This window comes from Aythya fuligula, chromosome 10 (genome assembly GCF_009819795.1).
Source record: "Aythya fuligula isolate bAytFul2 chromosome 10, bAytFul2.pri, whole genome shotgun sequence".
NCBI lineage: Eukaryota > Metazoa > Chordata > Aves > Anseriformes > Anatidae > Aythya > Aythya fuligula.
This window is the reverse complement of record NC_045568.1, coordinates 17,051,838-17,173,221: the sequence shown is the minus strand read 5'-3', so window position 1 is coordinate 17,173,221 and position 121,384 is coordinate 17,051,838. Positions and strand designations below refer to the sequence as shown.

Genomic DNA, 121,384 nt, shown 5'->3' with positions numbered 1-121,384 from the left:
TGCTTTTATGCCTGTCGCGTTAAGGGGTGTAGCTGATTAACCGTTACGGGCCCAGTCAGATTCAGGTTACTGAACCAGTCGGACATTCACCAAAAACACATTAACCGCCTGGGGGTCCAGTCAGACATTCACCAAAAACGCATTAACGGCCTGGGGGTCCGTTCAGACATTCACCAAAAACGCATTAACCATCTGGGGGTCCGCTCGGACATTCACCAAAAATGCATTAACCGCCTGGGGGTCTGGTTAGATTCAGAACACTGAACTATCACGGATAACCACCCTCACCCTCGTTGCACTCAATGAGAGTTATCACAATGCAATCAAGTATGGTTTATTACAGCAACAGATAATCAGGTTCTTTTGGATTGCCGGCGATAGTGACTGTCTGCAAAAGCAAGCTAGTATGCATAAAATACACAGGTGTTATAGGTGTTATAGATGTTATAGATGTTACAGGTGTTTATAGGTGTTACAGATGTTACAGGTGTTACAGATGTTATAGATGTTACAGGTGTTAGATGTTACAGGTGTTATAGATGTTACAGGTGCGCAGCCTAGAAATAAACGCGTTAAAAGGATCAAAGACTCTATAGAGATTTATAAGCAAGTATTTAGATCTCACCCAAAGGCGTCCCAATGGGGGGGGAAGAGCGGCTCAGCCCGTCGACTGATCCCAAGAGTCAGGAGGTCCTAAGGATGTTGTCCTCGGGATGGTATCTCCCCTGACGGTGGTATCTTCCCTAACATCCCCTTTCTCTTGGGCCAATTTATATTATTTTCTATCTTTTAGGTGGAGCTTGAGTGGCTCTAGTCAAGCATATCTTAGTTATGATTGGTGTAAAGTTTTCCCGTCTCCGTTTAAAGTAATAGGCTCCGAGGAATTCAGAGCGCATGCTCAGTGAGGGGTGGTCGCACCTTGGAGGCGGGTAGCTTTTGGGATGGAGGTGTGTTTTGGTATTATAATGATATTATAATGAGCAAAAAGTACACTAGGGTACAGCATTTGTCAAAACATGACAGGTCTTTGGCTTAGGGTGGCAAAAAGTGCAGCTGTGTGCACAAGAACAATCGAGGCCCCATCTGATTACAGAGCCTAGCCGTGGTGTCTCCACTCCACTCTACGCTCCGTGCTGTTCCTTAGAGCTAGCACACCAAGTTTCCCCAGCGCGATAGCATCAAAGGTTGGGAGCCTAGGGAACGCTCAGATAATGCAGTTATGCCCTACCCTGAAAGCCTCTTCAATGCTGTACCTTTTCCTAAAAATGTGAATGTTAGTTTTATTTTCCTAGTTACTTCAGGCATTTACACCACATAATCCACCCCGTGACTATAGTCACTCAAGCTTCACAACAGTTGGAATATGTCGGGGATATCACATACATTCTCGGATTGAGGTTTATCGAGTGTATGTACATTGTGTAGAGATGCTAAGTGTTTCATCATAAACCAGAGTTTAACATACAAACTAATTGTCAGTATAAAACATAATACAGTGAGTATTAGCAGAACAATAACAGGGTGAAGCATCTTGTTGAAGATTCCCTTGGCAGCTGGCGACCATCCAAACAAAGTGTCCCACCAACGGTGTCTCTCATCTCTCTGCACTCTTTCCATCACTCGATGTATTTCTTGTGCATCATGATGGACAGTAATCAGAGTCTTTCGTCCATTTTCTCGGACCTGTGTCATCAGCTGCTTCAGGTCCTCATGTACCAGCAATTTCTTCACCAAGGTAAGGTTCATTCCAATAGGAGTAGGCAGCAGTTCATGAAGCAGAATATAATTAGATGCAATAAGTTGATAAGAAGTGACAGGAGCTGAGTATTTAAAATCACATCCTAGAATTTTGGTAAAATTGCAAACACAAACATTAGAGTGATTATTGATATCTACCACTGCATTATCTACGACTATAGAATCACAATGAGTTCTCATGCAAACACAACCTTTCCCAATATATACAAGTACAGTTTCAAGGGTTTCATTAGGATGTATCTCAAAGTGGCAAATATTTTGCTCAATGTCAAGACAAATGTCTTGGGATTCCAGCGTGTTACTTTCACAGATGAAACCTTTTTGTTCACGCACAATGCATGCTTTTACATCAATTGTTTGCCACTTTCCTCCCTTTTGATGGGCCCATACTTTATGCTCTTTAGGATAAAGTATAGTTCCATTATGATTGAGTCCTAATGCAATGATTGGCTATACATTGTATACAGTGGCATTACTTATAGTAAGTATAAAGGCAACAATTTTATCATTTTCTGCATAATGGGTAAAGTTGACTAATTGCCATCATGCTTGAAATTCTTTTTCAAATTCTGAAGCATTATCCCAAATCAATTTTCGAATTTCAGTGGGCAAAGTTACTCCTTCTCCCTCTCCAATAATAGCTGCTGCTACAGATTGTATCCATAACTGTGCTTGGATACAGCTCAAGGCAAGGGAGGTATTGCCTTGGGCTTTTCCAAGGGCATTTACAATTAATTGATGATCATTTTCCTCAATTTGTTCCCAATGGGGTAAAATATCTGATAGAAGCCATTGATTTGCTCCTAAAGCCAATAAAGTTGATTTTATTGGTTGTTCCAGTTTCCTTAGGTCATCTGTAGTAGCAGTTATTCTACTTATTAAAACCTCAGCATCAATGCTATTTAATATACCTAATCCTGTCCCTAATAACCCAGTTGCATCCCGTGGCCCTCTTTTAGGGACCAACTAGGGTCAAAGAGAATTTGTTGTTGAATTATGTAAGGGCCTGTATTGAAGATGGAAGGAGTTAGACCAATGGGAGGATGAGTCGGTTCGTTTTCAAATATCTGCGGAGGCAGAGGCTTCTTATTCTGTGCCTCTGTAACCCCAAAGACAGTACACAATTATAGGTTTGGTGAATCAATGTATACTGTCTTAATTTCAGTCAGCCGATTATAAGTGGATCGGTTAGTTATTCGGCAACCAATTTGTATTGTCTGTCCAGACATAGCTTGAAGTTCAGCCATTCTTAGAGAATCATTCCAACTCCATTCATCTTTTGAAAATATTTTGTTTCCATGTAAAACTAAAGTAGAGAGATTTAGGTCCTTTCTGTTTTGAGATGTTCCAGTGACTGTGCTATACTGTGACAATACATGGTTAGATGCCATGGTGAAACACCTCAGCTCCATGCACAGACACAGTAGTTAAGTTTCCTTTAAGGTCTGTAATTGCATCAAGGTCAGGGTAAAGCATGGCATTATTAATCCAAACTGTTCATTCGTCATCTTCCAGCTGTCCATATACAGTTTGCTCAGGGTTCCTGTGAACACAAAAGAAAATAAAATATGCTCGGTTGTATTCAACCGGCAGGGTTAGAAAGAGGGTGAAATAGCAATCTTTGATTTCCCATGCATAGAAATATTTGGGAGTAGTTAGCACTATTACTACTGTTAGATACACAGAGGGCTTTCACTATCTCTGCCATGTTTGGAACTGCGGCAGTCAAAGGTATAGTGTTAGCATTCAACTGTCTGTAATCCATTGTAAAATGCCATTGCCTGGTTGGTTCCTTTACTGGCCACACTGGTGAATTATAAGGTGAATGGGTCCTTTTAATAATGCCTCTTTTTTCCAATTCTGTTACCACCCCGTCAATCCCCGTAAATACTGCTGCTGACAACAGATATTGCCGATCATTAATGATTTTAGCAGGGGATAAGGGTATGGATGTTTGTAACAGGCTCAGTCTCATGGTGCCTGAATCCCTCTGATGTGTCGCGAAACTCCACACAGTTCCATCAGGGAGTTTCCACATGCGACCATGCAGTATGTCAAATCCTAAAATATTAGTATATGCAGCACCAACTAATACTTCTATTCTGGTTAATTTTTGTTCCTCTGGCAACCAGAGTGAAATTTTTGCAGTGGGGCATTGTTTTTCCACACCATTGATTCCCGTGAATTTAACCCTGCGTTGACCAGGTGTTATGCTCAGGGTTTGTGCTGTAATTACTGACATTTGGGTCCTGGTATCAATAAGAAAATTTACCAATATTTTTGGGGGTTCAACAGGAATGGCAATTATAGGGTCAGAGTGTTCATTAGAGAGCCATTGAATTGCTAATACCCGCTGAGCAGGGTGGCTCACTGCCCTCCCCGGGGACAAGAGTTTTTTTTTTGCCGACACCACAACTCACTCTGTTCCCTATTAGGTTTGAACCTCTCTTTGAATTTGGGGTATCTGGGATTTTTAGTGTGGATTTGGCAGACTCGCCGAGAGTGGTATTGGGATTTAATGCTGGATGAATTAATCCAGCCTATTTGGCATCCGTATTTATCTATGTCTTGTACCAATTCACTCCAGGTGGGAATAGGGGAGTTAGGATTTCGCCTACAACCACTATCATCATCCCTACAAGCAGCTAGTATGTGATCTTGGGTGTTTTCTACAAATATCTTAAGACAATCAGGGAGTCCACGGATGAGAGGGGTTAATTGAACCGGGTCAATAGGAGCTAACATTGGGGAATTCCTTAATTTATCTCTTTCATATATTGCCTGAATGCAGGCTGCTTTCTGTACTGCTACAGCCAAGTCAGCTCCTGGTGTGGTGGTTAAAAATACTCCAGGTCTCCAAAAGCCTCCTACTTCTTCCTTACACAACATCATTCGATCTCCTCCTTTAAGAGAAACTTGACACACATACTCAACTTCTGATTCCCCTGACCGCCTTGAGAACTTCTCCTGTATTTTAACCAACTCTGCTGGTGACAACGGAATCGTTTGCACAGTAGTACGGATTTCATCATTATCATCAACAGTAGTCTCAGTCTTAACCAAAGGTCTCAAGGAAATCGATTGAGGTTCAGAATCAGAAATCTCTTCAACACCATCATCACTGTCAGACCAGAAATCACTGTCCCAGCTTTCAGGTTCTGCACTATGCAGCACTCCACGAATCTGCTTGACCGGAGCGCAAGGCTGTACTTTATTTAACAGATGACTAACCCTCTCCAGCAATTGTTTAAGATGATTATTTTCACTCACAAGTTTATCATTTTCAGTCACAAGTTTGTCATTCTCAATGGAAAGTTTATTATTTTCATCCAAAAGTTTATCCACTCTGATTCCTAATGTTTTTCCCGTCTCCCTTTCAAAGGCCAATGATGACTTCAACACCTCATTCCCTGATTTCAAAGCTGTATGTTCCGCATCAGAGATCAGTTTGGGAGCAGGAGTTTCCTTAGCTTTTTGCCGAGCACAAGACAAACAGGCTCCTAACACAGCACAAATTGCACCTTTACCCTTTCTTTGACCAATCTTTCGTGAAGCCTGACAATGCTCAATGCACTCTACCACTTTCTCCTCATCTTTCCAAAACTTTTGGGAAAACTCCTTCCCTGCCTGGGAAGGGGCACATTTGTATTTTTGCAGACGTTTATCCATAGCAATCCTGCCGACTACGCCAATTTTACTGTCGCGTTAAGGGGTGTAGCTGATTAACCGTTACGGGCCCAGTCAGATTCAGGTTACTGAACCAGTCGGACATTCACCAAAAACACATTAACCGCCTGGGGGTCCAGTCAGACATTCACCAAAAACGCATTAACGGCCTGGGGGTCCGTTCAGACATTCACCAAAAACGCATTAACCATCTGGGGGTCCGCTCGGACATTCACCAAAAATGCATTAACCGCCTGGGGGTCTGGTTAGATTCAGAACACTGAACTATCACGGATAACCACCCTCACCCTCGTTGCACTCAATGAGAGTTATCACAATGCAATCAAGTATGGTTTATTACAGCAACAGATAATCAGGTTCTTTTGGATTGCCGGCGATAGTGACTGTCTGCAAAAGCAAGCTAGTATGCATAAAATACACAGGTGTTATAGGTGTTATAGATGTTATAGATGTTACAGGTGTTTATAGGTGTTACAGATGTTACAGGTGTTACAGATGTTATAGATGTTACAGGTGTTAGATGTTACAGGTGTTATAGATGTTACAGGTGCGCAGCCTAGAAATAAACGCGTTAAAAGGATCAAAGACTCTATAGAGATTTATAAGCAAGTATTTAGATCTCACCCAAAGGCGTCCCAATGGGGGGGGAAGAGCGGCTCAGCCCGTCGACTGATCCCAAGAGTCAGGAGGTCCTAAGGATGTTGTCCTCGGGATGGTATCTCCCCTGACGGTGGTATCTTCCCTAACATCCCCTTTCTCTTGGGCCAATTTATATTATTTTCTATCTTTTAGGTGGAGCTTGAGTGGCTCTAGTCAAGCATATCTTAGTTATGATTGGTGTAAAGTTTTCCCGTCTCCGTTTAAAGTAATAGGCTCCGAGGAATTCAGAGCGCATGCTCAGTGAGGGGTGGTCGCACCTTGGAGGCGGGTAGCTTTTGGGATGGAGGTGTGTTTTGGTATTATAATGATATTATAATGAGCAAAAAGTACACTAGGGTACAGCATTTGTCAAAACATGACAGGTCTTTGGCTTAGGGTGGCAAAAAGTGCAGCTGTGTGCACAAGAACAATCGAGGCCCCATCTGATTACAGAGCCTAGCCGTGGTGTCTCCACTCCACTCTACGCTCCGTGCTGTTCCTTAGAGCTAGCACACCAAGTTTCCCCAGCGCGATAGCATCAAAGGTTGGGAGCCTAGGGAACGCTCAGATAATGCAGTTATGCCCTACCCTGAAAGCCTCTTCAATGCTGTACCTTTTCCTAAAAATGTGAATGTTAGTTTTATTTTCCTAGTTACTTCAGGCATTTACACCACAATGCCTGTTTTCAGTTATCTTGATCTTTGTTCCTGAACAAGGGCAGCTTTCAGAGAAATGGCAAAGGAGAAGGCAAGGACAGGGTAGTACCTTCAGGCCCTGCTGGCGAAACCAAAGACATTCCCCTGTGCTTGGCGCAGAGAGCTGCGTCAAGGGAGCGTTTGGTGTGGTGGGCTGAGCCCATCTGTGAGATCATAAGGAAGAGAACAGATCCTGGTACCTAGTCCACATTGCTGACTTTCAAATGGCTCCTTTGTAGGGAAACTTTGGCATTTACAGACCCATGGGAAGCTGGGCAAACTAATCAAAACTCATCTCACACCCCAGCCAAACGGCCTTTCAAGGGACAAACTCTCGCTGATTATTTTTTAAGACCTACAATAAAATCTGGAAGCAACAAAAAGAATCATTCCGTCTCTCGATGCAATGCTGGGAATGTGAGCCCAGAGCAGCCAGTGCTGAACATGTCCCCGTACTCCTGCTCCTGTTGCACTGCCATAAAGGCATCTCAGAGCCCCAGCCCAATCTCTGTGCAGCAAAGGAGGTTCCTGAGGAGCACTGAGAATCACAGAAATTGTTTTCATAACATTAAATTTGCTGTAGGGCATCATGTTGGGTGTTAATTCATGCACTCCTATTGTACTTCCTAGGCATTATAAAACTGGCTGATTATACAAGCCCAGCCTGGTGCCCGCACATGTCTCCAAACGCTACTACCACCCCTCGCCCGCGTCCCCATTAGATAACCTCAGTTTTGTAACTGGTCTCCTCGCCACCTCCCCTTCCAACACCTGGTCACCTGGAGACTTTAAAAAGCACCTGAGCGGCAGCCAGCTCCATGAGCTCTCTTCACGAGGAGATTTTCCTTTCTGGAAACATGCCAGTGTCAGAAGAGGGCTTTGCTCCAGTGCCCCCGGCCACTATGCCCGAGGAGCCCCAACACACAGACTTCCAGCTGGTGCGAGTCAAGAGCACGTGGTGCAGGATCAAGAAAGGAGAAGCCCTTTCTGACTGTGAGGACAAGATAACTCTCTCTGAAGCCAAAATGTAAGTATAGGAGCCCCTGTTGCTTGTTTGGTGCCAGCCAAAGAGCGCGGTCACCCTGGTGGGATGTGTTTCAGACAAACCCTCTGTGAGCCACTGCAGCTGAAATCCATCACTAAGCTTACACCAGTATGGAAAGGGCTTCAAAACAAATGCCATTCTTGGCATGAATTGGTTCAGTTACTGAGGCCATTTTATCCGCCGCCGAATTTCTGTAGATGGAAAGGTTCTTTAAAGTACTGAACAACTTACGTGGGTACTCCTGAAGGCTGCAATTGTCTTCCCACTCCAATTTGTACATGAAATCTTTGTGTGCAAAAGCTCATATGGAGGCTTGCGAGAAGGCAGCTGTAGGTAACTGGGATGGGAAAAATAAACACGTCAGTGAAAGTCAGGGACAGGAGCAAAACCAAAATGCATCTCTGAAACTGTAGAAGTCACCTAAGGCTGAGGTCAGAGACTGCTTTTCCCCCAGAAATATATGCAGCTCTTTGCTGGTATTAAATCACTCCAGTCAGCGATCCTTTACTTACAGGAGGCTCCTTTCCTAGAGCATGCAGCCCCATTTGTGTTGCAGGTCTTCCTTAGTATGGCTGTATTTTACAGGTCACAATTTTTCTTGTATTTGCAAAGTTCAGATTTTAATTTCTTCAAGCCTAACCCTTTTCCCAGGCAGGTCAGAGAAGAAGGATGAGCAGCTGTGTGCGAGCATTTACCAGACAGAGCTGCAGGAGGTAGAACAGGGCTTCAGTAGACCCAAGGCAGTCTGCTGCATCTCAGTCTACAGCAGGATGAACGATGGGCCAGAGCACACCCATAAAACTCCCTGACTGAGATATTCTCCAACAAGGGGATGCTCAGCTGCAAATTCTCTGCTGTTTTCATAGAGCAGAGGGGCTGAAACGGGTGCTAGTTTTGCCACTCAAAGCCAATTCCCCCAAGTAATACTCAAAATGGTCCTGTCTCTTAAGGGTCATGTGCTAGAGATGGATGCAAATATTGTGAAGTTACAGCATTGAGGTATATGTGTGCTGCATTAAAATGTACATGATTATGTTTTTAGTAATACTCTATTTTAAAAGTCCAGAAGAAACTTTTTGGAAGGTCTAACTCTATAAATCTTCACTATTTTTCTTCAACACCTAAAGTTAGGACCAGATTTAGAGGCAATTTGGTGTCAAAAAAAGCAGAGACACGCCTATTAGACCTCTAAGGGGAAGGTCAGGCATGTGGAAAGAAATTGGGCATGTAGAGAAACCTGGTTATCCAACGAGCCATCAACTCATTCAAAAAACAAACCAAATATTCACAGAAACTTTTGATTTTTATCCAACTGCAGCTTAAGATGAGGTCTCATAAAATATACTTTGTGGTTTCATTCTTTCCTTTTTTATTCCTCCTTTTCCTTTCTATGTCCATTCCTGATTCACAACAAACTAAAACATTTTTACTTAACTTTTCCCCATGCTCCCTCTTCCCAGCAGCAGAAGTAATATCTAGGTTTCAGGGCGATGTTCTTCACTGTTACCAATAGATACTGCATGTTAATTTCATAGGATTTTTATCCATCCACCCGCTGGTATGGAAATCTTACTCAACTCCCAAGGCCCTTTCTGTCCCTACCTGGGTGTATTTCCTATTCCTATCATATTTATTTTGAGATAAGTTGATCCACTCTTATAGACATACAGGAGATGCTATTTTGTTTGGAGTTCTGCATATATGTGGGGGTGGGGGTAGGTAGACAGGAATAAATCAACTCTTATCACCAAATCTACAAGGGAGAGGATGATTCCTTCACAAACTCTTTGAAAAATTTGAGAATCACCTCCCCACTACCTTCTAGGAAACCAAAATTATTGGTTTGGGGTTTTCTGCTGCTTTGACAAATGGGTAAACTGGAAGGGAAATGATTTATTTCTCCAGCCCTTCTAGTTCTGTATTATCATTGCCATGCAGAAGTTCAGCCTGTTGGCTTTTCACCAAGAAGTTGGCAGCCCTGCACCTTTGCAGCACACAGGCACAGACCCCATACGTTTAAGGAGGTGGCCGGGGGTGGGGAACAAGTCCAGATGTGCAGAGTACAAAAGAGGAGGATAATGATTACAAACCGTGTTTTCTGATCCCTCCCAGAGGTGAATGCGTCTCCAAGAGTGGGATTTCCTGGACAATCGAAGCTCCCATCTATTTTTGCTACAAAGTGGTAGAAACGTTCGATATTCTGGATCCCTCTAACACCACTCTCCTCTGGGGTCACATCACTGACCCCCAGCAGCTCGAGGTAGCCACTGGCAGCAAAAAGAGGCTGAGGCGCTTCATTGTCATAGATGAAGTAGTTGATGAACTTTACGGCTCCAAAGTCAGGCAGTACTTTGAAGAGAATGACGTTCAGCACAAAATCCTCGCCCTGCCAACCACCGAAGAAACGAAATCCATGGACCTGGTCTTGAACATCCTGCAAGAAGTGCAGAACTTCAGCATCGACAGGCGAACGGAGCCCATCATCGCCATCGGAGGTGGCGTCTGCCTGGACATCGTGGGACTGGCTGCGTCCCTCTACAGGAGACGCACGCCTTACATTCGCGTCCCAACCACCCTCCTCTCCTACGTTGATGCCAGCGTGGGAGCAAAGACAGGGGTGAATTTCCTCCAGTGCAAGAACAAGCTTGGGGGCTACACTCCCCCAGTAGCTAGCTTCCTGGACAGGTCCTTCATTCAGAGCATCCCTCGGCGACACATCTCCAACGGCCTCGGCGAAATTTTAAAGGTAGGAGATTTTGCTTCTGCAGTTTTTAAACGTTAAGTATTGGTAAGGTGTCCATCAGCACCCACAGCATTATGGACACGAGGGTGGGTCAGTAAGGCTGCATGAGGACTTTTAACTCTCACTGAGCCTACACATAAGTTTTTACAGCTGCCAAATTTGTCAGAATATCCCTTACACACACAGTGCCTACTGCTGACTCTGCAGAGTAAACACCACAACTCAAGGCCAGACACAGATGCACAACCATGGAAGGAAGAGAAAGATCCATAGCACACTTACATGAGCTGCTGGCAGACAATTCCAGGCTCATTATACTGGGGATTAATAATCTGCAAGATCATTTGCACCTACCTCGGGGGGTATGTCAAGTGTGGTCAATCAATCTCCTGCGAGACAAATTCTACTTCTAAAATTACCTGGGAAGTGCACGGTAAATGGTTCTGTGCTTGAAGAGCTTTTAAAACTTTTGATAAAGTAGATTTCAAGCCATTCAAGTGTATTAAATACAAGTTTATCAGTAGTTTTTTCAGTACTTGCACAGTGGGAAGTCCCCAGGATATCTGAAAGTTTCTGGCAGGCACCGGGAAACCTGCTGGCCACCGCTCCCCACTGCAGGAGGGTCTAATGCCAGAGTCAGGGGGTGAAAGATCACATACTTGTAATCATTAAACCCTTTCTGAACCCCCGTATTCTGTGTATTGCAGAACTTTCACAATTTCTCTTCCCCAAAGAGCAATTGCAAGAATTAGATGAGAGTTGACCTGGAATGGCCTGGAGGTTGTGCAGGAGCAAGGGAACTTGCCCAGCAGTGCTCCCACACAACTCTGACATTTTACCATTTCCACACCCTTTTTGCAAACATCTCCACTTACCATAGCCCAAAACGCACATGACAGCACCGTGACACATTCATAGAGAGCTGCTGAATATTCACCAAACCAGCATATCCTCCCTGTTCCCACAGTCCCGTATGCATGCTGGCAAGAACTGTGGCTACAGAAATACTAGTTCAGGTTGTACAGGTAGAACTTGCCCTTGTACCAAGCATGCAGGTACTCCTGCCAGCACGCAACGCAGCACTATAGTCCACTCTATCAAAACGTTCAATTTTCAGCAGCAAATACAGGAATCACATAGTTATCTTTAATTACCTCTTCTGTTTTTTCATCCTAGATGGCACTCATGAAACACAAAGGCCTCTTTGACCTGCTCAAGAGCCACGGGAAATACCTGCTGGACACCAAGTTCCAGTCTTGCAGTGGCTCTGCTGCCCACGGCGATGCTGCACTGCAGACCACCAGGATTGCCATCGAAACCATGCTGGAAGAGCTGGCTCCCAACCTCTGGGAGGACGACCTGGACAGACTGGTGGATTTTGGTCACCTTATAAGCCCAGAACTAGAAATGGTGAGTGACAGACTTTATACTGCAATACTCTTTTTCAATAAAGAAAGAAAGAAAGAAAGAAAAGAGGTGCTCATATAGCAACAGGATAACTTTGTGCACCCAATGCACCCAATCTGGTCCTGGTGGCTAAGACGCCTTCCCCTGCCCCATTTCCCCCCATCCGTGTTCCCTATTCAGGAAATTGTTGCAGCTTCATGCTAGGCAATTACCAAAGCACAAAGGTGACCAGATTTCAGTGCAGAAAATCACCAGCTGGAAATCACCAGCTCAAACTGTAACAGTGAAAAGGCAAGGAGAGCACAGCCTGTATCACTGGGGGAAAATCGCCGCTGAGGACTGAGGGGGGAGGACCAGATCTTATGCAAAATTCAGAGCTCTCCTCTCCATCCTATTGTGCTCTTCATCAGTGATTTGAAAGGGAGGAGAATTAGATTCTAGATCCCTATGGGAGATTTTGCATGCCATTAATCATTTGTAAAAGAGACCATCCTCTGCCACCCATAAATCACAAAATGCTAAGATATGTGTACTGCTACCACTGAGCTGAATGTTAATTGTCACAAGTACTTCTAGAAAAATAATGACTAGTTTCCTATTTGGCAACCCAAACCTTTTCCCCACCTACCCTTGCTCTGTTTCAGAGGGTTTTGCCGTCGTTGATGCACGGCGAAGCCGTGAACATAGACATGGCCTTCATGACGTACGTGGCCCACGCACGGGGGCTCCTCAGCGCTGGCGAGAAGGAGCAGATCATCCAGTGCATGCGGGGCCTGGAGCTGCCCGTCTGGCACGGCGGCTGCAGCTGGGCCCTCATCAAGACGGCCCTGAGGGAGCGCCTGAAGCACAGCGGGGGGCAGCCCCGCATGCCACTGCCCACCGGCCTCGGCGTGGCAGGTATGGCAGCGAGGAGCACTGGGGACACCCCAGGGTGGGGACACATGGGTCAGCAGGCATTCTGGCACAGTGACATGCTGGAGAGTGTGTCCTGAAGCTCTGGTGCTCATTACATCTCTCTTAATTTCTCAACAAACCTGCAGGGATGCAGCTTGGTTAAGGACCGAGACCCCATGCATTGCGTGACTGCCTGGTGCACATAGCAGATGTGTTCACAAACCAACAGTCTAAATGCAGTGCTGGGGCAGACAAAGCAACAGTAAAAATAAGAAAAAAATAATAATTCATTCGTTATATTTGGGAACAGTTCTTAAATAGTCCTTGGCAAAAGGGATTAGTGTGCCTGGAATGCCTAGAACTGATACTGAAAAACTACATAACTGTCCACTGTCTTGGGTGAAATATTCTTACCTATAAGACAGTAAAAACAACAAAATAATAAAACCACTAAAACAGAAGCAATGCATGGGACCAGGTTGCCCTCTTACATCAGTATCCAGACTGTTTCCATCAAACCTCAGTCTCTACACACTCACAAGAAGTCAGGCTCTTGCAAACTGTTTGTAGGAGCTACTCTCCCCCTAGTGAATCAGCTGTGAAAAGCTTCCCTGGATGCCCAGCTAACTATGGGTCTTATTTTACAGACATTTTCAATGACACCAGCGAGGAGACCCTGGAAAGAGCATACAAGCTGTGGGTCAGGGACTGCAAGACGGCGCTGGAGGAAGGGCCGGCTGCCCTCTGAGAGCCGTGAGACCTGGCCAAGGTCCTGCCCGTGCGTGGAGCTGCTCGACATCCTAAGTGAGCGGGCAGGACTGAATTTAAACAGGATAAACACAGCAGCACCTGCGAACCCATGAAAACTCCAGAGCTGCAGGGAGCAAGCACACTGGTGTCTGATCCGGTTTACCTCTTTTGGTTGCCCTAGCTGGAAGGGAATTTGTTACAGCAGCACTGTGCTCACACAGGGACCACTCTGCAGCGAAACCATCTGCTGTAGGTGTCAGTGAGCTCACATCTCCTTAGGTGGGAGGTGAGCAGTGTTTGTTCACTCACCTGGTCCATCCATCTCCACGGTCCTGCACGGGGTTTTCCCATCGCTGCTTGTTGGACCCCTCAGGTCGACAGGCGTACGGCCGACAGACCCCAGGGAAGAAGCATCTTGGTATCACCTCATAAAATCTCCACGCTATGTAAAATATTTCAGAGGGGTATCTCCCTCGTTGGTTTTGGCATTCTGAGTATTTCTCGTTTCCTCAGTTCGTTCAAATTAGCAAGAAATAGAAACGGCTATCAGCCTTTGCTCTCAGTACTTGGCAGCTGCAGGCCGCCTCAGGCCGCCCCAAGACCAGCAGATGGTCCTGCGGTGACACAGGACAGGCTCTGCCCCTTGGCAGCCCTTACAATCAAATGTGCTGTCAGGCCTCATAGTACCACTGAAATCTGCAGCAGTGGTTTTACTGCACACCCCCTACGAGCTGCTGGTGTGACAAAAACGGTACAATTTGCACCAAGCGTTGCCTATGAACCAGGGTGAGCTTCAGGCTGGAGCAGCAGAAAGCCCCTGGGCTCTTCCTCAGGGTGGGCTTCCAGCAGCATCCCCACCTCAGGGCTTCCAGGTCAGTGAGGCATCACCTCCAGCAGCCTCCGTGACACCTCTCAGGCTCCTGTCAGGCACAGGACAAGTTAGATATCAGGTGGTGACTGAAAAATGTAAAGTCAATGTTGTCCTTCTCCCTGGAGGCTGAATCAAAGGAATCACAGTCAACAAACTGCCTTTGAATTATTTACAGCATTATTTTTTGTTTTGTTGTATCATGCCGGTTGTGCTGACATGCTGGGTTCTGTTTTGCTGAAGTAATAAAAGCTATTAAAACTGGGAAACTTTAATTATTCCATTGCTAACCACAGCACGCGTGTGTGTGTACGTACATGTGCTTGAGACACTGGAGTAAAGAATAGAGACACACGACGAATCTCTTTTCTTCTTGAGCCTGGAGAACATGGGCCTAGCAGTTTGTGGAAGGCCTTCCCACCCTCCCCTAAGGCTCCCAGTGATGTTGTGTCTGTACTGCAGACTGATGGTGCAACAGAAGACAAGCAATTTTAGGAATATGGAATAGCCCCAGGTCTGCAGAGCCTAGGGACAATGCAATGTGACACCCCCGAAGGGAGGCCCCCATACCTAGGCCCCACCTAGTGCCAGTCACCCCTCGGAGCTGACCTGGGACCACAGACCAGTAGCTCTGGTGATCCTCTCCAGGCTTATGGTGACCACCGGAGTACTCTCATGAGTAGCTTTCCCCCTTTTCGGGAGCTGGAAAAGCCACTTCTCACATCAGATAACCCAGAAATGAACATGGGCTGTCCAATGGTGTCCTTCAGTGCAGGAGTCCTACCCCATCCACCTGCCTGGAGGAGGCACAAGACAAACATCTGCTTTAGTTACTTTGAACATTTTGTGAGAGATCCTTAGGGGCCCAAAGGCATTTAGCTCTCCAGTCCCATGGTAAGCCACGAGCTTAGTACAGTTCACCAGAAATGAACCCAGAAGAGTCCCAAAAGCTCACGTACTCAGAAGGAGCCCAACACCCAAGACCCTTTGATACTGGTGACCACAACCTGGCTGGCGGCCCTCTCTCAGCTGTCCCCAAAGGCAGGTCTTGTCTCCATCCTCAGGAGCTGCTGTGTGTAACAACACATCAGAGAAGCCAGAGCACAATTAAGGCTGAAAAGTGAACACATGATTATTGCTTTCTACCCTTCCTTCTGCCGTGGGTGACAGAACACAATCAACCCCTGACATGCTTGGTTGCTTAGTAGCAGCCAGCCACATTTTTAATTACAAACTAAAGTGTGCTAAAGAACATAAAACGGCTGTGTGACTGATACGTGTGTGTGGAGAAGGGCATGTGACAGCAACTAAATTGCTTCAGCGTCTGATAAAGAGAGCCTCTGCCAGGCTTGTCATTGAAACATCGAGGAAAGGAGGTAGGAAGCATTATTAATACAACACTGACTTCAAAATACACCTCATTGTTTGCAGTGCATTTTTTTTTTTTTTTTAAGTGTCTGGAATGGATTTAGTTTTCATTTATCCAGCTTTAATTCCTGCTTTTCAAATGGAACTGTTACCATTAGACCTAACATCTCTGCTTATTTTCCTATTACTTCAATGACACATCACTCCAAAGAAGGAGGCAGAAAGCCGTGTGGGACCCATCTGCATTCTCCGCGATGCAAGATCTTCACGGAGTTGTTTGGACAACATTGCTTGAGCGATGAACGAGCGAGAAATCATTTTGTTATTGGCATGTTCTGAAGCTGCTCCTGTTGAAACCGTCTGCTCTGGAAACCGCTTCTCGGCTGCATCCAGGGCTCTGATATTTCTTAATGGCAGAGTAACCAAGCAGTTATTATTCACATCCAGTCAATAGCAGCGTTCAACGCACCCTGCGCAACATGACAGGGACAGAGGTCGTAAGCAGACGCTGAAAGATCCTGGCTGACTGTATTTAAAGCAGCTCAGCAAACACCACCGAGCCCACCAGCAACTGCCCCATTCTTCCCCTCGCAGGAACCATCACCTCGAGCACTGCCATACAAATTGCACCCTGCATCCCGGCACAGCCACCTGCAGGCCACAGCGTTAGCTCAGACGGGGGTTTGCTGGTGCTGGGGGAGAGCTGCGGGGCTGGCAGTGCAGCACAGCTTGCTGCGGGGACACCGTGGCCCCCTTCAGCTGCCCTAATGGCCTGCATGCTTCCACAGCTGCAGGAAGGCATCCACTGCACGCCCCCATTACACCCCAGCCATGGTGGTTTTTATAAATATATGTAGAGACATCAGTACTTTGATGCTTTGCATGCCGTGATTTGTCCTGCAGACCATAGTAGTCTTCTTGTTGCCTCCCACAATGCTTGGGCAGCATTTAATGCCATGGCCAGTGCTTGGCAGAAGCCTTCCTGCTGCTCTATGACCCGGGTGAGGAGGCTGTAAAAAAAGGTAGATTTCCATTAAAGCTGCACCTTGAGGCCTCAGTGGAGCCATGAGCTTCAATACATGCCTGTTAAGAGTTTCCCTCAAAAAATCACTTAAAAACAGAGCTATTTTAAGTAAGGTTGTGTTTTGGACCAGAGGCAAAGACAGGGCAGTGGTATTGTGCAGCACGCATCTAACCCACAAGCCGGGATCCAGATCTGTGCATTGATTTCAATAAACCAGGGCCATTTTCCAAGCCATTCCCCTGCAATTTTAAGCAAATATATTTCAAAAGAGCTTGAGACACAGTGAGTATAATCAGCTTTCAGTGCTGAGACCACCCCGATTGAACAGCACCAGCAGGGCAGCCCCTGCAGCCACCCAGGCAGCACAGCGAGGCTCTACCCAGCATCGGGAGCACCGAGTGGGAAGCACGATGCAGGGAGGTGGTGGCAGGGACCTGCTGCACCAAAGTACTGCTCAGCCAGCCCTGCAGCACAGCATCCCGCACCCCCACTGTTGGACTTTCCAGCAAACCAGACCCCACACAGCATTGGCAACCCCACCCATTCTTTCTCGTAGCCCACACAGGGTTTTTCAGGCTTGTCCAAAGGAGATAAAAGGCTCCCAACAAGCACCGCCACCACCTCCTTGCTGCCACAGATTGAGCAGCTTCTTACAGCTATGACCCTCTGCCAGGTTTTCTTCTTGCTCCTCTCGAGGTCCTGCAATCCAGCCACAAGGACAACGGCTGCTCCCGCGGACAGCAAGAAACGTGCTCCCAAAACGCAGCAATGAGAGCTGGCCACGGAAAGGAAAGCCAAAATGCACCTGAAAAACTCAACCAGTTCAGAAACAACATCCTGGCTGCTGACAAACAGACTTGCTGCTGCAAACTAAACCATCACATCCTAAAACCGTGCTGAACCGCTGCAGAAATAGCATTACAGTCTGCTGGAAACACTCACAAGCTTTAACTCAAACACCTACAAAGGGGGTGCAGGGCTTTTCTGCTTATCCCTAGCAAAGTCAGGAAGCTGCACCCGGCATTATTTCTTGTGTTGTTTTCCAATTAACATTTTAAATTGAGTTCACTTGAACTAACAAGCACTTTCTATTCCTCAATGGGTAAAAGATTTTCAAAAGAGCCAACTTCAAGACTTGTATAATTATTTTTACAGTTAACGCACTCTGGACTGCAAAGCCATGAGACAACGCACGGTCACCACCACCACCACCGCAGCGATGTTCACAGAGATGGTGAGAACTCCACGCCGGGAGCACAGCTGTCAAAGAACAGGACCCAAATAGATGCAAACAGCAAGACAGGAAAATACTGAGATGGGAAGACAGAACAAACCCCAACACCTCCTCGCCAGCACTGGCACAGCTCCAGGCAAGACCCAGGAGTGGCTGCAGGAACATTTGGCCCACAGAGGCTGTGGGTGACCTGGGGCTGGGCACTGGGCCTGGCTGCAGGAGGCGATGGCAGCAGGGGCAGCTCTGCTTTAGCCCCAAGTGCTGACTGCCACCAGCTCAGGAGCACGGAGACATCCACCGCCAAGCCACAGACAGGGCAGCAGGGCTGGGACTTGGGATGCACACACACAAAAATAAAAACACAGTGACAAGATTCACTTACTTCGACAGAAAACGAGTGGCTGACACAGACGTATGTGAAAAACCAAATGCTTTAATCCATCTATCAAGAACAACAGTTCAAATTATTTCATCGGATACATTAATATTGATCCATAATTTACAGTGCTATGGACCATACACAAATTATTGCTGCAGTCAACAGCAGATGAATATCAACATTACAGTACCAAGCATCATAGCAAGAGGCAGTAATTAATGTCACTTTTTCAAGAAATATAGGTATTTATACTATTATCAACATCAGCTTCCCCCCCAGTGCATTTTATGTCAAACAACATAAACATAAGTGCATTATTTTGTGCTTTGTGCTTTCCTCGCGTACCTTCTTTTTGCTTTTACAGGTTGTAAGAGTTAAATATTGCTTCCTAGGCCAAAAGCAGAAAGGAAGAGCTTCGTGGTACTCTGCACGCCCCTGTCAGATGCACGGCTTTGGCAAAGTGAGAACTGGAAGGTGTCCCATAGCCACCTGGTTGGGAGGCCCCCACCAGCCCAGTGACACTGCCGTCACGGAGACAGACTGGGAAACAACAACTGCCCACCTCTCCCCACCTCATTAACCTGCCTCTAATTGCTGTCTCTGCCCCCTAAGGGATCCCCTGTAAAGCATCACAGCCACATGTTCAGTGATGCACAGAAGGGGGGAGACACCTCCTGGCACCTGAGCGGTTTGTGTCTCGCAGAGGTGCCCCCGCTGCAGCAGGGACGTTTCCACTCCAGGGGTGAGCAAACGGGGGCTGAGCAGCCGTGGCTGAGCTGTACGATCCCCCAGAGCAGCCCCACAGACAGAGAACACACGACCTGGCTGCTGCAGACTTTCATCAAGAAATCCAGCTCTTGATACAACAGATACAGCTCGCTTTGAGTCCCAGCTCGCTTCCCTGCAGCACGGAGCCACAACTCGGAAGTCACGGCTGCCAGCGAGTACCAGTGGTTTCATGCAAGTCTGAAAAATATTGATATAGCACAGTCTAGACTTCGATTTCTGAATGACCAGCATGGGCATCAAACCAAAAGCCTCATTTAATATATTCAGTGGTTTTCAGTTGCTACACTCACGTGTGCACACCCTGATTTTGTTGTACAATGCTCCAGAGCTGCCCCATTTACCAGGAAGGGTAACACACCCCGGCCTTACAGCTACAAGCATTTTACAGCCCTGATTTGCTTTACCTGCCACCACTAACAAACAGCACCAGCAGAAGCCCATACCTGCACGCTCGGCTTGCTCGGCTTGGGGTTCACCACGGCACAGCTGCCCTGCAGAGGACGCAGCATCCCCTTGCCCCGAGCACAGCGCATCCTGCGACGGGCCAGAGCTTCACCTACCCTAGGAAAGACACGTTCCCAAAAGCTGTCCTGGGTGAGGGGGGGGAGGCATCACTATCATCTAACTCCAACTCCTCCTTGCAAAAAAAAAAAATAAAAACAAAAAAAAAGCCACAACCCACCGGTTGCATCTGTGCCAACACAGCTCGCTGCTCAAGCAAAAACGGGGGCAGAGCAACACGCACAGACCCCAAAGGGCCTGCACAGAAAGCACGGCCCCACCAAGCCCCGTGTCTGCCAGCGTCAGGAGGACACTTCAAGGATCCTTTGGTGAGGAAACACCGGTGTGAAAGCTCAGAGTGAGCTGCAGCAAGAGCTGCAGGAACTCCCGGCACCATCCTCGGCTGCCCCATCCCTACCAATTCACATTTAATTCCTGAACACTGTAACCACCGTGGCCTGCCAAACTGGCACTTCAGTCACCGTTTTGTTTGTTGCTTTTTTTTTAAAAAAAAAAAAAAAAAAAAAGTTATTTATTCTACATCATTTCCAGTGTAGCACAAAGGAGAATGGGAAGCTCTTGTTTTCTAGACGTAGGCACCATGCTACACTTAACATCCCGCAGAACATCACCCTGCCGCTCTCCTATGTCACACTTCAGTCAGTGCTAGTCGGGGAAGACTACAGCTAGAGTTTAAGGCACTTCATTCTGAAAGAGATATGCTTGCCTGCCACTTGCAAGTCAATTGTAGGCTGCTACTGAGAAATCCATTCAATCAGTCTAGCTCCTTACACCGTATGTCACCTCCGTAAAACATCTAGGCTTGATATAATACAAGTATAACTACCGTTATTGCATAGGACTACACTTGAGTAGATAATGCACCAAACTACTTTTACAACATTGTTGCGTGTTAAAAATTAATAACATTGTTATCAAGTAACAGTTATTTGCAGATACAGTAATTTACTTTTTTTTTTTTGTTGTTTTTATATCAGCCTCAGTGCTGAAATAAAACACAAATTACTATGACGGGTATATTAACTACATAGTTATGTTTCCAAGCATATTACTACTTCTTTTTTTGTATCACTAAAAATAAATATGTAAGTTCAGTTTTTCTACAAGTTGTTTTATTACCTAATCTACATCTGTACTCTACCTTAAACGTGTTTAAAAACATTTTCAAAGTGAGACTGTAATATACAAAATATTCTCAAAATCTCTCTTAAAACACAGAACCCTGCATAAAAGCTTCCTTTCAAGTGTTTACAAAGAACGCAGAAAACTTCCAATGAGTTTTAAAAATGTCAAAAAAAATGTTGCAATATTAAGAGGCAAAAATCTTACAAATGAAATACAAATATATTTAAAACAAAAAGTTGAGAATAACTAAGGAATCCATGCAAATCAGAATAAACTGTACATTGCAATTTAAAAAAAATAAAGCCAATTAGATATGTACAACACGATGTGCCCAGCTGATAAAACATATCAACTTTTTTTGTCCAAAGAGTGTATACCAACCTATAGTGCTCCTTCTTGGTTTATTGTTGGCGAGCCATCATTGCATGTTACAAAACAAAACTAAAGTCTAAAAGAAAGTTGTACCATGATCAAAAGGAAAACCCAAATCAGCTCAGAGTAAAATTAAAGAGCACTCTGAGAAAGAGACTCACTTCTCCCTGCAATTTCTATTTCATTTTCAGCAACAGCATTTTATACCACAATCAACACAATCAGGATGTCTTAACACTTTTTTTTTTTTTGTATTCTGAATGGAATAGAGTGGCTTGTTGTTTTTTCCCTAAACACTTGTCTATAAAGACTAAAGTTTGATGGACACTGTATCTTTAAGGCAGCACTATTAAATCAATACAATTACAAATTGGACTTGTTTTTTGGTATCTTTACATTCTTTAAATTTACATTTTGTCTCCAAGTGAATAGGTTGCATTTACAGTTCTATGACTCCCACCCCCCAGTAGAAAGACTCTTCATTTGTAATTCTATTGCTTTGAGTAGATTTGACCAGTTCAAAGTTCTTGGCGAATCCAGTTCACAGATACTGTACATATGCTGTACAATATATTTGGAGGCATTGGTAGTTTTAAAATAGAATATACAAGTTTCTTCACAAAAAAATCTAAAAAAAATCCTATATATATAATATATACACACACGCACACACACTGGGCTACTGATGAAGCACAAGAAAAAAAATCAAAAAAAATCTACAAAAGGCAAATTATTTCATCTACTGATCAAGAAACAAAGCAGTTTATGAAAGGTGTGCCAAGTATTTGCTAACAAGCATGGTCGGTGTCCTCCATGCTCACACTGCTCCGCCTGCTACTCGTTTTCGATGCTCCGGGAGACACGGAGGAAAGTAGCGGGTCAGTTACTCCTACGGGAGAGAGGGTATCGTCCATCAAGATATCTTCCAGTTTGGATCCCATTTTTGTAGGAACACTGTAAGTGCCGGTCGGTTCAGTCATGTTTCCGAGGTTGTCACTGAAGGTGATGGTACCGTCAGTGAGATCAAGGGTGGTCGTGCAAGACAGGTCTGTGTGGTGCGGCATGATGTCTTGGTTGCAGTTGTCCAGCGCGGGTTCTTGTTTGATGACCCTGTTGACCATATCAGGGGAGCAAAGGCCGGTGGATGGCACAAGGGACAGTCCATGTGCCCGAGCTTGCATCTCAAGTTCCTGTGAAGGAGGATAAAGGAGAAATTAAAAATAATAAAAAAATGAAAGCAACATTTGTCATCTTACAAGCTTGTGTATTATGACTTATAGTTCTCTTCTGTTAGATATGAAATGTTTCCTCCCTTTCCAATGGTGACAAATGTTTGCACCCTGTACATTTCTGCACTGCAGATTTTCAACCAAATAACATTCTCTTGAAGAGGTGGATGAATGCTACCAAACACAGGTCCTTCACAGTTCTCAGAACCTACCCAGACACGAAACCCAGTGCCCTGCAGAACAGACACGTTGCCCCTCAGACTCCTTTCTCAAACCAGTGCCAGGGTGGGGAAGCTTGGCGTCATGTTGGGGAAGGAAAGCATTTCAAAAATTGAAAAAAGTGAAACAGCAGAAGTGAAGACTTAGTGCTTTTCAGAAGTTATGTATGAAAGCAGAGTGTGTCTATACAAGGTAGCTACTTCTTTCCGAGACACTGCAAGGGACATCGCACACCCTACAGCTCTGGTTAGGAGGAAAGTGAAGATGTCAGCCCAATCTGAGCAACACTACTCCTGCAATAAAAACATACAGGAAGGTCACAGGAAGGCTTTAGACTTCACATGCAACTAGGATTCTTTGAATCTTTAGGAAAGGCTTAAATCCCACCTTCACGTTTAATCGCAGGCACATTTGACTGAAGGAAGATAATACAAGAATGCACTTAAATGTCCTGTTTCAAATACAGCTGCAAGAAAGGTTTTTGGTTCTACTTATGCATTATATTAAGCAATCACAATCACTGTTGTGATTGCACTGTTCCTGGATATTCTTATCACAGAGGTTGATTAACAGCCTCTTCCATTTCCAGGCTAAGACAACAAGCTTGCAGTGGCACACTGCGAAAGCCACAGAGAAGGTGGAAAAGAAGCACTTCCAGCAGCTAATGTGCCAAAATCAGAATACAGAGGAATTCCTTCATCAGAACCAACATAAAAAGGGAAAATATGGAGATCAGGTTATTTACTGGCAGATGTATTACCCATTATTCCAGGGTTGTTTGTTTGTGTTTTTTTCCCTCATTGAAAAGGGAACCAGAGCAGATGGGTAATGCAAAGGAAGATGAAAGATGCTTAAAAAGCAATCTGACTTCACTTTGAAATACCACTGCTTGATGTTGCTCTGCAGAAGCGCCATGCTTCTTTATCTTCTCATTCGAGCAAGCAGATTGCTCAGCGAGGTACAAAAGCTACGCTGAAGCTCATGCCAGCCTGTTCTATTTTAAATCTGTTTGCTGCCAGACTTGACTCTCAGGTATTTCAAGCTTCGTTATCTGCTCTGTGGATTAACTGGTTCAGGGCTCTCCTGTAGCCAGCCCTGCGCACAGCAACCTGCAGAAGGGCTCAGCTGATTGAGCTGCAAGTGAGCACTAACACGAGAGTATCTGTGGCTCACAGTCCAGCAGCATCGCTGTCTTTGTGTTATGTGTTCTTACACCCAGTTCTACACGTTTCTTGAATTAACCTTTTTTGGAGAGGGGTGGATATCCAGCTATCCTGGAAAACAGGGTTGATAACAAAAGCTGTACAGGCTTCTAGGATAAGGTTACCTATCCAGTTTGAGGTGGAGCCAAGGGATTTTATGAGAGAAATGAAGTTCCCACCCCAAAACTGCTGTGTAATACAGCCTATTGGGAATTTGGGTGAAGCTAAGAATGCAACAGCCCATGATGAAGACAGAAGAAGGAGGGGAAGATATATTCATGCCCCCCACTGCTCCCTCCAGTGTTGAGGAGGAAAGCTGTTCTAATCCTACAGTCTTTAAGGAACAGAGAAGAACAAATTACAGCTCCTTGGACAGAAAGCATCAACAACTACAAAAATAGCCCTACATCCATAGCTCCTGGTTGTCCTGCTTCAAAAAACTCTTGGGGCTCTCACATTCAGGCTGCAATTCCTCTCAGACTCAAAGCAGACTCAACTTTTAACACAGCTGCCAGGAACCCAATGCTGCAGTGACAACCATACTTCCCGCTGCCCACTTTGACCTGTGAGCAATGTTTACCCCGCAAACAGAAAGCAGATGACAGACTCCTGCAGAATGACTCCTGCTGTCAGAGGAAGGCTCAGATGTGGAAGACTCCAGACTGCGTTGCCTCTCTGACAGGCAGGGCCTACATTGTCCTGACAGAATTAAGGAAACCCACAAGCAAAACAGATGTTGTTCATTGCTACTTTCAGAAACAGCTTCAGAAGAGGACACACCACTACAGCTCCAAGTCCACAAAACTCCGCAGGCACAACTAAAGCACAACAGACAGCTGAACTGAACTTGATTACTATCAACAAATAGATCATACATGAAGTCCTGGTTCTGGTCTGTCACTCAGAAAAAAAAATATTACCACATAGATCTTTTTTATAGTATGGTTTGCAACTTATGTTAGCTATCCTAGAACACAACCAGACCAGCCACAAGTGCTTTAACCGAATATTGAGGAGTTTAGGGGCCAGGGAGGAGTGGGCAGAGGAGGATTATTTTATCTGGTTATTTTTTGGTGTGATTTTATTTACTTTAACTAATGGATCCTGATAATTCTGGAAAAATTCTGCAGGCATCTCAGTACGGGTCACTATTAATTAAAACAGTGGTTCCACCTAACCCAAATCCTTATAAAGGACCTTCAGTTGCATCTGTTTGCAGCCACACACTACAACATCAAGAGCATTTGCAGGTTAAGTATCCACAAACCTGTATTCTGAGCAGCAGATGCCTGTTGGCATGTTCCAATTTCTTCTGCCTGTTCTCAAGTTCCTTTGTGCGTTGCTGTTCTCTTTGAAGCTTACGAATGTAGTCCACTGATGCTTTCAGAATAGTTCCCTTATTCCAGCGCATATCCCTTCGAAATCAACACAAAAGGAGAGGTTAAGGCTCCCGTGGGGACTTCATGCTGCAGCCAGTACCTTCAGAGCAGCAGCTGTGATTCCACCCCACGTTATCTAACAGCCAGCTAATCCAATATTCCTTCCAAGCTGATGAATGCAGGAGGCTTTTGAAATGCACTAGAGGGGGCCAGAGCACTGCTACTGCAAGGCAGCGAGCACCGTCCCAGCTGAAGGAGAGAGCCCAGGCGCTGCTCAGTAGTGGTTTGGGACTCCCCACAGCCCTTTGGGCCAGAGGGATGAGCCCCAGCCTTCTGCAAGCACTGCAGAGACTGAAGACCAAGGTCTCCTTTCATTGCCTTCTGCGAGGCTGCACAAAAACCCCACAGGACACCACTCAAACCATATTACTTGCTGTCTGGGCGATGCCTGATTTCAGGCAGGTAATTAAAAGACTGCAGGGGAACTCGAATTCATAAAGGACCTTATAGGAATTGGTGTTTCTGTGGGAGGAAGACCCGAGGCCGTGCAGCTCCCAAGCAGCAACAAGCAACAGTCCTCCTGGTGGCACTGTGCCACAGCGGGGTCCCAGCAGGAAGAGCAGAGCCCAGCACAGTGTGTTTGGATGCTTTACGCTTAACTCTTGCTAAAAATATAAATGCTGTGTTGCAACCGAGGTGTGACCTTCAGTGAGGGGGGTACAGGGCTCCCATATTGCCCCTCCCACATTATTCCTACAACGCACAAAAGGGTGCCTGAGTTGTCTTCTCCCCTGTGCTTTTTTTTTTTTTTTTTTTTAATAAGGAGAAAGTTTAGCACAGTGTACAGACCAAAGATCCACCTGTTCCGTCGGTTGAAAATGTGCAACATTACCTTGCCTTAAAGGAAGCTAAAGAGCCTCTCTAAATAGTATGTATTAGTTAAAATAAGAAAAAGTCTGCCCCAAAGCCTCACTGGGCATTGATTCACATTTAAGTGACATTTTCAAGCTCCAGAGCAAGAGAGGGGTTCGTTGCTATTGAAGCAGCATTAGATAAATGCCAAGACAAATCCGTAACACTGAAATTACCTAAAAAGAACTACAACCTGCCTTTCTGGGAAATTACCACAAACACAGCAAATGATCAGTTTAACAGACACAGACCTACAGTCTTTTTTTCTTTCATATCTCTCTTGGAGGGATGGAGAATATGACGGCTTCCCAGAGGAACTGCCCTCCACTTCTACAAAAAGAAGGGTCTGTTCTGTCTTGCCAAGCTATGACATCTAATAAATTCAAAGGATCGCTTAGCAAGACAAGCAGCTATGTAGTCAGCTGAGCAGCTGGACTAGACTATGCGTTCACATCCTGACAGCTCTCTTGCTGGTACGGCGGTCACTCACAGCATCAGCCCCAACGCTGCCAAAGCACAGGGCCCTAACAAGATGCTGAGCTGCTGCCAGGGTTCTGTGACTATTTTGTGACAAAATAACCAAATTAAGAACCTTCAAACACTTCTACTGCCACAGAAAGCCAACATCAAAAGAGAAAACTCAGGATTTTATGATTTTCTCTCCCCTAAGATTTATTTTAAAAACAACAACCACCACCCTCCCTTCCACAGACCCCTGGGCACATCATACTTACGGGTCATTTGACTTGGGTATCAAAGTGCCTAGTTCTTTTATACGATCGTTAATATTAAATCTTCTTCTTCGTTCAACTTTAGGAAAAACAGCACAGATGTTACAAGTCATATCCACTTAATTACAAAGTATAAAGCTTTTAATTAAAGATTTCTTTAAGTGCCTTTGAAATTGTTGCCTGAAGCTTAAAATCTAGTGACAATATAGTAATTTATTTTGCTCTTCTACACATAGAGGCAGAAGTTGTGTCTACGCTTTAAAAATGTGGGACTGTTGAAGTGGCAAGATCTAAAGTGAGACTCTAAAAATATGATGGCTGTGTTAGCACAGGACTCCAATAAAAATAATGAAAAGCGTTTGTCTTCCAAGGGGAAAGTATCACAAAAATTTGGAGACAAAAGTTTATTGCCCAGGAAAATCCCAAAGCAGGAGAAGGGACAAAAAGTATAGGCATGTTTATGTATTCTTTCAGATTCAACACTTAAGAGTACATAAAAATAATCGAACCTAAAGATCAACTTTCTTGCATTAGCTTTTCATGTTATTACAAAAGCTTACTGAAAAGGCTTCTGAATAGCCCAAGGCATAAAAGAGCACCTTTTTTTTCTATTAATACAAAAGACTCTTAAGTTGTCTTTTGATACTTAAGTCATGAGATGCTCGTTGTTTTATTTTCCTTTTCTAAACTCAGAAATGAGTGCTCCCTTCAAACTGGAATTTATAAAATTGTCACAGTGAGGATGTGCACTGGTGTTTAAAGTCATAAGCTAACTGTCTACCTTAAATTGTAGTGCTTTTGTTCTGTTTTTAAAAAGCAAAAAATCACAAGGGGAATTTGTTGAAAGCAATTGGATGAGATGTTCCCAGTAATTTTACTGGTTAACACCACGTCTGAGTGCATACTTCCAAGAAGTCCAGATAAACAGATCATTACTTGGAATTAGACCACCCAGACCATTTCACTTTTTTGGAAAACGGTTTAAAATTGAAGAGTAGATTTAAGTACGCACTTCAGGAGTATCAGGGGCATTTGATCTATGGGCATAACATAATGAACCAGTATTACACAGAGTGGCTTATTCAGATTTAAAATGCTCACATTCCAACACTCAAGAACAACTATGATCATTATTAAAATTGGTGTAAAAAGCAAAGAACCAAACTTACTCAAGTTGTGATTGTCTTTCTTTTGCCTCTCCTTAGCCAATGCTCTTGCTTCTGACTCTGTAGGAAAAATACATGCTGTGCATGTGAATGAGGTAATTAGAATTAAAGTAATTCAAACAACATTTCAGTTTGTGAAACTTTTGTGAAGGAAGCCTGATCAGCAACTGGCAAACAAATCATTACAGCCTTTCCGTAAAGTGAGAAGGGCCTGTCGCATACACTGTGTTTGCTGAAATCCAGAGCTGGTATTCAGCTTTACCCCTGTACCTGCAGAGCTTTTGTTCCCACACTTCCTATGCTGACTTCTGTGATGAGAACGTTTCCCACGGAGGCCCTGATTCAGCAAGGTATTTGAGGACAACAAATTGCTGAAATCCAACATACCTGCTCCTACGTACACATGCAGACAACATGCTTATGTACCACACAGAGGCTGAACCAGAGGAACAACATGCTTACTGCATTGCTACCTGCACAGGATGTGAAGCAGCCAGGAGTCAGCAGCTCCGCTTGCTGGAATTGAGACTATGTCCTTTTGTGGCAACATGTGCACATCACCACGGCACTCAAGGTACGACTTAAGTGACCTACTAAAAATGCTGTGTTTTCCAGCTATATTAATTGTTCCCATTATATCAAAAAAGTTTTAAAAAAATCAACACCTTTATTGGCAAATCTCAGATCACAACTGTTCTTAACTTTGGTCCACACATTTATTACTCAGACTTGAGCGCATAATAGTTCAGGCAAACACATAACTAAGCTTGGGAAGAAAACCCTTCACTCAAACAATTTTATTTTCTGTATTATTTTCTTTTTATGGAATATGGATTATGTCCCATTCAAGCCACAGTAACTGGTGATGAGGGTTTGTTTCCCTTGGAGTACGGGAAGTTACCCCAGCATTACGTGCAGTGTAATAAAGGCATAACCTTCGTAATACTAGGCTCCCAAAGGATCCCTCCCAAAAAAGCTTGAAAGATTATTCCATGTCTTAATAAAATCTGTGCTTAGTCTGACATTGCATTATGAAACAGATATGAGGTTTGTAAGGCCAAAAGTGATTGAAACTGCACTCCCAGCTGAGCAGGATTCCCATTAAATGCTTCAGTAACTACAGCTGACAACTCACAACTACCATCAGCATCAGATGCTAGGAAACAGACTTGATTTTTCTTAGTTCTTTATCATTTCGATATTTATAAAGTAGAAAGCAATATTTAAGTCTAGCATTTGTTAAAAACTAAACTCTCTTCAACCTAGTTCCAACAGAAATATCAAGAAATAGAGAACCAAAAGCTTTTCTACATTTCTACGTTCAGAGATTAAACTCCAGCCTCTAAATAAAACTTCTGTGACAAGAGGAAGCCTTTCCTGGAGTTCTGTCTATGATAACATACCGATATTAAAAGTCACCGTTTGTGATAGTCAAAGGCTTGGCCAGATCAACATCAAGGTGACTGCTGTTAAATTTCAGTTTAATTCCTAAACTTAGGACAAGTTAAATGCAAAACGCTTTTTCTCTTAATCTATGGTAGCAGATAACTAAATTGCTTGTTTATACACGTGAAGGTAGCACATAGATCTCAACTAAGCTAAATGTCTATTTTGACACACTGAGGACTTCTGTAAGACCACTTCATTCACTAATTTCCCCTCTTTCTGCCTTCTTTGCCCAATGTCTTACACAATCACCTAAAGTGAATCCATCAGCCTAGACACATGGCAAGTTGAGTGTTTAGCTTGCAGCCTACAGCCACTTGTAGCTTTCTGTAACTGAGGCAATGAAGCTGTCTGTAATGTAGGACCCTGAGTAGATCTCATCACCTCCCACCCTCCTCTTAACATAGTTCTACATGCTGTTGAAGTTTTTCTTTCTCTAGCAGCCACTAGTCATTTTGCACTTTGTGTATCTTCCTTTGGCGCAGAGCTCAAATTCTGCGCACTCATACAAAATGCAAATATCCACCAGCTCAGAGACGTGGCATTTCCTCCAGAGAAGCTCACTCCTGGGCTATTAAAACTGCTCTACTTAAACTAATTCCTGTCCAGAACCTGCTTTGCCACTGAGTCAGCCTGTGAGTTTTCACAACAGAAAGAAGAGAGACAAGAAATAAACTACACCTCTACCAGGTCAGCACACAGCATGACTCTCAGTTGGGCTTAAGAGCAATAATTTCTGCGTATTAATATGATTTTGTCACTGGTTCTAGAATGGATCTCTATTTGTTCATTTGCAGACACCTTTGCTTTGTGTATGTACCCCACGGACTTTGCCTTAATTTGTCACAGTGAATGGACGCATGCAAATACAGCTGTATTGCCAGCTAATACATATAAATAATAAAAAAGAAAGACTGCAAAAAGTAACAATTCATCATTTTTTTAAAAAGAAATTGTAACAGAAATTATGTCCAGTATCACCTGAATTCAAAGCAATTACACCATAGCTCTGAAGTAGTATTTTAGATGTATTTACCTGTGAGCTCCCTTTTTATATTAGGAAGATTAGCTGGACACGAGTTGCTGATGTTTAGTCCTGGAGGCGGCATGCTTTGGTTGCCATAAAGGTCAATCAAATTCCCAGACACAGGCAACTAGAAAAGACAAGGAAGGAGAAAGATCAGTTGGTTTGCCTTATGAAAAACTTTGTACAGAACAAATGAGTTATCACCTGCTAAGAAGTCTGTGCTCTTTTCCACGTGCAAACAGAGCTTGCAGTAAGGTCAGCAAAAATTATGCATATGCATGGGCATGAGGAATAAACCACCTACACTGGTTAAGTTCCATCCTCTCTTCTCAGGAAGGTGCAGACAATACTTTATTATTATTTTTTTGAAATGCAAGGAAGCACAGCTCCATTTAAGTTGAAAAAAAATGAAGAAAGAAGAGGTAATGCCCACTGACAAGTACTGCTGTATTGTTCCTCACAATTGCTCCGCTGAAAGCTAAGATCTGCACCCTCAGCAATTCCAAGAAAAAAATCTGAAAGCGCCTACAGAAGACTCATGGAGGATGCCCCCATTTTTCCAATAACACATGAGTTAAAGTTCTGAGCAAATCATTACAAGCTTGAAAGAGGACACTGTATTCATCAATCACATTTTTCATGTGATTTGAAGGCTATTTACAGAGAGAACGTTTTCATGAGTTTAACTTGTTTTTCACATTGCGTAACAAAAATATGCACCGGTTGGAGGAAGACTGTTTTGACATACATGTCCTCAATTACTCATTCATTCTGTTATTCTTCTTTAGGTATGTTTAAGCAAAGAGATTCATAAGGAAATAGAGTAGTATTCCAACAAGACTTAGCAAAGCTAGCCCTTAACATCACAACGTAAATTTAAAGAAATTCCCGTGTATCCTGAGTGGATTATTTTACCTGCCTATTCTTTGTTTTCAAACTAGGTTTTGAGAAGACAGGTATAAAGTACTTTGATACCTTATCTGAGTAGCAACATTTCTTATCTTTGCTGCAAAGAAAACCAGTCCCTCCAAGACACTGATCCTGCAGAGATTAGACCATTAACTTCACACCCACGTAAATAACGCTGGGGAATACAATGGCGTGAGTCACAGCACGGGCTATTAAACTCCTACTGACAGTCCTTGCCAGACTGAGACAGGAGAAAATTTCTCTGCTACTTAGAGCTACCATAAGAAACGAAGCTGATAATGCACATCTTGAAGTGCCACCACCTAGACGCCATGCTGAGATTTGACAGGAGACTTCTGAACTGACAGAGGCCAACAAAAAAAGGAGGTCCTCTGACTTGGTCTTCAAGTGACAGAGGAAAAACAACCTCAATTCTCAGCAAATCTAGTCCTACAATTTCCTGCACACCACTTCGCTTCTGAATTTCATATAAAAATATATATTAAAAAAAAAAATAAATGTTTTAGTTCCCAGCTGTCCTCCACAGAGTGTGATCCTAGTTGCAACACACCCACATTAATGTCACTGAGACCATTATCTCACTGCTCTACAAAGCCGACCCTCAGATCTTTTGGCCCCTCGACGCATTCGTGACACAGGAGCAGCAGTGGCGTCACACAACCTTCTGACTTGGACGTGCTCTTTCTATTCATGCTCCCAAGTATGGTGAGAGCACAAAGGACTTGTTTGTAGGCCTGGGACTTGAAGTTCAGAACCAGACATGTGAAATCTAACTAGGAATTTCAGAGGAAAAATAAAAAGATACCAGGAACTGGCATCTCAAATCCTGGGTAAAGCAGCTAGGTTGTAACAAAGCATGGAGAACAGTCGAGGTCACCAAGCTGCTTTAATTATTGCAAGATAAACCCTGCGTGTTACGAAAGGATTGTGGATTGGGATTCCACCTCCCTGTCCACAGATGTCAACATCATGTTGGATTTCCATGTAAGGTTCCGTAAGGAACAGTGCAGCAATCACCACAAAAGGGCAGGGGCTGCTGACTGTGCACACCGAGTCCTGCAGGAATGGCTTGCACCAGAAGAACCCACCTGAGAGCTGGGCAACAAAGCGCAAGCAATGCTGATGCATCACTAACTAAAGAAAGATGAAGGGAGAAATTTGCATATCTGATTATCTTTTTAAAATACAGAAACAAATTTTAATGTTTCCTTAAGGCTGTTCGCCGATTTTAGCTAAGACATTTAATACAGCATCTTTCAGATCATCCCCAAGAAATTAATTCACCTTAACTCTCTCTAAAAGTAAATTAAGAGCGGCTTATGCCAGGCCTGGTTTGTTTCCTTCCTTGAGACAGAAAGGTGTGTTTTTATTCACGAGATTTCCTATCATGGAATATGATGGGCTCTAATAAAATGAGCACTCACATTCAGGCCATTCAGGCTCAGTGTGTATCACCGAGGATTCTGTTCCCCAGAAGGTGCTGTGCTGCTCCCTTTACCTACAAGGGCATGCTCAGGGGCAGTCCCTGCAATAAGACTCTTCTACTGCTGGGGTTCAGCTTCCATTCTGACACCTTCCAGCACAGCAGCAAAGCTGGTTAACTTGTGACCTAGTACCAAAGTTTACAAACATGTCCATAGGCCCTGTATTGCAATGAGCCCTTTTCAATTAGGAGGTACTTAGAAACACCCCTCCGCTTGTTCTACACTCAAATCTCTGATTTTGTTTATCAATTAAGTACTGTTACCAAACGTAACAAACTGGTCCTTTCATTCTTTGTTGGTTACGGAACAATAGCAGCCTTTGTTGTAGCCTCAGCACAGCTATTTATAGGTTGCGTCTCTTTAGAAACCATTTCCTCTCTTTATTTTTTTTTCCCAGCTCTACTTAGCTCAGTCTACAGACATCAATTCCTTATTAGTAAAATACTCTGTGTTTTCAGAGCTAAATCTCATTCCAAATGAAAAGTGTTTGTTATGGCAGGCTCGTTTTTCTCCAAACCAATTGTTGAGGAACGTGTCTTGTTTTCCATCACTTCACGACTGGTACCAGGTTAATTCAGAGGCTGAAACATGCTTCTTGCATCGAGCAGTTTAACAGTATTAGTAGACTGCTCCAAGGGCACTATCTAAGGGGGGAGGTTGGTGGGCTGTTTTCTGCAGCATGCACCGTACCTCCAAGAGGGCTGTGGGAATCTGTGGGAGCCAGACTCGGTTACATGACATCAGACAAGTACTGTCAGCAAATGTAAACCTATGCTACAAAAATCGATGCTAAGTGGTAAGCTGTAAATTTTGGCACTAGATAAAAAAGAACGAGACGCCAGCACTGGCAGACATCTACTCAGCCAGATCTAACAGCACTTAAGCCTAAGGCAAAAAATTCACTAGAGCTACCCTCCACAAAAGATCAAAATAAGATTATGCCAGAAGTACGATTATGTTAATGCTCGCAGCAATGTGAACCAGCAAACAGAAGTGGCAACTTGGAGGTAATGCGTGCCTTCCCTTGCTCACCAACTTTCCCATCTCAGCATTCTTGTCCTTTGTCCCAGACTTCCTGGGCGCCCTTCTCCCCATTCAGTTTTAAGCTTTATTCTTTCACCTCTGGTTTGCTTTGAGGGGTTGCTTTTTTTTCCTTTCTTTTTTTCTAATTTTGTACCATCGTTGTTGTCATCTAACTTGGGACTTATCTCCATTTGCAATCAGACTAAACTAAATATACGATATTAGAGCTTCACAGTTAAATTAGAGCAGCTTTGGGCAGGGATGCTAACACTTAAATGTGGCTTACAGTTTCTTATTTGCAAATAATAAGATGGGAACCTGGGGTGCCAAAGATTCCCTCTAGGTTTCCAAAGCCGAGCTTGATGCCCATTAATATACCCATTAATATCAGTGCGTATAAACTTACTTCTGTTAGTTCAATTCACTCCTCTGCTATAATCTTCCCACTGACTAACCTGAGTTTGAATTAAAAAAAAGCAAAATTGTCCTATGTATTCCCTCAACCTGACTCCAGCTTGCATTTTTGAACTCACATTCTTCACTGCAATTGTATACCTTAAGATCATAGATCTTCAAAGAAAAGCTCATTATTCTCCACAGACAGTGCACTAACTGCTTAACTGCTCAGAGAAAAAAAAAAAGTGACACTCCAGTTGCACATTCACTTGAGGAGCAGTGATAAGGCTTAATGGGGAAAGCAAAAGGAAGGGAGCATTGTACCGTGTTTGCCATCTGCAGGGCCGGGTCCATCAAGCCAAGGATTTCTTCATTGTAGCTTGATTCTAGACTAATTATGTCATCGATCACATCGTCCATCTGCAATAGTAAAGGTGAACAATAAAAAATAGAACAGTTATCAAAACCAAGAAGGAACAAAGGTCTAACAAAGCACTTCAGCAACACACGGGTTCTCTGCAGTACGGGCCAAAGCAGAGGTCTGTGCAATTCTGCCATACTCCAAATCCAATCCCCCTGACATAACTCTCCCTATCCAGCTAGGGCTGTCAGACCACAACAAAGCTTGAGGCTTCATGATCTGTTCCACACCTCCCATCAGCAGTTACCTGCCCACGGACAGCTGTTCCTCCCAGGAACAGCAGAGGATATTGGTGCCTGTACAACACGCCTCACTAAGGATGTGGAACCCTCTCCCTGGTTCTGCACCGGCCCCGCCACCTTCTCATCTCCAAACACAGGGCTCCAGCACTGCCTGCCCACCTTCCACCTCGATCATGCAGGTGTGGGACAAAAAGTGACTTACAGGCTGTAATGCCTGAGCCCTGGCATCTGCAGGGGGGAGGAGAAGACTTGCTGCTGAAAGGCTGCCCTCCCTCAACGGGGGAACCTGGTTTATTTCCTAATATTCCCTCCCAGGAAGCACCACCCAAGAGTAGCTCAGTGATGATTCTAGGTGGTGCAAACAGTTTTTGGGGCTGGGCTGGAGGGTTCCTCCATAAGTTCCTACATGGTCAGGTGGAAGACAGTCCTCCAAAGCACCGCTTAGATGCTCTGAGCTGACCTGCAGCTTGCACCTATTTCTTTTTGGATCACTATAAAAAAATAAGCTTAAGTAACGCTAATTAAAAATAATAATAATTTCAAAAAAAATGTAAAATTGATAGTGCAAAGAGTAGTTTAGGGGATTTTCGTATCAGCGCAATAAAGTATGATCAGAATGAATTACACTGGCTGAAAGTGAGGGCAAGAAAGGAAACAATAGTTACAGCCCATATCTGAAGTCTTGTTACTAAAATAAAATGCAGTCTGATCAAAATAATAATAATAAAAAATACAAATAATTTAAAAAATGACTACTGAGGACAAAATTACCATGGATGGATTAAAGCCTTCTCTCTCTACCTCCCCCTTAAGTGCAGGTGTGATCTGCGTAGAAATGGGCTCTTAGAAACTATCTCAGCAGCAACACATACATGCAGCTTGGGGGAAAAACTGCTTTAAAAACGACTTCCTGAAGTGAGATTCTAAAACACCCTTGATAATGTTCTTCTGCTATAGTGTTAGAGTTCTTGTTACAGTTCTGAAAAGGGTTAACACTTTTCTAGACGTTTTAATGCACTTGATATCAATGGTAATATGCAAGGACATGGCAGATTTGTAATGTAAGTGGGGGTTATGTTGTTTCATTTCTTAAATACATTTTACATTCAACTTGTTAAATACATTACTGGTCAAGTTTACTATTTAGCATAAGTTCAAAGAAACATTCTCATTGGAAAGGTGTTCAGTGCTCCAACTCCTGTGTCATCCAGTACCTGCATGCATGATGCTCGTGAGTGTGTATTCAGAGCCGGGCACTCACTCTCAACCCTGCTTTGCTCTTCAAATTTATAAAATCCCTGCAGAAATAAAAAGGAAAAAAAAAAAAGCAAAGCATGGATCTGAGTTCATGGCACAGTCTCAGTCCCAAAAAGAGCACGATTGAAACAGTGTCATGCACACATGTGCCTGATGACACAGCAAAGTGAAGCTGTAAATAACTTGAGAAAAAAACTGTGGTACAAGTGAGATGATAGGATGGAACTTGGATTTTCACTTAGTTTAAAACTATGGAGCACAAGTAATTCCTCTTGCATGTGTAAAAGCCATTTTTAAATAACTGTTTTTGGAGTTGGATAAATTTTTCCTCACAGAGTGCATCTGTATTAAAATTCTGGCACAAAGGCTCAGAGGAAGGATGAGGAACAAAGGGAGCTCTATAATTCTCTCTCGTTTGCCAAGTCGCTAAAATATTGACATGATTCTTTTACTTGCTAATGTCTTTCAAATAACCTTTATTTTGCACCTCAGCACATACAACAGCCAACGAAGTTTTTGCCAGCAAAGGTTTAAGACAAGATTGTGAACGACTTCTAGGCATAGAAGCCTCAAATCTGCAGCGCAGAAACAGCAAATTGGAAACATTTTAGGATATACTAGCTCAGATAATCTGGTGTTGAAACTAAGCAAGAGACTTGCTCAAATTTTAGTCCAAATATTTCTAAAACCCTAAAATATTTAAAAAAAAAAGTCTGTTGTTTTTCAGTTATTTTTGTTATGCTCTTTGCTCTTTCTACACTGAATGGGCCATAAATAACATTATTCCAGAAAGCTACAGCTAACAAAACTGCTTTGTATTCTCCAAAGGTCAACTATTCACTGCGTGCATCAAGCAAGCAAAAAAAAAAAAAAAATAGAAGTTTTAATAAGCATAAACTAGCTAAAATAGTTCAAAAAAGGAAATTACATGACAGAGGGTTTTTTTTTTGTTTGTTTCTTGCCCTAATGTTTTATACAAATACATATTCATCAGGCAGGCAAAGAAGCATTAATTGCATTTTCTAAGTGAGCAGTTCAGAAAAGAAGATAAACGTAACATCGTAATTAGCAAATATGGTTTGAAACAGAAAGAAAGCAGAATGCAATTCTGTTTCACTGAAGAGTATGCACAACAAGCGTGTATTACCTCTTTTTCACAGTTGGAGTTAAGCGTAAGCATGGCCATCGGGCTGTTGGGCGCGCTGCTTCCAGTTCCAGGCGGCATGACATGATCACCGGGCTGGTTTGGACATGGCAAGCTCAGGGCTTGGTTGGCGTGTTTATTTGCTAGAGTGGTAGAGAGGTACTGCTTTACCTGCTGCCGCTGGGCTTGCTGGATATGGTACTTGGTTGGGTTCTCAAGGTGAGTCTGCACCTGTGTGACAGGAGTTAGGAAAGGGCTTTATTGTTTTACAACGTCATTACATGTGGCATCGATCTGAGCTATATACATTTGTGACACAGACCAGCTAAGCATTTGACTCAAAGTTACAAACCCGTGCGGCTCCAAGGAACTCAACAGGGCTTCACTAATTCACGTTCAGTGGCAAGGAATGAGTTCCTGAGAGAATGTTCCAATAACTGACTTATTAACAGGAAAGCAACGAGTTCCACTTCTCTTCCACATGGTGAGATTTCCCACTTAAAATCAATGCTCCAGTTTTCCAGTTCACACAGACACTCTGCAACAGGTACTTCTCTGTTCAGACCTTCAGCAACACAATGTTTAATTTTCACCAAAATATGGAGAAATAAGTGCCACAGCAGGACTCGTTTTACTTGTCAATAGCTCCTAATAAAAGCTAAATAGTATCAACCGCTATCCTCTATCAGATTTCAAGTAAGGGACAGATTTAATTATTTGTTGTTGGTTTTTCTTTCGCTTTTTAAAATATCAAATACGTTGTTAAAAAAAAAAAGTAATGTGCCATTTTTTGTCTCCAGATGATTTATAACTCAGATATATGGCCTAAGTCACCTACAAGTAAGACAGCATGTTTAAAAAATACGTTACACAAAGAAGATGCAAGAAAAGCAGCGTCTCCGGTCAGATCAATCACTGTCCTCAGCAGCAGCCATTTTTGTATTTAAGATAAACTTTCCAGCACTTAGAAATATTTTCACATATAAAATATGAAAAAAGCATGCCAAGCTATTCTCTTTCACTCTAAATAAGCACGAGAAGAAAAGCCTTTTGTGTTTTTAATGGAAAAAACATCACCATATCTTGGAAACGCCGTCACCTTTCTTTGATCATTAATATCTTGATCAAAAGGTAGAAAACAAACAAGTAAAATAATACTCTGAAAAGTTTGTTAGTTTTGAACAGTTACAGAGTCACAGAATTTTCTAGGTTGGAAGAGACCTCAAGGTCATCGAGTCCAACCTCCAACCTAACGCTAAACTAGCAAAGTGACTTCTATTACCGTTACAACTGACCGTGCACGTTCCCCACTCATTTCTGTGGAAGATATTAAAGCAAACTAGATAAAAGAGGAAAAGGATTTTCTGTCCACTGTAAGCCTTCTTAGCAAGAGCTTTTAAAATAAGTCTGCAAATAACTCACCTGATAATGATTATACTCAAGCATTTCCAGCATAATACTTATAGGTTGTGAGAGAAGTGACTGCAATATCCTTTGCTTTATGCTACTCCAGTCTGAGCGATTCACATATGGAAGCACCATAAACAAGCTGCCCCAAACCAGCAGCAGAAACTGGAACGCCACTGCTCAGACTTATAGTAACCTCCGCTAATTAGCTACGCATGTAGAGAAACAAACAGTTCACACAGGGGCTGTGCAAGTTTAGCCCTAAGTATTGGTATTTTTTCCCTGGCTTTGACGTCATGCTTTTTCATAAACATAAAAGGACCTTTTAAGTGATGGCCTATCAAAGTCAGATTGACAGTTTGCTCAAGGCTAACTCGCTATTCATCTTTCGTTCCAGTCATACTGATAGACAATGGTATTTTTCTTTAGCAGTAAGGTTAAAAGTTTTTAAGTACAGAGGAAGAAATAACTGAACGAATGCCCTACGAGCCCAACGCACATCCACCAGCCGTGGGGCGCTGGATGAGCCCACGGGGCTATGCAGCCCTGGCGCAGCAGGGAGCCACAGCAGCCCATGGCCCTGCCCTCGGCACCCGCTGCTCCGGGCACCAGCTGCACCCAGGACCTGCAGCTCCACAGGGAGGTTTTCGGGATTTCAAGGAGCTGTGCTGCTTCTTCAGCCTCCTTTGTGCCCATTCAGTCTGTCCCAGCTTTCAGCAGCAAGGCTTCCAGTGTAGGAAGGGTTGACAACGGGCTAAAGCACACTGCAAATATACCTCTGTCCACCCAACACCATTACTGCACGCAGTCCCTACACCTCCCAGACCTTTCTTATCCTTGCTACTCAATTGCTTGACGGAAGCGTTGTGCTGAAGCACATGCATCTGATGTTGCTCTACTTGTGCTGTTTTCCAAAGTCTGCTGCACAGAGAAACATACTTCAGATAGGGTGTTAAGAGAGCTTAACCTGATTTGTTGCACCAAGTCCCAACACAGTCCGGCAGCCTGCTACGCTAAGTGCAGTGCTTGCTTTGCGAGTCCCAAGCAGTGTTATCGATTTTCATATCACCGGTGGTAAGAGTTCTGCTACCCAGATAAACCTATTTTTCACTTAAATTTTCATCTTCCAAGTAGATGAAGTTATCATTAAATAAGTTCACTTTTGTAACCCTTATCTTAGAGTACATTATTTTAAAAACAAGCCTTACTCATCTTACAGTATTCGCACAGTCCTTTTCCTTCCCCAGCATCAAAAACCACTTGTGCTCCCTCAGCCAGAACGAGGGACAGAACTAAGCCTCCTCCCTGCATCAACCACAGATCCATGCTCCCAGGAGAGGGACAAGCAAAATTCCAGGATCCACATCTCCACTGGCACAAAACTGCTCCCCAGGCTTGCTGCACAAGTGCTCTGCACTGTGCCTGCGTACAGGTCCCTGCTTCACCCAGCACACACACGCACGCCTTGGCCTCTTCCTTCTCACTGCTAAGGTCAGGCATCAAGACTTCTGTATTAGAAATGGCTAAAGAGTAAATCAGCAGTAACAAAGCTTACAATGAAAGGCAAAGCTGGGATCCTGCACACTGCCTGATGGAACAGATCCGTGCTGATGTATTTGTCTGCCGTTTGCCTGTAAGGACTCCCGGCCCTATTGTCTGAACCTGCAGGCTGATGATACGAGAGCTTGCAAAATGTGCAAGTATCATCACAATTTACAGAGGTACTAATACCCCAAACTGACTCCACGACACAGAAAGTTTTGAAACACATGCTGCTGCCTACATGACATCAGAATCTTGTTGGCTAAACAAACACTAGAAAACAAAACATCCTACTACTATTTTTTTTGTCTTATTTTGCTGCTCCATAATACTTTTTTTTTTTTAATAGGCTGTGCCAGCCTTTGTTGCAGGGAAGGCAAGAAAAAAGATGTGAAATTCAGTTTTAGAAAGAACACAGCTCCTTTTAAATTCCAGCAGACATTAGGGTATCATTTACTAATAGCATGACAAATAAAATCCTGTGTCTAAGTAGACAGAAGAAGAGCAACAAGAGCGTGAAAATGCAGCGTTTTTACTTCAGCTGGAACGTATTTGGCAGGCAACTGGCAATTCTGACAGGACTTTTTGTCAGAAACTAGGAAGTAAGGATGGGCATTTAGCTTCTGTGTTAGGCTTTTACTGCCTAACAGCCCTGCAGAGCCCTCTCAAGAATTGCATCAACCTTTCCTACCTCTGCCTCCGAAGTTATTTCAGTTCTCTTATATCAGATTTCTACCAATTACAGAAGTGTAACTATTCTCTGATCTTTTTAACCTTACTGACAAGCGTGTTCTCTTTGGCACAGGGCAACAGACTTCACCAAGAGTCCAGAGGCTATTTTCTGCTATTTGGGGGTGAAGGGAATTCCTCCTCTTCACAGGGAACATAACTGCTAGACAAACAGCACTGAAGATTTACATGCAGCAGAACTGCAAAGACAAATTGTAACCTAGCTGGTTTAATTCCTAACACACCACACAGTCACCACAGTCACTTTGGTTCAGAAACAAAGACACAGTCTTGTGGAAGTATTTTGAACAAACTTTTTTTTTTTTAATCTTGTTATACACTGGTAACAACTGGCTCTTAGGAAATGCATTTGCTGTCAGGTGTCTGGACTTCAAATTAGCAGCAGAGAAGACTATTGCTTTTACAGAGAAAACTATCAGAAGAACTGTGGTCATTTTCTGCTAGTTGTACGCAGTTCTCCAGGGCCATGTCACCTTCTCACACAAGTCCAGTAGTGAACTGCAGAACATAGAACTGCCTTTTCTGTCATTAAATTGCTCTGAAATGATGCAAAGGGGAGATTTGGTGAGAGAACATTTCCTCTCAGTCTGTAGCTGATCCAACGTACTTCTGTGTTTGACTAAAAGAATTAATGATTAATCTCAGAACGAGGGGGCCTGTAACAGTGGTATTTCAGCTTCTCACAGCAGTGCCACAAAGCCAGCAGATCCCACAGGATGGAAGGCATCTCCACATGGTTCAGGCAGATATCACACCTCCACCACTCCTAGTGGTGGGGCACACACCGAGCTGTGCCTGCACCGAGGCCCAGCAGCACAACGCCCCGTGCTTCCCTCCTAGGCCATGGTCAGGCCTAGTTCTTCAAGCAGGAGCTAGCGTATGGCGAGAGCACAGGCCCTGCTGGTCAGAACAGCTTCCCCTGGTTTCCTCCTCCAATTTGATAGGAATGTATCCTCCAAGAGGATACAGCACCCACTTCTGAGGAAAAAGCGGATTATTAACCCTCCAAACAAGGAGTTGGCCAGCAAAGCTGAAGAGGCCCCAGTCCTCAACTGTGGTGGTACATCTGCAAGAGTCTCCCGATAACCTATCATGATGCCGACAGCTCTGGAACCCCACAGGCAGGGAAGGAGCACATTTGAGTTGCCTGAATCACACAGAAGATTCTTCTCATCAAAAAACACCACTGAACCTTTCTGTGAAAGCACAGCCAAAACACTTAATGCTTCATTTATGCAGAGACAGGCTTGGGCACAGGAACATACCGAAGATTTAGAGAGGACAGCTAACCAAAGTGGGAGGAAGAATTTTTCCCCTCACCCCCACATTTTTTTTTTTTAATTATTTTTTTTTTAATTAAAAAGACCATTTGTTTCAAGTAAACTGCCTTAGGACTTACAGTTTATAATTACAAATAAAATACTTTTCGGTCAGTTTTCTCAGTTCAATAGAACTTTTTGTTGCTTAGACAGCTAAATGTCATGGGATTTTTAAGAAAGGTTAAAATTCTGCGTCGTTTAACAATTAATGGTACCCAATGAAAAATTATATAAAACCACATCCAGTGCCATGTTTTGCAAGAGCTACTTTGCTGGCTTCAGTTAGGTTCCCTGCACCAGAAAGCCAGCTCAGTATGCTAGCCCAGGCATTCACAGCTAGTCTTGTTTTTAAAGCTGCTTCAACCCATCACTTTCAGGGATTAGCAGCAAGTTGTTTTCTAGGTCCTTGAATGAAGTCAAAAACCTGTACAAACAGGTGTTTATCATTTCACATGGAGTAAAGTCTGAGAACAACTAAAAGGAAAGACAATCAATTACTGCCTCTTATACCAAGATGACTGCATTTTACTGTCAAAGCACATATACATTGTTAACTTGATTTTGAGCAGCTGGCAAATTAGTCTTAAACATAAATAACCATTCAAGAGGGATTCTTGTAGTGTGAGTTATCATTATTACCCAGCCTTAAAAGCCTTTATTCTCCCTAGGCTTTCTAATCCAAATTCAATATTCTGCAAACAGTATTCATCACAGACCGACCTATTATGCCTAGAAATCCGAAACACCACATATAATTCCAATAATTCCAATTATTTCATTAAAATATTGATCATGGGTTTCACTGCAATGCCAGGAAGAACCCTCACAGTATCCCAATCAGAGAAATTTAAATATCCAGGAAGACAATGGTTTAACTCATTCTCAAAGACATTTTCCCACATGCAGCATTCAAACGTTAAGCACTGACATCACATTTTTCCCCTTAAGGACATCTGTGGTCTGAAGTAGCTTCACATTATAAGTTCAGTGCTCTTGCTTTCTGAAACCTTTTCAGTCCTCCGGGATGAAACAGTTACCTCACTTGAAATATAATCAAAAAGAAGTTGATTGGGTTGCAGTACGTATCATTCCCAAGGGTAACTGGGAATTCAGAAACAGATATACCTATTTCATAACTTCTCTGGCTGTTGTTCTCCCCTTCTCTCCATCTTTGCTAGAGCATATTTGCTCCCTCTCTTTTAGTCCATAATCCAGGGGCAGTGACTAGAACAACACTGACCAGAAAGCCCAGGAAGAAAGCTGAAAAGTTACTTTTACTGACTGGGGAATGATGTGCAAAGAAGAATTTATTTCAGTATTTTATCTTAGGACATAGACAAAGCAAGGAAATTACATCTGTTAACACTTAATAAAACTCTCTGGTTACTTACTTCATCCAAAACACCCTCTGAACATGAAAATCAAGGCAGGTACAAGAACGCCATTTAAGAGTCAGCAGTATGATTGCAGTCTAAATGGTTCCAACAGTCATCTTCAAACACAGTTATGAAAATGAAAAGGCGCATTGTACAGAAAGAACATCGTTTACACAACTGAGAATTGTTTTGCCCATCACCAAAAACTCCTCTGTGTAACGTGACATTTTCCTTCAAGGGAAAGTCACGGAAGCGGACAAAAAAAAGAACAAAGTTTTTGTGATTGGTATTTAAAAATTGTGCTTTAGCTACAAGAGCACATGATCAGAGTATCTAAAGAAATTAAGGAGAGGTTAACCAATTTGCTTAAGATGACAGGAATTGGTGTAATTTACAGGTTAGTGGCATACTGGCTGCCATTCTGTAAGTGTGGTTTTCAGACAGAATCTCATCCTTTGAACTGCTACGGTTTTCTGTTAGGAAATGAACATTTCAGCTGATTACTTTGACATACATGCCATAATTTCTCGTTTTTTTTTATAGTTACTGGGTAGGTACCAGAAACCTTTTCAACATTTCAGGCCAGACAAGTAATTGACTCCATGAAATGCCAGACACAAATCTTTGCTACGATTTCACCTATACCAGTCATAAATATTTTATGACTGGCAGACAACAGTACTGGCCACAAAACTGCATCTGACCAGCAAGCTTGAATTACTGCCAAGGTAGAAAACTTGATTCAAGCACCTCAAATATACATCCTCCTTTCTCATCTGCACTAGAGGCCTTGAGACTGCTCACATTAGGGCATGACAGAGAAGGCTCTCCCATACAGGAACTGTCAATGACAGACATAAAGCTGCTCCATAAGATCTCTCATAAGACCTGGCAGAGACACGTCAGCTCCAGAGGAAGCAGAATTGCAGGATCAGACATCTCAGTTGCCCCAAGGCCTGTACTGATGGTCTGAAACCACCTCTGTTCCCAGCTTCTCCTTGGAAAGCCTTTCATAGCCAAAGCGCTATCATCCATGCTTCCTATAGCAGCACCAACTTAAGATTTATCCAGACCACTCTAACACACTTCGCTATTGACTTGAAAGAGTCACTTCAGATTGGTAAAAGTATTTGTCCAACCTTATCTTCCTCCCAAGGCTGCCAAGCACGGCATTAGCTAGTGCCAGCTTTGACCTGCAGTCACATATTTAGAGCCTGAGCAAGCCTATCAGTTACATTTCACAGGAGTTACCAATTCCACCACCCTTCCAGCCCTCAGTAACCCCTGCTAGACCTGCACAACAGAAAATTTCCCTTCCAGGTCCCTGGTTCGCTGCACCTCTGCTGTAAAACCTGGTGGCTTCGAACGCCTTCATTCTACAGTATTTCTGATGGCAAGAAAGAAACGCAGAACAGCAACACTCATTCTCAGGAGGGCCTTCACAGGTCAGCTTACGACTTAAAGCACATCAACTTTCACATGTACAAAGGGTTTAGAGATTTGGAATGGCTTTCTAGAGCCCACAGCTGGGAGAGCATGTACTTAGCTGTGCAAAAGGAGGAACGTGTATGTCCTCAAGTCCTGCAGGGCTCTGAGGCAGTTTCCACAGGTGAGGAGAGGCACCGTTCTCCAGGCCCTGGTTTGCTAGGGTCACTCACTGTCAGTCAGTTGCCAAACATGACAGATTTTAATCCAGTAAATCTGCTTTGTCCCTGCATGGGCTTGTCTTCACATGTATCATGCAACACTGACTTTTCACAGGTGGAATTTAAGCTAAAACCGGCCATTTTGCTCAAACCGTAGATGAAAGCAAACAAACCAAACCAAACAAACATTTTCATAATGTTTCAAACTCCCTACCCTCAACACCGGTGTTGTCACTACAAGGTTTGTGAAAGCTTGCTCGATTTTATAGCACATGAGATGAAGTTTGAGCCCAGATAACTGCTGGTGTAGAGGAACACTATCTTCAGCACTTGGGGGCCAAGCAAGGACTAAGGCTGATTTCAGATCTTTCAAATTCTCAGCTCTAGCTTGTAAGAAAGAAGTGGTATTCAGAATAGTGCCCCTGGGCCATCCAAGTATTTACTTACAAAATTTCAACATTCAGCCAAGGAATGCAAGATAGGAAGAGATTTAAAGATGGCACTAGATCAAAATATATTGAACAGCCAAAAGCCACAAACAGAACCATACTTGTGTCCTTCCCTTTTTTGAACATAATTTATTTGTAAGTGCAAATACAACTCCTAGATTATTATATTTAAGAGGAAAAAACCTACTTTGGAGAGGCACACTGCGCACCAACAGGACATCCACACTTGTTGCATACATATTTTAAAAATGATGCAGGTGAAATACTGCTACACTCTTTGTTCACATAATCCATGGGGACTGTGAGACTGGCAGCATGCTCCCTCGGTCCCTGACAAAGCACATACCAAGACATGCCTCTGCTCATAAGTGAAGTCTGAAAAGAGAAAACACGAACGCCAAACCCAACGAACACCACAGTGCATGCTGTGTTTGGCCTGTACCACTAACTGGAAGACCTTTCTACCATAACTTTTAAAGGAATGCCCAAAAATAAAAGTCATAATTTTGAAAGGACCATTTATTTTAATGAGTCACTTAGCACTACACTAGCTACAGCACAAAGGACGCTTGTTTAAGTACGTGCCTGTTTGGAGGCTATCTGCTTTATGACGGACACGTAGCGCCATGAGAAAAAATTAGCAACAGAATGAAGATTTTGTTAATTCAAAACAGTTTTATCCATTAAAATGCCCTGAGCTTCTAAATGTCACAGTTAAAAAAAAAAAAATTAGAGACGCTTTGCTGGGCTCTATAATATTTTGCCTACAGCCCATGGTGTCTCATGTCAGCCCCAATAGGGAAGGTCTGGAGAAGCAGAACAAAGCAGTCCAGATGCACCCGTTTTATCCACACTGCTAATATGATCATTAGAAACAGCCTAAAATAATACTACACTGCTGAGTTCTTTTAAGTGAAGGAAATGCAAGCTGGCTTACCACCGAACTGCTTGATTTTTATCCTTCTGTTCAACGAGCTGTGATGTTATTTATGACTGTATTAAAACCTACTGAGTTGTAGTAAGGCAGTTTCAGTACCTCGCAGTGCTCGATCATCGTGCTCGCTAATGTAAGACAACCCAAGTCACCTTCATGCAAACTCAACCAGCTACGATCTGAAGCATTCTGCTAAATACCAGAATTGGGATTTTGTTTTTGGTACTTTGGCAAGCCACAAAGGTGCATACAGCCCTTACACAGAGGCAAGCCTCTGCCCTGGAGGAGAATTAACCCAGCCAGCCGAATTGATGCCACAGAGCATCAAAACTGAGAACTGTGCTGTCAGCATTACTGCTGACAGGTGATGGTTTTTCCTAGCAAGCAGAGTGCTTATGTCCCTGACACTTCCATTAAGCAACATTACATATTTTATTTCCTGACATCTCACTCACAAAGAAGGTGTTAGAGCAGACATCACAGTAGCCACAAGAGATTAAAGGTAGCAGCAGTAAGAAATTAAGTATGTTTATCGCACTCATCTTAAACCACAAGGAAATTTAGTGTTTTAGTTGTTTCTTGGCTACAGGAATGCTGCCCTAACACTTTTGTAACACCAAGATGTATTTAAGGCAAAGAGCCATAATGTTGTGTGACCTCACCTTTACACCCCATGATCTTATTCCCGTAACAGCCAGATGGTGGCTATCTTCTGGCTCCCAGGAGGAAAAAAAAAAAAAGGCAAAAGCGCACACAAGCTTATCGTAGGCTCATCTGTTAAAGAAGGATGGCAACGTTTCAGCCCTTTAAAGATCTCAAGCCCTACATACACCAAGATACAGCATCACGATCTATTTTATACCGACAAAAACAACATCCAGCCGCTCGGCCAGTGCTGTAACCTTCGGCACACCTGCCCCTCCGTGTCTCACAGAGATGAGCTGTTGAAAACCCTTCTCCTCATGTTATTTCACATATGGCAGGCAAATAATCAGTTACACTGAAACGAGAAGCACCTGTCCACCTAAATGACCCTTGACAGGCCAGAGGATGGAGCATTTGCAGCACCATCACCTGAACTGGGGCAAGCTTTCGACACAAATTCAGTCAGCTGTGGTTGGCTCTGCTCAGCCAGCCGCAACCAAAAAATGCGGTCAGGATCATTACTTCCAACAGATGTTGCACAAGCAATTTTTTTTTTATTTTATTATTTTTTTTTTTAAATCAGGAATACTTAAAAGAGAGGCTGTGAAAAATATGCTATATGAAAAGCTGACCTAATCTTCTCTTTTCCAGCACAAACCCATGCCCTGGTCGCAGCAGCCTTTTCAGCACTGACTCTGTACAAGAGCAAGGGCCTGCGAGCTCTCGATGCTCTGCTGGGTGCAGTCCTACTGACACAGCGGGGTTAGGACTCTCCCGACGGGACCTTGAATCACATTTTGTGGTGTGGCAGCACACTAATTCCACCTTCTGAAACATTTTACAGAAAGCTCTTTTCAAGGGTTTCATCTGAACTTCAAAAAAGCACAAGTCAACAGCTCACCAGGAGAGGCACTTCACGAGACACAAAGCCGGGTGTGTGTTATCATCCCCATTCTCCAAAGGTTAGCTGCAGATCAGTATTGCCAAGGAATTCAGAAGTATTGGTTTTGTCAGAAGATCAAAACGTCTCTTGCGAGAGACATTTAGGGCCTCCAGGCCTGGTCTCAGAAGAATCCTATTTTAAACCACACTGGTGTAACCCTTCAATTGCTGCTACAAGAACAGAACTAGGTTCCCAAGGGGAAACAGGCACAGCACTTTCCAGCACAGCCTTATTTATGGGGAAAATACACACAAAGCCTCTTGCTGCTGGAAAGCAGGCAATGCTGCATGTGTATCACGACATACCTGTCACCACTGATTGATAGCGTACACAAAGTTTCAGCTTCCTAAGAGAGTATGGAAGCATAACCCAGCTCCAGGCAAGCTGAGTCTGGACAATTAGATGGAGGTAGAGATTAGATGTGGAATAACTAGATCCTAACTCAATCTCCCCGCCTTCCTTACCCCTTTTTATACCTCAAGCATAATCCCATTTTAGCAAATCATTATTTTACAGGATGGAATGAACAGCTTGAGATCTTAATGCTTTGAAAATGCATACAGGCACACACTGAACTGCGTTGGATTTTAAAGGAAAGTTTGAATGGAGGAAATAAAGCAAGGGAGCTAGAGGCAGCAGACCTAGTGACAGCCAGCATCGAGGCTCCCTGGCTCGGTGTGTGCCCACCAGCAGTGTGCTGCAGGACACGGGGCGCCACCAGGGACTGGCTGCGGACACCACGTACACTCCAGGCCACCGCTGCCAGCTCCATGGTGGCTGCAGAGCAGCTTCTCGTTTAATTTCCTCTGACACGAATGTAATTAGTACTCATCAACAGCACTCTGCGAAAATAAACTCACTTGTAGTAAGTGGGGACAACGGGGAATTGACTTCCAAAGCACGTTGCTGCTCCACACTGCTGGCCACCAGGGCTGCAAGGAACACTCTCAGCCACCTCTACTGCAAACAGTCCATGTAACACAGAACTGAACCCTCCAAAAACGGGTGTAAATAAGGAATAGGTTGAATAACAGCCTGTTTTGCTTCTGCCTTACCCCATCTGGTGGCCTACTGCTTATGTACAGCTGGAAGCAATAGTTAATTGAGGCGCGTTATCGGGAATTGCAGCACTAGAGAAATAAACGTGGCACTAGATGAGCTGCGGTGCCCTAACAGTTCTCTGCTGCTGTTCCCTGGGTGCCGTGGCAGTCGCACTCCTCACTGCATCCCAGGTAGAGCATCTCGACGCCGTGCACTCACACCACGCGGAGCCACCGGGACCGGCACCATCACCACAGCCCCGCGAGCTGGTCCTGGCGGCCTCAACCGAAGCGGATAAGTGGAATTAATACCAATTCCTGGAGAAGGTGGAAACTCAGAAAGACTTTCTAAGGATAAAGGGAGCAGCCTGACTCAGGGAGAAGCCTTGGCTGGAAGCTGTCCCCTCGTTCCTTACATTAAATGCTGCAGAGTGAGGTGTAAGGCAGCTCTGAGCAGCAATGCACATGGGAAGCATCGCTTCGCACAGAGCACCCACTTAATTTAATAAGAAGCACTCCAGAGCAGAAGGCACCACTTTTCTTCCCTCAAAAAGCCAATATACATTAGAAAAGCATAAATTCTTTTGAAAAGCCACAGTAGCATGATTAAATACTATTTTTCCTTTTACACAACAAACCTTACAGGGCTGCACCCTTAAGGAATATATGAACTTTCATGTGAAAGGAGCCCATTAACTGCTGAACAATGAATGGTGCCTGTGGTCCAAGACTCATTTCCTTTTAGAAAGCAGAACGGACGGAGAGCTTACGACTGCTGCACACAACTGCTGACTCATTCAAGGTCACTTTACTTCTTCCTTGAACAAACTGTTTCTTTGAGACCCAGCCTATCGTGGTATTTAAGACTGTAGTTTCAAGAGGCAGTCAGGGAACACAATTTTGTTAGGCTGTGCCAAATATGCAGGACCCGATATTATTTCAAATTTAAGTCCGATTTTTTTTTTTCTTAAAGTACTATTCAGAAATGAAAATCCATTTTGGCAGGGTGGGGAGAGGGGATTAAGTTTCACAGAGGTCACTTTAAACAAGCCTACAAGTACTTCCAAAGCTCTTAAAAGTAGATTTTATACAGATTTGTGTCATGTCAGCATGGCTATCAAATAGATTTCAAGAGACATAATTTCCATAAAACAGTCAGTAGTACTAGGTTAGTTCTAGAAATAGTACTAGATTATGTAAATAAAGACTTTCAATTATTGAGTTACGCTAGAGATGACTGGCGTGTTTTTTAAACTTAAGTCTCACTTCTAAGAATTTGCTGTTTAACAAGACAAGAACGAACTTCAAAGCCCTTTCTGAAAGGACAGCAGAGCACCACGGCTTCAGCAACACAGCCCCAGATTGCACGGGGCTGCAGCAGCAGTAAGAGAAGCTCTGCCCCACTGGCTTTGAAAAGAGGCTTTCCACTTGCTACCTGCTCATCTCTTCCTCTAAAAATCAGCCGTGAAGTCTGTAAAGTTTTGATGGTTTCAGCTAGGAATTTCCAGGTGACTTTTCGGAAGAAAGCCTGAAACAGAACCTTTGATTTATCCGCTGTGATGCACAAGCTTCCTAACAAATTCCTAGCTCACTTCTGATTCGGAGTCAGAATAATTTCTGCTTTTTCCACCACAAGTGCACTGAGCACAGCAGTCAACTTCAAGGCCTTTAACTAGGAAACAAAAAATGTCAGTGTTCGATAGGGAGGAAAAAAAAACACTCTCAAAATCACGGTGAGGATTTTCTAGAGCTTGCAGCAATGACTCCCAAGTCCTTTAAAGATGCTTGGGTGCCCAGCACCATCTGAGACCCCAAGCCCTCCTAGCAAGGCCACACAGCTCCTTCCCAATAGCCTATGATGCTTTTTGGGGAGCAGATCTGCCTCTCCCCGTGTTCAGAAGGAAGAGAGAGATAGATACGAATACATTGCCCTGGGACAGAAAAAAAATACTCTTTAAAACACGGCTTTTTTGTTTGTGTTTTTTAAACACAAGAAGCATTTCTGCTCGTTTCAGTGTGCTTGTTTTTGGATACATTGCAGATTCCAATTTTGATTTTATTTATTTAAAGCATTCCAGCTGCACTTGCTGAACAAGTTTACTACTTCCACTCGCTGCCAGTAGCAGGTTTACTTTCAAGAGAGAGCCTGCCTTCCACGGACTTTCTAGCAGCAATTTGTTTCCACATGTAGGAACCGTTGTGTAGGGCGCACAACCGGTTAACGGCTTAAAGACACCTCTGGGACATGAGTTGGTGGAAACCAAATACAATATAAACAAGACAATTAGAATCATGTGTGAAAATCAGCTTCTATCACTTGACTGTTAGCCAACGGAGAAGGGAACGGTCTGGAAAGGCAGCTTCAGCAGCAACTGAGAGCTTTCCCAAGAAACAGACACTCTTGGAAACCATAATGCCATCTGCTGAGAGATTATGATAGTGCAATGCAAGGAATGACAGCCCTGAATTAGTTCTCCAGTGCTTACAGTATTTCATCTGCTAGCTTAACTACTGTAATATCATGTTGAAAGGCATGCTGCTTCTGGTCATGTTCAAAAATAAAAAGAAATTGTTTAAATGGGATAAGTTATCCAAGGGTTTTCAAAGAACTACCTGAGACATCACAGCCTACTGATAATCAGCAAGTCAAGGACACTAAATCACAGAGATCCATAACTGAAGTGTTGTTCCAGTATGCTGAAAGGATACGAGCAGGATGTGGGACACACATATTCATTTGGCCGGGACATTCTAACTTTGCAAAAACACTGGGAATTAAATAGCTCTTTTTGATCTATTATGTTTTTAAAGTTTCTCTATTTTGTGCTCCGTATCTTTACAAGCTTGAAAATTTGTACATAATTCTAATTCAACTACAAAAATATATCACCAAGTCTCAGAATTACAAATAGGTTAAGTGTGAAACTGGAATCCAATGGAAGTGCCAGCAACAGCCTGCAGGACCGAGCTGTTACCCCAATATCCCACCAGCACTCTCCATGGAAATGTTTGGAGGCAGCAAGGTATTTTTGTAGTTGGTAGCAGAGTTGCTGTGAATTTAAGATTGGCAGGATAATGATTCCACAAAGACCACCAGATGGATTATTTCATTTCCCGATCTGCCAAGCATCTAAAATCAGGCCCTGTTTTGCTGGGTCACAACAAAACTTAATAGAACATGAGGAACAAGAACCAGCCATTGGGATGCAAAAGGGATGCATGCATGACAAGCCAGGAGGATGTTTTTCCTTATTTGCACTAAACCAAGTCTGCCCCTGAAGGTACTGATGAATTACAAGAAGTTCAGAAAGCCTTCTGAAGGATTCAAGATCAGGCACGCCCCAGATTCAAGATCTAAGCAGAACGCTAGCACAGTCTGCTTTTCCTCTAGCCCACAAGTTTCAGGAGTGTTGCAATCTGAGCCTGTCATTAATTATTAAAGGAAGATTTAGAGAATTAAATTATTATTACTGTAAGTCAGACAGACAGAACTAACCAGATCCACTGGCTAGCAACTGATCGTGTATGAAATCCTAAGTGGATGCTGCCGCGCAGAACTGTTCTTCCAGAGAAGTGCAAAGGCAGCAGCCTGGTGATCCAATTCTAGCCTGACCCTCTCATTTCAGTTCTGAGGAATGCCTCTCCTATGTGTAAAGAAAGGGAAAAATATTTTTGCATAATATTTTACCTGAAGAATGCTGCATGAATGTCTTCCTACGGAAACACAAACCAAATGTGTTCCAGCCTCAGCTCAGGGACAATTTCCACTGCAAGCAGTACAGAGCTGCATTACTAAAATGGATCCTTTTGGTCAAAGAACAAGACATGGGGCTGGCACCTATCTGTGAGGGATAAAGAGTTAAAACAGCTACCACTTCCTCAACCAGCCCACTACTATTGTGAGCGCAGTGTTCAGCTGAATTCCATCAGGCCACGCTGTCTTAACACAACCTGACACGTTCCTCTTCAAGATCTCGGAATTTTTTTCTCCTCTCTGCTTTTCAGCAGCATACACTAGAAAATAAATACACCCCAAAAGCCAAATGGTAATCCAAGCACAAAATAATATTTAATTATATAGTGGGGGGACTGAGTAACTTTTTTTTTTTTTTTTTTTAAAGTAAAAGACTCGCCAGGTCCTTCACAGACAACACAATACTGGTTTTTGTTTCAAGTTCATAACTTGGCTCTTAAAGTAGTTGATAATGAACCAGCAGGCATTATTTTAAATCAACCAGTTTTATTAAATGAGCCAGAAAGGAAAGAGGCAGGGCTAATTACCAGCATTCCTTGATGAATTACCTAGCGGTGTGTGGTAAATCTCTGGGCGTCTTTGTCTTTATCCCCAAATTTATCCCTTACTTATTTCTCAAGAGGTTAAAGGACACGGGGCTAATTAAGGCACCAATCCAATGACAGACAGAATCATTCAAGGTAAGGCTGGTTTTTACTCTTTCAAGCTTTTGCATCTCTGCCTGGTACTTCTTAATCTAATTTCTTTTTTTTTTTTTTTTCCCCCTTAATATAACTGCTGGGGAGGGGGAGGAAAAGCGCTAATCTTGTCACGGTCAGGCAGGTTGAAATTGCCATGCAGTGCTGGGCAAAATGCTGCATATTTGTAATTTAGCCAATAAGAAATTCCTTAAGCCTCTCCTGAATGGCAGGAATGTCTCTAGCTTGTCACTTCGAATTCAGTCACTGCACAGGTTCAGCGTCTCGCAGAATAATGCTGCCAAACTAGCTGAAGAACTGAAATATTTGTGAGTGTACATAATGCCTAAAGATTACTTTAAGCAGATCTGAGTTTTCACATTTCAACATTTAACATCTGTCAAAGCTGTCGACAGAGGCCTCCCCAGACCTCCACATGACTCCCCCCAGCCTTCAGCGCCGTGGGGGGCTCCGGGCCCTGCTGCAGAGGCAACCAGCACAACCCCAGGGACCAGCACTGCCCCTTTCTGTGTTCTTGGCTCAACCAGTGCAGGGTGGTAAGGTGGTTTTATTTTAAGCTGACTTGGGCTGGAACGGGATTTGATACAACCTAGGCAACGCACACACTGACACCCATAGGAAAAGGAGACAGGGGATGAAGGGTGAAAGCAGGCTTTGCACTAGCAGTCAAGCAGTCAGACACTTGTGCACAGAAGTACATTGCCCCCTCGAATTCCACGCATGTTTAACGTCCAATAACCTCTGTGTTGAGCAAGAGTTTACATTTTACCTCTAGCACTCACCACAGACATCAGCACCATTTCTCATTCTGGAGGAGCTTACAACCCACTAAGCAAGCAAAAGAATGAAGGCCCAAGAGATATCTTACTTACGTGAAGGCTTAGGACAGGCTTTAGAGGTTCTGTGGTTAAAAGCAAGTTTCTCCTTTTGAAGAATTTGCTGTGGGCTGAAGTTACACTCACCGACTCTGTGTTGTATCTGCAGTTCAGCAAGACCTGGTCTGGCAAATCACTTCTCCGAGTTACAACTGCAAATACATGCCAGGCTGGCTTAACAGACTGGCACACACCGCTAGCTGCTATTGTCAGGTTCGATTAAATTAACTTTTGATCAGATAAGCATTTCCACAAACACACATTTACTGTAACAGATGCTACCACACGTTTATCTCGACATCCCGTTGTTCCTGTTCTACAGAACTGTAGGACAGATAGATTGATCTCCCATACAATGAAGTCTCGTGGTAATTATTACACCAGGAATACTATTTCTAACTGCACAGCCTTCCCTGGTGAGCAGAAGGACTACATTAACACCACAGGTCACTCTTTGTAACAGAACACACTGGAAAAGGTCTGGGAGGAGGCATTTTTTGATACTTGTCCATAGTCATTAACATCACTCAGAGGCATGCTTGGCATTTCAAAACCGAAGAAATACAGGGTATCTGATGCAAAGAGCTTATCGTGGGGGCACATTTAAAACCTGAATGAACAATGACACGAAGGTTAAAGCAAGAGGCCAGCCGGGCCTCCTGCATTGTCCCAGACAGCTTGGCTGCGCTTCTGTTGACTCAGGAAAAGCTGCTGGAAGGAGAACGATAAGTGTGAGCTACAGCAGTGCCGGGGTGGCAGCAAGATGGGTGAATGGACCCACTCTGGGATCAGTGGCGATCAGCCTGCAACGCTGCCATAGGATGGGCAAGGAAGAATAAAGCACGAATGGAAATGCAGTGAACACTAGTTGGTTCTGGACTTTGAAAAGCAGATATTTTAGCTTGTTCAGGGCCCCAGGCAGAAGAAAACCTGGGATGGATGTCTGCTGCCCACTGGTGTTTTCAATCCTGCCTGTCCTGCTGATGCTTTCAAACGAATTACTCGGCAGTTCTGCAGGCCGAGGATGCTCACAGACATCAGGGTCAGCAGACATAGTAGGACTACAGGTGTAAAAATGATTCTGTGATATCAAGAAGACATTAACAGATGAAGTTTGAAACAGCTGTGGGAAAACTTTTTAACAGACTGGCCTCCCTCCAAACCTAGGGTGGATTCTCTTGATTTCTGATAGCCAAGGATTTCACCACCTGAAACAAACTGAGCTCTGCAAGGATTAACAGCAGCACTGTTCTGCAGATGAATGACCTGGGAGCAGGACTAGCCTCTCATCACTCCTCACAGGTGAGGGGCAGAGGCCTGATGCCCAACCTCCTCCAGCACCAGGCTGACCCCACTTACAGAAATGTGGGGATCTGCTCCCAGAGGCCAGCCCTGCCACAGCCAGCACTGAGAGCTGCAGAGGTGCCTCTGCTCCAGCACGAAAGGAATCCTACCGGACAGGAGGATAAACAACAGCAACAACTTCTTGCTATCAAGGACACAAAATTATCATACACCTGTATGGAAGAAACTATTTTATAAAGAAAACCACTGAAGATATTTTAAGAAGAATTCTTTACAAAAGAAGTTCATTTATTAAATAGAAAGTATGGACTGACTGTGTACATTGGGCTCCTGATCAAACATCAACACATTTTAAAGTTACTTTCTACTATTTCTGAGGCAGAGCAAGAAGTTGAAGCAGAGCAGAAGCAAAGAACCTCCTGTGACACCCCCACGTAACACTAACCCTAACCAGCAGCAGGAGATGGGTGAGAAGATGCTTAAAGACAAACTAGCCCTTATGTCTGCGAAACTAACATCAGGGGAGCAGAATGACAACTGAAACCCCTAATAAACCCTCCTGCTATTAGATGAGGAGAGATACTGCTTGATATGCATCAGCCCCATTCCTAGTCCATCACAAAATTAGGCTTCACTAAGCAACACTACATTTTAATTCCAACAGGTCATTTCCTACCTTGTCAAGCTACATTACTTGCCATAGAAATGATGCAATAAGAAGTCATTACTCAAGAAAATAAAATCCTATTTATTCATATACCCTTGAATGTAATGGCCACGTTATGTAACTTGGAAATTCCTATGCAATGTGACATGGATTAATATGTATTACTCTTTCTGTACTGTTTCTAAATGACATTTTAAACATCTTGAACACAAATACAAAATGCAAACTCATCAACAGTTTCAGCTTCTTTTTAAGCTAGTCATTCCAAACTACTATCCTCAGACACTCCACTACTATTCCCCTAATATCGTGAGATACGGGACACAGCAAGCCACACAGTTAATTACATAATCCAAAGAGTGAACCAAATCAACAGGTTGCTTTTTCTTTCCTCTCTTTTTTTTTTAAATGTGATTTTAAATTCTATAAAAATCATCAAAACTAACAACAAAGCAGCTGCCACTTTTGGTCTTATTTGTGTAGTAACATTCAAAAAGCTTTTTTAAAGAAAATTGCCTTGCAGATTAACATTTCTCGAAGTGTAAAAATCCCCTTTTTGTCCACCTCATTCTTTAAGGTCACTAAATCCAGACCATCTGGGTAATAAAGTTACCACGTGTAGTTCCCTATTCACCTAATTAAAACTTCTGTACATCTCGTATGGATAATTTGTCTATAGCTAAAACCAACTGAAGTGTAAAAAGCAGCTCCGGGGAAATGATGTCACTAGAAGCAGGTTACTGCTGGCAGAGCTGGCTGTCAGCATATCGGCACCAGGAAGATCCCAATTTACTGTTAAACACATCTTTTGAGCCAAGCAACCTGTTTCATAATAATAATAAGCCATATGGACTTTCCAGTAAAATCCTATTCACACTGAAACATCAATAGTAAATATTTTAATGTTAAAAACCCACATAACTTCGAGCCTGGTATTTAGCACTTTTTTTGTACAGAGTTGGTCCAGTCTGGTATCACTATGGATAAAAGCACGAATCTTTAGCTGCTTCCACTAAAAACATAAGCCACAAAAGGGAGCAAACCAGTCTCTCTTCTCTCAAGCCGAGCAAGAGACCAAGAGGACTGGGTTTTGCTAGTTTTGGCTGTTACTTATGTAAAGGCAGATAACGAGGAGTCAGACGCCGTTTTGCGTGTTTCCGCAGCCATTACCTACAACACACGACTCCGTTGCCAAAAAGCCCTTGCTGCCAGCTATTAATTTTCATTTACAAGCCAGGTAAGGATGCACTCACACAGCTTTTCGCTCTGTGGGGTCAAACATGCTGCCGAGGACTGGGGACAGATGCTTCCTCTGTGGTCCCAAAGGACAAAAATTCCCGTTTGAGTCCTTCACGTGAAGTTGCTAGCAATGCTCCCGCAAGTTACGGATCTGCAGGAATTCCTGTGATAAGCCAGTTCCTAGGCACTGCACTTGTAATAACAGAGCATCACCTTTCAACACAGCATCTTCTGTAACCTGTCTCCTAGAAATAAAGGGCTGCTTTCCCTTCTCTCTCACGTATGGAGGTACTTGTAAAAAGGACACTACAGAAAACTGCTAATGCTTCAAGAGATTACACATCCTCCTTGATAGTATGGTATCATCAGAAAATAAAAGCTTTCCTGTAAGTTTACGAACAGATATAAAAAAAAACAACACTACAATTTATGTCAGAAAGTATTAGGATGAAAGGATAGAAAAATCTAACACATGCTTGGTTAACCAAGTGCACTACAAACAGAAAACTACTTTCTGTCTTCTACACATCTGCTAGATCCAAATTGTAACTACAGTGTCATAATTTGGAAATACATCTAACAAATTCAGGATGGACAAGCATTAGGATAAAATTGCTTTTCCCAGTCAATTTCTACTCCTACACTGTAGACCACACTTGAGTATATTCTAGTATCCCCATCGAGTATTAATTTTGGCACTGTTCACACAATACCATAATGCAGGTTCAATAAATAGAAGGACCCTACATTTCCCCCATAAAACAGTCATGCTGAAACTGTCTTGAAATACTGCATCTGCAAGCCTATTTAAAGGCTAAATCTTGGAATACTTCTCATCGATATGGAGCAGTGATGGGCAAAGTACAAGAATGCATTGTAAGCAAGTTCAATTAACTTCTCTGGCAAGAATACACTTACTAACAGAAAGCAATTGCCAAATATCCAACTGCAATAAAAAGATCTAGCACTAATGGAGAGCAAATAAATCACTTCTCAAAACTTACAAAAACTTTACTCTAACGAAATATGTCTATTTTTACATCACTTTTCCCATTATTTTGCTAACACATTTTCACGTTACTTTATGTGGACTTACCCTGTGCATGAAATTCTTTTTTCTTCTAGTTGAAGAAGTTTTTCCCTGAGTAATTAGTAAGCTACATCCCCTTTGACAGAGAGATACTAACAAGTTCCTACAGTTTCCAGTAAGACAAGGAATCCAGAGCTACTAATAGCAAACAAGTCATTTAAGCAAAAAAGGATTACAAAGGCTTGTTGCAAGAGCCTGGAAACTCACCCATATTTCAGATTAAGGCTTTCTGAGGAGCTCTTTTGTAATGAGTTTTGACTCAAATTTTTTATTTCATTTTAAAAAATGCATATTTTATTGATTTAAATATGTATTAATCATTTTTTCTTCGGACAAACTCTAAGTGCCAGAAAGACCGGACAATGATTTCCAATGGGAAAACTAGAGAAATGGTGGTTTTATAACAAAACCTCCCTCGAGATCTCAAAGTATAAAGAAAAAAAAATCACAAACTAAGAAGGATTTCTACTCTCTGGTACAAGGACACCAGAATAAGCTGCGAATCAAGCCACAGCGCAGCTTCTTTGCGAGACTTCATTCCCAAAAGTACCTGTCACCCCATCCCTAGGGCACATGAAGTCTATTTCAATGAGAGCTACGACACGGAGCAGCGGAGCCGCCGACCTACCTTGAGGACCTCCATGGGTACCTGCGTGGCGGGGGGCAGGCTGGCGGGGACGCTGACGTTGATGGCAGGTGTCTGGCTGACGGGAACTCTCTGCTGCATGAACTGGGCTGCTTGCTGCTTCTGCTGCTGCTCCCGACGCTCCTGCTCCTGCATCTGCTCACGCATGAGCTGCTGCCGTAGCAGGATTCGTGAGGTCATGCTGGAGGAGCTTAAGGGAGGCTTGGAAGCGCCAGGATGCTCGGAATTGCTGTGGGAAGAGCAGAGAGAGACAGCTCAGCTTCTACCAGCGCCTTCATCGCTCAGGGTTTGCAGAACGGTTCTGGGGCAGGGAGCAGAATCCGCAGGGCTCCGCGGCACCACACAATGGGGAGCTCGGAGCCGACCCACCGCAGGGACTTAGCAGCGCGTTAGGCTGCCTTAACTTCGTGGGGACTGAACATTTCCAAATGCCGATACCCAGCTGCAAAAAGTGATTTACTACTTAATACAGCCACCATCCACGAGAAAAACAAATGCCTTTACAGGTAGCAGCAGGCACTCATATCCCTTTTTTTTTTTTTTTTTTTTTTTAAATAAGTATGGAAAGGATGAATCATGCCTAATGATAGGTATAGGTAATACGCCAGGTCTAATCACCTACCTCAAAATAAAGAGAGAAAGAAATTCTACCTCTTCCATGAAAGCACAATACAATAAAGTACAGTTATTTCCTGCAAAATACTACCTCGGGGTTGGATTTGCTGATGGTGACATTCTTCATAGCTAGAAACCAGACCCCAAAAGCAGCAGCTCCCACCTGAGGCCTACACCAGCATCTCCTGGGTGGGGCGAGATGGAGGAACAGGCAACACAGTCACCCTTGCCAAAGCCTATTGTGCTGCCCAGGTGAACACACTACGCACCTTCACCTGCTAAGAGCCCTCAACAGACCAAACATCCCAGCAGATAACACAGGACAAACCCAGGAGCGTGCCATAAACCGCAGGGACACCTCCTGACAGACCCCATCATTTTATTCACCCCCAGGAGTAAAACCCCATTTATAAGACATTTGTGTAGCATCCTTAAGATGGAGCAATCCAGGGAGGTAAATACCAAGCTACACAGCCTTTGAGGGAAGGAAGTGAGCAGCAGCTAGGAACCCAGGACTCCGTGCATCCGCATGAGAAGATGCCACAGCGGGTGTAAGTGATGGCACTTGGTTTCTGATCCTAACCAACGACGGACACCCCAGGCAGGGCCATGCAGAAGCAAAGGCCACGCCAGGCTAGAGGAGAACACGGGATGCCTGGGGAAGCCAGCAGCAGCTGTCCCACTCCAGGAGCGAGCTGCCTGTGAGCCCCCTGCCTCTGCTCCCTGCATCTCAGTGCGGTGCTGGGCAGCTCGCGAGCCAGCGCCCCTCCAGCACTAGCCCCTGGAGGCTGCGGGCATTGAAAGCCACATCTCCTGGGCACGCTTGGAAGCCTGTGAGATTTGTTTAGGACCAACGTTGTGTTCATAGGGGAAATGAAAAAGAAGAGCCCACGCTTACTTGCACAAGAGATCAAGAGAGCTCGCCTTCTGGGGGCAGGGAAGGAGCGCTGGGAGGAGACAGCCTTGCTATTTAAGACCTGTCAGGTTGAAACATTCACAGAGACACTGATCCTTTTGATAAAACAAGAGAAAACCTTTGTGGTGAAACTAATGCAGCTGCGGAATAATCGCACTAATTAGCTGCTCAAGACAAGTCATTGACTGTGATACTTGTAAAAACACCACCCTCCCAATTAACGGCAGCAGAGCATTCTCACATCTCAGCCCAGCAGCCCGTTTCCTGGCTGCAGCCACGTTTGAAGGCACAGCTGAACCACTCACAAAGTCGCCCTCCAGTTTGGAAATGTGTATTTGCACGGCTAGGGTAGTTACAGGTCTCCAAAAAGGTCTCCAAACCCTCTTGGTCATGTAGCCCCAACCACTAAAAAAAATACTGAGCATGTACCCCCGATAGAGAGAACAGCACCTCCTGTGCTCCTGCATAGCCAACAGGAAAAAAAATGGAATGAAAAGTAGGAAGGAGCCCTGTAGATTTGTTTTTTTACCCTTTCCTCATCCCAGCTCATGCTGCCCAGAAATGCTAAGAGAGCCAACGTTCCTCCAGCATTGCATTGAATCAAACTCTTCCTGGTCTTCTGGGCTACGCTGACCTTTTAGGATGCTCTCAGCAGTGAAGGCACCCAAGTTCTGAATGAAGGAATCATTGGGAACAACGTGCTGTCAAACTGCAGCTACTGCCAGCAATGTGTTCGAGTTTAAATAATACCTGCATCTGCCAGAAACACAGCCTGGAGGCTGCTACACAGTACCTGCCTGCCAAGAGGCTCATTTCACAAGCACCACGAGTGGAACTGGATGAACAAAACCGCTCCAACTCTCAGCTGTCCCGTGGCCGTCACCTGGGGACCGGGCAGCTCTCACATCAGGGCTGAAGCGGCACTTCTTCCATCCACTGTAACTCACCGAGAGCAGCACAGATGAAAAGTAGAAGCAGAAAACCAGAAAGCTCCCCTTGGTGTTTCATTCTCTAAGGCTGTCCCATGCAACAGCCAGCCTCCGAGCCCTGCTCCAGCCACACACCGCCCTGCGCAACGCCCCGAGACGGAGCAGAGGGTGCTGTGGGCTCCATCACCACGTGCTCTCCCGAAAGCAAATAGAAAAAACTGTTTCAAAAACTCACTTTTACATCAAAAAAATTACAAACTTGTATCAAACGCTTAGTCAATAGTGTACGGCAGAGTTGCACTTTGGAAGCAGCCTGAGCTTTAAGCGTGGTGCAGGTGAGACACCGCAGCGCGGTGCGGAGCCCGGGCACGTGGCCGCTGAGCTCTCCGACGAGGCCTGACTCAGCCGGGCATTGCGCAGGCAGCCCCAGAACCCACACATGCAACTGATACTCGACGCGACTGAGATACTTCCTGCAAACATGGTTATGGATATCAGTTAATTGCAATAAATGAAACCGACTCATCCCCTTAATTGAGGGATGATTAAACCAGTTATCCATTAGCAGTCTAATAAGCACAGTGTAATACAGACTGAGAGTTATTAGCTATGAATGTCATATGCCGATTCAATTAATCATTAAGCGATAGCATTCTATTAAATACATTTAAATTACACATCCTTTGTTCAGATGCCTGGGAAACGTTAGTTACCGTATGCACACACGGTAATGCAGACGGCTGTTGCATAACATAAAGCAACTGGTCGGATTAGAACCAAGTTTTATTTCGTTGCTTTCAACTCAAGCGATTACAGACCCCACACGGTTTGGGATCATCCCGCCTGCCTAGATGGGTACTGAAGGTTTGATTTCCGTCTCCTTGGACAAAAAGCCAAACTAGTCAAAAGTTAAGTCCATTTTGTTTTCAGTTTCTTACAAACTGATTCAACACCTTCTCCGGTATACATGCATGACTTGCCTGGTTTACACACATTTTTCATTACCTACATATTTGTTAAAAACAGTTCCAAATTATTGTTTTTAATTCCAACATAATGTTTTTAGACAAACTACAAGTGAAAAGCACAGACCAACGACTCAAACCCAAAGCTCTTCCAAACACTTCTTCATTGAAAACCACACACAAAACAAACCAACCAACACCTGCTCGCCCATCACTCTTTTGTTCTCTGGCAACAGCCACGGGATACTTGCTTCAGACAGGATCTGACCAATGCCCACCTGAAACGTTTCAGCTAGGCGTGTGCTCAGCTGACCTACGTGTCAGAGGGTGATGCTCAGCAGAAGACACTCTGAAGATGCCATCAAGAAACACGTCCAGGAGAGCTGACATTTTGGTAATGACTTCTCATTTCTGGTTCTGTGAACAGCCCAACAATAGCCTGTGCCCCACATTCGCCTGCTGCACGTGGAAGTTGTAGCTAAAACAATACACATCTTTTCCACGCCCTGTAATCTTCACCCAGCAAAGGTTTTTTTCAGGGCTTTTTCATTTATTTTGGTTTGTCTGAACTAGAATTTGATTGAGTTTAGCATTAAAAAAAGGTTTAGCAAAAGGCTTAGGGGAGGGAGTCCTGTCAGTAAGATATGAAGCCCCTGGTTTTGGTTGAAATGCCCAAAGGCAGAATTCGATAAGACTGTGCCTGATATAAAATAAAAGCAGCCTGCAGAGTTTGACCTGCCTCCGCCCTTCAGACCCCACACAGAGCCCCAGGTTCCTTGGACATGGGTGAACAAGAATCAAGTAAAATACACCAAAAAACGCCTCTCAGTTAGCCATCAGTCCTTTTTACTTACAAGTTCTCCAGCCACTCCACATGTAGTCTTGCCTAGAGGGGAGTGCAGTAGCAGCACAGATTTCACAAGACTGGAAAGTGGAATGAAAAAAAAAAAAAAAAAACAAGCTCTCAAAAAACACTTGCTTTGGCAAGCCCTCCTGCCCTGCTGTATGCAGAGCAATGGCACACAAGAGGGAGGTTATTGTTCGCTGTCCATGCCAACTGTTTAGTAGGGGGTTAGCCTGCAGAGAAATCAGCCAAGAGAAGCAGAAGCTGTAGTGCCTCCAGAAATCCATGGAGCTGCACCAGACCTTGGAGGTCTGAGGTAAGAAATGGGATTTAAATGCTTGTATTTAAGGCCTTACCCTTACTTCATTCATCATCATTTATGGAGATAAGCAAGGCATCCACACTGAAATAGCTGATACTAGCATAAGAACATCACTCCTGATCTTGAAAGCAAGTAGATGAAAGGTTGCAAACAACTCAAACACTCGGCCTGACCTACAGAAGGCAATAGCAAATGAGACACCCGCACAGCTCCCCTGACACTCCTCCTGCTCAATGAGTGCTATCATTTCTCTCAAAACTGAATTTATTTGTAGAGATTCCAGTTGCAGTCTCTCTACCAAGCAGTAAAAACTCCAGACACTTTTTGTTGCCAGCACTATTAGTGTTAGCAGCATCTAAGCTGCCAGTCTGCATTGCTGTTTGCCATAGGGATGAGCAACAGAAAAAGGAAGGATACCAAAAGAGAAGACAAAAGAAAAATTAATATTAGAGGGAGCTGATGACAACAAAAAGAAAAAGGTTTTCTCCCCTATCTCCAGCCATTGAGAGGGATTCTAGGTACATGAAAACTACCCCAGCATTTTCCCAGCAGCACTTTGTACTTCATTCCTAAAATTTAATAATTGATTGTGGGTTACAGCGACACTCCGCTCAGCGAGCCAATTGGCTGGCACTGAACTGGCATATCAATGTTAAAAAAAAAAAAAAAAATTGGCACCCCTTGATGTCCTTTGTTGTCAAGGACAGAGCAGTAAGGCCAGCAATTACATAAATGGTGCAGGACCTTTATCAGCCTCCACAGTAAAGCAAGGACTGTTTCCTCTTCAATAAAGGTTTCCGCATTTGAAAGCTACACATTCAAAGAGACACGCTGCCTGCTGTGGCACCTGCTCCACCATCATCCAGGCAAACATTTTCCTCTCCCTCCAGTGCTTTCTTCCTCCGATGCATGCGGTCAACGATGTCCCCTATCCAGGAGCAAATGGCTGAGCTACAAACAGAATTGAGTTCAGTAGATACACCTTTCTTTAAATAAATAACAACCAGCACTCACAGTGACAGTGTAAACCTCTAAGATTTTTTCTTTTTAAGTAGCTGTACACAATTTAGTAGTTTTCCATTTTTCTTCCCGTCTTTAAAACACACCGCACAAGCTGCTGAACATAATGCTTTTTGAACTTAATGAAAACCTCTCTCATGACCCAGGAGCAGTCAGTAAATAATTATTAAGCTCTGGAGGTGGCTTTTGCATGAGTGTTGACTTAATAAAATGCCATAAGTTGATCTGCTTGAATGCCCGTTTACTTGGGGACACAGCTTTCAGTATAGCTTGGGAAGCTCGGCCACCACCGGACTAAGCAACACGGTGAAACTGAAGAGGTTCAGTATTAAAGCTGCGAAGGTCACATCTTACAATTCTTTACTACCGTTTCTGTTGAAGGGGAGATGAATAGTTACAAACCTACACCACCCTCAAAAGACTTCTATATATACACTATAGCTAAAATAATCACTAAAATGCACCAGATCTGTTTGTGCCTAAGCTGAACCAAGAAATAGCAGGGGAAGGAGAAATCCCTAACGAAGAGGGAGCCACGAGAAGCTCCACAAGAGAAGAGCATCTTCCAGGTGCTCCTGGGGTGTGCACACAGCGACACAGCACACGGCTGCTGTCAGACACGCGAGTTTGGTCTCGTTACCTTTGCCTGCAGAGCTCTTACCCCACTGCAATCCCCCACTAGCTCAAATGTTTGTGCTTGCCGTGAACTTTCAGAAGGCAATACGCATAGATATTATTTAACAACGACACATAAAAACACAGAGGGAGGGCTTGGCGAGCCTTCCCCTCCTGCACGGCAGGGGCAGGCAGCTCCCCAGACCACCGCCTCCATGCTGAGGCGCTCGCTCAAGGCATCACTTACAGGCAGCAGCTGGCCAAGGAGCGTGGCATGGCCCTCTGAACACTAACAGCCTCCATCCTTGCTCCCCCCACACTTTTGTCCGAGGGTTTTTGCAAGGTGCCTGGGTGGAAGCCGGGCCTGGCAGGGCCATGTCTCCAGGGGTGGCCCCGGATAAGGCCCTGGCAACTCCAATCCCCGGGAGCAGCGTGGGCAGCGGTGCCCGGCGCCCGCTGGTGCTGCAGACCTGTGCAATCCAGCACCTACTGCCGAGCAGGGGCTAGGGCCTTGAAGCCTCACGACAACCCTAAAGTACTGATTGAGATTGCCCTGGGACAGGAATGGGTATGACCTGACAAAGCAGCAGAAGGAAGAGCCCAGCTTGTGTTGTCCCTGAAGGGCCTGAGACCCGCTCAGCCCTCTCACGCCCCACCCCACAAGAGGAGATATGCGCCGGTGTTGAAAGCACTCGGCCCATTCTTTAATTAAACGGGGAGTGAGCAGGCCACTAATGCCATCAGAGGGGCGGACGGAGCTGTCTGTAGCAGTACAGCTTTCTCAGGATCTTTATCACCAAGAGGATGAAGGGAACGGATGGGTGCAAGACAACCTGCTTTCTGGGAAGTAGAGAACCCCTGTGCTTTCAAAGTTCCCCTCAGTGAAACTCTGCCAAGGAATCACTGCACACACCTCACAGTACCTGGATGTGTACCTGTGACTGCAGAGGCTGGACACACTCTACCGTGTCCCAGCTCTGCTCAAACAGGGAGAACCCCTGCTCAGCAGAAAGTCAGCAAGCAGGGGAGATACCTGTGCACACAAATACCTCGAGCTTCCAAAAACATTCCCCAAGGGGTTAAAGGAATTTAAAGCTTAGCATTACTAAGCCCTGGTTTCGTGCTCTTCCTCAAACTTACAAAGCCATCACAAACTTAGTGAATATATTACAGGGGAAATAGAAAAAGGAGCATGAGGCAAATATGCCTTTTGCCTGATAGGGTGAATAGTTGCCTTGTTAAGGACTTTTTGAGCCATTTCAGATGCCACTTTCCTGTTATCGGTACTTACCCCTCTAAAGAACTCTGCACACATTTGCAAAACATTCTACAACAGAAAGGCAGATAGCTAGAACAACCAAACGGTGATAAAATAAAAAGCGAGGAGATAACACTCCATTAATAACCTTTGTAGTTCTTGATTTTGTAATACAGAATTCACCTTCTTTTATCTGAGTAAATAGAGAAGATAACGCTGTCGCCAAGAGGGAAGATGAAGTACATCACCATGCTGTTTGACACTTTGTACCTACGTAGTCCCAAAATCTGACTTCACATCCCTTTCTCATTGTATCTTGATTTAGACAGTGACGTATCTATCACACTACGCAGTCAGCTCGCAAGTTTATTCACAAAGGCAGCCAGCCCTGCAGAAAACAAAGCTCAAATGTGTTGTGCTCACAGCTTCTACCCCTCATTCATCTGCTCCAAAACTCGCTGAGCTAAAAAGCCACCACACTTCTAAGGGTTTGCAGGAACCCAGCCATTCCCAATCTGAATCCCTCTGCTCATCCTTGATTTTCTGCTCACTGACTCCGCGTGTCACGACGCTATTTAGTTCTTTCCAAAGAACACAAGGCAGCTCGAAATCTCATCTCACACAGATGACATCCTTGTTCTGGTATGCTCGGCAAACAGGATCTTAAGAAGAAAAAGAGAAAGTGTTTATGAAAGATTTGCTTTAAATGATTAAGAGCCCCAAACAGTCATAATGAAAACCACAAAGTGAACTTCTAGAGCTCAATACGTGAAGCCTCTGTGTTATCAGTGCGTATGACTTGCTCAGTACAGTGAATACGAAATACGAAGGAAAAAAACAGCCCCTAAGATGTTACTGAGAGCTCTAACACTAAAATCATGTTGGACAGGTACTATGCAAACTCTCACTTCTATCTGTAGCCACCGGGCTAGCTGGTCATTACAGGACCTGATCAGGGAGTGTGTTTGGCAACTCTTTCTAACAAAACTCTTGGCTGCATAAACTAATTCCTCAGTTCCACATATTTTAAACAAACTTCAGTTTTAGTCTTCAAGCATTACTTATAGTTCTTCTACATTTTTGGCTGTTTGTAGAAGAATTAGTGGGGCAAAATGATTATGTAACTGTAAAGGCTGAACTACCGAGGGGGAAAAAGCCTTTCATTCAGCAACAGTTGCTTCACTTACCATTTGGGTATTTACACTGCAACTGCAATTTGCAATCGCAGGACAGATGTACCGCTCTTGCTGCGTTGGGTATTCACAGCACAGACAGCAAGGTGGGAAAAGCTCCAGCTGTCCGTGTAAGAAAGCAGCAGTGATGTTTACAAACTTGCTAATTGAGGCCAAGCAAAATGACAGTCATTCGCTGGAAACATTGCCAAACCGCAAACAACTACTGCGGAGATGGCCTTCAACTCCCCTGCTCAGGCCACTGAATACAACCTGCAAAATCCCTGCCTTGGAGTAACCTCAAACAAAGGCTCCTGGAGAAAGCAAATGCCAGCAGTCCATCGGCTAACACTGCAATGCTACCAGGGGACCCAGCAGCATCCCCAGCACAGCCACATCCAGCACATGGTCCCCTGCCCCATGGTGCCTCTCCTCCTGCAACAGACTGGCCCAAAGTCTGCTTGGCAGAGCACCCCTCAGGCAGTGACCAGCAGCAGATGTGCAGGGAGCAGGATGGGAACAAGGCAAGCCTGTCAGGCAGCTTCCCCGAACAAGCTCCCAAACCCCAACTACTCCCAGCTCAGGGATTTCCCAAAATGGGAATGGTTTCTGCGTGCTTACAACCCTCAAGTGTGTGCCGTGGGTCATGTCAGCCTCACCTCCGGTTTTGTTCCGCAGCTGGCACAAGACGTGGAAGTGAGGACTACAGGACCTCTTCATCTGCTAGCTGCTGGAAATGCTATTTTAAGTTCATGCCATCTATATGACCTGCAGCCCTTAAATCAATACCACAGATTTTTGTGAATGGTTGGACTTGGGGGAAATTGGCATCTCCAGGGTCTTCTCTAGCAATTCTGCCATTCTATACTTTAAAAAAAAAAAAAAAAATTACAACTGCACCTCATTTCTAGTCAGAAACTGTTTATGAATTCCAAGGAGAGCAAAAGAGGAAAATAACTACTTGCAGTCAGGTTAAAATGTAAATGAAACAAATACCAAACCAAAAACATGATACAGAATAAACACCCATTCAAAATAAGAACATGCAAGCAACGTTTATACTTCCTGATTTTACAAAGCATCAAGATATATAGAAAAGATACTCCTTGATCTATTCATAACTCCTGAAAACCTCATAAATAGAGGCTGCTGATACACTGCCTTAATTTCATTTGGGATCACCTTTCTGTTACGCATCTGCCTTATGTTGCACCTAAAATGCATCAGAAGGGACACAAGGGCAAATTCTGTGCAAACAAATCCATTCTTGAAAAGCAACCCAGCTGCTGCAGCTCTAGAGAAAGCCTGCATTAACACCACTCCACAGGCATCACGCTCTGCTGTTCCGTGACAACTGAGACGTGCTGTCCACGTAAGCTGCTCAGACAGCCCCGTCCCGTGAATACTACGTCCCACTCTTCAAAATGCATTACAGCTATTGATTGCTTTTTGAAAAAAGCTGCCAAGGCAAAGTTATACACAAGCCTTTTGTTAGATCTTCATCTCTTCTGCACTGCCAGAAGCAGAGCGCTTGAACGGCTCGTTCTATTCACAGCTACAGCAATGTTTGTTGTGCAACTACTGCAAACTCCTGAATCATGTAAACAGGGGCAAGAGCCAGAAAGTGCTTCACTGGACTTAAAAGTTCACATCTGCCTTAGTTACTAGGACAAAAAAAAAAATGAAGGCAAGCACTTCATTTATAAGCAATAAATCATGCAAAGACCACAGTTAATCATGACTTCTTGCAACATGGATTTCTTTCATCTGGTTTACTTAGCACTCATGACCTTGGCAAAGTACCTGTGGAAGCACCCACCGATGCTGGGGAGCAGCAATCCCCACCTTCTGTTATTTCAGGCCACAGCAGACGACAACACAACACTACGTTAGTCAGCCAGGTTTATAAATCTGCAAAGTCACCTGGAAATGCTGCACAGTTCCAGACCTGCTGCAGCCCGGCAGCCGACAGAGCGCTGCTGTCCCTAAAAAGCCTCACGGTGACGGCTCGCAGCCCGGACCTGGTGGCAGCTGCACCGTTTTGCAAAACAAATGCCTGGCAAAGCTGCGGCTGCTGACAGCAAGATGACCCCCTCCGGTTTCTTTAACTTCGTGTTTCAAAAAGTTTGGTACTAGAAACCATCCCCTTACTTCAGCTTTGTGGTTTGGGTGAAAACTTGACCTTCTCTTCACCCACCTGCCTTCTGGTCCTGATCCTTTTCCAGCATTAAGAACCCTTAACGTGCCCAATATGCTAGAACTATGAGAAACAAGGGGAGGGAGGGAATACCCAGGTGCTTGGGATCACAATTTCACAGAAATCTCAAAAAGCCACCACTGCCAGCAATGACAAGTTCTGCAGCTGGTACCAAGAGGTCCTGAGACAGGAGACATTATGTTTGGATAAGGATGGGACACCATAAATTAAAAAATATATATCTATAAGGAAAAAAGTTGTCTTCACTATCTACAGAAGAAAATCTGCATTAGATCATAATAGCCTGTTTTGGCCATACAACCATTTGCTCAGTTTAACTGAAAATTTAGTAGTTGCCCAATGTTGAGCTGCCAATCTGTGCTTAATACATGGGGGATATTTTTCCCATCCTTTAGTGGCTGCTGCAAAGTCACATTCAGGAACTACAATTGGTTTTCCAAGTACTCGGGGAAAAAATATTTATCTATTTTTAGCAACCTCTAGAACAAACAAGATGATTTGTTGTTCTTGTTTTGTCTTTAAAAGCAGACAACAATGCAAGCATGAACGGTCAAAACATTTTATCTACAGCTTACTGCAGTTTAAGATTGCACACATCAGGAAGAGTCAAAAGATATTTAGATTAAAAGCATTACCTTTACATATCGTTATACTTCTATGTCTCTTCTCTTTGTCTTTGCAGAGTTATAACCTGGCTATACAAATCCTAATCTTAATAGAAGTACACATATTTGGTTTTGCCTAGAACTGATTACAGGCTAATTAAAATGTAAGTAAATCTAATATTAGCCTCTACACATGCCAGGGTATATAAACGTGCTCGCAGAAAATGGCTATCAGCTTGCAGAATGCCAAAGGCATTCGATTAACACTCACGCCATTTAAGTGTTCCCAGTGCTATTTGCCATTTAGCAAAAACCCACAGAATCCCTGCCTGGCCTATGGAAAGCCATCTCCTGCAGGGTTTCTTCTTTTCCTCGCTCCCAGCCATCTCACTTCATACACTAGATGGAGCTTCGTCCCCTGCTTCCCCCGGCCTGCTGGCTGATGCTGCGCTCCTCACAGGATGGATAAAGAGGAGTAAAGAGGCAGAGGGTGAAACACCCACCTCACCCCACGTAAACAAAGCGCAGGCAATTGCTTCAGGAACACCGCGATACCAAGGGGGTGTCTGGGCTCTAACAGCACCCTCCCAGGTCCTGCTCTCCCCTCCCCACTTTGGGCACTGATTTGTCATTTTGCAGAGCAACAAGTATTTAGTAACTGCAAACCCCAAACCATGCTGCAGCTCCTACCAGCCTGCACCGTGGCCATGAGGCACTACCTTGAGTTCATGCCAGCACATTAAAATTACCTTGTTTTTCTCCCCTATAAAGAGGCAGCATTAACTCATTACCAGATTACACACCCGAGTTGCTCACTGGCTTTCGTGGATCTCTCTTTCTACTCCCACTTACTTGCTTTCAACGTTAGCTCTTCAATCCAGCAACCTCAATTGTCTGCACCGAATGCCCCTGCTGAGGCTCCGGACCTGGATCCGTTGACACTTCTGGGAAACGTCGCTGATCAAAGTAAAATTCCCCCTGACTTACAACCGATGCATTTGGTCTTTATTGTTTCAGAAAACAGTTCAGGAGACACAGCTCATCCCGTGCAAACCACACTGACATGTTCAAGTAGGAACAACCAGCAGAACAAAGCTAGCCTGACTTCTGGGGAGCTGCCAAGGCTCCATTAGGATTTTTCAAAGCACAACATGTTGTGGTCCATCATTAGGATTTCAGGGAGGAGTTTTTCAACTCACAGAATTGTGGAATAGTTTGGACTGGGAGGGACCTCAAAGCTCACCCATTTCCTCCCCTGCCATGGGCAGGGACACTTCCCACCAGCCCAGGCTGCCCAAAGCCCCATCCAGCCCGGCCTTAGGCACTGCCAGGGATGGGGCAAACACAGCTTCCCTTGGCAACCTGTTCCCGAGCCTCACCACCCTCTGAGTAAAGAATTTCTTCTTAATATCTAATCTAAACCTACCCTCGCTTAGTTTAAAGCCATTCCCCTTGCCCCATCACCACACCCCTGACCAAGAGCCCCTCCCCAGCTGTCCTGTAGCCCCCTTTAGGCACTGGAGGGCCACTATAAGGCCTCCCCAGAGCCTTCTCTTCTCCAGGCTGAAGGACCCCAGCTCCAATCCAGGTGAAAGAACCATTCCTAATGTCCTAAAAGGCCAGTATGGTAACGTTAGGGTAAGCAGCAGCAGCTTCAGGCTGAACCAGACAAGGTCACACCAAAGAGGACAGAGAAACATTGGTGTCAGTGGTACGGGACACCTGGGGTAGGACCTCATGCCTGGGGGCACCTGTGCTCAAGAACATGGGACTGAAACTGAAGCAATGAGAGACACAGAGCCCGCTTCAGAGCGGGAAGCTAAAGAAAAGTTTGGCTTTTTAATCTCACAAAATGGAGGTTGACAGGGATGAGTGTTGCTGTCTATAAATATCACGGAGAAACAAACACCCAGAAAAGAACAACCCTGGCATTTCACCAAGTGATATAAACCAGCTATGAGTAAGATTAAATTAGTACCAACAGTTATATTCTGAGAAGTCCAGTCCCCAAACAGTTTCCAGCTGGAGGACTGGCAAAGGAACAACGTGCATCTTTGCAAAGCCCCGCTGCCTAATCGAAGCAGGTCACTGCGGAGCGAAGCAGGCAGTAATGAACTAAGGGCCCAAAAGATGCCCTCCAGCCAAGGGCTCCAATGGGACAGACACACAACAACACAAACTAAACTCTTTGGGAGAGAAGTAGTGCTGGAATCTAGTGCTGTATTAAACCATTATCCTTGTATTTAGCAGCATGGCCAAACACTGTTTGTCTGGAAGGGGAGCATGACAACATGAGAAGGTTTCTTACCAGGTCCTACCAAAACAAAAGATGCTCCTCTAGAGCTACCAGCTCGTTCAGACCCTAATAAAATACTCCCCTTACCATCTGGCTTGCTGGACCAGCTGGAAAGCAAGTGTCAGCAGCACTTGTGCTGCAATTTCTTGGAACCGCCTCTCGCCCCCACCTTTGGGAGCGTCGTTGCCCAGATCCTCTCCTCCGTTAGCCCAGCTGAGTGAGCCAGAGTTCAGAAGTGTTGAACTGGAGCAGTAAATAATACCTCAAAAATGTGACCCCTCCTTTTTGTCTAATGTGGAAATAACTGGAGAGCCTATGTCACTGCTTTGCAAAGCAGTGCCTGCAGTTAGCTGACTCCACCTTTTGGGGCTGGCTCTTACACTATTCCCCAGATTTCTGTACCGAACCACACGGAGACCAAGGGGCGAAATGCTTCCTTAACTTGGCACAGCTGCACGTTCAATGGAGAAAGCCACAGGATAAGACTAACTTCAAGTACTCACAATAGCAAAAGGTCCGCAAACAGGCTCCAAATAATGGTCAATTTTTATCATGCAAAGATTCCTCAAAGCCGGTATTTCTTAAATATGCAAAATCTCCGAGCGACTGGTGCAAGTCGCTGACATCCCAGTGCAAAGAGAAAGCTACAGTTAGAAAAGTGTGGGAGCAGGTGATGGAAATGAGAAGCTGTTATTCATTAACGTCGGAACGATTCTGCCTCAGCCCTGATTTTCTGTCAACCACACCACATTACTCAGCTCAACTGGCCTGCCGAGGCAGCCTCAGAAAGCTTGCCCTAAAACAAATGTTCGTGTAGGTCGCAGGTTTTTGGCAAAGACCTGCTTCTTTATTCAGAAAATAAAGAAAACAATAAAAGCACACCGGCCATACTTCCTTCTCCTGGAGGGCCTCCCCGGGTTTCCACACAACGCCTTCCTGACCAGGCCGGGGGCGCCTCTAGCAGCCCAGGCCACACAGCCAAAACCAGTCAGTCACTTGAAACATATACGTATTTTTTCCAAGATGTTTATGACACACCTATAACTCACAGCAGATTTTGAACTCTCAGTCCCTCCTAGGAAGTTTGCTTTGCAAGGAAAACTAACTCCATTTTGCCCTCAGGAGCCCCACCACCACCCCTTCGTCTGCCCACCACTTTCTGCTGTCCCAGAGCTCTGACACTTTAACAGGTCCACCTGCCCGTCCTATCCCAGGGAAAAAAACAGTAACCCAAAGATTTGGGGGCCCCATCCCCACAGCACAAATCCAGAAATAACATTCTGCAGCAAGAGCACGTGGAGCAGACAGAAGGCATGCAGAGAAGGAGCATTAATCCAGAGCGGATCTAGCAGGACACCTTTCAAAGACAAGACAGCAGCTGAAGGGTCCAACACCCACACATCCCAGACAAATCTGCGATCAGCCACGATGCCTTTCAACACATCGATTCTGAGCAGAGCCTCTTAAGGGACTTCCTTAGGAACACACAGCCCGGGCAGTAAAGACAGGAGTTGAAACTACATCGCTAAATCCCACTACCATCCATCCATCCCCTGCAGCCAGCAGTCATGTGTCTTTAATCATCCTATGTAGCACTGACAAGCAGCACGTTATGTAACTGAAGGTAAACCTGCCAGATTCTTGCAACACCCACTCACAAGTTCAGCAGAAGAATCCTTTCAGTCCATTACACCGGCACAAAACCCCAAACCCTCGGCATCTTGTTAGCGTTCAACGTCCTGGGCTCCTTATCCAGAATTTCCAGTGAAGTTCAGAAGTGGAGCAGAATGAACACCTTCACTGGCCACGTTATTTCCAGTCTGGGAACAATGAGCTTCAGCCTCCAGTGCCCTTTTAATATAGTCTAATTTATTCTGGAGGGGAAAAAAAAAAGCGCAGCATCCAAAACCGAAGTACGCAACCTGAAAAACATCCTCCTGTCTAGCAGAGCAAGCACTTTCTAAAGACAATTACATTAGTTCATGCTGCTAAAATTGTTTTTTAAAAAACTTTTGGGAGAAAGCAGAAAGGATTCTACAAGATACACAATGTTAAATTGGAAATGTTATGTTGCAGAAAAAAAATGAAGGTGATCAATGCACTCACTATTATGTTCTAAAGATTAAATCCATAGACAAGTTGTTTGAAACTGAAGTCTTTAGTACTTGAATGCTTACATATGAGGTTTAAAAATCAAACAAGCATTTAACACTACCACAAAGAGCCAGCACATTAAATCTTTACAGACTGGGATTCAAACATTCCCCTGAAAAAAGAGCAAAAAGGCCCTAGGCAAAAAGCAGGTTCCAACGTCCAGCCCAGCACTTAGCTCTGCAGAACTGGCAACAGGTAAATTGGATACTGCAAATTAAAGGCAGAATAACGCGCTTCACAGACAAAAGGCTGTTTTTTTGTGTGTTTTTTTTTTGTTTGTTTGTTTGTTTGTTTTTCCCAAAATGGATCAAAACCTTTGGTCCTGCAGTAGCCCTGAAAAGGATTACAAATGAAGCACTGGCAAGCACCAGAGAGGGAGGCACTGAAGCCTGACCCCAGCTGCAGCCCAATCAACACAACCAGGCTACGGCTATCACTTCAGGTAAGTTGTATCCTTCCTTGCTTAAGGAAAACCTCAATATAATGCCATTAAAAAGGGCAATAAAAAGCTACCGTAATTCCAGTGACAGGTCATAGTTTGAGAGGTTGAAAAGCTCCTTCCCTGCCCATGTGCAAGTACCAAAGTGTAACCAGTAGGAACAACTCCCGTCTGGTCTGACTGACCTCATCGAGAAGTCCAGGGCACTTCCAAGGAAGCTTGATGAAGATGAGCAGAGAGTCATGTCCACAAAACAAAACCAGGCCAAAAAAATACCCTAGACAACTCATCGACCTCTGAGAACTCTTACAGTATTCCTTTAAGGAATCACTTTTGCATTGCATTGTTCAACAGCAGCATTGTTTTATAACCCACTAGAGTACTACCCTTCAAGAAGTGACAAGCAAGAGCTTTTCTGTAATGTTATCCATCACCTCTAGAGAAGCAAACAAAAATTGATACTGGCAGGTAACTGCTGCTTTCTAAATTGTTCATTCAAGAACGAATGCAATGACACTCTTTGGAGCTTCTGAATCACATTTGCAGATACAAGGCGGAACCCACCCGGCACACATTTCTGTACTGGGTAGCATTTCATGTGCATAAAAGCGTTATCAGTCAACACACTTCAAGACACAATGGCCAAATCGTATATTTTCCCCACTGTAATTAAAAAAGGTGATTGTAACTGTTTCTAATGGTGTTGGGGACCTTCAGATGCACGGGAAGAAGACAAGGAAATAAAAAAAAAAAAAAAGAGTACCTACAGAAAATGGATCTAAAATTGAATTTCTGGCATAGCAATAAAACAACATGCTGCTTGGAAACATCCTCCCACTCCTATTTAACATAATGGGGGAATGACTTGCTGCCAAAATAAACTTCAAAAATTTGTTTGCCACAGAGGAAAACCAAGCAGACTCAAGTTCTACACGCAGAACCCAGGATCAAGAGTGTGAAGGTTACTCCGTACCTTTTAGTCTCAGGTCATTTCAAACTTTTATGTCTACATACTTCATCGTGCTTCCAAAACCTTTTATTTACAAGAAAAAAATAAAAAAGGAGGAAAAAAAGACTAAAAAAAAGCCTTCTAAAAACATAAAACCCTGTTAAATGCCCTGTATAAACATATCACCAAGTGTAACATTTTCCCTATTCTATTAGTCCACTCCCAAAATACTGGCATCTGAAAGCAAAATATTATTTCATGTAGCAAAGAGAGAAGGTATGTTTTTTGAAAAAATATTTGTAGAACAATGCAGGAAAAAAGATATTTACAGTTTTAATAAAAATAACGCATACATTTCTTAAATGACAATCTATACTCTTAAATGGCAGTTGCTGACCATTAACAACCATAAATAAAGATAAGACCTTTTATTCAATTATCATGCCAAATTTCAAGTTTCTGTAGGCAGCCTGATAAAGCAGCTCAATTATTCCTCCCCTGCTTATCTGTTATCTAAAAACCACAGACAATATCATTTCAGACACTAGAAAAATATTTGGAACTTCCTATGCTGTTGCTCAGCCATCCCAACAGACCTCCATGCCCAAAAAGGGGTTTTCATTCTCTATCCCTGCTTTCCTTTTAGGTCTTTTACATTTTTTTTTTAAGTCAGTATCTTCAACAAACGGGTATCTAACAAACAGCAATCTCTGGAATTTCTTTGAGAAAGTTTGTCACTTATTCAAGATGTAATTCTCATGATGTTTGTCCTAGTAACCTTAGCATTTAAAGTCAAATTGCAAGATCACGCTTTTAACTGGTGAAGGATTTTAATATATTTGTTAAACAGCAAACTTCCACTGAGCATTTAATTACAACACTAAACTCAGGCATACTTTCAGCGCATCGTATCCAAGTAACTGGGGACTTGGTCCCAAACCCAAGCCATCAACAGGCTTATTTCATTTCACTTCTTACACTGTTTTCCACTGAAAACTCCCCTGCCCTCACTACGCCTGAGAAAAGTGCACTGAAACAGCAATCGCAAGGCAAAGGAAATCTGCAACACAGGCAGCATCAGCTGCGTTTGTACATCTGATTTACATGTGGATATGTATCAGCTCACAGCGTTTGTAATAGCATGAACCATGGAACCAAACTGGCTGCACATTAAAGCACATGGAAAGGCTGCGTGTGTGCCTGTTCGACTCCTGCACAGAAGAAACAAAGGAGCAAGGAACCATTTACCAACACATGTGGGTTGGTTTTGTGTTGGTTTGGTGTTTTTACATCAGATCATTTTGAAATTTTATTCCTACCTGGGCCAGGGTAGAAATCAAACACATTGCTCTGTACAACACTGCCAACGCTCAGAAAAGAGAAAGGAGCAGAAACTTACCGCAGGAATTCATCCTTTTACTTTGTGATCCAGCAAGGCAAGAGCTCGCAGGGAGCAGCTGTGCTCCTGGTGGCTGCAGAACCAAAGGTCTGCACAGAAAGGTGGCAGCGAGCAGCGGCTGCCCCAAACCAACTGCACGGCTACTGCTGCATCTGCCTGCCTGCCCTAGGACTTCTGCAAACGAAAACAGATGAGTAACTACTGCTGCTCTAGCAAACTTCCAAGCCCATGGTCACTAATAATAGCTTTGTTCCTTTTATTACTAAACAAAACCAAAAAAAAAAAAAGTTGAAATGCTTGTGAAGAACACGCTCGCCCGAAGGTTTTCCTGCACGCCTCTGGTGCCACCTCCCACGCGAGTGCAGGCACCGGTCTTGGGGCTGTGTGTGAACATGGTGAGGAGCCATTGTGGGCTCTTGGGAAGGGCAGCCCTTCCCAAAATGTTGTTAAATGGTCAGATTTTGTGCTTTATAAACTCCATTGTAGATGCAGAGGAACAGTTTAATAATGGGGAAAAAAATCTAAACAGATTCCCATCGTCACACAAACCTGAACCCCAGCACAGACACGGGGGGAGCAGGCAGTGTGCAGGGACATGCGAGGAAGAAGAGGGAGATGATATGAAGCTGCTACCATGGAGTGAGAGCAGTGGAACAAAAAAAAAAAAACCCTTCCCTTGCACAAGCCCTGAACTGATACACCAATAAAAACAAAAAAAAAAAAAAAAAAAAAAAAGGAAAAACCACCACACACAAAAAAAAAAAAAAAAAAAATTGCCAAAAATTCAGATTTTCTGCGTAGAATGAGAAATCAGTCACAGGAACTGCTCAGTGCAACAAAAGCAACCGGCTGCGAGTCCCCCTGCCATCAGGGAGCCCACCGTGCCTTTTGTTGCACCCCCTTGGCACAGGACCCGCAGAGGCAGGGGCTCAGCCTCACTGGTGGGGCCAGGCTCAGACCCAGCCACAGCACCACTGGGGCCGGGGTCTCTGTCAGCCCAGCTAACGTTGCTGAAAGTGACTCGGTGCCACTGAGTGTCCAAAGCACCATGCCTGAGCTTTTTCACCCTGTTCCCATCCTGGAGCTCCCCAGGTTTTTTAACGGATTAATTTCTGTTTCTGCCACCAGGCTGATGGCCGCTGAATAATCCTGAGCATCACAATGAAGGATTTCTACAGGAAGCAACTAAGCCAGCAAAAAGCATCCTCTTGTTCTTCTGAGGGCTTTTTTTTTTTTTTTTTTTTTTTTCTTTTTTAGGTTATTTGAACAATGCCACCATGAAAGAGCTAACAATAATGACTGTTACAAAATAGGAAGTTGGATTGTTAGGCAAGCTTTGCCTGCATAACTCCAGCAGCCCAGAGAGGATATGACAGGCACGTCTAAGACAAAGGACTGGACCCAGTGACCTCAGGCATCTCTTTCAGAACTCGGATTTTTGCAACTGAGTTACTTAAGAGTCAAAGCCTGCTTGTTTGCTTTCGCTCATTTATGAGATGCGCTGTTCCTGTAACTCTGGCTGAGGCACCAAAGCACACACGTTCCCAAAAAAGCAGACCAGTAAGTGTGTACGTGGAAAGCAAACACCTTGAGGAGGCTGTGATGAGAAGCTTACCTGGAAATAAGTTGCAAAATGGAAGAGCACAAGCGTGGTATTTCATCTTTTTACATACCAGAGGCAAATGCAGCAGGACACATAAATCCGGAGTTACCAGTTGTTAAGCCTGCATAGTTTTTGCAAATCTCCACAAAAATAAATTAAAAAGCAGTTAGAAGTGGTCTTTAAATAGCACCAGCATTATTTTAGCTGCAAGTTTCAAAGATGAAGAATTCCCAGGAGGCTCCTAGAGCATCGCTGGGACCAGGGGCAGGGGCACACTTTGAACCAGGTCATTGATCAGGGAGGGCAGACAGCAGCCGCCCCAGCACCGTGATAACCCTACTGAAACTACCAAAATCAGGTCTAAGTGCTGGTCTGAGAAACACTGATAGAGATACCAGCAGCACAAGTGGCTGAGCAGCTGCAGTACGGGAACCTGCGAGTGAATCACTGCGAGGGATGACGCCTCCGTTACTCACTGCGGACATGGAGTTATCGGGGTACGACTGGCTTCTATGAAAAACGGAACAGCCAAAGAGGACGACTGACACGTCCATCAAAAACCCAACGTGTGCGGGAAGGGAAGAGGAAGGCTGCAGGAGGAGCAGGAGCCAGGCTGGGAGGAAGGTGCCGGGGTGGCCCCGTGCCCAGCTCCTGCCGGGGGTGGGCTGGGGGCTGCTGGCACCGCAGCCAGGGACCCGACAGCTCCTTCTGCCAGGCTGGAGACACACAACCAGCAACATCCACCTCAACAGCCTGACCTTTAGGCGAGGCAGCCCGTGCCCTTTTACCCATTTTCTACAATAAATACCGCTGGGACCTTTTCTGCACACATTCGCTGTTTGTGCTACTGAAAATAAGCAAGAGAACAGCGCTGGCGCTCTCAGCCGGCCTTTAGGTGAGATTAGCGAGCTATTCAAGCCCGTTTATGAGGAATTTTAAGTGTTCTCCTTCATGCCAAACAAGAGCTCGTCAAGCAGGGGATTTTTTTTTTTTTTAAGTGCCATTTAATCCAGAAATGGAAGACAAATTTTAAACATATTTTGGAAGCAAGAATTCAGCTTATTACAAAAACAACCTACTGGAGCATAAGCAAGAATACACTCCAAGAGAAATTCTACATCAAAAGAGGCAATATAACACGACTGGCTGAGGGTGCCAGAGCACGCTGCAGCAGCAGGCAGCTCGGTGGCTGAACACCTGGGGACGCCCACAACCAAATCTCAGCCCCAAAAATCAAGCAAGCACTTTGCCACTGGTTCTCCAGAAGCAGATCACCGCCCAGACAGGTAGCCCAGGGTACGGCTTTTGTCCCAGCAGCTCACTGTTTAGCCCCAGCTGCACCTCTTCATAAGCTGTCAGGAAAAGAAAGGTAACAAGAGAAAGCTTTTAATTTCAGCAGGGTGATTTACACAAGGTCTGACGGGAGAATCCCGTACAGCTATGCTGGGTCTGCCTGGGATGGAGTTCACCTTCCCTGCAGCACCCTGCAGTGCTGTGAGATGCAGATTTTTGAAGTGCAGTGCAGTAGTGCAGCAAACGCAGTACGTTTTTGGGAACTGTCACCCACCGCAACCATTGCACGGGTGGTGTGGGTTTGTCAAAACGGGTTGAAATAAATTATTTTCATAAACACACCGACTGGGGCAGAAAATGTCATGGTGAGCAAAGCAAACAAACCAAATCAGGTGAGGCAGCCGGGACCTGGCTGCAGCTTCAGGCTCTGACCTGCTGCTCGCACACGGAGCGGGCTGGTTGGAGATTAGGGCCGAGAAGCAAGAACTCATTAGCTCTTCTTCAGGGTTCATGATTCAAATCTGACAAAACACACACTTCAGTGTTTCCAAGCTTAAAGAAAATTCCAGCAGGGTCATGGAAGATGCTATTTATAGCTGCCTTAATCTCTGCGCACTCCAACAGAGCTTAAGTGCACACACATATTTTGTTAGCACTTGAAGGAAAAAAAAACTTTGTTGCTGAAAACGTAATCAGCCACAGGTTCTAAAAACGTAACTGAGTTTTTCCTCACAATATTGCAGTTCAGGCAGGAGCAGCAACGAAAACCAGCCCGTAGCTTTTCCAGGCAGAAAACTGTTACCGGAAAAAACAGGTCCTGGAAAATATTCAGCGACAAAACTGAGAAACGGGAACGTGAGAAGTTGCACAGCGATTAATTTCATCTGCAGGAATCGATCCCTCCTCACCCTGACCGCACCGATGGGTAGGACAGGCTGCTCCGGAGGCTGCCAGCTGCAGGTGAGGTGCCCCGAGAGCTCCCAAATGTGCTCAGGTGCAAAGACGCATGGTCGTGGCCAAGCTGCCTTCCTCGGGTGCACGCAGAGCAGAGCACAACGCCCTCGGGCAGTAAATATTGATCCTGGCACCTGCTTGGTCTGTGCCAGGATCACAGGGAGGGATGGGCCAGCTCCGTGCCAGCGCTGCTCGGTGCACGGTGCCTCACCGAGCCTGCCAGGAGCGGCTCTGTGGCCAAAAAGGAGGAACCACACGGTGTGGGGAAAGCCGGACAGCCCGCTGGGCTCTAAAGGTAGCGGTCAGCATGCAAAACCACATATGGTGGATGATTAATACAACCCTCGGGGCACCCATATTGGGATCAATACCGCCTGCTGCTGCCACAAATGACCCTCGGGAGCTGAGCGGTGCTCGACGGCTGCCTGGGGCCTCGTCCAAGATCCCTCCAGGATGCCGAGCCAAGGGGCTGGGCCAGGTGACCTTCAGGGGCCCCTTCACCCTGAACTATTTTGTGATTCCACACTTGGTCCAGAAACACTGCCCTTAGTCTTTGCCTCTTAAATTACCAACCGTATGCTTAAAAGCATGGGAAAATGTTTTATCGATCCAAGTTAGCAAAGTTTCAGCCACGGCATGTGGGATGCACAACGAGGTAGCACAGGGAGAGATGCAGACACCCACGCTTATAACAAGGCCTTGGGTATCCCGTTCTTCATTACTCCTTGTAACTAAGTTGTCTGTACGCTACAGAACAGGCTATTCAGAAGCTGAATGATCCTGCTGCCCAAGCCCTTTCAATGGCATTAAATAGAGATGTCACGTAAGCTTTTAACAACGTTGACAGATACTAACATGAGGTTAGCCAAGCCAGCTAGTAAGAAAGCACCGACCCCGCACATGTGCTCTGTCCTCATCAAGCATGCCCAGCCTGGGGACACCAAGCTCCCAAAATGCCTTCTTAAAAAAGCTAACAGACAAAACCTGCCTGTAAGGGAACGGCTGCTGAACCCCCTCCCACCCGAAACAAAGTTTTGGTGCATCAGCCCCCAGCACTTTTGCTCTAACGCAGCACCACGCACACACGGTTCTCTAGCATCCCGCTGTTCTGCATCAGCGCCAGTACCCACGACCGTTTCATTACCTTCAAGCAAATTTAAGAAAAAATTACAGGTTTCATTAGGCAGAATCCGTCAGAATCTCCTTGCTCATTTTCTATAAGTGCTACAAGTCCTCGAGCAGGCATAACTCACAGCCGGCAGGCATTTCTCTTAAGGTATGCCTCAAGGAAACTTGATGTACATCCAAACTTCTGCAAGCTTGCTCCTTTCTGTTGGATGCATCTTTCATTTTCCCTAAGAGTGCAAATCATGTTCTGGAAAGGCTGCAGCATGCCAGGGAGGCTTAAAATAGAAAGGGCTGCAGCTAGCGATCCTGCACACACAACCAGAGCGAGCAGCAGCGCCGGGAAGCAGGAGCAGTGGAGTGGTCAAAGCCTGGCGGCGAGCTGCCAGCGGCTCCCTAAAATGCAAGCAGAGGAACGGGAACAGCAATCCAGCAGTCTGGATCAACATAATGCGAATGAAATGAGTTGTGACAAATTCACAGCACAATGCAAACCCTCAGGCTCTCGGGTTGCTAAATTTAGGATCTCAGCGCAGGAGGGGAGGGAGAAGAGCTGCAAAAAGTGCTTCAGTAAGGTAGCAGTTAGAGTCAGTTGCAAAAAATCTGTGTAATTTTGACCTTGCTGTACAAGGAGCACATCTGCAGCTGGTAGCTAGGCTGTGTACAACTGCTGCTTCTGCATCAACGGGGAACAGCACAGCCGTGTCCTCCCGGGGTAACAGGGCTCCGAGGAGGATGCAAACAAAGCCCAGGGAGCAGAGCTGTGCCCAGAGGCTGCTGCTCGTAGGCACCGAGCGGTGCAGCGCGTGAACTTTAGAGTCCGCTTAAAAATATTTCACGTCCGAGTTATGAAAGCACCCCAGGCAGAGCCGCGTCCAAACCTCACGTAATAATGTCAGGTTTATTTCTGTCCGTGACTCCAGCTATATTTGTGCTTCTTGTAGCACTTTAAAGGAACCAAGCACACACACACGGACTGGCCGGGGCAGAGGGCGGCTTGCGCTGTCTGTTTCGGAGAGCAACCTCGGTGCATCCCCAAGTTCCTAAGCAATTTCAGGTCAACAGGCAGACAGACATTAAGAAATGTTTAAGTCACTGTTTCCATGGGTTTAAAAATAAGCGGTATTTCATACTTTTTAGAACAAATCAGTGAGCCTCGTTTAGAAAACTTAAAGAAAAGAAAAAACCTTCATCTGCAAGGTGACTAAGCCCTCAGCTATGTAATTACCCGGCAGTGGCACAGCACCCATCTGGCCGTGTCATTCAAGCCACTTGTGTCTTGACAGCAAGGCTTCTCAAAACCTCTGAGGACAACACTCGGGGTCTCTCTGGTTACTGCTCAGCACATCAAACAGTGACTGCGGGGAGATGCCAGCGTCCTGGCACTTGCCTCTGATTTCAGTTGCACTGCTGCTGGCTAAATGCAAAGATCAAATACTATTTTAAACACGGAGACAAAGTCAACCAGGCTTAGGACAGAGACAACAAACAGCATCCAAGTTCTGGGAGATGAAGAAGGGACGAGCAATTTAGCTGCCTGATCTCTACTCAGAGCTCGCTGCCATACCAAACACCTCACTTCCAGCATCCTTCTTGCAAACTACGCACACTTTAAAATAAAAGCTCATTCACTACTGCATTGCCAAGGCAGAAACAAGGTGGAACTTCTTGCTGAGAGCAGAAGAGATCGCTCCCAAAGGCCAGCTGTCCCCAAGCCACATAATGCCTTCTAGCAGCAGCAGCAGAGCCCAAGAGTACTCAGTACCACTCCTTCACCTTCCCTAAATATAAAAGAAGCGACGACAGATGGCTGTGGGATGCAGCCACAAAGTGCTTCTTAGGAGCAGCTGATGAACAAATCCAGTCACCTGAAGCAGCAGCAGTTGTATTCTTGCAATAACAACGAGTGATGCTCTTGCAGCCAGGATAATCACAGGATGTGAGCAACTCCAGAGGTTACAGGGAGACAACTTCATGAGACCAACTGAAACACTTCGGGGAGGGGGCAGAGGAGAAAAAGAAAACCTTTAGCAAACAAATTCCTCATCTGGCCTGCAGGTACTCACATCCAGCAATGCCCAGGTGGCCACCGAGCTCCAAAATCATCCTCCTGCATTTTGGTATTTCTCACGGCAGACAGAAACGGAGCAAGAGGAAAGAAAGGACAGCGAGCAAAGCTATTTCTCTATCGGGAAGTCATCAGTTTTTTTTACATGACTAAAAGAAAAATAGTATAAGGAAACACTTGCTTACTGGTAGCTCAGATCTAAACCACCATTAGGCACACTGCTGTTCCAACAGCATGCCAACAGATGGATCAGCATTAGCACCACGGAGATTTTTCACATGCCGCTGGCTGTATAAACCAAGACAAAATGCCGCTATTGTGGAACAACCAAGCTTTCATTATAACTAATAAATGTAACCATGAAGACATCATTTGATGCTTTTTCATTACAGGCTGCAGAAGCCCAGATCTTCGATGCAAATACAGCATTGCTTAAATTTGATTACTGTGGGGCGGGGTGGGGGACGGCAACAGGAAAGAGTGAGTCATTTACTCAGAGACAAGACAAATCCTGAAGCAATCAAGCCCTTGCTTCCAATTCAGTTGACAAGTTTTCTTTAATTGCACGATGGAACACGGTTAAATGAAGTGACCACATGGGAACACCTCTCTCTTCCAGGACAGGAGCTCAGCAAGCCTTCAACAGCAGCCGCGTCAAGCAGTACAGCCCTCACGTTGAGTTTAGTTATCCCACTGCTAGGCACAGCAGCAAGCAAGCCCTAGTAAACGAGGCACGTGTAAACCATGGTGAGATGTAAGCTACAAGCACGCATCACAGCTGGTTTGGGCTGTGGCCACAGGGGTAGTCTGATAAAGGATAAAAAGCAAAGTGGCAGAGGTCAGAACCATTCCTCACCCCCTCACAGAATCAAAGCCAGCTCGTGGCCTGCCGCAAACGTGTGCTCCCTCATCCCAGACCGGGCAGTTTGCAAAATCCTGACAGTTTCCTCCCAGTTCACAGAAGGACTACCAAGAATTGAGAAAGTAAGAACGAGAAACCCCAAAGGCCACTGGTTTTGTTCTGCTTCAGGAAAGGTCAAAGCCACAAGTGGTGGTTTACAACGAACCTGAATCACGGCCTGCAGAAGGCCGAGTTCACTCCCAGGGCAAGGGACCCATGTAAGGGACCACGGCCACTTCTGGGCCCCTTCTGTGGGCAGACAGACAGACAGCAGCTTCCTTCCCCAGCGCCGTATGGAGGAGCAGCAGCCTGTCCTTTAGGTTACTGCTGCAGCTCTCCAGGCCCACAGCTCCAGCACCGGGCGCTGAGCGGTCCCAATCAGATGAAACCACTCCAAAATGTGCTGAGGACACGGCTCTGCTCCTGCCTGCTGCCGACCCACACTACCTGAGGGTTAGCAGCTCCCCATCCTGCTTCTGCTTCCACATCGGCAGAGCAGGAACAACGAGGAGGGCGCTTTTAAATTAGCAAATACAGCCACTGTTGTCCAAGCACAAACAACGGGCCCTGTTCTGAAGAAACTGGAAAGAGGCCAAGCGGCTGGATGCGTAAACCAAGCACGGCTCTGCCGAGGGTACGAAGCCTGCCGTAAGGGACACAGCAAGCTGGAGGAGCTCCGGCATCAAGAAACCCCCAGGCCCTCCCCAAACTGCTCTCTGCCCCCTGCCAGCACCACCCCAGACACCTGCAGAAGCTGCTGGGCTCAGGTTCCTCACCAGGAGGCACGATAATGACAGGAGGTAACACGGTGAGAGCTGCTCTCTAATTTGCAGCCTGAGAGATTTGCCTCTGCAGATTTTCCTCAGCCGTACCCAGATGTGAACCGAAACTGGTTAAGTAAGAGCACAGCTCGCCCCGATGAGGCAGAGTTTCTAATGAGGGACTTCCCGAGAAAATAACGCTCGGACTTTCTGAGTAATAATTATTCATAGATGTTATAAATAAACACAGCTCCTAATATTTTTAATTAGATAACTTCTCGGTGGAAACTACGTTCTCCCAAAGTATTTACATTGCAAAAAGAAACCACGCGTTTCTTACAGTGATGGAGGAGGTGCAGAGAGGGGCCTAGGTCAAACTGGACGTGCTGCAGACCTCTTGTTACAGCTTCCAGACTCTGTCAAAAGTTGGTGAAGGTCAAAAATACTCATTCATTCTATTAAATGCATTTGAGAGAAATGAATTAAGTGTTCACGTGGGTGAAGGTTTTGTGAACCTGCCTTCAGCTACCGGTGCATGTGAAAACGTTGAGCAAGCCAGCTGCTCAGTGGCTCCCTGCTATGAATCCAGACAGCAGCAATAAAATCCAGCATATTCCATTTTGCTCTGTTTCACGGAGCAGCAGTGGATATTTTACCCACTGCTCAGGTGGCAATGCTCTCTCCCAACCCGCAAACAGCTCATTTCTGAAAGTCACTAAGCTTAAGTTGTCTATATACCTTATTTCCCTCTGTGTTACCATACTGTGGGCTTTGTGCACATCCACTCATACATACCCCACACCTCCAGCTGCCATGTGCTGGCTGCTACATCACTTGTTTGTGCTGCCACGGGACCTGGGAACGGCCAACATCAACCTGCACCTCATACAGACAGCCTGACACGAGCAGCAAATGCAACTGCCCATGTCCTGGAGAATTTCTTAATGAAAATGGACAAGGCAAGGGGCATGAGAGGAGGCAGGAGCGTGCCCAGAGACAGCCAGCAGCCCTTCCAACAGATGCCAAAGGTGTTTTTCTTTTTTAATAAATGATATAAAAAAGTCACTCAAGCCCTTCACACCATTCATTTCTTCCTCCCTTTGAAGGAAGGAGGAATACTCAGCTACACCTTTCCCATACTAAAATCAGCAGTAAATTCATTCTGATGCAACAAGACTGACAGGCAGCAGCTTTCACCCTTAACAGCTTTGTAGCCGGCAATCTTCCCTCTGTTCCTCCCCCAGCCCTACTCCACACAACCTTTCCCTTCCTTTTCTATCAGTGGAGCAGATTTTGCATAACACTGCTGCAACAAGCCCTGTGGCAGCATCTCAGGAGCTGCTCAACTTCACCTGCCAGCTTGCCCCCTTGCTGAAGTCCTTGAAGGAAAGAACAGAAGAGGTGCAGATGGGAAAGTCGTGCTAGGAAGACTGAGGAGATGCTCTCAAGAGAAATGAGAGCCCAGAGAACTGAAGGGACAGGACAGAAGGAGGCAGTGACAGAAAGCAAGGCGGGCGCAGCGCTAAGGACAGCCACCTGCTGTGCAAGCGCCACGCCGGGACTCACCCAGGTCTCGCTCCTCTCCCCAGCTCAGCAGCGGATCAGAGGGAAATGCTGCACATCAGGAAACAGGGGTGGAGCTGGCAGAACATTTCCTGGGCAATCACGGCAGCAATAGGCGGCCTGTTTGTCCACCCAGTGCAAATTGCAGGAGCATCAACGCTGCCCCAGCGCAGCAGGCGAGGACACGGAGCTGCTCCATCGGCCCCATGCTGCCGGGCTGCACGAGGGTAGCAGGGACCTGGCCCCACCATAGCAAGAGCCAGAGCAGGAGGCACCCAGGGAGGATCATCAGGGACTGACACAGCACAGAAACACATCTTCTTGGGGGCCACTGAGGCAGCCTGAGGAAAGCGGCACCAGCACACTGCCAGCCCCTCGATTTACAGGGCAGCTCGTTAATAAGGCCGTTTTAATAATGCTTGTGAGGTTGAGGATCATGAAGCAGTGCTCTGTTGGACAGGTGGATGACAGGCACAGCTTCAGGAGGAGCAGATGTGCTGTAACAGGGGATGGGTTTGGAAGTCTGATCTCAGAAGTGATTAGAGGAGAAGGCAAAAGGCGCGGCTACAACCGGGGCAGCAGGCAGGGTGCCCTGCAGGGTGAAGGAGCAGGTAGAGGAGGCAAGGGACAAGGCGTACAGTGGGACTGCTGGGGTCTGAGGGACTGAGGATGGATGTGACAGGATAAGTGATAAGTTCTCAAGACTAACGAGGTATCTGACATACCTAATTGCTCTGCAATCAGGAGCCAGTGGCACAAACAGCAAGAAGAGGGACTGAAGACAGAGCAAGGAGGTTAAGTGGGAAACTCACCTTGGCATCAGATCCCATCCAGCTCCTGCTGCCTGCTCTACAAACCCCCAGCCAACGTCCCTGTGAGGCCAGACTGCCTGCTGCTTCCCTGCCTCTTCACTTCCTACGTAACAAGGGCCAGATACCCCACTGCCTTCCTTCCCTCATGTACCCAACCAACACCTTCACATCCTGTGCTATTCATCGTTCTCATCCTCTTTTCATCCTCATAGCAGAGCTATTACTTACAACGCTCCTAATCACGTTTAATTGGGGTATGTTACAGGCAGGAGATCCATAATCTTCAAAGCATCTTCCAAACAAACTCTGGCAGCAGAGATTTCCCCCTCTGCTCCAGGCATTTGGCAAGAGCACAGCAGCAGGCATTACACCGAGTGGCCTTTGTGTCCCACTCCCTGAGTCACAGCCCTGCGCATCAAAGATGGATTTCACGCCTATCTGGGATGAATGAGCTTTCCTAAATGTTTGTGACATGCTGGGGAAGACAGCAGCAAGGGGAACGTCTGACTCACCGAGGATTTGCTAATCTATAGCTGATCTCCGTAAGTTATTACATTGGCATCGCGTTTGACAAAAACACGCAGATTTTCAACACTTATCTCAGCCCTACAGCACGCAGCGCTCCGTGATTACGGGTTACCGCAGCTACTGCAGGGAGAAAATCACGCACGGGAACCTTCCAGAGGAGCCAAAAATACCAAGTCAGAAATACAAGAAAAGCTGTCCTTAAACAATAACACTCATTGGTTGCGGGCTTGCTCCAAACTCTTGTTATAACCCCTACTCTCTTCGACGAGGTGGAGGCAGCAGCACTGGCTCAGCAAACTCAAAACTTACCAGAATTTTATGAATTTTTTTTAAAACCACCAAAATTGTTCTCAGGTTTCCAGCAGGACCACGTCGGCTTCTCCCATCTCATGTATCCCCAGAAGTATTTGGCACCCAGGAGGAGACGACGCCTCTACTAGAGCTGAGCAGATAAACAGCCTTGCTCGGCTGCCTGAATCACTGCTTTAAATTATGCACAAGAACATGGAAAATCCCAAAGGCTTGCCTTCACCTCCAATATTCCTGCTCCCCGTTTCAGTGGGGAAGCCCTACAGACCGTCAGGGGCCGGCTCTGCTCCCGGTTACAAGCACAGCAGGCTCCTGGTCCCAGCTCTGATGGGATCGCAAAAGTCCCGAAGCCATTTGGAAGGTTTCAAGCTGAGTTTTCAACCGCTAAAAAGCACAAATCTCAGGGAAACCCTTGGAGGGGAGAGGGCAGGGAGGCAGGAAGGAGACTGGCCAGACCGCGGCTGGTGATCCTAGCATACCAGATGCCAGATGAGGAGGAGGAGAACTGCCACTCCAGGTCACACCAGGTCCACCAGCCTGCACAACAGCTACTACCAAGGACCCTGAAAGAAATTCCCCAAGCCAAGCAGCAGGGAAGCTTTTCTTCCCACTACTCACAGAGCCAGGATACATTTTAGGGCCCCAGGCACCGAGATCTCCATCACAGAGCAGCTTCCCTCTTGCTTCAGAGTTATCATTTATTCCACATGCATCCAGCTCTGCCGAGCCCCCAGCACCAATGCAGCGGCAGTGAGCATTACACCACATGCAATGCATTTTTGCATTTTTCCCAGGAGTAAAGCAATTCACATCATTCCACTTTTTTTTCCTAACACAGAAATGGCACTTGCAAAACTCCTCAAGTTTTACTACAAAAATATTTTACAGTGCATCTCAAATCCAAGTTGTTTTTTTTTGATTTACAGAAGCTGTCCTATCACTTGATCACTACCTGAACTCTTCTTATACAAACACTTAAAGAAATTCACACTTCAAAAATAAAAAAATATAAAAAAAGAAAAAAATCCTCTAAGCACTTACAGCTGTGCTGTCTTCATAAGAAAAACACCACAATCTGATAATACAATCTAAGCCATGCACAAAACCCCAAACCCACACCACCAGCACCCTGCAGTGCTGTCCCTGGACGGGTCACTGGGTGAAAGCAGGGGGAAGCAGAGAACCCCACAGCACCACGGCGGGTGCAGAGCCCCCACCTTCCCTGGTCACGGCCACACCCGAGGGCACCCCGAGAGGAGGCCACGGCAAACCAAGCTACACACAGCCACCACACCTCCTCCTCTCATTCACCAGCCCACTTCAGGCCCCGTAAAAATAGAGGTAAGGTTCCTCACAGGTGCTCACCAGCAGCGAGTTTCCTCTAAAGATGCCCAGGTTGGAGCAGGAGGCGCTGAGCAGCACCGCTCCGACCAAGAGCAGCCAGCAGTTACTCTGCCCAGCAGCTGGTAATGAGCGACTCCATCCTCATTACCTCTGGTTAATAACCACAGCTTCACACCCTGTAAAAGTGGTGCTGCTTAGCAAACGAGGAAAGGCAACCTTCAATTAATGCCTCCTTTCTTGTTTCAGGACAGTCTGGGGAGCTTACCGGGAAAAAATTCTGCTTAATTCACTTTTGAGAGCATTTTATTTTAGTGGGAAACTTCAGAATTCAGCTTAATTCAAATAAAGTCAAGATTGGGCTTCTGGTGCTCTGTGACCTTAGTAAGGAGCCTGCCTGTAGTGCTGGGACATTGCCTCCCTCCCCACCAGGTAAATCCTGCACCGGGAAACAGCTGCAGGAGAGCTGGATGGCTGGGCATGAGCTGCAAATTGGAAATAAGCAGATTAATCTGTTATTCTCCCTCTTGCCAGCAAGCGTTGCTGTTTACCATGGCAAAGCAAGAATGAAAAAAAAAAAAAAAGAATAAAAAACTCTTGCTAAACTTCCTTATTGTGCTTGCATCCAATTCCTTCTATGCAGAATTCTGATTCATCGCTTGAAACTCGGTGCAGCTTCAGAGCAGCATGCTCCTGATACCCTCTGAAAGCTTCCCGATCCGTTTCTGCAAAAAAAACCTGAGCATGCAGACGATCTTCTGCAGTGCAGATAAGCACATTGCAAATGCCCGAGGAGAAAATTTGTGTGGGGAGATAACTGCAGAAACTATTCTTAGTAGCGCAGCTCTGCATCTGTTAAAGTAACTCTGCTGGCACCGCGCTGAGAATTCATCTTCACTAACACGTGCTCTGTGTTGTGAAAAAGTGACTATTTTAAATTCTGGTTTATGTAACCTGAAACAGCTCTGAGAGCTCAGGCAGGTACTTTCAGTGTGTCTTGTATTGACTTGACTGCCTCCCCAGCCCGAGGTACGAGCACAGCCCCACGAAGAGCAGGCTGCCCCCATACAGCAGGAGCAGAGCCTGGAACAGTGCTCCCCAGCACAGGGCCCAGAAGCAACATCCCACCTTGTGTGGGGGCACCCAAACCTGAAAGAAGCACAGCAGGAGGCACAGACTTAAAGAACATGTTTTTTTGCTGGCTCAAACACTGTCACTTAGTATTGGGAGCTGCTGTTTAATGAAACGTTTAAGCTGTCCTTACTCTTCAATATCGAGTTCCATGTTCTGATCCCTCTTGCAGGCAACACCAGACTCGCATAAGAGCAGCGAAACCTTTCAGATACCTGCAGAGGAAAGTAACGCAGTGCAAGCCTCACGTACGGGGCACTGAATGAGATGGGAAGCTTGGTCTCAATTTCCTAAGTTACAGAGTGAAACTCTAGAGCCTCACTTCCATATTTTAGTAGACAGTGTTATTGTTTAGCTTCAATACTTCTTTTAACTGCATTATTTCAACCTGAAAAAACAACTTTTGGTAGGGTAAAAAGCTGGTTACCGACTCCCTCCCTCCCCATTCTAACACCAGCAGGTTTTTGAAGGCGATTTTATTTTTGTGAACTATGCCAAGCTGGGCAGCAGCTCTGTCTGATGCATCTCCAGTGCCTCCCAAGCCAGCCACAGTGGCCCAGAGCACTCTTCCTAACCTAACTTACTTATGGCTGTGCCTCCATCGCACTGCACAGAACTGGACCCCTGGATGTAGTTAGGAATAATTGCTGCAAATAAAGTGTTGGCAGATGGAACAAGAACAGTCACACAGCACTAGGCTGAGTCCTAGTGAGAAAAGGGACCGGCAAACAGAGCAAACCACCTCTGAACCTGTAGCTAAAGCTCTGAGCAGCTGAAAGCAGCACAGCTTTCTGACACCAGCTGAAGAGCAGCACTCCCAGGGCTTCCCGCAGCACTTCATTTCTAAGTGACCACATGCAAGTGTTATCACACCTGGGAATAATTGCAACCTTTACTTGTTGTGCAACTGCAGAGAGCTGTCAAAGCCTCAGATTTTGAGGAAAGGAAAAAAAAAAAAACTGCAAGTTACAGGGCCTGGCTGCAGCACAGCAGTTTCCCAGTCAGTTGAACAGCCAGGACAGCTCCAGCCTCCGACACTCACAACTGGTTTACTCACAGCCTCATCCTTCTGCTTCCCACAAGTCATGTTCTGGTACTCGTTTCTTAAAGACATTTCCCCTCTTTAACATTTTTTTTCTAAAGTCTCTGTTTAAAAGCTGATGGTCCGCATTGGGGCCATGCAGTAGTCGTGAAGTCCTTTTCCTGCTAAGCCATCTTCGCAGCACCAGTCCGAAATACCCTTCAGTAACCCGTACATGTCAACAAGCTTTGTTACAGCCCAGAATGTTTGTTATAACAGTTATTTCACAAGCCTCTGGTGGGACTGTAAATTCTGGCAGTGTCAAATACATTTCCTTTTATTACAAAACCCGTTTTGAAGCCATCAGAAAGCTCATTTGTTAACTAACACTTCTATATTTAGATTACTTGGATTACAGATTTATTTTTTCTCCCTGACACTGCAGAAATGGAAAAAAAAAAGAATAGGCAGGAGCATTACCACAGGCTCCCAGGAAATTTTTCAAATAATGGAAAAGGTTTAAGTCCCTGGAGAACGGGCCTGTTCCTCTGGATTTAAAGAAAAGTCCTGAACCACGACTTCCAGCTAAAACACTGCTCCTTACCTCGCCCCCCCTCACATGGGAGAGCTGCCACTTGCCAAGCTTACCTGGGACTGGGACTTATAGTCTGCCTCAGGTCCCAAAGGGTCAAGGTGTTGCAGGGGCAGGGGCTGGAAATCAAAGGTGCTAAAAACCCGCAAACATCTCCCCAGTAAAGCAGTGCCTAGCAGGACCAGACCAGGCTTCATTATGCATTCTGAGTACACCCACGGCTGGTTCATTACAGTAATACCACAGTGGATCTAAACTTTCATTTTCAGAGAGAAGCTTAAACAAATGGGACATCATTTGTTTATTTTTCTGTTAGTCCAGCTGTCCTACTCCTAAGCTGTCAACAGAGTTTAAGCTCTTGCAGCCTGAGCAGGACTCGCACACACGGGGTGCTAACAGCGAAGCCACTGCAGACGTGGCGAGGAGAGGACCACTCACCTTCTGACTCCCTCTTCTTCCCTGCTGAAAGCAAAACCACCACCTGCTCACCCCTCAGCCAAACCGAGAAGAGCAGAAGGTGCTTACAAGACACCTTCTTCCCCCCAGAGCAGCCTTTTAGCAGTACTGGGCTAAGCCGCTTTAACACGAATGCTCAAGTACATAATAAAATGGGCTCCGAGTCAAAGCACAGCCAACAGCTGATGAAGCAGAGATTTCAGTTACAAACAATACCTGTAGAGACTGAAGAAGCCTGCTGTATATGCAAAGGGGAACAGGGCCTGGCCTGACAGAGATCCCAATAACCATGACTGACAGGCTAATGACTGACTCCCCATGTAAAGCACGGCATCGTGCAGCTCTACCGGGCACTCAGAGCCTCTGACTCCTTTGATTGAGCTCTGTCATCTCAGGTTAGCCTTCCTCAGCTCTGGACTAACTGGCTCATTTGTCGACTCGGATAAATGATAGCCAAGCTTTTGATTTCTTGACTAAAACCTGCTCTGCAGCTGGAACTGATCTCAAGGCCTACCCAAACAGCTTGGTACAGATAAACCGGGGGAGGATTGCATATTAGTTCCCAGCTCTGTGGGTACTTTTTTTTTTGGTGGTGGGGGGGCATTGTTCCAATAGTTTCTTAAAATTATGGCAGCAGAACAGAATGTGAAGCTGGGTGGCATGTAGCTGCCAACACGTCAAGCGTTCGCAATGATTCATTAGCCCAGGCTTTGATGAGTAGTGCCTGGGCTTGAAATGACTCGAGAATGAAGGAACGAGGCACCAAACCTGCCAGAGCTCAGCTGATGGGTACCCACAGTCCAGGTGCTGCAGTAAGTAGACAAATGGCCCACCATCAGCAGCCCATCTCCAGTGGGATGGACACAAGCCTGCCTCCTGCCTCTGCTCGGCTCCCCGGGTACCCAGTCCTTGGCAAGGGGATGTGGCAGCCCTGCTCCAGTCCCTTTGGTGTCTGTTTTGTCCCTGAAGCTGCCCGACTCTTTCTGATCCTCCTAATGCCATCTAGAACAAACAGATTCAGAAGTCAGCTGGTTGCTTAAATTCACTTCTTTCCACTAACCTGTATTATTAAGTTACACATATTTCATTTTATCTCAACACAGACAAGTATCTGGCCAAATGAGGAGAGGTTTTTTGCATCCTGAAGTCACACACATGAACTGCTGGGGGACAGAACAAACTCAGTGAACAGCCATGGGCTAAGTACAACTCGAATGTTTCAGGGTTTGCACTCAGTCACAGTTTAACTTCTGTCTGTGCTTTTTTCCAAGTGAAAACATTCCCATAATTTCACATATTTGAATCCTAACCTATTTGTCTGTTTTTCCTATTAAACCTTTTTCCAGGCTTCCATCCTCCCTTTAGTCAGAGGCCTTTTAGAAGTTTTTCTCAGATATGAAGTATAATTCAGTCTGTTACAGCCATTTCCAGATGGTCTCTAATGAGATGAATTTATTCACTTGCCATGAGCTTTCCAGTAGGGAAGAAATAAATGGAAGCAAGAGGAGATTCCTAAAGCAAGCAGCTCAGGAAGTATGCTCCTTCATTGCTTCTAATGAAATAGATAATTGGACCTAATTCACAGATACCAAGCACTCCCAGTGACTTCACCCTTGTCTCTAACCCAAGCAGCTTTTTCATGGAAAGAGGGCCACGCCACCAGCAGGTATTCAGACTGCTGGCACACCTCGCTGCAACCTGCTGCCCAAAAACCCAGGCGTTAACATATGCAGGGCTTGGAGCAGGCAGCGCTGTTTTTATGACACATCATCTTTTCTGAGTTATCATTTTCCCTGCATCGCAAGGTATTTGGCCAAACAGCCAGAAGCCTGACTTAGGCAGAAGAATTACAGAAGAGAGCTCAGCCTTGCTATCAGCGTGACCTTTTCCTCCGCAGAACCCTCTCCCTGGTGTGTGGCACGGCACAAACAACTGATGCGATTACTTTGAAGCCTCTCCTCTTCTTTGGAAGGAGCTCCCTTAGGGCACCATCAGGCAGTCTGTGCGTGGGGACAGCCTGGAAGGTCAGGAGGCAGATCTCCAGGTTCGTGGCTACGACCAGAAGCCCCACTAAAGCCACTATTTTCCTGTTTTCGTTACAACAGGTTTCTGTCACTTCTCCAAACATGCTGCTTCCTCGTCCTGTCACATCTTAGCTGAGGCTCTGCATCTGTCCTCAGCTCTGCTGCCATCAATCTCTGGGCCACAGCGAATTGCCACCGACTGCCCAGCGAGACGGGGCCGGGATCCAGAACCACAGGCTCCTGAAATTTGAGAAGAAATGTTGCAAGCCAGTCGCTGGCTTCAGCAAAGCCAGGAGGATTTAATTCACAGCTTTTGTTAATCTGAAGAGGTCTGGGCAGCATCGGAGATCTGTCTGCAGGCTTTTTATACACGATGTTGGATGCAGGAAGTAAACAGGGAGGGATCTGCAGCGCACAGGGGTCAGACCCTTGCAAACCACCCCCCCCAGGAGCACCACTTCACCACGGAGGACCTCCTGGAGCAGCCTCCTCTCCTGAGAGTGGGACTCTGAGGTGGAAACCACATGATCCAAATGGACTGGGGGCAACTTTAAACGTAAAGGCTGCTGAGAAAGAGACCTAGGAATTGGAGATCTAGGAATTGGAGAGGCAGAAAGGCAGCTGTCAGGTACCTGCACAGGATGCTGATGGGTGTTATGACGGGAGCAAGGCAGCCGATGAGCTAGGGTCCTTCCTGTCACTCTGGCAGCACAGCCTCAACGTTTCCTCCTGCAGTCAGCTCTTTCTCCTGCCTTATTCTGTGCAGATGTGCTGCAAAGAAGCCTGCCTCCTCGCTCCGTGCTCCCATTGCAGCCAGGCAGCAGCACCCGATGCTGGGCCCGGCGTAGGGCTCCCAAGTGTTACAGGGGAATAAATCACAACATGCAAAACAAAGCTGTTTATAGAGGACTTTGTTGTTGGAGCTTCCCAGATACACTGCTGGAAAAAGAACATCACATTGCATAATAATTTCCCTGACGTGTGCCAACTACAGAAGAATCTTCTTGAACCAGGGCAGCCCTGAAGTACCCCGTACCGAAGCCCGGGGTATACATATGAAGCTACTGGGGAGAAACAAGGTTTATATCCTGATTAATTGTTCTGGATGAAAATATGGGCTCTGACATAATGTAACAGCTATTTTGGCACAACTTTTGAGGAGCATGAGTAAGCAGCCTCTCCTAATTGATGTGCAGATCCTGGAGTGGGTAGTAACTGCATAATAGCTTCATGTTGTCTTCTGAAAGCTAACACAGATGTGAACCCTGTTAAACTAGTCCGCAGTCACCAGCACTGGCTACACGCTGAGAGAATTTAATCCTGTTGCATCCATTACCTACATTTGCTGCCTCCCATGGAAAATGAAACTGTCCCCTATGGAAAATTAATTAACACAGGATGGCTCGGCCATTACAGCTGCAATCAGTGCAAGGGATTCCGGGTCTGGATGGTGGCAGGAGGACAAAAACACCTTGGTTTACCAGGAGGACAAAAACACCTTGGTTTACCAGGAGGACAAAAACACCTTGGTTTACCAGCAGCTGAGCAGCGAGAGCAGCCACGTGTGCTGTCAGATCACAGCAAACATGTGCTGAGACACCTTAGCTTAGCCTGTGGTTAAAGATGTTTGTGTTAACATGCATTACATCATATTTGCCATGAAGCAGGACTTTGCACATAGATAACTAGTGCAGTATAGCTGACATCAGTAAATTATTACACGGAATTAACTAAGCTATGCATGAGCTGTAAGATGATTAGCTCGGTGAATCAGTGTATTTGGGATGCGATTCCTAAAGAACAAGCACAAAGCTCAAGAGGAAAGCCCTGTCAGGTTACGAGAGTGCTGGCATTACTCCTCAAGAGATTCAGTACATTAAAAATCAATCATAAAAAGTCAAACTGAACTTGTTCCTTTCACTGAACGTAAGCACGACACACGCCACGCTTCCTACTGGAACACTGGTTTCAAGACAGCGAAGTTCAGCCACATACAATCCAGCCACAGGCCAGCCACCATACCATCACAAATCCCTCTTGCCTTGTTTTTTATAGGATGAGCAGTATGATTTACGTCCCACCTAACTCAACATAACCGCAGGCTGCTGTGGAGGAGGAGCCCTACGCTCCCATGCTCTTCGTCCTCAACCCTCTGGGTTGGGTCTTCCCACTGTGACCACAGCACAAGTCAGTGCTCTACGCTGAAGGGATTTCATTTTTCTTTAGAGCATGTGGGGACCTTTCCCAGTGAATCAGGGAAAGGTGCTGTAACTGGTAACTCCTTCAGCAGGGCAGGAGCAGGACCGTGCCTCGAGGCAGCCGCCGCAGGACGTTAGGTGCAGCCCCAACCACACCCGTGGTGCACAGTCCTGCTGGCGGTCAGGAGATGAACTTTTACCCCAAATTACTGCTTGGAAGTAAAGAAGGTAAATAACAGATAACAAGATGTTGTTTTTTTTCCTCTCCTTAAATCACTCAAATGTTAGAAAAGACAAAGGCTTGGGTCCCCCATACCTGTGCTATACAGGAGCTGGCTGGGGGAACGCTGAGCCTCCAGCATCTCTACCTCTGAAATCCAGCGGAGTACACAACAGCAAAGACTACACGACTACATGTGGACAGTACTGCTTTGCAAATGCCTTTGTGTCCATGTTCTGAACTGGCACTCTCACGTAGCCCGATACCCAGTTTAAAAAAGATGCCCAAGCAGCACTTTGTGCACACAACGTTCACGAGGAGCAGGGAAAACCTGCCTCTGATCCCTGCGGCCACCCAAAACCTCTGGGCAGCAGGAACTAGTGCAGTTTCCCAGGGTATTTGGAGCCTGTAGTTTCTATTCAGAGGCACCTGAAGCAGCAGCACCCATCAGGGAAGCTCTGCACGAGGCCGTTTTGCTCCGTTGTGTGTTAGGGCTGCAGCCTGAGCACGGTGCTGGCAGCAGCAGCCGCCTGCTGTCAGTGCCTGCCCTCCCAGCTTCTCTCCACCGCATCCCACATACGTGCCAATAGCATGATGGAAGTGCTGGGGCCCAAGAAAACGAGTCAGCCTGGACAAATCAAGATGTTATCAGCGCAGTCCTGGAAAGCACAGGGCCGTGGGACTTACCGCACATCCAGCAGAGCACGGGCCAGCTCTCGCTCTGAATCTTTCTGGGGAAAATTCAAACTGCCTGCCTTGGAGAGAAGCAGCAGCAGGCAGCTCTCTTCCGACAGTGGGGCTACTTAACAGCCCTTAGCCAGGAGAGTTGGGTGCATGCAACAAGAGAAATCCCAACCCCATTACTAAATCCCCATTTAATTCAGAGCACTCCCCAACTACCCAAATGCAGAGGTGAAGCAGTGCCTTCAAGACACTTCTCATTGAGACCTTGGCATCTTGCACAGCCCCCTCTCAACTGCACATAATCCAATTTCTGCACTATCCTGTTTCAATTTCTCGCTCCTGAACGTCTTTCATGTTTTAATTCAAATGACATGAGATTTGCTGCACCGAACGAGCACCTTTTGAACTCCCGAATAAAATGGAGGTTAATTACTAAACCAGATTTTTAAGCGAGAGCAAAACTCTATTAACGCCTAGAGCGATGCTAAAGCTGACAACTTAATTGAAGTGCAGCCCCGCGGAGTTAAACTGCCCCGGCAGCTCCACTCCAGCAGCAGCTCTCGTGGTGCAAACAGCCTCCCGGGATCCCACGCTGCCCCAGATCCCACTGGTTTACCTGATTTGTTCTGCCTGCCAGGGGTTTTCTCCAGCAGGTCCCCGAGCCACCCGAAGGAGCAGAGCGAGGCCTGGAGGAACTGCAGAAACCCCAGGAGCCTGTGGCCACAGGAATGGTGCACTCGTGCCTACGCATTAATGCATCCAGGCATTCCCCAGCACTCAGCCTTGCTGCAGCCGTGTCGCTGCCTCCTGACACTTCAGACAGCCGAGCCCGGGTCCCACCAGCCCTGTTTGCTCCCAGACCCCGCAGCAAAACGCTGCGGTGGGGCTCGGGGCTGGCCTCGTGAGCAGGCGCCCCAAGCTCCGCCATGCCGCCTCTCAGCTGCCTTGTGCCCAGCACCAGGGCAGGCCCACGGGAGCCGCGGGGCAAAACGAGCTCTGGCTGCACAGCTGGAGGCAAAAAACCTGCCTACACATGGCATTAATGTCCTGCCTGAGGCTGCCTACAGCTAAGCCTCACAGCACCCCTGGGAGCACAGGTATCGCTGCATTGTGTCTACCACCCGAAGCCACCCTCGTTCACACGAGAAAAGGCCAAAACAGCCACAAAAACACCAACATCTCCTCTATAAACTTCACATCAGAAGGATGGGTGTCTGCACTGGGCCTCAGGTTTCCCTGGAGCTTCTGGTGGCACAAGGGCACTGAGCCTCTCCCCCAGAAAGCACTGCCCGGGGAAAACACCCGTAACTTTCTGCCCATTTCTCAATAGTTTCTGGAAATGAAGAAGGAACAAAAAGCGGAGCAGTAAACACGGTTTATTTTCCATGCTTGATGTTCTGCCACTGCCAGTCCACTGCAGTTACCAAAACATGTCAGAGCTTGACAACGGGGAGGAACGAGCAGTGCCCCTGAGAGCACCCAGAGGAGGCCGTGCCGCCAGCTCCCGCTCACTGCCATGTCTAACGCCAGCACACCGAGCAGGACTGCGGTGGCACGGCACAGCACCGGGCTCTTACTTGCTGTTGGCAGCCTCCTGAAAGATTTGCACTCCACTGCTGCACTTCTTTGACCCTGGAAGGCACCTCTGAAGTACTCCAATACATTTTTCTTTTTCAATGAAGGACATTCTCTAATATCTCCTGCTTGGTGGTCCTTGGAGCTGCCAAAAGAAATTCGCAGAGCACCAAAACGCAGCCCTAGAAACCTGCACGTTGCATCCAGTGCAGGAGCAGTGCTGAGCAAAGCTCAGGTACCCAATTCCACGTGGGATTTGCCAAGTGTAGGTTGCACACTCTCCTCATGAGCACAGAAGCTGTTACACAGAGGCCCCGTGTGTGCAGCACGCTGGGAACAGATTCTAGATTTATCTCCTTGGCGTGAAACGGCCAAAGTTCACGTTTACTATTTTCCCAGCAATTTTGACTTCAGCGTATGAATTCACAACAGACAAGTCAGTGCTGGCGCATCAAAGAACTGGAATATTTTAGTCAACAGCCCCGTGGAATTATTACCCATGCTAAGCAGCTCCGATAACATCGCCGGTGGTGAACGTTTGTCAGCTGCTTTGCAGCACACCACCCAGGCACCGTGCAGCACCCCGCATCTCTGCATCAAAGCTGAAACACTCACTAAATGGAGCACCACGTCGTAGGGGGCTTTGCAGCTTGGCCACAAGGAAGAATGACAGAGGGAAATCTGGTCTGTGTCAAACAAGGTCGAATTGAAGCAGGGAAGAAAGCCTGGCAGCCTCTGAGGCAAGGCAGACAAGGGCGATGAGGCCTCAATGATTGTGTACAGCCACTGGGAAAAAAGGTGTGAGAACTCCTGGAAATAAGCCTGCTGTAAATTTTCAGAACCCTTCTACTAGGCCCGATACGAGACTCGCAGTGGATAGCTCTGATGCAGCCCCAGCCAGACACAGCTCCTTCGCCAGAGCTGCACAAGAACTCGCTGTCACCACAGCAAGTGTGCAGGGAACCCTTTTAATGGCTTAGGCACATACAATTTTCCAGTGCTGAGAACATCACCTCTTTCCTTCATCTCACTCAAAGTAAAATACAATAAGATGAGCCAACAGCATCAGGACATCAGGAACTAAACGGGCAGTTAACACTTGGGGAAAGAAGTCCCACTGATAGTGCTCTTCCCGTGTTAAGGAGCCTGCACCAAAGTTTAGACAGCTCTGTATCGCTTGTCAAAGTCAATGCATTTACCTTTTCCTAGTGGGATTTTATTTTTTTTAACCTTCTCTTTCCTAAGTAGTATTTCACTGGAAATGTAATGTATTAAAGTCAGTGTCAGGCTGCGAGGCACTCCAGATTTAACAGCCTGCCATGTGCTGAACACTCTTCTTCCAGTCCACCAGCATGTTTAAGCTATTTGGTGAAACTTCGGCACAAAGCCTTCAGCAGCACAGCTCTCACTCCTAGGGTTTGCTGGGTCAGGGACAGCACTGCCTGCTGCTGTCACCACCGGGCTGCAACAGGCTTAAACCCACGCGTGCAGAACTGACTGCCTCCTGTAGGATTCTGAAATCAAGAATACATTGAAGTGTTTTGCTGAACTGCAGAGTAATCAAGGAAAGACTTGAAGCATAGGCTTTAGCATGTGTTTAAGTAATTTCTCCTTCAAAGAAGCACAGACACGAGCCCTGAATGCCTTCCTTAACTTGCAACACCCACCGCACAGAGGATTCAAAGCGCACGAGAGAAAAAAAAGCTTACAGTGGGCATTTGCTCAGGGAGAATGCTTTTGAGAGAGACTGTACATCACTTAATGTTTTGTTTACTTATAGGATTCCAAACAAGCTCAAATTGCTTCAAAAATTCCAGGTCATAAACCATCACTTACTGAACTCCCTGAATTTTAACTCAAATTCTCATCTTAATCAAACAAGACAGCAAGAAACAGAAAAGAGCCTGTTACCACAAACTTAGATAAAATCTGGTTAAATTATCCAGATGGTTTTCATTCCACAGAAAATACTAAACCAGCAGTTTGCAGAGCGTAGCATTCTCTAAATGCACAAAATACAGAGAAAACAATGCACAAGTGGAAAGTGCAAACGCTGAGCCAGTTACATTTTTGTTCCAGCAGAAATGCAACACGGTCAGTACAATCTTGCAGCTCTACAGCACCCGTCCTTCTGCTACAAAGGGTGCTCTGCCATCTGCAAAAGTTCCTAGTGACATGCCCACAGTTCCTAATTTCACTGCTTACTTTTCCCATGCTGTACAGAGAAGGGAAGAATTGCATTTCCATCGCAGAGTCCCCAAAGCCAAGCATTCCTCATAGCCCTGCGTGAAGCCAGACAGCACCCACTGGATGTCTTCTGTTCTTAAGATGAGTCTGCACGCCAGCAGCCAGATTTAGTCTTTATCAGAAGCCCTTAAATACAGGGAAGACTGCCTTGGAATAAGTAGTGGTTACAGCATTTTCAGAGCTGTGAAAGTCCTTGCCACAACAAGGTAAATAAACCCACTGAAAAAAGACCATGAGGACAGATCCTGCAATTTGCTGCACTGTTATTTTATAAACCTGGTATTCCTTGGTGCAAAGGGGTTACGTTATGGATGGGAAACACACATCAGGTAATTGTATGAATGACAGCACCTGCAATGATTCAAACCCATCACAGCAGAATCAGAAAACTGACCAGAAAGATCAGCACCAGCCGAGCCATGGAGAAAAGCTCTGTCCCACCGAGATCCTGCACCTCGGCACAACTCCTGCAAGCTCCTTCGTTAGAAAAGCGAAGTGAGAGGTAATTAAGTCTCCTCCACAAAAGACAACTCCTTCAGCAAGACGGCAATTAGTGTCTGCTCCAAGGCACCTCTCCCGAAGCACAGGAGCTGCAAAGGCAGGGTGGCTCGCCACAGCTGACAGCTTTGGGGAAGGCTGAAAGGGTGCAGGGAACCCCTCCGGGGCCTTGCAGACATCCTGCAGCAGGCCCCTGCGGCCAGCGCCGTCTCTCTGCACCCTGACATCTCTGCCCACAGCAGCGCTGAGCTGCAGGGCAGCTCCGGTACTCCTCACATCCACCTTCTTCACCAACATACACCCTTCAGAGAGACTTTCTGAACACCACTTCCCTTAAAATCCTTGCCCCCTGCAGCAGTGCCTGGTTCCCATAACGCAACAAATGCCTTGTGTCCCTCCAGCTGCCCGTGCCACAGATGTCCCTGCCGCTCAGGTGCCACGCAGCTCCCTGCATTTCACGCTGTGACCCCAATTGCAGGGATTTGGACAAGTGCCTCTGAGAAACAGATGGAGCTGAAAAGGATCTAATTTGCGAGAGCGTCCTCCCTGCTTCCTGGTAGAGCCGTCTCACTACGGAAAAATCATCTTCTGGAGCAGGATGAGCACAAGTCCAGGTGAACGCTCACTCCCCTGTGCTACCAGGCCACTCCTGCCCCTGACAGTTCAAGGAATATTACACAAGGCAAAATGAAGTAGCTCCTGCAGGAGAGACACCTCAGAAAGCCCATGGTTTATTGGTTTGGACGCTTCCAAGGGGTGGTGGATACAGTGAACCCCGTATTTTGGGTCAGACAGAGATAAGAATGGAACCCAAATGGGAGCAGGGAGATGCTGCACCAGCTGCTCTTCCCCAGAGCAGAACTGTCCGACACCAAGAAAGGTTTAGCAGCAGCTCCCCTGGAACAAACTAACAAGTCTTCAAGGGACAGCATTAAACACGACCAGCTTTGGTGCCCACAGTACATAGCCTTCTGCCCCTCGCTGGCTGCCTCAGGCAATATTCAGGAGCCTTTGGGCAGCCCCATCTCATGGGACACATCCCTGCCCGCAGCAGGGACCTAAAGGTCCCTTCCAACCCAAACCATTCTCTACAGCCACATCTTGCCCCTGCGCTCTGTGAGGAACCTAGACACCTACCTCACTTTTTTTTATTTTTTCCCCCTTTCCTTAATTCTACTAGGCAGCAGAAGACACAAGAATGAGGTGATGCAACGCCAAACCAAAGTTCCCCTTCTGAATATAGCCCTAGGTGCCCAACAGGATGTGACAGGTGGACAGGCAGGCGAGCAGAACAGGAGGATGAGGTCACAAAATAAGCAGTTGCAGAGTATACTATTAATCTTAAATTCCAAACCCATTATGCACCAGGCTAACAAACAAAGGAGCAGCTTAACAGATTTACAGGCTGCCTTCTCAAAGGGCGGAATAATTATTTATCAGATAGCCAGCCTCGTCTTACAACAGCAATAAATAAAGAAGTAATCCCCACAACTCTTAACTACGGCCATGTCTCTGCCAGGCAGACCGACATCTGGGACGTGCCTCTGGCTGGGCTGAGCTTGGGTAAGACTGTAAATATTTGGTACAAATAAAATAAAGCTTGCTAGATGGAGCAGAAGCCCACACACGGTAGTTAATGGCATCCCAGGGGACCCACAGCATGGGCCCCGCACTGCCCTGTGCTCATCTCGGCCCAGCTTCAAGCGAGCAGCCCAGAGCTGGATTTTGCCTTTGGTTTTCTGTGAGGTTCCCTCCCCTCCAGTATGCTGACAGACCCCGGTATCATTCTGGTTTCACCCTCTGAGGTTGTAGCTGTTATTTATTTAGGGTGAAGTCCACCAACACCATAAGGAAGGGTTTGTTTTGTCCCTTCACCCTCTGTATTCCTGGTTTGGCTCCACAACTGCGTATTATCAGGCAGGGCCACATTTTGGAAATGCTTTTCCTGGGTAAGTCTTGTTGTATAATACACACTCCCCTTCTTGATTTAGAGAAATCTCAAAGAACCTCGAAAAGAAACAGCAAATATACACACAGCAGGCTTAGCCAGGCTCTCCCAAGCCTTTCAGTGATTCCCTTTCATCTCCTCAGCACTCCCACAGCCTCCCAGCCCGGAGCTCCAGGAGCACAGCCCCCTCATGCCCGTACTCCTCACCTCACGCCATCTGGCAGCTTCCACAGCCTGCTCCCATCTTCTCGCCCTGCCACAGCTCACGGTTGATTCAGCTCCATCCCAAGCCTTCTAGCTGTCTCCTTCTCCTCCAGAAAGTCTCAGTGATTCCTATTTTGTGTGTGTGTTTACATGTCAGGACAGGATGGCTGGGAGTAAGCTTAGTAAAGGTCGTTAATCATTCCTTTCTCCCTTCTCTGCAGCATCCTTCATTCAGGACATTCCAGTGGTTCCCACTTCTCGTTGCTCCTCTGGTTTCCCTGATCCCCGAGCCCCTGCCCCGCCAGGTTTCTGCCCTCTGTGGGGCAGTTTGTGTTGTGACGTAGGGCGCAGAGAAGCAGCGGTGTCCCCGCATCCCAGCCACACTTCGAAGCCACGTTAGGCATCTTTCATTGGCCTAACGCTTGGAGACACAGCAAACTTGGCAAGCTCCCAGCGTCGAAAATATCTCAGAGCTGATTAACGTCTTCCCATACACCCAAAACACTAATTTTCCCCATGTAGAATCCTTTTCTCTCCAAATTTATCCCAAGTAAATTCTTTCATTTAACAACAGGCCAAAGCAGGCAGCTAATTTTCACATCCACACCAGCAAAGCCTGTCGGTGTGGCGTTTGCAGACAAACCCTGCAGCTCACGTTGCTGTCCTGTCTCTCCTCTTTCTTCCCTCTGTGCAGCCGGTCCCACAGCACGGCCTCAGAAGGCCAGACCTCCCAGCACACTCCACATGAGCCACACAAATCCACTGATGCACAGCAGCCACTAAAAGCGGCAGATTTAGACAGATCTCAGTTCATTTTGTAACAAAATAGAGCCGGTACGTACCTGTGGGACTAGATCAGGGTTTTTTGGGAAGTGTTTACGAAGGATGACTGCAGTTCTTCCAGGAGATTGCCACATGGTCTCCAACACGACTGTTTTCCTTAGCTGAAATATCCCCATGTAATAGCGACTGCAGGATCAGCCCCCAGCTGCCTGAAGCTGAGCCTCTCACAGCCCAGGTAAGAAGAGAAAAACCCAGACATGGCTTCTGAATGCTCTTTTCTCCGAGTAACACAGCACTCACAAAACCAACTCCATGTGCCTGTAGATAGACATCTCCTCAAATTGCAGGAGAACAATCTTCATGGGAACGGATTTAAAAAAAAAAACTTGTTTACTGCTAAAGGCTGCTAATTACAATATTAAAATACGAGCCCGAACCCTGCATTAAACTCGCATTCTGTTTTACATAGCAGCACACGTAACAATCATCACAGCGAGCAGCTCTGCTGGCTCACGCTGGAAGCTGTAATTATATCTGGCTGCGACACATTTTTGCCCTTCAACCTGCCAGTCCAGTCCACACAGCAGCTGCTAGCAGCAGGTCAGGGCGGGGGGAACCGACAGGATTTCTACAGAACCACTTACCACCGAGGGAAAAGGGATAAACCGCCAGCCCCCGGCGTGCACGTCCAGCAGAAAGCTGCTAACACAAACGTTGCAGCAGCCCTTGCAGCAGGGATGCTACCAGAAAAACCAAGCATGATCCCAATATGTTGTTAGGGGTTAAAGGACCAGCTAGCAGTTGCATTCAAAGCCTTCCTTATCGATTTTCACTATTCTTTGACTTGCACCTGCGCTACTACACCCTCCTGGAAGAAAATCCTCTTTGAATTTCCTATTTTCTGGTGCAGCCCAGCAACATCAGTAACTAGGGCCCATGTTCTTGAAATTCTGGTCAAGGATACCAGGACAGAGTGTTTTCAAAAGGCACCTGAAGACTTTTAGTGCCCATGCACCGCAGGCAGACCCTTGGCACGTCCAGCTACACCCAACAGCTCCCTGGAAGGCAGGCTGTGGGTCTGCAGGCAGCACTGCACTGCTTGGATCCCCCAGCTACACATCTCAACCTCGATGCTCAAGCCAGCATCAGCTTCCAACAGCTGTTGCAGATGTTATTACGAAGACAGACCAACGTGCCTTTTCCCATGCTGTTTTTCCTCAGTATGAAAGGAAGTGTGAAATGCTATGCAAAGCAGTAGTTGTCCTGTTACTGTCTGGCTGCTGGCAAGTTCAGGGTTGATGTGATAGCGATGCAGTAGTTAACTGTACAGCAAAATCTGCCACGCTGGGCTGCTTAATCACATTCCCTTTGTTCCAGCAAAAGTTATATGAAAAGAGTGAATTTTATCAAAGCAAAATATTACAGTAACGCCTTTCAAAAACTTTTAGAATCTAAAATAGAAAGAGACAGACAATAATGGCCAGGAGCCCGACCAGCTTAATGAAAGTTGGACTCTCATTTTGTTCTCAGAACTGAAATGGCAGACTGTGCTCTGAAGACAATTAGCAGCCGACATGCAATTTCAATTTTTAGCAGAAAAGTAAACAGAAAATTACTCCCACTTCATTTTTTTTTTTTTTTTTTTTTTAAAGTCTTAAAGTATCTTACCCTGGAAAGCGAACAAAGAAACAGGAGGACAGCACAGCTGAGGTCTGCGCAGGTTCCTCCTGCACCCTCATTTTCAAACAGCTGTACAGATTTCTTCCTGTTAAACTTCTAATCATAGGGCATGGTGAAAGGCAACATTTCTTCATTAAATAATGCTTCCAAAAGTCTCTTTCTCTCTCGTTTCCCAATCCTCTTCTAGATTGTAACCCAACAGTACAGCAGGAATTAGTCAGTCTGCCAGACACAGTGCTGGAAGAGGCCTCTGAGACTACCACTGAGTGAGAAATAAAAACATACACAGCACACAATAAGCTCACAATGATTTTGTGATGACAACTACAAGGTTCACAGCACCCTAAGAAGTTCTGGTCCAGAAGCTTGTGAAAGTACCTCTGCTACAAGTGGGAAAATGAGCAGCAACAGAGGCAGCTCTGCTATCATCAGGCCTGCATCAGTTCACATCCAGCCAGCTAAGAGATCATTACGGAAAAATATATTGATTTGAGTTAAAACCTGCTTCCTGTAACTCAGCCTCAATCAGCTCGGGAAGCTTCCTGCTCCCCGAAAAGCCACAATTTATTTCACGTGCAATGTGTGTGCTTACACACAGCTACTGCAGCCCCATAAAAAGCAGGTGAATGGGTACGATAAAAGGTGCAAAGTCGGTGAGGCAGCTTGGTCTCCAAATGCCTGCGCACTGTACGATTACCTTGGCAGCTAAATACAAATCTCCTGAGAAAAGCAGGCTAGGGAAGCAAAAAGGTAAATCAAAACAAACGCCAAACAGAACTCCACAGGCTGGTTTTGTTGCCATGCTAAATAGCAAAGGCCTACTGCAAATATGAGAGGAGTTTCTCAAAGAGAAAAGGTCACAAGAACCTTTCACAAGGAAAAACGCTGTTACAAGGCTCGGTACCAGCTCCTGATACAAAAGAAGTACGGAGACAGTAAGTTGCACAAACCCAGTATGTTTATACAACAGCCACTCAATTACAGCCTTTCCTCTTACATCTGTTTTCAAAAATAATAAAAAAAAAAAAATACAAAAACGTGTGGCTCGGTTTCCTTCTGGTGAAGTTGAGTTTGAGGTGCAGAACAAACACGGGATTATTGACTCACTCACAAAAACGTTACCGATGAAATTTCAGAGCCAAACTTTGGGCTCAGCTCTCCTCCCACTGCCTTCAGCTCAGCCTTCACCATCGACTCCAGCCAGTCCTGGCCTACGGAGCACTGTGCACACAGACAGCGTTACCTTTTACTTTAAAATATGTCATGTTCCTCGTAACAGACGGAAAAATTTTTCAGGAACTTTTTAAGTCTGTTCCTCCAAGATCCACTTTTATTTTTTTAAGCACGCTGAGACGCGGTTCCTGGATGCAGGCACATGTGACCTGTTCTAAATAAAGGATATTTTCCACTTCTTGCACAACTGGAACAGATATAAGCAGTAGCTTGAACAAACTGCATTGCAGAACCCAACCAGAATATAAAACACTTGAACGAGATCCATAAATAGCAGTAGTATGAAAAGCCTACCTCCAGTACAGCACAAACTCAACGCCGAGAAGCCTAATGCAATCAAGTTCCAATTTAATCACACCGCAAAGTTCATTTACAGAATTAAATTTGATCATCTGCAGACTAAGGCAGATGTCCTGTTTGGCTCTGGAGCTAAGTGCACATCTCAAAAATGTGTGCCTCTGGGTAAATCAGTGTTTCCTCCACAACGCTGTGCATCAGAAGGGAAGTTTTGACTAGTTCTCACTGTTCAGTGCAGCACCAGAAGAGAGGAGGGGAAGGCTCTGCAGAAGATCCTAACCGGACAGAGATGAGGTACTCACTGACAAGTCAAGTACAGAACTGTTATACCAGGAAGGATTTGGACACCTGGAATGAGGAGAACATGACAAACGCCACATCTCAACATCACTGCTCAGAAAGAATAAGGTTCCCCCAGAACTATCGTGCAACTTCAAAGCACTTCCCAATCATTCTTTCCACTAAAAATGCCCCCAGTAACTGGATCGTTCAGGTGCTTTTTAATGGGTCTGAATATAAATAAGGTGGAAAAGGGCAATAAAAAATAGCACAAACAGTAATTTAACTGCAGGTACATGATTTCACATACAGCAAGGCAATAAATTGCAGCTGACAATTATCATCTGGCACTTATGAGGACACACACACACGGCATAGGATCAGAAGCTAGAGAAAAGCATGTAAATCTAGGTGGGTTTTTTTTTGCACATCTGGGCTAGTTTCAATCACCCTGTGCTTTGGTTCAATATATTTCACACTGAGCATCTCGGGGGGTTACACTGTGCCTTCAAGGTCCTTCCCCTGCATTCGCTGAAAGGGAAGTGTACAGAACAGGGCAGGAGCTGGGTCAATAGCTTCAAACTGCACATAGTACAATAAATAGGGTAAGGTAAACACTACAGCAACCGAGACTAGGGCAGCAGCAGACCAAAGCCCTTTTCTTCCAGGTACCAGTTTGATACCCAAAACACAGCTTTAATAATTCGAATGGTTTAAAGAACCCACGTTAGCATGACAGACAGAACTTATGCCCGGTGTTCTGGTGACTGTGCAGACACCACATCTGTGTTTCCTTCTGGTAATAACTGCTTATTTTCTTCAGCTGATTGTTTGAAAATAAAACTCCACCCACTTCATTGTGCACTGTTTGCACCAAAAAGAGAAATCTTATTTACATCTTGTTCGTTCCACAAGCACGTATGTATTTAAGAGCATGCACTTATAAATTAAGGCTATCGGCTTCAAAATGTGGCAGTAGAGGAATGAAGTATGAATGTGAGGAAAGGAATAAAAAAACATCCCATTGCCTTACTGGCTAGGGATATAATCCAGTTTCCTCCCACAGTGAAAAGGGACTCTGGAGAAACCAGAGCAACCAAAACATTTTCTCAGTTTTCAAAGACGTTCAACCACAGCAAATTCCAGAGAGCCCTGAAACGTATCTAGCACTTGGTACAAGAAGCCCAGTTCTTGTGAGTCGGAGGGGTTTAGGAAATACGGCTGGAAACGATGCATCTTCACCCAGCATGTTCTCTTCATCCCTTGTGATTAAAGCTTTTTGCTGGGCCTACATTTTCCCTTGGCCTCTAGCATTCGGTTGTGGCTTGGCCTAACTTCGTACAGTATTTACAGCAAAAAGCTTTTATTATTGGACCCCTTGCGGCTTTGGATTGCAGACTCGAATTATGAAATACGGATGGAGTAACTGTGAGGGCACACCAAAGAGGAGGAAAATTTAGCTGGATGTCATGTTCAAAGCCCAGCAATTTGAGAGGAAGCAAATAGGAGACTTCTACCTGAAAGAGGGGCAGCCCGGGCTGTTAAACTGGGCAATAAAGAAGTTTCTTCTAGGGTCAGAGCCACCGGTGCTCTTGTGTATTTATGACTTGGGGGCTTTTTCCATCTACTCACTATGAGTAAGCTGAAGATCCTTCTCTCTTCTTACGGTTAAAAGCCATCAGAGAAAGCCCTGAATGTTGCTAGGAAATCAGCAGCTCCCACCAGGGACAAGAGCAGATTGCTATTTAGGCTCCTCTCCTACCACCAGTGACTGCTCTGCCTGCTCCCCAGGCACTTTTCCAGAGCCAGACTGTGGAGCAGACCAGAGGAAAGCAACTTGCACGGCCACGGCCCCACCGTTACACCGCTGGAACCCGGTGCTGCTCTGTGGCGGGGCAATTACTCCTGATTTACATCCGCGAGGGAAAGCGGCGCGGCCACGCTGGACACCGCCATCGGTCGGACAGGTTTGGGGCCTGAGCCACGCCGAGGGCCTGCAGACGTCCCCACAGATTGGGATCTGCATGTCACGAAGCAAACAGGTTTGTGAGCAGCTTCTGCCACCAGCTATTGCCAAGTTCCATCAGTCTGGCTCCGGGGATGGGTTTATAGGGACCTACCGTGGCCTCTAGGTCCTTTGCTCCTGCAGCTCCCACGAGGTCAGGAAGACCCCGGGGATGCCACGGGGTGACAGACAGACGTCACTCCAGTGCTTCGTTACAGAGTACCTCTATTTGCTGCCCTGCAGAAGTGAGCAGTGCAGGGCTGCGTTCAGGCCCCAAAGCATCAAGTCACAGGAATTAAAAGCAGCTGGAACACAGAATCCCCAAATCACAGAACCCCATCTGCATGAGAGAACAGCAGTCAGGGCTCAGGTCACATAAAGACCTGGTACCTGTGCTCCCTGCCCGCACCACCTCAAGGAGAAGCCAGCCTGCAGATCACAGAGGAGATGAGTACACGGGAACAAGCCTTGCAAGCCTTTGTGCAGGCCACAGTTAGAACCTGTGGCCTGCACAAACCAGGCTGTGTTACAGCTGTGCAAGGTACCAGCGACCTGCAGGACTGCCACACACCACTGAACACGTGGATACCGGCCCCCAGGCTGTCCCACCTGCCTCCACCCCACCTGGAACCACTGCCAGCGAGTCCACCTCCTCCACAATCTTCTCCCTCCTCACATTACCCTGGTTTCTACCCCTCTGCTGGGGTAACAGCAGCCTCCCTGCACAGCCTGGGAGGGCAGAGGAGTTGTGCAGCTCCGAGGGGCAGCCCGGTGCACCCTGGCCGCCTGCCACCCTGCTCCCACTGCCACACGTGCCACCCCTTGGTGACACCGCAGGCTCAACCACGGGGCTGCCGTGAAGACAGGCTGTGGGAGACAGCACTCACAAGCCCTTGCGACAGGGACAGCATTTGTAACACCCTGTACTACACGGCCTTTGACGTGTCTTCAGCACTTGGAGCGTGCTCAAAAATTCATCTATTTACTCCGAAGTCTCTCTGACAGGCGGCACAACCTCGGCCGGTTCCAGCACCCTTTTATTTTTATTTTTTTTTTCCCCAACTTTGCCATTTACCTCCCCATTCATTTCCCAGCTCCACGCACGGCCGCATTGTTGGGAGCCAGCAGCCGTGACCCCGCGGGCGGGCTGCCAGCGGCCGGGATCAGCAGCCCCGCATCGCAGCCAGGGCCTCGCGCTCGGTGCCTGCAACAGCGATGGCGAAATGGAGGGCTGGCTGCGGGCACAGGGGGCCGAGGAAGAGGAGGAGGAGGAAGAGCAGACCTCTAAGTGGGGCTCTCATAGCAATTTTCCCCATGGCAGCAGGGTAAGGGGCTCTACTAATACGCATCCCTGTTGTAGTGATGGGGGTGGGTACCGCAAGGAAGAGTGACCCGCACGGATTTATTTCCCTTTAAAAATAAAGGTATTAACGCAACGCAATGGATACGAATAAAGCGTGGATTTGGGGTTCAAATCAGGCACTTTGGGAAGCAGCCGCCCAGCATGAAGTTTCCGATCCCGGCTCCCGCAGCCAGAACCGGGAGATGGAGGGGGAAAGGGGACCCCATTGCCGGGCAGCGGGGTGGGAGGGGGGGGCCCGGCGGTGCCTTCCTCCTCCTCCTCCTCCTCCTCCTCCCGGCCCCGCCGCCCGTGCCCTTTACATAACGCCGGGCCCGCCCCTGCCATGGCGGCGGGCAGCTTTCCTCCGGGACCGGGGATGGGACCGGGATTAGGACCGGGACCGGGATCAGGGCTAGGGGCTGGGGGCCGCTCACCCACCTGCTCTTGAGCGGCTGGCTCTTCAGCTCGTAGTACGTCTTGGGCTCCTCGTGGAACTCCTCGCCCACTTCGAAGTCCGGCACGATCCCCGACTCCGCCTGCATCGTCGCCGAGGCTGGGGAGAGGAGAAGCGAGGCGAGGAGGAGAAGCCGGGAGGGAGGCAGGCAGGGAGGTGACCGCGGCTCCGCTCCGTGCCCAGCGGCTCCGCTCCGCTCCGCTCCGAGCCGCCCCGTCCCGTCCCCGTCCCCGCCCCCGGGGCCGCCCCCGCTGTCACCGGCAGCGCCCCCCCCCCCGGTGTGATGTCACCGCGTGACGTCACGGCACTGGGCCCGCCCGTGACGTCACGCCCCCTCAGAGGACAAGATGTCGGGCGGAGAGCCCCGCAGGGGTGCAAATCCCCTCCCAGAGCTGCCCCTCAGCTTCTTTCCAGCTTTGCGTGCTTATCAAGGAGCAGGCAGCTGATGAGATTTAATGAATGGGATTAATTAAATATCAGGGAGGCGGCCGGGCCTCAGGCGGGTGCAGCGGGGGGGTTAAAGCAGCGCCTCGCCCCCCAAGGTGGGCTGCAGGAGGGGGGAGCTGTGAGCAGCCCACCTGTAAACGAGCACAAGTCCAAGTCCCTGGGGTTTTAGGGCCGCCAGCCCCAACGCCACCACCCCCTCGCAGCTCACACCCCACCACAACAGCCCCAAGGACCCCCCAGGCCCCCTGCAACGCCAGTTTGGGTGAAATAACGCCAAGGAGGAATCGTGGCGCGAGGTCCCGGATTATTCCGCAGCTGCCAAACTGCACGCAGCGCCTTCACAGCAGGAGCAGCTCACTGAATCAGAAGCTGCGACTTGGATGAGGCCCTGGAGAATGTTCTTTTGAGCCCACGTTGGCAGATGGCTGGGAGAGCTCCCCGGAGCGGTGGGCTTGCTAGCACTGCTTTGGGGAAAAAAAAGAAAAAAAGAAAAAAAAAAGGGCAACCAACAAGCAAACAGTTAAAAACAACTTAGATAAAATCCGCTGCCAAGCTGCATTTACAGCCTGAGCGGCTGCAGCTCCGCAAGCTAGGTGGTGTTTGTGATGAGCTGCCTTCAGGAGTGGGGACATGGTATGCAGGACTCATCTGGCTGAAATGGCTTTTAGTCTGTGTCTCAGGTGTAAAAACGATACGTTCTCTTCTGCTGTTCCAAACGTACGGCTTCTGAGCTCTCAGCTCGTTTTTAATTATAGCACCAGTTCTAAAGACCCAGTATGCAAATATCTGTCCTCGGCAATGACGCTCCTCTTGAGATGTTGCTGCTTCAGTAGCGCTGGCGTGCGCGGCTCGCGGGAGGGAGGAAGCTGGGTTTCTTTCCTTCAGCCTGTGACGCTCAGAGTTATGTCTTTCATCCCTTTTCTGTGCCAATGCAAAGTTTGTGTTTGGTCTTCAGATAGGGGCGATTTCTCGTTGCGCTTCACTAATTGGGACCTTCACACTGCCCTGCTGAGTCATACGAGGCTTTCTTCTCACCACAATAGATGTCAGTTGAGTTTATAATTTTTTTAGAGTTTGTCTTTCAGACTCAAGGAACAATACTTCACTGTGCCTAAGCAGGATATTAACACATAAGCATGCCCCAAAACAAACATGATGCTTAAAGGTGAATCTGTAAAGCCAATATTGCCGTTAGATTGCCATAAAAATAAAGGAAATTAAACTCAAAATACATATTAGGTGAAATTGAAGATGAAATGGCTATTGTTGTCACGAGGCTTAGATTTCTTCCCTGCTTTCTAAAGAGAGAGATTTCTGCACAGCTACGTTGACTGTTTTTCAGTCATGGATGTCAAAGTGCTTTAGGGAAGCAGGGCTCCAGGGAAATGATTACCGCATTAGCAAAGTGAAAAACAAAACACAGAAAGGTCATTTGTCAATCATCAAATTGGTGGCACAACTTGAACTTTATTCCAGTGTGTGCATTATGGACATAACCCTACTGAGACTCTTACCACGTAGGATTTCTGTGGCATTGTCACTCCACTAAGGCCGACGACTTACAAGCAAGTCCAAAGCGCTCCGTGCTTGGTAAAGGCAGGTTTCAGTGCAGGACAGTCCCACAACCAGAGGGAGGGAGCCCTGCGAACACACAGCTTGGTTTCCTGGTCACTTGAAACTGGCCTTGCTTCCAAGAATGATTTAATATAAATTATAGACAGAATAAAACAAACAAATGCATCGGTATCTTGAAGATAATGCTCCATTTGCCCACATTTTTATTCCCTCCTCTTTTTTTTTTTTTTTTTTTTTTTTTTTTCCCAAATGGAATTGGATATTCATGTCTCGTTAGCCCTTTCTGTGAGTCACAGGCTACCACCTAGCACTACGGGCAGCCTCGATGCCCCTACGGCCCTTGTGTCTTGTTCTTCACCCAAAGCACCATGAGGCCCCCCAAAAGCCAAGAGTTGCTTTGGATGCACCAGCTCCTGCAGCTCCCCAGTACCGTGCTGACTCACAGTGTTGGGCCAGCACCGTTCAGCTGCTTTTTCATCCAATGTGTCTTAAAATATGTGTTCAGTTTCTTAGGCTAACTCTCCTACTCTCCTTTTCAGACTGAAATCTCATCAAGTTTGCATAAAGAAGAGAGGCTCAGGAGGCTGAAGGACTTTGTGCAGCTCCTGAGGAGAGCGGCTTATCAGGAGACACAGCTGTTCCTCACTCTAAACCAATGTTTCCTGCGATTTTAGCAATGATTTTCAAGATATGGTGGGGTGACGAATTTAACATGCAGCCAGCATGTTGGGCAGAGCTGCCTTTTTTTTTTTTTTCTTCCCCAAGATGACTCTTTGCAACTCCCTCATTTGTGGTATCTTCACTTACAGTGCCCACAGTTTGTGTTTTTCTTCTTCTGGCCTACAGGTGCCATTTAACATGGTCCTCCCATCAGTAATGTTACTCGGACCACAGTTCTGCGATCTCTGGTGACATCAAGGAGTAGCAAGGTTATTCGATACCTCCATAAGTAGGCAAAACAATTGCCGCCCGACCCAGCAGAGCTCCCAGCTTGAAAGAACTTCCCCACAGCAACTACTTGTGCATTCATTTCAAGCAAAAAGGAAGCAGTCAATGCTGCTATTCAGGAAAGTAAACAGGCATGTGACAATTTTGAAGAAAGTTCCCAGACCTTTGCATTCATACTCGGTATTATACGCTGTGAAATCCAGGATGAGAACACCATTTACCCCAGCAGGCTGCCACAAAAGCTGTTATCACTCTTTATCTCCATACTAGGCAGCAGACTTTTAAAAAATTATTTATGCATATTGAGTACAGAAAGTCGGCATTTAAGTGAGATCTTCCAGCACCCATGGGAGATGACGTGCGGTCATGTAAAATGAAAATCTCTGTCCCACCTCTTTGCCCAGCCAGTTGCAAATATTGCCAGTCAAAATCTCCCCTCCCCAGTACCTCATCTAAATTGTTTCACTCTTCCAGGACAGATTGAGCAGAGTGCCTCTTTCCGTGTTCATCGTCACCCAACCTCATTCCCCATCCCTTTTGCTCCTACCCAGACACATCCATTTCCTTGCACCCCCCCCCAGTCTGTCAGCCCTTCTCCCTCCCCATCCCATCCCTTTGCCCACCCCGATGTATTCCCCCTAGCTCAGCCCTCAGCTCCCTCCACCTCCCAGCGACTCCCCAGCATGCTGAATCACAGTTTCTGCCGTCTCTAAATTCAGTTTGAGCTTTGTCTCTCATACGGTTCAACTTCCTTCCTGCTTTCAAATCAAGCAGTTTCCTTCTCCCCACTCCCTGCACCCAGGAAAACAGACCCACCAGGCTCCTCTCCATTTAGGTGCCCACATCTGGCCCCAGCTCATGCTCTGAAACACCCAGCAGCTTTTTGGTGAAATGGTGGGGAAATCCTGCTCCCATTTCGGACAGAAAACCTCCGCAAAGGGCTCAAACCTGCAGAAATTTAACTGCTGTGTATATAAAAATTTTCAGGCTTTTACGACTGGGCCTGACTGCCACCAGAAAGCACCCGGCACCTCTCTGACGTATGTGAACAACAGCAGGGACATGCAGCGCGGTAATTCCGCTCGGTTAGTTTGCATGCAGGGCTTGCTGGGCAGCCAGAAGCAGGCAGATGCTTTGAGGGGATCCAGAGGTGATTCTGAGAGAGAGCACCCCACGCCTGGGCAGCACAGCCCCGCTCGCTGCAGCCTACCCACACAAGATGTGGCCACTTCTAAAAAATTCCCTGTGAGATTTGCATCTGCTTCTCTTACAAAAAAGTTTCTGGGTCTCAAATTGAGAACGGGGCCCCCTCGTTCTGTGAATACCCCGGGAGAAAGAAGCAGAAGTCATATTTTAAAATAGGGTTTCTAAGACCATTTCATCAGCTTGGAACGAAGTCTGAAACACCGTGGGTCCCAGGGTGGTTTTTATCAGCAGACCTGAAGGTGATTAATCCCGCAGCCGGGCTCCTGGATGAATTCTGTTCCTTTAACGAATCACGCACTCATTCCTAGTCCTTTCTTCCCTCATCTCTGCCATATTTTTTTCTGACAGCAGAGTTCAAGGGGGAACTAGACAATCTCCTTGTTTTGATTTTCACGCGTTCCTCTTTCTGGGCGCTATCTCATGACCCTGGTTAGCAACAGCGGCGGTGGCGCAAACAGAGGCTGCAATCGCAATGTCATCCTGACTCTGCTTTAGGAAAAAGTAAAAAGCCTAGGCTGGAGATTAAGTCATTGCCCCTGGTTCTTCCTTTGCAGGCCAGCTTTTATGCTTTCCGCATTGAAGGCCGAGCTTGTTGCTCGGGGAGATGCTCGCAGGTGCACGCAGCTGGCGTTGGGGTGCACCGCTGCCGCCGGGCAGGGACACGCTGACCGGGAGGAAACTGAGCTTCCCTTCACACGAAAGCTGTGTTTTCCTAAGCTATCGTGACTCTAAGAACTGCCACCTTGAGAAAAATAAATCCGAAACGGAGAACGAGGGCTGGCAGCGATGTACATGTGATCAACTCCCCCTGAGCACCACAGGGTTCTTCGCCCAGAGGGAAATAATTTGGGGATTTCTTCTTGAAGACCACTGCAGGAGGGCACACAAACACCCTGGGCTTTGGCCGGCTCTGGGAGAGGAACAGCCACAGCTCTGGACCCTGACAGCTCTCTGACACAGCCACAGATAATGGGAACAAGCCTTTAAAACTCAGTAAGTCAAAGGAATAAAGTCTGTGAGGGCAACCTGATTTGGCTAGCGCAGCATTACAAACCCGGTTAATTAAACCAGTGCAAAGGCCACAGCAGCTGTAGATAAACCAGGTTAAACTCTCACTTACACTGATTTCATGTAATTCGGTACTGTATCAGAGCTAGTTAAACTGATCACAGAGTGAAATGGTTTCAGTAAGTTTGCCCCAAGTACTGTCGCTGGTTCAACTACACTGCTTCAAAACCGGGAAAGAGCTGTGCGTCCTGCCAAATTTTCCCTGTTGTACTTAAACCAGCACAACCTGTAGGGACGTGTGAGGAGCTGCTTTCAACGAGGAGCAAAGTGCATCGAGAAAAGAGGACTTGGCCCAGCAACGCTGGTCTCAGGCGCCTTATTCTTAGCTCTCCTGAGAAGCTGTCACCTTAACGTCAACAACACTTCGGTCTAAATTTGTTCCTGAAAATCCTATTATAAAAGGTGAGGCCAAAATCACAAATCACAGCCCTTTTTTTTTTTTTTTTTCAAAATACACAGAATGTCATCAATTAGGGGAAGGTGTTTGCTTTATTTCCCCACTGCCCAATAAGAGTTTTGAATGGAAAAGCACTTTTTTTTTTTTTTTTTTTTTTTTTTCCAGTGAGAACTTTCTACAGCTTTCTATTTTGATACAGTCCCATGAATGCTTCCCATGCTTCATCTGTCTTTTGAGAGGGATTTCATTACAAGTGCTATTTGTAGAAAATATCTTTTATATATATATTTTAAGAGTTCAACATTATACATTAGAATATGAACATTTGCAGTTAGTAGTCCCAACAAGCTCAAATACCAAGACCCCAATATTTCTGATTTACATCAGGCTCTTACACACACCCCATAAAACACAAACCCTCCCAAAATATCCTGGGATTTTCATTCCCCCACCTGAAGTCAGAATCCCTTTGATTTTTATTGTTATTTATCTTCTGTCTGTCTATCACAATCTTTTTCTGTGTTGTCACCTAAAGAGTTTGTCTTCAAACCAAAACTAAGCAGTGAGAGAAGCAGAAATCCTAAGAAAAAAAAAAAAAAAAGTCTTCAGTATATAAAGCCTGCTGAGGCTTGTGGGCTTTTTAAAGCAGATGAATTAAAGGATAAGGGCCAATTTGCTGAATCTTTGGGTTACCTTTCACACTTCTGAACGTGCAAAATGGATGCCCTCGGACAGCAAAGCAGCCTGGTATTTTAACTCCAAACTATAAGGAGATAATTGGTACCATAAAGGGCCCAAACCACGTAGAGCTGAGATCAAAACCACCCGTACAAAAAGAAAAGATTCCCCAAACTCTTCTCGAGTGATCATTAAGCGCGTTACTCATAATGTGCGTCTACTTCAGAAACCCGTTGGGGATTTAATACTTTTTTCCCCCTCTTTTCTCTCAGCGGGTTGCCATTTGATCTGACAAGAGGCAATGCAAGGCTGTGCCATTGCCTCCATCTACCTGAAATGGGTAATTTGCAGAGGGATTTTTTTTTCCTTAAAAGCAAGAGGCTTTGTT

The 121,384-nt window shown here is 45.8% G+C and overlaps 2 protein-coding genes across 5 annotated transcripts; one reads left to right on the top strand and one right to left on the bottom strand.

Annotated features, from left to right (window-relative positions):
- The first annotated feature begins 7,636 nt into the window (after positions 1 to 7,636).
- Positions 7,637 to 13,616, top strand: LOC116493131 (2-epi-5-epi-valiolone synthase-like). Its single transcript, XM_032194275.1, has 5 exons — positions 7,637 to 7,806; positions 9,871 to 10,570; positions 11,744 to 11,977; positions 12,619 to 12,871; positions 13,516 to 13,616. Exons 1-5 carry the CDS (start codon positions 7,637 to 7,639, stop codon positions 13,614 to 13,616), a joined length of 1,458 nt encoding a protein of 485 aa, XP_032050166.1.
- An 8,355-nt stretch (positions 13,617 to 21,971) lies between these two features.
- Positions 21,972 to 114,765, bottom strand: MITF (melanocyte inducing transcription factor). Of its 4 annotated transcripts, none has more exons than XM_032194428.1 (10): positions 114,662 to 114,765; positions 59,815 to 60,061; positions 37,511 to 37,738; positions 36,321 to 36,404; positions 34,768 to 34,863; positions 30,620 to 30,737; positions 28,141 to 28,215; positions 26,975 to 27,050; positions 25,217 to 25,364; positions 21,972 to 22,489 (listed from the first exon to the last, which is right to left on the bottom strand). In XM_032194428.1, exons 1-10 carry the CDS (start codon positions 114,763 to 114,765, stop codon positions 22,088 to 22,090), a joined length of 1,578 nt encoding a protein of 525 aa, XP_032050319.1. In that variant the 3' UTR covers positions 21,972 to 22,087. The 4 variants fall into 4 exon arrangements, with proteins under 4 accessions (XP_032050319.1, XP_032050320.1, XP_032050321.1 ...); XM_032194429.1 differs by having other exon boundaries at positions 28,141 to 28,197; XM_032194430.1 differs by lacking the exon at positions 36,321 to 36,404.
- Between the last annotated feature and the right edge of the window lie 6,619 nt (positions 114,766 to 121,384).

Coding starts and splice junctions, on each gene's coding strand:
- LOC116493131 (XM_032194275.1), top strand. CDS start 7,637: ATGCCAGTGTCAGAAGAGGGCTTTGCTCCAGTGCCCCCGGCCACTATG. Junction 10,571..11,743: donor GCCTCGGCGAAATTTTAAAG/GTAGGAGATTTT, acceptor TTTTCATCCTAG/ATGGCACTCATGAAACACAA. Junction 11,978..12,618: donor TAAGCCCAGAACTAGAAATG/GTGAGTGACAGA, acceptor GCTCTGTTTCAG/AGGGTTTTGCCGTCGTTGAT.
- MITF (XM_032194428.1), bottom strand. CDS start 114,765: ATGCAGGCGGAGTCGGGGATCGTGCCGGACTTCGAAGTGGGCGAGGAG. Junction 60,062..114,661: donor AGCCAGCCGCTCAAGAGCAG/GTGGGTGAGCGG, acceptor CTCTTCCCACAG/CAATTCCGAGCATCCTGGCG. Junction 27,051..28,140: donor GAAAGACAATCACAACTTGA/GTAAGTTTGGTT, acceptor TTTTTCCTAAAG/TTGAACGAAGAAGAAGATTT.